The following is a 140,370-nucleotide window of genomic DNA, read 5'->3' on the forward strand; positions in this document are numbered from 1 at the left end:
GAACTTGTCCGTTCTGTATTTTTGTACATCTAATATTTAGAGGTTTTGAGATTCTTCACAGCTCAGCTAAGAAGGCAGTACTTTGTCATCCATATTTACAAAATTCTTGTAGATATTGTGATCTACATGCACCACCTCTCCCCTCCTCAAGGAAGTGACACGACATTCAGTGATGCATGCATAGACAATGAGGTCACTTAGGTACCCAGTGGAGGAACTGCAAGTCACTCCCTCTGCTTTGGTTACGGACCACCTTCAAAACTGAACAGATGCAGCTGGAAAATACTGACTCGGAAGCAAATGACTGCAGGTCCTGGACCCTGAACTCATAAATGGGAGGGACATCAGTTGCATACACCGTGCTGAGAAGCTTCTTTGTCTGAAGAAAACAAACCAAACTTTTTGGACTGCAGCGCACCATCTTTTTGCCGTTGCTGGTGAGTTCGTCCGGGCCCAGCAGCATTGTCAGCTCAATAGGTTTTCCTGTCCTTCAGCCAAGAGAAATAAAGAACTGAAATGAGGGGACTGGGGAGAGGAGATGAGCTACTATATTTCGAAATAACCCACAAAGATGTTTTTAGCTTTGATAAATATAACTTGAGCAAGACTAAAAATGAAAATTCTCGGACATGAGGAGACAGTCACAGCACTTACATGCTTCAGCTTTGGTAGACAGGCTGGAATAGTGGCATACAATTTTCCCAAACACAACAAGACCAGACAGTAAATTTGTTTATTTAGAGGTTTTCTGGTAGCACTTCTTGCTATAATTATCTGATCTCTTTACTTAGACCAACGAATTAATCAGCACAAAACCTTCTGAATTGAAAAATTGCTTTTCTGTTTAATGAACAAAGTGCCCAGAAACAGCCAGCTAAAACAAGCTGGCTGTGCTCAAAGAAAGCCTGTGGCCTGTTCAGGGCCTTAACCATAATTACTTTCACACAGCCAGGATGAAAAAACAATTTCAAGTAGTGACATAAACTTTTTAAAAGAATCTGCCAGGTTCTCACCCAGCTGGTGAATTTGGTTGACAGACAAAACAACAGCGAGCATATTGCTTGCGTGCTGCTCAATCCACTAGCTCCCATGACTCTGCAACGAGGTAGGAGAACAAGATCAAACCCCACTAATCCATGCACCTTTAAAATACTGCATTTGAGGAATTCACATGCTTTAGGTTGCAATCTGCATTGCCTGTGCAATTTTACAAGAACAAATACAGATGAGACAACCTAATGGAATGGGCAAAGGGCAGAATTTCTAGTGGTACAGCTCATTTGAGAAGCAAATGCACAGAAAGAGAGCATGGAGGAAAAAAAAGGCTCACACAAGGAGCAATATTTAAAGTATCTTTGCGTTTACAGATATTTACGCTATATTTAACTGCTTTTGTGCATGCAACAATCTTAATTACAAAGGAGAGACATTCCATAAACAAGGCTATTATGTCAATAACAATGTCTTTTTAAAGCAAGTCTCTAATTCAGTTACAGGTCTTGGAACGTTACTGCCTGGCGTTATAAAACCAAAAGTAATTACAAAGGAAAGTCTGATGCATCAGACAGTGGGTATTAGTGGAGTCAGGCCATGGCTCTGGGACAGCATTTACTCCGCTTTCTTCCTTTTTGTACACAGCTGATACAAACTTCTTTATTTTCTCAGCTCCACTACAGATGTCAGGAAGTTCCAGCAGCTAGTGGACATTTGGAGGATGAATCATGGGACACCATTTTCCATTTTGACAAAAACAACTGCTGTTCAGTTAACAAGATGATGCTGATCAAATGGGTGGATATAAAGAGTGAACTCCTGCAACTGTTGCCAAAAAGGCTCTGCCAGGGCAAGAAAGCTGTGTGCGCTGACTTGGAGAACTCAGATGATTTTTTCTTGTTGTTGTTCCCCTTGTTCTTAGACTATTATGCAGTTCCCACTCATGTACCTGAGGAGCTCAGCCTGTGGCATAGCTACCAGCTTTGACCTGCGACTAAAGAAAATATTTGTTGCTGGAAGAGATTAGAATAATTAAATTTGGAAAAAAAGCAGATATGTTTTACAGAACATGGAGTGCTACAGGAGACAAGAAAAACAGCTTCCTCTGATGCCTATTGCCAAAATTTCAGAAGACCAGACAACAACTTTAAAATTTCCAAGGGAACAGCCACTAAGCCAGTCAAAAATAGAATTAGGAAACTGCCTGTTTCAAAAGTAAGAGTCTGGAAGAGGCGCCAGCATTTTTCAGCATTTCTGTCATTTCCGAGTGGAACGCTGAAGAGTTAACAGATATCTATCTACCAAAAAAAGCCAACCAACAGAAAAAGGCAAAAGGAGGAAGGAAATCTATGTGGTAAAGGAATGTTAAATATATTTCATATATTGAAAATAAATAACTCTATTCACTTTCACACACGGTTATCTAAAGTTTATTTTTCTTTACAATTTTTAAACGTCTGCACTTTCTCAGGCATCACAGCAGCAAACCAGGGATAGCTTCCCTGCAGTCACCCTCCTGTTCAAATGCAGATAAATCTGAATATGTGAAAAAGGCAATACTCAGTGCTCTTCCCTGAAGGAGGAACATAAGACTTTCAGTGTTCTTTTTTACTTAACTGAATTTTTGTATTTCGATGACTAAATGAAGGACTTAAGAGAAAGGGAATAACTCCATGCTTTATTATTCCTCAGTGCTAATTTTCTGATATATAGCTAATAATGTGGCATTCACTAACAATTCATAAAGAATTACCATATTCAAGTAGCACAGCAAGTTCTTACTACCTACCCAGGCAAAATACTGCACAACCCTACTTGCTCCCTTTGCTTATTGTCCGAGTGGGATCTCATGCTGGAAAAGCTCACATTTTATCACTTAACGGGAAAGGAATTACAACAGGTATCCATCAGAAACACTAAGGAGCCTTGAACAGAAAACCATTTAATTAAATTTTTGCTGATCACTGACAATGGAAAGCTGTGCAGGAAAATTAAGGACTGGAGGAGATGTGTGCTGGAGGCTGCCTTAGAATTAAAAATCCCCGACGGGATGGTGTAGGAACGTCCTACTGCTTTGAACTTCTAGGTGCATTTCAGGCTGATGCAAATAAAAGACCTGAGATGTCAGCTTTGTTTCAGAGGGACTTGCACTGGAACTGCTGACAGCCCCTGAATGGAGCAGACCTGCAGGGTATGCCTAGATGCACAGAGTGCATCACGGGGAGCCCAGCAGCAACAAGAACTAGGACAAATTAACAGAGAAAACTGATGAAGCACAAGGAGTTCAAGTCCCAGGAGATGAACAAGCCCTCTAATGTAGATCACGATTTTAGAAAACTATTGGTAAGGCTGATTCCCCATATAGCAATGTCTTAGAGTTGCTGTCGTTCTTGCTCTCTGCATCTTTTACAGATTACTTAAACAGAATCAGGTAATCACTGCAGTAGATTAACTCATCTGTTTTACAGGCAGGGAAACAAAGGCACCGAAATTACTGACAAAATATCACAAGCTAGTAAGGACCTACAGTGCCCATTGATTTTAGCTCCCATATAGCAAGTCATCAGTTTTGCAAGAGACATGCATATTGTTATACGTGGCACCCAGAATCAGAGCATAAAAATTTGTCTTTGGTGACCTAATCAAATCCATAAAGAGAGAGAATCTAAAGTTCAGCAATCCCTTCAAGACAGCTTGTATGAATGAACGTTTGCTGCTCCTTAAACTTTTAAATCAACTTAGCACACTTGAGGAATTTAACAACGCAGCTGAAACTTGAAGTACCCAAACACTGAGATCCTCCCAGTATTAACCACAGTGTTACAGAATAACGATTAAGAAACATGCAGTGGCACAATGCAAGAAAATTCCGTTCTGATACCCAGGTGCTGCTTTCAAGATTTCTTATGAAAATTATTGCCTTGGATTTCTTGGTTAGTAATCATAATTACTTCTGATTTTCAACCCTCAGTCCAAATTTGGCACACAATAAACATAACTAAAATCAATTATGAGCATTTTTAAGGTCAGCAAAAGATCTTAGTATGTGGATCATGTTGCCTAGGAGGACAAATATCAGTGCTTCATCAGCATGAGCTCCTCCTCCAGACAGGCAGAACTCTCCATCAGAGAGGTGCACAGCACCACTTGCTCTGGCTCTGTCCTGTCAGTTGTCCTCACACACAAACACAGAAAGTGAACGTAAATTGTACCTCTCCTCAAGGTCCATAAGCTCTGCCTCCCATTTTCTTGTACAGAACAGCTACACTGAACAGCCCGTTACCACCAGAAAGCCTCTGTACTGAAAGAGAAAAGGTCTGAGTGCCAAAACCAGCAGGCACAGCTGATGCAGTGGAGAGCAGCAGAAATAGGTGCTCAGCTTTCAAAGATTCTATAAAAGCAAGTGATAATTTAAAGTCTCCAGCAGATACTAAAATAGGTGAGTAATGAAACAAGAGAACAGATGGCATGAAAATGAAGAATTATCCTATGGAGTTTGTGACCTGTTCACCATAAATAAATAAAAGCAAAACGACCCCCCTGAAGTGGTGGAGTGAACGTGTCACCTGGAAAAGCCTATAGAAACAACTGTCATTACAGAGCAAAAGAGCATCGCTTGGCTGAGCAACAGGAACTTGGGAAAGAAGGCAGATGTTAGAGAAGGAAGGGAGAAGATTAGGAAATCCAGGACAGCAGGAAAGTCACTCCAGGTGTCACCCAACTAAATGCTAGCCGGGTCCACAGCAGCTGAAGGCCTAGAGCAAAAAAAAAAGTAGCGCTTTGGGAATACAGAGAAATGAGGAGCAAACACATAAGCCAGCTCAATTTTTTCTCCTCCAGACTGAATCACTCAGCCTGCTCCTATGGCGAGTGGAATATCACGATTTTGCAGCCTTCATTAGGATTAATTAGTTCACATGTTGACAGCATCAAGAGAGGCCAAGTGTTGACCCAGTCGAGAGCAGCAACATTTTCTGTTCCTGCAGGAGCTTGCTGGTGAAGACATGGTCTCCAGGGAAAGCTCGGTCTGTCCCTGCCCATAAAACTGTCCTCTATTCCCTGATCCGAGGACAGACTCCAGAATCAATTTTACGCCTTTCAGTACCACTGACGTTAACTGTTATTAAAAATAAGAAATATGTTATTTTTTCCTCTTTGGTATTGCGTGTGATCTCCTTCAAACCGTGAAAACAACAGCCTTAGCATTTTGCCCTGCTGTATCTCAGGGAGCTGAAAACCTTCTACCAGCAAGAAACTCTTAGCAGTTACCATGGTGACACTGGTAATGGATATTTAAAGGCAGCTCACTCATAATCACATCTATGAGATATCAGAAGGCTTTAGTAAGAAAGACACAAAAAGCTTGAAACCAGGGAACCAGCCAGGCTTAGTGATGGTGTAAGTGGACAAGAAATTTATTGAAAGATCTGTTTATACCACCAATTAGCTGGACACAAAGGACTCCTTCTGTTCACATCTGAAATGGCACTGAAGCTTGCAGAATAAGCTATTTTTAGTTAGTCACTTCAAAATTGGTTCTGAAAGCCTCATTTCAATGGTGGTAGCTCTATAAATCCGTTCAGAGGAGTCCTTACCAGAAGTATAATAAAAAGCTGTGCTAAAGCTCATCCCACACTAGAATTGGGCTGCTGGAAATTCCCCAGCCTACCAGCATTGCCTGGAAGGGAAGAGGTTCCTTCCGACAGAGAAACGTCAGTGGCAGCTGTAGGTAATGTTGCTCTCTGCACCCACTCGAGTGGCCTGACACCACGGAACCGACGAGCCCCACTCCTGCAACGCAGCTGCAAACCTGGCTCCAAAGAGACCTCACCTCCCCGCCTGGAGGGCTGGGCAGCCTACAGAATAGTGTCATGCTGCTTCTTACGTCTTATTATGCAGTGAGGAAACTTGAATCTGGACAAACGTGAAGCTCACTGAGTTGAGGAGGTATCTTTGGTGATTTCCGTTCTAGTCTGTACTGTTCCAGTCCACTGGAATGTAACAAAGAGAATCTGCAGAATCAGATCTCTTCGGTGTGAAGCCACTCCACCAAGTTGGCTAAGCCTATGTAACAGTCATCAAACTGAGATTTCCTTTCTCCTTTTGCTGCATATTTCCATGACAACTTTCCCCCAGTATCAACTTCTTTATATTGGAAAGGTCTCTCAAAGAGAGTTCAGGCTTCTATAGCAACAGCTAAAATCCCTGGGAGATGATGATGTCTGAAACTTTGTACAGATCCTTTTTTAGACCATGCGTTACAACACAAGTGCATTTCGAATTTCATAGGTGAAAACTATGTGTAATATTAGGGAAATTATGAAGAGAGGAAGGAGTAACTTGCTAAAGTGGGACAAGCATAAACCAACCACCTTATTTTCAAAAACAACGTGCGCTTTGAGATATAAAATGTTAAAGAGAGAAGACAAGATCAAACAACCGTCTTGAAAACCCACATCCTGCTCCTTCTCTCTGAGTGAAGAGTCACAAGGAACAAGTCTGCTGATCCTAACAGATTTTATCGAAATATCTCTCCTCTTTCTCTGTGCAATCTATCTTATACTGACTGACCTAAAGAAAAAAAAATATCAGTGAGTCAGGCTGCCTTTTCAGTTTTAACTCCCATATACCTGCCATCCAGGTACAGCCTAGCCTTTTTTCAGTACTTCAGCTGTTTGCCATGGTAGTGACAGTATTCTCCAACACAGAAAGCCTTGCTACCTCAGAAGGAAAAAATAACTGCATCTTCAAACAAATAAATTGGCCAAACTCATACACGCCAAGTGAAGTACAGAGGTTAAAGCCACTTTCTTTCACTGAATTTAGGTGTATTTCACAAAGTACTTAACTTCTCCAGTGCCCTTTCAAACACAACAATCTTTTAAACAAAAAAAAAACCCTACTACATTCACAACCTGTATGAGAAGGATGAAAGCATCAGCTTTCCTATATAGATGACAAGACTACAGAATGGAAGCATTATGTGGTGCTGCTAGAATCGGGGCCCAGCACGCCCCTGCACACTTCCTTTTGTAGCCACTGGAAACCTCTTTGCTACATGAGAGGCAAAGTTGGCAGTGTGACCAACTGCAAAGCAGGTGTGACTGACAGCTTTCCCTTTTTTCATGAAAACATCCATTAATTTATCCCTTCTTCCTCTCATTCCCCTAGATCATCACAGTCCTGGTAAAGAAAAAAGGTGCAGACAGGTAGGTATGAGGGAAAAAGAATGAATTTAAGCTAATTAGTATTGACTTCCACCTTCAGCCACAACCTGCCCAGTTAGATTAACTTCAGGAAAGACTCTGGAACTGGCAGTTTTACAAAATAAAGTTGAGCGCCATGAAAATTAGGGGTTTTTTTAATAGCAATGCTAAAAATGACAGTCGAAAACTATTCAAAACCTGAGCGCTCTATAACTAAGAGACATATGCAAAAACAGATTTTCAGACAAAAATCCCCATTATTTCCAAGGTTTATGCTGTCTGGAGAATACTGAAGTGTGGGAGAAAGACTGAGTCACTGTAAAGGTCAAGTGAAACGCAATTATTTAATATCTCCATGTGCTGCCCTCTGCTGAAACAGCCACTGAGCACATTGGAGCACTAGGTCTGTTGCAGGCTTTAGAAAAACTCCTCATCATCTGCACCTAATGCTGTCATCATACAGGGAAGAGGCACACTCACACAAAACGAAAATGTTTCATCTAGGACTAGGCAAGGTTAAAAATAACCTAAGCTCTGACACTGGACTTTACAGCTCCGAGATGAAAGCATGATTTCAGGGACAGCATTCAGATAAGAGCCTGGTGAAGGAAGAGGATCAAATGCATTGGCCACACATGCCTAAAATAGTGAAAGCTCCCAGGTTTACAAAAGAGGAACAGCTGAAAGTTTCATTTGAATAACTTATTTATCAAAGATGTGTTGAACTCTCAGATTCTCACTCCAAGCCTTAATCCTCCAGCTGATTTCACTCACAGGAAAAGTCTGTTCAGGCAGCTGAGATTATTCAAATACTCAAGCACATGTATTTGTTCCTATGTAGAACACAGAACAGCATGAATGGGAAAAGAAGAAAATCAATTAAACACCTAAAGGGGGGAATATAACAAATATATTTTATATACTAGTATTTATAAATAAACATAAGTGGTTTATATAATTATATTCACAAAATATTCCTCTGTAAAAATATTGTATTTGCAAACAAATAGTAACCCTGCCTTTTCTCCAAAACCCAGGAACAAAGAAAAGAAAGCAAAAACAACATTCTAGCTATACATGTAAACTCTCAGTGCTCAGATTCCAAAACCAAGGTATCTTTTTTTCCCTTTATGCCTCTGGAAAATAGGCTTTGCAGTGTGACTTCAAGATCAGCCCAACTAGGTTATTCTGGATCAAGGAGAAGATTGAAATCTAAAGTTTAGAACTCCTTAGGGAGATCATCCTGCCAGCAACCTTCTCTGCCTTGTAAAGACACTGTGTTAGTGGATTTTCACAGTATGCTTTTCGATGGTTTCTGACCTTAAAAAACAAAGAAAACCAACAAAATAACAAAAATAAAAAAAAAAGAGTAGAAGAGCGAAGAGCACTGGGCAGGTGGACTCTACTGGTCCCGCCAGTAGAGGGCAGTGGGATTTAAAAGGAAAGTTGTTTAAAACGAACTTTTACAATGAAATACTTGACGCTTATATTATTTGAACCTACCTATCCAGCCCGAAACGAAGACACAAGCAAGGCAAAGTGCAAAGGATAAAAGAAAAAAGAAAGAAAATTGATTACTTCAAGGTCTCTAAAGAGTTGCATTTCAGGGTGTTACAGATCAAAAAGATTTCATACTTAATTCATTGTTGAAAAATAATTATTAAACCTTTTAAATATTTTTCAATTATTGAAATACACTACTTTGAAGCCTTCTCTTGAAACCATCACAGTTATTTCTCAGGGGTTTAAAAATCTACAGGTAACTTTTAAAATTAAAATAGAAAAACATCAAAAAAAGAAGTCAAGAAAGCTATTTTTTACTGCATACCCATCTTCACTTGTGCCGAGGGGAACAGAAAACTGGTTCCAGTGCACAAGAACAAGAAAGTAAAGCAGGCTAAGCAAAATGCATCACAAGCAAAGCACGTAGAAGATTTTTAGTGTTCACAGCACCTTGTTTTGCCAGGGTAAAAAGCAACATTCCTCACCTCATTACCGAGCAACACAAGCACACCCGGTTTCATGTGATCTGACACGAGCTAAGTTTGGAAGGACAGACTCCGGTTATTCTCCAAGCACTTCTGAGATACACACACCCTGAAGTAAAATTGCCCCTTTTACGCCGGAACCAGGCAGGGTTTCCTCAGAAGGGCTGAAGGAGATGGCCTGATGCTCCAGCGTTTTCCCCGAGCGTGTGGAAAACAGGGAAGAGCGGAGATACCTGCGCTGAGCTCACGCCTGAGGTGCCATGGGGCTCTGCAGCTCCCACCTCAGGCGGCGCCGGAACGCTGTCGGGGCAAACCGCAGCTGGCCGCGCTCCGGCCGCCCGGCACGTACAGCAGCAGCGGGGCCGAGCCGCCCCTCCGCGGGGCCGAGGGCTTCGGCAGGAGTTGGTCTCCGCACCGGCAGCCGGGCTCGGCTCGCAGCCCGCTCACCGCCAGGATCCGCTGCCCTCAGCGGAGCACGCTCCGGGCTCGTCCCGGCCGCTCGAAGGGTGCCGCGGGGAGAGGCTACAACGGCGGGTGCGGGACCTGTTGCCCCCAGACACCAGCGCAGCCAGGAGTCAGTCCGGGGCGAACGGCGGGGGGACGGCGCCGACACCGCCTCACCTCAGCGCTTCCCGCCCCCTCCCCGCACCTCAGCCCGGGCAGAGGGACTCGGTCCCGCACTGCGGCACCTCAGCCCTCCCCCAGTCCGGGGCTTCCCCGGGCGAGGCTGCCGGCCTGCCCCAGCCAGAACCGGAACCGGAGCCGGAGCCCGAGCCGCGCTCACCTGCTGCTGCCGCCGCTCCCGCTCTCAAGGATGCTCCGGCAGCCGGAGCCTTCGCCTCACCTGCAGCGGCCCTGCCGGCCGCCAGGGGGCTGGCGCGCAGCACGCCAGGTAATGTAGTCCCCGTCTGTCCCCAGAAACCGCCAATCCCGTGGGACGCCGCGCAACCCGCCCACCCGCGCCGCGCCGCGGAGCCTGCCGGGAGTTGTAGTTTTCTGCCTGGGCGCAGCCGGCGCCTCCTCTCAGCGGAACTACAACACCCGTGAGCCCCCGCGCGCCGCCGCGGCTGCCGGGAGCTGCGTTCCCGGCGCCACGAGCGGGCCGGGACGGGGTGCCGGGCCGGCGGCGGGTGTCTGAGGCCGGTCATGGCGGCAGCGCCGCCGCCCTCCGCTGCGGGCGGCCCGGAGCCGCCGCTGCAGTACAGCCTGCTGCTGCAGCACCTGGTGGGCGAGCAGCGGCGGCCCCGCGCCTGGGACCCCGCCGCCCTCGGCGGCATCCCCAGCCCGCCCAAGAGCGAGGAGCAGAAGATGGTGGAGCGGGCCATGGAGAGCTGCGCCTTCAAGGCGGCGCTGGCCTGCGTGGGAGGTGCGGCGGGGGCGGCTGAGGGGGCTGGGGGAGGCGGGAGGGACGTGGCGTTGAGGGGGAGCGGCGGTCAGGGCAGCCGGCTGTGGGGGCAGTGGGGGGGGCGGTCTCCGTGCGTCCGAAAGGGAGGGATGGAGAAGAGGCTGCAGCACAGGGACCCCCGTTTTTAATTTTCCCTCCCTCTGAGCCTCCTCGAGTACCTGTCACAGGTCCCAGGGAGGGATCTCTGTCTCTGTGCCCTCCTTGCGAAGGACGAGGTGCTCACAGCCTTCCCCAGCACAGCACGGGCTGTCAGCAGGGAGGGTGTCAGCAGCAGTGTCTGTAGCACGAAGAGACTCGCCATTTGTGCTCTTGCACTGCCCCCTCCGCGCTGCAGCACTGACAGATACCGGGAGCGGAGGTGCTCTGGTGCCTGTAGGGAATGTGCTACTCGAATACAAAGTTTTGCTTTACTTTTTTTTTGTCTTTTACAGGATTTGTTCTGGGAGGTGCGTTTGGTGTCTTCACAGCCGGCATCGACACCAACGTTGGGTTTGATCCCAAGGATCCCTATCGCACGCCAACCGCAAAAGAGGTCCTCAAAGACATGGGGCAGCGAGGCATATCCTACGCAAAGAACTTCGCCATTGTGGGCGCCATGTTCTCCTGCACCGAATGCGTGGTGGAATCTGTGAGTAATAACTTTTTAAGCATTATGAAATGTTTTCTTGTACGCTTAATAATCTCTTTTACTAGATCCAAATAAGTTTGTATATTCCCTTTGTGACGGGGCGAGGGTGTAGGCTAGTTTGTTCTGGTTTTTGGCCATCAAAGCTTTCCAGTTTTGAGACCTGTCTTCAGAACTGCTGTTCTGAACAAGCAGGAGAGCATGCAATAGCAAAGTCCTTTTCAGTTCAAGTCCTGAATGCATTGGCAAGTACAGGCACTACTTTTTGAAACCCTAGCTACAATTACTTGTTGTTACTTTAAAACATCAAACTGCGATTTGCAACATGGTAATTTGAGCCTCTAAAAATTCCATATGGAGAAACAGATCCTTTGATGAAAATTCTTAAGTAACAGGCCTATTTTCTTCTTGCCCCTACAGCAAGAAATGACCCTGTGCAGCTCAGTGGTAAATCTATCATCCATTTTCTGAAACAGGAAAATTAGCCTGTTACGAATTTCGGTACTGCCTTTTAATTGAAAGACACAATTATTTCTTAACTCATCTAGAAAAGCATATCTGCTTGCACAGTGGAGCCGAAGAAAGAGATCTCTGCACTAGTGAAAAACTAGCATGCTCTGGTTATGGAAACAGTACATCTGTGCCAGCAGGGTGCTGTGGCTCTCACCTGTGCTGAGACCAGGCAGGCTCCGTGTTGCACTCACGTGGCGCCAGTGCACAGTGCTGCTTTCTGGGGGCTGTATCAGCTCACCTGAGAATCTTTGCCATAGCACTGCATTGCACCATATGGATTTGTCTTAACTCTCCTGGTGACCCGTCCCTTCCTCTTCTCCTGGCCCTGCACGGCTGATGTTTGAAAGTGCAGGGGGCCATCTGCTGAGAATAGAGGGGAAAAACATCCTCAGCTGAGAAGGGGCTGGAAGGTCATTTACTCTCTCCTGGTATTAGTACAGCTAGTGAGAATCTATTCCATATTTACTTGTTGACTCTGATTTTTAATTCCACAGTATCGTGGAAAGTCAGACTGGAAGAATAGCGTTATTAGCGGCTGCATCACAGGAGGAGCAATCGGCTTCAGAGGTGGGTAGTACCTGCTGCAAACTACTTCTGTGATAAGGCTCTAATTTGGTTAGGTAGCATGTGGTGTTTTTTTCTATTAATCTCTTTCCATAATGATGTCAACACGAGAGTGTACTCCAGACTGGCAGAATTGCTCTCTCTGTCACTTTCCTGTCAGTGTGCAAGATGTGTGTGTATAGGGAAGACTTGGTCTTACAGGACAGTGAGATTAGAGGAAAATCAACAGAATTGGCTTGAAAGAAAAATCAAGAAAAGGTGTTAGCTATCCACACTCTTCTGTGGTGTCGTGGGGAGGGAGCCAAAAATACATACCAAGCCACCCTCTGAAGGTACAGCTCTTGTGTTAACAGAGCTCTACTTAAATATACTATCTCACTGGCAGTAACAATTTGCACAGTGTGTAAAATGCTTCCCTCCTTTCTCCTTTATCAAATCAAACAGACAAATCTCTTTAGCTCTAAAAGTGCAGGAACACTGACTGGGATTTGAGTCCAGCAGACACTAGTGGGGACTTTGGGAAGCCCTGAGTGCTAACAACATCTGAAGAAAAGCCCCAAGTAGGAAGAGAGCTGCTTTGCTCATCAGAAATACCGAACTTCGCTCACTTCTCCTTAAGAAAAAAAAACTCTCCACAGAGCATAAAAGAAATAAAGTGCTCTTGAAAGTGCTTCTAATTGAGCTTGTTAAGTTGTGTCTCTACTGGACCTAATCCTCTTAGAGCTTTCAAAGCTGCAGCTCCTCTTCCTAGTCCAACAGCAACGCCACTTGCAGTGCTCAGATCAGAGCGCACTGAAATCAGCAATGGCCACTGGCGTTTTCTCTTCCAGCCCTTGGGGGGAGACATAGCAACACAGCACCCAGCCCGTGTGCCGTGCTAGTCCAGCCGTGGTCGCTTTAAGTCCTATGTGTGCCAGGTTCCCACCCTCTCCTTAGGCAGCGGTAGTGCCAGTGTTCCCTGGTAGCAGACTGCCAGGTTCCTGCAGGTGTAAGCTCTTCAAGCCAGCACAGCATAAGCTAGTTACTGGGAAGAAAAATCTTTCCTATTTTGACTCATTCTTTCCCACTCTTCTTGCATTGCAGCTGGTTTGAAGGCAGGGGTTATCGGCTGCGGTGGATTTGCCGCTTTCTCCGCCGCAATTGATTACTATCTACGGTAACAGTGGGATCCCTTGGGAGCAAGTTTCCCTTTGTTCCAGTGCTGCTGCTAAGAGCCTGCATCACGGCAGAAAAAACATCAGGCTTACCTTTCCACTGCCTTTGGAGTCCCGATCAGTGCAAGCTGGATGGTGTTGGCTGCTTTTCCTGAATGACTAACAATAATCTGGCTCAGGGCCCTGGCATGCTGCGTCGGGCAGGCTTGCGGGAGTATGTGAGGATGGAGCCAGGCACAGTGAGCAGTATCTCCAGGATGGATCAGCTGACTGTCAGTTTCCAGGAAACAAGCCTGGACTCTGAGCTTTTTCAATCCTTTGGGTCTGATTTTGATTAAGTCTGTTGTTAGCATCAAGTGAGGCAGGAGGACAATCTTCAAAAAGAAACGCAGTGATTTAGGTTACCGTGTATTTGAACATGCTGCAAGTGTTTAACAGTTACCAGTTTGCAGCTTGCTACTCTGTTGGGGAGAGGTAAGATCCTGTGGAGAAATAAGTTTGTTCCAGGCTTTTCTTAAAATACCAGCTGAAGGCAAACCACCATCTGTACAACTTGTCTTATTTGAAGTACAGAGATGAGAGCCAGATTTCTTTACCATGTCTTAAAGGGAAAGGCAAAAAGGAATCCTTAGCCTTAGAACCGCATGGTTACTGGCAGATGAACAAAACAGTTTAAGGGGGAAAAAAAAAAAAAAAAAAGAGAGGTTGTTGCAGAAGTATAATTCTCTGTAGCCACTTGGTTAGCCTGATTTAACCTCGCTGTGGGACTACAAATAATCTTGTTACTGCTTTAACTGCCACAGGCTCACCCCATTAGTTCCAGCAGTTTGATAGTGAGACTAGAAAGCAGAGTTGTGAGAATAAACCATTGTTAGACAGATAACTGGGCATTCACTTAGCACACATTCTGTTTCCCATCACATTCCTGTACCACCTCTGAGAGCCCCAGTGTTACACTGAGGGAAGCAAAGTGTTGTTTCTGCAGAACAGTGGTACTGAAGTCAAAACATCTGTTCATTAGCTCAAGGAGCGGGGGTAATTTTTATACTCAGAATAGTTTAGACTGATTTTTAACCTTCATTGAGCCACTCTGCAAGGACGAACACCCAACTTCATATTTTTGAGGCAGCAGGATTTCAGATTCAGTGCACACACCTAATGGGGGTTCTCCCACCCACTTCCCTTCCTTTGCATCCATGGTTTGATATCCCTGAACAGTGACAGCACTTGCTCACCTGAAAGAGCAATACTAGCAGGGTGGTTTGGCTGATCTGGTGGTCAGTTTGGGGGCATGTTGTCTCCCATTCCCACATGGAAGGAAGTGGGGAGGCAGCACCATGTGATCTATCAGATGAGGTTTCCAGATTGCCTGATGTCCCTTGCTGTGCTTGTTCAGTATCCCCAGGCCAGAAGCTGTGCAAGTCAGCTGAATTTTAAGCTTGAGTAATTCTGGGCTGATTAAACAGGCTGGCTCCAGACAGTCCAGGTTTTTCCCTCCAGAATGTACTGAAATGCAAGGATGTAGCCCAAACCATAAGATGTTTCTTAAAAGACTGCCTGGCACAATGCCGGTGCTTATACCACTGGCTTGAAGTGCAACTAGCAGGATTTCCACGACAGAAACAGAAGAAGCTGTGATGCCAAGGTGATCAGTTAGTGCAAACAGCAACACCACAGGGCTCCTTTTGTGCAAATGTTGGAGCTTTGCATTTTTATTAACATTTTTTTTCTCCTCACATGGTTTACAGCCATTTAAAGTTTATAATCTACAGAAATTTAAACAGAACACAAACAAAAATATATCCTTAACAACTTTTGAAAGTCAAATATTAATTAACAGTTCTATTCTACCTGTAGCTGCAAGAGTCCACCCCCCTCTTTTCCTTCCTGTAGGGACAAGCAAAAGCCAGTCACGGGGACAGCCCCAGCCTGTTGTGCCAGGGCTGTGTGGACCGGGCCTCCAGCCACTGTCGCACAGGGGGGATTTGGCTGTACAGAGTCTCCATCTGGAATGACAGTATCATGGACAGAGACTTGGACACATGTAACAAATCAGACACACACGGATCTGTTGTGCAGTCAGATCTAAAACTCGGCCTCCTTACTGTCCAGGGCCAAGACAGACGCCTGGTTATTTTCTGCAGTGCTGTTTCCCTTCTGTTTAGCTGGTTGTCAAGAGGAGCAGGGTCTGAAGTGTGAGCCCTTTGGAGGGGGACTGGAAGACCTCCCCTCCTTTAGTTGCTTTGCTGGTGCGGGGCCGGCAGATGCTGCCTTCCTTGGGGAGGTGGCCTTAGGACATACCTGGTGCATCCGTGGCAGGCGGCCGGGCTCTACCGGGAACAGTCTGTTAGTTGGGAGGGTAAAGGCAATGCTGCTGTTAGCGGGGATACGCTTGGTCACTTCTCATCCATCTCCATTTGGCACAGGAGAGCACAGGGCCAACGCAATCGGGGAGGGGAGGCTTTTCCCACAAGAACACGGACTCGGCTCACAGAGCGAAAGGTTTTGTGTCTCAACAGGTACCAGCACCTACCTGTGAGCATGGGAGGAGGGTATGGGACATACCAGGAGCCAGGCACTCGGGTGGCTGGAGCGCAGCCTGGCAGCGAGCGCAGGCACGCGGCTGTCCTGCCTCGGGAAACGGCGTGACAACTCCGGCCACCAGCCTGGCGGTCCAGAACTGGAGCCACTTACTCAAACAGACCTGAACTGGCCGGGCATGGCTAACCCAGCAACAACTGCTTTGTGAGAAAGAGAAAACTCAGCATTTCTGCCTTTGGTAGTGAGGGCCACAAGGGCTTGCCTCCTCCCATCCCTCTGCACTGTTTTCCAGGCTGGGTGACCGGCCAGCTGCCACAGAACACCTCCAGCAGCCCGGCTGGCACCAAGGCAGGGCCATGTGCTGCCATTTGCCTGGGGCAGTGGGGAAGGCCAAGGAGGAAAACAAAAACCACTTCATTCTCGTGGCCGTGGCAGGAACGCTGATGCCCCAGCAGGCTCTGCCACAGGGCGCAGCCAGCGTCAGCAACCCTTGCAGCAGCACTGGGCTGGCGGGGGCTATGGCAGAGATATGAGGTGTACAGAAATGGCAGGGACCCTCTTCCCCATCCCACCAGGGCTTGTTGGGGAAACTTTGGGATCCATGTGCCCTCATGGGAACCCATCAGTGCCAGCATGCAGACCTGGGGTCAGCCTGTGCGGAGGAAGCAGACCTGCCCGGCTGGCCATCCCTCAAACCTGCCGTGGATAGAGACCAGCGCAGCACCTCTCGCTCCAGCCTTGTGTGATGGGTTATCCCAAAACGCTACTCGGAGGTGAGATACAGCGAGGGAAGTAACCGCCACGCTACATGCACAGAGGCAAAGCACAGGATTAGGGCTGTAGAGGGGACTGGCCTGACAGCACCCCGAAGAGACGTGGCGAGGAGGAAGCAGCACCCCGCTTCCTTGGCTCTCGTGGTCGCAGGTTTGCTCGGGCCAGAGCAGGATCCAGGCACAGGGTCCAATGGTTGCGCAGGCAGCATGCCAAAGCAGAGCTGGTCGTCGCCGTCACTGGGGAGGGAAGCCCATGAGCTCCCAGCCTCTGAAGCGAGCCGGTGCTGCACATGCAGGCATGGGGCAGGGGAGCTGGGCAGCGAAACAGGCACTCGTGGGATGCTGCAGGCTTCGAGCTGAGCGAGACAAGGGGCACCTGGTAGGAGTGAGCGGGCAGAAAGGAGTCCAGGAGGAAACTAGCCAAGGGAGAAGCCTGTGTCCACAGCCCTTGTCAGTCACTACCTCTTCCGTTGAACAAATATACATAAAAACAATTCTTGAACACAAGAAGGGACATAAGACACAACTACTTTACAGAGAGGCACGGTGCCTGGGGTGGGACCGGGCCACTGGTTCGCGATTGTACAGGAGCTGCAGGCGGCACCGTCCTGGGTCGGGGCCGGTCTCCCTGGGGGGCTGCGATCCAGTCCGTGTCCCCCAGCGGGGACCTGGGAGTGTTTGCAGCTGGTGCCTTCTCCCTGCGGGCTACACGTCCGTGGAGAAATAAAGTGTGTTGCGTTTCAGCTCCGTGAAGGAGATGGGAGGATGCTGCAGGTAGTAGAGAAGGACTTGGACCTGTAGCAGGTAAATGGGGGGCGTTAGGCCAGAAAGGGGCAGAGATGTCACGTCCCAGTTTGTCCCTGTGCAGCCACATCCAGCAAAGAGTGACAAAACTACCCAGACAGGCAGGTAAACCCCTCCGTTCCCTGCCCCAGCGGCTGCGGCCCCATGCTACCAGCTCAGCTCTTACCTGGGCCATCACATCATGGGACCAGATGTCAGAGGCCAGGGTGAGGTGCCCCTTGCTCTCCCCCTCTGAGGGTCTCAGCAGTGTTGGCCCGAAGACCGTGGCCAGGTTGTGGAGAGACATTTTGTTGATGGGCTCCTTTTCAGCTACCCTGTGGGGTACAGGAGGGAGAGGGAGCGTGAGCCCCTAATGCTGTTCTCCCGAAGCGGGGCAGCCACGGGGCGATGCCGGAGGTCGAGTGCTCATCTCCCTTCTCGCAGCTCCCAGCCCCAACGGGACACCTCGGGCTCGCCATTGCCCTTCACATCCCCCAGCAAACCCAGGTGCAGGGCAGGGAGCTCTGCCCCCTTCCCGGCCTCCGCTGGAGCTGCCGGGTCTGGCCGGGAGCCCCGGGTGTGATGTGGCAGCAACCAAGCCTTTGCTTATGTGCTGCGCAGCCTCCACCCACTCCGAGCCCTGGCAGGATATGGGGAGCTCCGTACCAGCCCCGCACCCAACTCCCCCCATGGCTCCCTACCCCACCGACCCCACAGCACCCCATCCAGCCCACGCCAAGGGAACAGGGGCCACAACATTGCCATGTTAGGAGGCAGCTGTGCTCCCCGGCACAGGCTGCACGGTTGAGCCTCGGCCAGGGGAGCAGATGTGGGAACTGGCTGTGCCCGGTTCTCAGGATGGAAATGGATTTTTCCTTCCCCAACCCCCAGCATCAATCACTTTTTCTGTTTGGTTTTAGCCAAACCAGAGTCAAAAAAACCCACTTTGTGATGCAAGTAACATGAGCCGGGAGCCCTGGTCCCAAACTCGTGGCCAGCTCTGGCCAGGTTCTGCATGCCGCACCACTGCCCTGCCCTGCCCACAACCCCATGCCCTCCATGGGTTTCAGGGCCCCAGCGAGCCCCACAACTGCCCGTCCCCAGGTTCGGATGGGCTTCAGCTGCACCAGGATAAAGCCTGGCAAACCACGCATTGCTACACTCACGCCAGGACAAGCGACACGGGGCATCACCTGCAGCTGACTGTCTCTGCGTCTCGGCCACCCGCTGCAGACAAGTTACAGGGATTATTGCACCTTGTTTTGCAGGGGCTACTGCCAGACTGGTGGGAAGGGACCCAGCACTCGGTTTTCCCACTAAGGGGGACACAGCTCCCAGTGGATTCCCCATCCTGCACCGAGGCCAGCTGCTCCCTGCAGAGAGCTTGTCCAACGAGCTGTACACCGGCTGCGGCAGCCAAAAGCCAAGAGGGGATGTGTGCTCCCTTGCAGAGCTGACCCACATCAACAGCCACATGCCACCCAGTCCCTCCTGGCACCGTGGCTGGTGGCCCTGGGATGCTGGGGGCTGCTCTATGGGGCAGAACAGCTCCAGGATCCTATGGGGTCCACAGAGAGGAGCCATGGGAAGCCAACACCGACATCAACCACAGGGACTCATGGCATGCCAGGTCCCAGTCTGAACAGGCTGCAGCGTGGCCAGGACCCTGGTGAAAGTGCCGGAGCCCAGGGAGATGGGGCAGGTGGGACACACGTGGGGCTGCACTCTCTTGGAGGGGCTGGGAGAGGAAAGGGCCACTCAGCTGCAGCCCAGTTCTGCACCAGCACAGCACCATCTGCCTCCAGTTCAGGATCAGCCCACAGCCACACGCAGGGACCACAGGAATCAGACAGCAGCTCTGACTCTGCTCATGTCCCATTCCCACGGCAAAGCAGCAAGACAGACCCATCCTGCACCTCCCGCCTGGGCCAGGCAGCCCCCCGGGAGCCGCACACCGAGCTGTCACCTTTTCAAGTGCTCCAGCAGGAAGAGGAAGGTGATGAGGTTGGGGTCAGGCAGCGAGCGGAGAAGGTGCATCATGCAGTTCTCCTTGGCAGCAGGATCCGAGAGGGCTGGAGACAAGGAGGGAGAGAGCTCAGGACAGGGGCTGATGACTTCTCGTGCAGCAGCAGGACCCACCGTGGCTGGATCTCCCTGCAGCCCGTGCACGAGCAGCCGGCCCCAACCTGCCGGGCTCTGCCTGCACCCTGGGAAGCAGCACCACGAGCCCCGAGCTGGCCTGGAGCCAGCAAGGATAGCTGGGACCCAGTGGGCCGAGCTGGGAAGGACCCTCGGGAGTCTCCTATCCCAGAGCAGGCAATGCCAAAGAGAGCCCACGCTTGAGCACCAAACCATTCCCCATCGCCGAGCCCTTACCGATCCCTTCCATGAAGGCGGGGTAGAGTCTGTCAGTGAGGAGGGGCTCAGGCAGCTCGCGGAAGTACAGCTTCAGCGTGCCGGCGATGGCGTTGATGTCCATGTCACTCAGCATGACCAGGATGTCCTTGTTATCTGTCCAGAGAGCACCCACATGTGACGCCTCCTGTGCCTCCTTCCCCTCCAGGTCTCGACCACCCCCATGCCCCCCCAGCTCTCCAGGCAGGCTGCTGGCCGGAGAGCAGGGACAGCACCACCGGGTCCTCAGCCCCGTTTAGCCAGGCTGGGGCTGGGAAGAGCCGAGCAGCTCCCGCCCGGCCAGGAAACGGGACGTGGAACAATTTGCAAATCCATTTGCAACGTTGCCCTGACTCAGTGTGTCCCGGGAGCCAGCCAGGAGCGAGGCAGCCCAGGGACACCAAGGCACAAACAAGGCTGGGACCTCTAGGCATTTGCTTTCCCAGCTACACCCTCCTCCTTGCCCCCAGCCCCTTCCTGGGCACACTGGCACATTTTGCAGACGTGCAGTGCAATAACCAGGGCAGGAGCTTGCAGGGCAGGGGACCACAGGGGGTCCCAGTGCCTGTGAACCCTCCCAGGGGAACATGACACCAAGGGCAGCTGTCCCCCCAGGACACTCACTTGCATCGAAGACAGCTTTCAATGCCTGTATGTCAGTGGCAACACCAGAGATCCTGTAGATGCCGACCTCTTCGATGCCCCTCTTCTCCACCTCCTCAATGCACTGGCGCACGATGTAAGGCACCTTGGAGCGCTCGCGCCTGGCTCAGAAAGCAGAGGCGTGAGCAGAGATTCCCAGGGGACCTCACCGCAGCCAGCCCAGCCCTGCAAAGCCTGGGCCAGAGGCAGGATGGGCAGGATGGGTGGGAGGGATGGGGCTGGCGAAGGAACGGGCAAGTCCCCAGCAAAGAGCAAGAGCCGAGCTCTCCCGGTGTTGGTGGGAGGGGACAGGGTGCCAGGATGGCGCAGGTCCCCCGAGTCCCCCAACCCCCCCCCCCCCAGGGACCAGGGTGGAACAGCACCCCCAGCCCCACACGTACTTTGTCACGACGCTGATTTTGACCCCGAAAACACCAGTCTGCTTTTTGGACGGGGTCCTCTTCAGGCTCATGTCTCTGCTTGTGAACTTCATGGAGAACTCCACCTTGATCTGCGAGAGACAGCGGGTGAGTCCCAGCAACCCAGCCCTGGCCCGTCACCTCCATGTCCCACGGAGGCACAACGCAGCCCCAGGGCAGGGGCTGCCATCAGAGCAAGGGGCTGTGGGTCCACGCTTACCCCGTTCATCTCAATCACGTCCATGTGCCAGTTCTTCGTCTGCACGGCCTGCGGATCCAGCTGCAGGGAGAGACAGCATGAGCTCTGCAGGGATGCTGCCCTGTGCCAGCCCTGCTGCCACCCCAGCCCGGTGGCCCCCGAAGCCCCCAATCCCCTGACAGCGTGGGGCATGGAACACACTCCTCCTTGGCAATGTGCTGCCCATAGCAGGAGGACAGAGAGGGGGGTCTGGTCTGGGGTCCCTCTGGCTGTGTCCTGAAGCCGGGTGGGCTCAGCCTCCCTGCCCAGTCTGCCCCTGAGCCCCTCTAAGGCAGTGCTTTAACCCACACCCGAGCGGCAAGAAATTTCCAAGAAATCAGAACTATTTCTGGCGGCAGATTGATGAAACAGAACTAGGGCAGCATTTTCCATGCAGAAACACAACATCTCCCCATAGCCAAGGCTATTTATAACCCCTGGGAATGACGGGCTCTGCTATTTCTGGCTTTGGGGCTAGTGGGGGACTCGGTGACGCTGCCCCGGCGCCCAGCTGCCACGGCGAGGTGCTGGCATTCCCAAGGTCCCGGCACACGTGGCGGTGGGTGCCGGGCCCCAGGGCTGGGCAGAGGCGGGTGCAGTTGCCTTTTGGGGCTTTTCAGTGCCCAGCTGGCGGTATCGATCCGGCCCCATCGATCCCTGTAATGCACGGGGCGGGCAGCGGGGCAGAGCCCGGCACTAATGTCCCCTGGGGGAAGGGGATGGGATGCAGGGGCTGGCGGGGGCTCCCGGGGCCACGTGCAGGCAGCTGCCAGGCGAGGCTCATGCCAAATGCGCGGGGTCACTCCTCAAGGACGCAGGAGATTCCTACAGCTGCTGGCGCAGGAGATGCTCCAGGCAAGCGCAAAGATGTCCGGAGCTGCTGCTCCAGCCACGGAGCTGCCGTTCCCCTTCCCCAGGTCCTGGCTGCCCATGAGGCCACTGAAGGTCACACTGGGGGACCCTGGGGTCTCTCACATCCCTTCTTGCACTCCAAGACTTCCCGCACTCCCGAGGACAGGCTGGAGCTGCCCTGGCTCTTGACAGACCCAGCACCATGGCATGGCCCCACGCCCAGCCCCATGCCACGGTGAGCCCGAGCAGCTCCTTGGTGACCGCAGTGCCACGGGAAATGCTGCAGTCTCCAGCGCAGCCCGGGAATGGCTCCCGACGTGGAGCCCTCCCCGGTGCCCCAGCCTCAGCGCACGGAGAGCCCAGCAAGCGCCACGCTGCCTCCTCCCCGCCAGCCCTGCGGCTGCTGGGAACGGCAGCGGGGGGAGCAGGAGGAGGAGGAGGAAGGCTGCAGCTGCCCTGGGCTCCTGTGGGGCCCTGCAGCAGGTTTGGACGCCAGGATCACGAGGCTGCAGCCAAACCAACGCCAACCCCAGCCCTGCTGCTCCAAGCCCCTGTGTTCCTCACCCCCAGTGCCGGATCACCCCATGGCACCCAAGGCCGGACACGGGCAGCACTGCCACGCACCCACCATGGCCAACGTCAGCCCAACGCCGCCTGTCCCAGGGGCTGTCACTCCTTGTTCCCACACAGTCCAGTCCTGCTCATGGCAGCATCCAACCCTGCGAGCCCGACGCAGTGGAGGCAAAGCCCTTCGCCCCCCGGCCGCGTCGGGAGCTGCGGGCCTCCCCGCTCCACCACACGAGTTTAACTGCAACCACCACGTACATCTTCCCCATCACCGTCCCCCATGTCCCCCCAGCTCCGATGGCCCTGGCAGCCCACATCTGGAAGGGCTTTAGCAGGGCTCTGAAAAAAGCTTTAATAAAAGCCAGGTTGGCTGCCGCCAGCTCTGCAGACCTTACCCCGAGCACGCCGCACCCCCACAGCCGCTTATGCCCAGCCGGGCAGAAACGTCCCCATCCAGCTCCCCGCAGCCCATGCCCCCAGATCTGGCCTAGTTCAGCCGGTGCCACCGGCCCGAGCTCCCTTGCAGCTGGAGCAGGTTCTCCTGCTCCACAGGGCACTGGGCTGTGCCCTGGCTCCAGCACTCCTCCAGCCCTGCATTGCCACGCTGTCCACTCCCCGCAGCAGGCAAAGCCGTGGCTGATGCTTCGTCTCCAGGCGTGGGAGGATGGACGGGAGCATCCACCCACAGTGCCAGAGGCAGCTTCTGCCCACACGGTGCTGGCAAACACCCCATCTCAGCTACCAACACCATCTCCATTTCCTTCTCCTCCACCAAATGGAGCCGCCTCGCTTCAGCATGATGCGGGCATGTCCCAGGCCAGTGGGGAACTGCTGGCCTGGGAGCCCAGGGGAACAGCCTCCCTGCCAGCACTGTGCAGGATGGCACAAGTGACGCACTGCTGTCCCAGACTTCTCCTCTTCAGCAGCTCCGCACTCCACCAGCTTCAAACGCCAGCCTGCCCCCGGGGAAACGGCTCAGCCGGGTCACCAGTGCCTCTCCAGGATGCTCCCTCCCGCATCTCAGGGGACTCTCAGCAGCAGCACAGCATCCGTGCCCAGGCCAGCATCCATGCCCAGGCCAGCACCTGCCATGGTGCCGTGCTCATCCCCGGTGAGGTGAAACACCAGCTGCAGGGATGAGCCATTATCCTGTTTTCCCAAATTATCCGAAGGTGTTTGCTTGTAGGACAAGGCCCTCGGTTGCAGAGGGAAAGGAAGCAGCGTGACAGTTGATGGGCATCCCAGCAGCCCTGCAGAGCTTCGTGCCTCCTGGGGAGGCTCCGCTGGCAGAGGGACCCCCACAGTCCCTGCCTGCTGCTCGTCTCGTGCACAGGGTGACTCTGCACTTGAAGGGACGAGGCCACATCCTGGGATTTTGTCCTCAAGACACCTCCGGGCCATGTGCTGTGGGTGCAGCTCCTGTGCGGGCAGTGGTGGCTGAGACAGACCCAGGCAGCAGTGGATTTCCAGAGCTCTCAGGTGAGGAGCTGGGACGGCTCCAACCCCTCGTGGCAGCTCTCCAGGGCCCTGAGCACCAGGACGGTGACAGGGCAGGGGCAGCTGGGCCGGGCACGTCCCTTCCTCGTGGCTCACACCCATGAGGTCACCCAACCATCAGCATGGTGTGAAGCCATTGGGAGCAAACTGGTGACTCAGCCGGTGAGGCCATCTCTGCCATGGCCCCGGGGAGTGGGATGCCGGGAGAGCTGCTACAACTGGGGTGAGTTCCCATTGGTATGGTACCCATGGACACCCCAGCCTGGCCTCCTGCAGCTGCCCTGGCTCCGGCAAGCAGCTGCCACCCCCAGCAGACCTCTGTCCCTCCCCAGGGAACAGGAAGCCCCTGAGCCGCTCCGGCCCATGGGGGCAGAGCAGCCCCCGCATCCGCGTACACTGCCAGCAGCAAAGCACGGCCCCAAAAAGAGCGGCAATTCACAGCCCTGTCTGAGAGCGACCCAAGAAGCAGCACGCACCCGCAGCACGCCGGAACCAGGCACAGACCCGCCAGGGCTACATCCTGCTCCTGCAGCCCCACTCCGTCAGCAGCAGCCACAGTGAAGACGCATGGGGCTGGGAAATGGAACCCCCTCATGTTTTGACCCAGCAACAACCGCCAGGCAGCCGCCCCGCACAGCCCTCGCCCCCCTTAATCCCCTCTGCCGGAGCAGCGGCACAGAATCGAGGTTAATGCCGCTGCGTCACAGGCAGCCCCGCCGCCGCGCCGGCAGCCCTGCCGCTGAGCGAACCTCGGCCCTGCTGCTGCCAAACCGAGCCCCCAAGTGCCCAGGCAGCTCCTGCCCGTGGTCACAGCCGAGCCCTGAGCCACAGGGAGACCCGTGGAGGGAACTCGCCGGACCCCCCGTGAGATTGCGGGGGCTCTGAGACACCTGCGACAGTGCCGTTCCCCTCCCTCGTCACCTCCGTTGCCCACCCGTGCCCTTCGTCTGCCCCCAAAGACGGGCAGCACCAGCCGATGTGGCTGCGATACGATGCAGCTGTGAGCTCAGGGAAACCGGGATGGACCCGGGGTGGAAGGCTGCAAACCAAGCAGCAGCCTGGTGAGAGGGGGTATGCCAGCAAAGTTGCTGGGGTGCCACCGCCCCGGCCAGCCTGTGAGCATCACCACCTCCCGGGCGAGCCCTGGGGCTGGGCAGGACCCCCCCTGCCTCTGCAGGACCCCCCGGTGCAAACAGCGCAGACCCCTCAGCCCCCAGTGCAGAGGGAGAGGGAAGGAGGGAAACGAGCACCCCACAACCTGCTAACTGCTCCTAAGAGCTCCCGAAGCACCCAAACAGCCTTCCTGCTCCACGCACGGACCCCACAGCCCCCCCCAACATAGTCCCCCGAAGCCACCAGCCAAAAAGCCACAGCCGCCACGCACAGCAGAGCCCGGCGACACCGAAGCCGTCCCGGAGCCCCGTGGGTGCCCGCCATCGTCCCCCCGAGCCGTCCCCCCGCCACGCACCCCGAGAGGCACCTTCTGCCGGAGCAGTTTGCTGCGCACCCGGCCCCAGAGGCGGGCACCCGTGTTGGGGGGCCGCTTCCCCTCGGGCTCCTCCACGCCGCACTCCGGCCGCTCGCCCATGGGCCCGGGGCTGCCGTCCGGCTGCACCAGCACCTCTGTCATCGCGATGACCGGCTTCGGCTGCGGGGAGGCGAGACGAGGGTGGCCGAGGCTGGGTTAGGGCAGCACCCACATCCCTCCTGCTCCGGGTGTGGGCTCAGCGGCGCGGGGGGCAGCAGGGACCGGCAGCGGGAGCCCAGCCGGGGCAGTGGGGAGGCAAGCGGGCAGAGCTCATCGTCAGGGTGTGAGCCCGGCTGTCGAGAGGCAGCTCGGCAGCCCCAAAGCCTCCCTCCCCCTGCGAGGAAGTGACTCAAAGGCAGTCCCCCCCGCCGGCCCCCCCTCGGCGGCCCCCACACGTTTAACTCTTGCCCTGCCGCAGCCGCTCGGCGAGGCTGGAGGGGCTGCCTGGTCTCCCTGCTGCTCGTATCGCTATTACCCGTTATCCACTGTTATGCATTATCCACCGTTATCCACCCTTACGTTATCCGCTTCCCGTGCCACCGCAAGCTGTAGCCCCAGGAGGCATCGCTGCCGTCAGCCGCAGCATCCCCAGCTCCGCGGAGGAGCCAGGCTGGCTCTCCCAGTCTCAGCACGGGGATGGGACTTTTGAGGTCTCCTAGGGACGGGTGGGGACCCCCCCATGCTCCCCCAGCCCTTGTCAGCCCCACTGGCAGGGGTGATGTGGTGGGGCAGGGCTGCAGGGCAGGGGATGAGGTGCAGGCAGAGCTCTGCTCGCCCTAGCCCTGGAAGGGTCCTTGTCTGCCTAAAGCGCGGGGGATACTTGCACTGCCCCCCAGTTCAGCCCTCAGCAGCCCTGAGCCCACATGGGTCACCCTGTGGGTCCCCGCAGCTCTAGGGAGCCCCAGCTCCACAGATCTCTCCATCCAGAGCCTCTGCCAGCCCAGGGCACGGGGGACAGATGGACGGCAGCTATTCCCTGCGGGTACAGCAGGCACTGCGCCCACAACAACATCCCCCCTGTGCATCAAAGAGCAGCTGAGGAAGGGGCTGCTCCATCCTGTCCCACCACTCTGAGATCCCCTTCGTGCAACATGCTGCTTGTCTCCTTGCCCGCCCCAGGGCATGGGGGCCAGATCCAGCCTCTCCCCTCTACAATGTGGGCACAAGATCTCGCAGCCTGCTCTGCCCACCCCCGGCATCTGTCTGGCACCCTGCCACAGCACCAGGCACCCCTGCCAGCACCGACTGGACACAGCCCTGTGCGAGGCAGCCCGGCTGCTGGGAGTGGTGGGAACAGGTCAGAGCAGGGCTGAGCCCTGCAGCACAGGGGACACGAGTCCCCCATGGCACCTCCGCACCGACCATGGCACATCCCAGCCTTAGAAATCACATGCAAAACAGGGTTAACAACAACAAAACGGGGTTATTGCCAACCGGGAGCTGCAGCAGAACCATCCCTGTACCCAGACGAGCCTTCCCACAGGGTGCTCACCCTCTGCCAGCCACAGGGATGAGGTGCAGGGCTGGGTTCCATCACCCGCCACGCCGCAGACCCCTCAGGGCTCATTGCCAGGATGCTCGGGGAGAGGAGACTGATGCCAACCCTGGCTCCATGGACCCAGCCATGTCCCCTGTGCCAGCAGGACGTGACTCCCACCCATGACACCTCCGCAGGCTCAGGAGGCCCCGCTGCTCCCTGCACAGGGGCTGCAGTATCCCCCTTGCACGCTGACCCGCTCCCACCGGCCCGTGATGCTGCTGAGGCTGCCGTGGCCAACCCACGTACCTGGGCTGCCAGATTAGAGCAGGGCAGGGACACAGTGCTGGCTGTTGGGGGGTTCGGCTGTCCCAGCAGCCCCCCATACCCCATGGGAGTTTGCCAAGCTGCAGATGCCAGTGCTTCCAGTGCTACCAGTGCCTCCCACTCCTGCTGCTAACTGAAACCAGCAGCAGCTCACCATGAGCCCAGGCACCGGCCGGGACAAGGACCACCTGGGTCACCTGCCTGAACAGCCCCGGGTAGAGGGTACAGGGGCAGCGCTGGGGCTTGGCCACATCCCACGGCCCCACAAGCTGCACCGCCCGTCCTGCCCATAGTGGGGCTGAGCTGTGGCTCTGGGTGACGGCAGGACAGCCCCAACCCTGACACCGCTTTGACCGGCCAAGTCCTCCTTGGGATAAGCAGCCCTGGGGCCTCCTCTCTCCCCTCTACTCCCGCCATGACTCTCGCACGGCAGGACGGGCTGTGCTGTCCCTGTCCCGACCCTCTTGTCTCCCAGCGTGACTCATGTTTGTTGACCCAGGCTATTTCCGAGAGTGCAGCTGGGCTGATCCCCACGGGGCACCGAGTCCCTTCCCTGCCCCGGTCCTCCCGCTTGGCCCATTGCCACCCCCACGCCGCCATTTCCCCGGGGTGGGGGCAACAGACAGGTGATTTCAGGTACAAACAAGCCGCTGGCGGAGCAAATCCCCCGTATCCCACCCTGCGCCCTGTTCGGTGCCGTCGCCTCACAGCATCCCCTTCCCAGCAGCATTTCTTCGCTCCCCCGGGACCTGCCCTCAGCCGCTTTCCCACGGTGTGGGCGGCCACGCCGGGCCCTTTGAAGTGGCCTTGGGGCAAGGGCTGTGTCCTGGGCGTGACACTGTCCCCAGCACAGGAGCAAGGCAGCCAGACTGGGGGTCCCTGCCAGAAAAAACACAGGGGCACCACCATCCCGAACTGTCCCCTCTGCCCTGGGCATCCCTGCAGCCTGGCCAAGGCAGGTGCTGGGGGTATGTGGGGGCTGGGGGCTGCCTGTCCCTACCCCCAGTCTTCCTGGTCCTGCTCACCTGGGAGCATCTCAGGGCAGCCCAGGCCTCCATCCCCTGCCTGGCAACCACCAATCAGAGGCAGCTCAGCTGTTGCCCTGGAAACCTCCGTTGCCATAACAGCGGCTGAGGGAGGCACAGGGGAGGCAGATGGCAGGGGGGGACAGCCACGGCTGGCAGGGGGGCACGGGGAGGCTGCAGACTCAGAGCCCTCCCCGGGGCGGGTGCCAACACCCTCCCCACAGCCCCCGGGGGCCACAGCACAGAAGGCAACAGGATGGAGCCCCCAGCCAGGCACAGCTGCCTGCTCGCCCACCTCTCCGGGCTCCTTGCCTGGCACGCACTTGCCTTGACCCAGAGATCGGGTCTGGACACACACCTGGGGGGTGGCTGCCAGCTTTGCCACCTCCCCAGGACCCCTTCTCCCTTCATCACACCATCTCCTGCAGCCACCATGCCCTGGGACCGCCACCCACACACCTGATGCTCACCCACTTCGCTGCCTTCAACCCCGAGCTGGGGTCCCTGTACTACGTTCCCAACAGCAGAGCTGCCTGCCCATGCTGCCAGGCATCTGCCATCCCAGGCATCATGCCAGGGCAACTCTCCCAGCCCAGGCGCCAGGCCCCAAAACATCCAACACCGTGCGAGAAGATGCCCAAAAGCCCCAGTGCGTACCTGGATCTGCCCCTTGCCCATGATCTTGTCCACAATTTCGTTGTTGTCCTTGTTGAGTTTGGTCTTGTCGTAGCACTTCTCGTAGCAGAGGATGCGCAGGGACTGGGAGCCCTCCAACTCGATCTCGAACTCCTGGGGAGTGGAGGGAGGGTGGCTCAGCCCCAGCACCCCAGAGCAGCTTCAAAACTGGGGCTGGAAGGGAAAAAGTGGGGCACAGCCCCCTCCCTGTGTCCCACTCTCCTCTCACCTCATTCCACTGCGGTTCAGTGGTGTCCCGAAAAACCCTGGTCTTGGCTTTGCTGACGAAGTAGCCAAAGGAGTCCACCTCCAGTGTGCAGTAAAGGTCTGGGGGGGCAGAGATCGCTCAGCGCCCAAGGAACATCCCCCACCGGCTCCCAGGGAACCGCTGCGGGCAGAGCGGGGCCACATGCTGGACCCCAGCTTCCCGCTGGCACTGGCCCCTCCGAGCAAGGGTGGGCACTCGCACTCACTGGCAGACTGCTTGAAGCCCTTGGCGGAGTGGACGATGACGTGCAGGAACCCATAGAGCCCGGGGGACTCGTCGTCTGCGGCGGGGAGAGCAAAGGCTGCATCAGGGCTCCGCTGCCACATCCCGTACCCTGCGCCCAGCATGTGGGCTGCCCGTCCCCCTGGCAGTCTTTGCCAGAGCGAGCACTAGGTGCTGGTGATGACACCCCCGATGTCCCCGACCCCTCGGAGGGCCATCTCTAAGGTCTGGAAGGGGACACGTATCCTCCGCTGCCCACCATCCCTGATGGACATCCTGAGCTCTCCAGCGGCTGGAGGGCCCCGGGGAGGTCCCCAGTAGGGCTGGCTGGGTCTCACCCTGGGGACACCCTGGTCCTGCCCAGCCCATGGGGGTGATGGAGGGACCCCAAAGGCAGCCCCCATGTTGCAGCCGGGATTGCTCCAGCTGGGAGCCCGTCTCCGCTCCGGCAGTGCCACCTGGTGGGTGCCTGTCCCCCTGCACAGCCAGGGTCGCCCTACCCGGAGCAGGGACCTCGTTCCAGCCCAGGGACCCCACAGCTCTTCCCTGGCATCATCTGGAGGCAAAGAGGGACCCACCGGCCCGGCAGACACTCACCGTCCTTATTGCTGGTGACCGGGATGTTGTGGACGGTGCGTAGCTTGAAGCAGGATCCCGTGAGCACCTGCAGCTCCACCGAGCTCAGGACGAAGGCCTGGAGGTCTGCAAGAGGACAGGAGAGGAGCTTAAGAAGGGTCCAGCCAGGGGATCGAGCAGGCTGCGATCCTGCGAGACGTCTTCGTGGTCCCTGGTGGGGCAGAAGCCTCGAGGGGACCTCAGCAGCCCCAAACTTACCCTTTTTCTGCAGTTTCTGAATGGCTTCCCTCCACTCAGACCTCTCGTAGTCGGATGACAGCAGGAAGAGGTAGCTCTGCAAGGGCGAGGGTGATGTGGCAGGCTGTGTGCAGGCAGGGCTGAGCACCCACCCCATGCCCTCAGCCCGCCCTCCTCACCTTCCCATTGCGGTTGTGGATGCGGAAGGGGATGGCGGGCGAGTTGAGGAGCAGCCAGAATTCATTCTCAAACATCTTCTTCTTGAGGCGCTCAATGGCCCGGCTCTGCCCCTTGTTGGCTTTCTGCAGGCGGGGAGTGGACAGGAGCTTTCACGGGTGCCCTCTACGCCCCCACGTCCCATCCCGGACCCCAGAGGACGGCACCCACCCTGGCAGCAGGTCTCACCCCCTCCCCGACCATCCACCCCCTCCTCTCACCTCCTTCTGCACCTCGCTCTTGATGGCCGAGATCTTCATCTTCATGTCCTCCAGCTCGTGGTCGGGGATGACATGGACCTGCGGGCAGTGCTCTGACTCCTCCGGCGAGGGGAACACCAGGTCGGCCAGGGGCACGTACCACTTGCAGTCGTACTGCTGGTGCTTCCTGCAGCCGGGGCGCGGGCACTGAGTGGTGCCCGGCCCTCTCCTGGCACATCCCCCTGCCCGCTGGAGGACAGGCCGGGTTGTGACACATTCCCCCCCACCCCGATGCCCAGCGCCCTCCTTACCCCACCGCCGTCTTCTTCAGCTTGGCGCAGAGCAATACGTCGGTGAAGAGGAAAACGTGCCGCAGCTTCCGCGAGCCCTCCGACAGCTCCACCAAGAAGCCATCCTTGACGAGCTGCCGGGTCTGCGGGGCAGCAGGGCTGGCATGAGAGCGGGCAGGGAGAAAAGACCAACAAACCGCAGGGGATGGGTGCTCCTGGCCCCCTCCATGGCTCAGCCACCAGGAGCACGGAAAGGTCCATGTCCTCTGCGTGCTATCTTGAGTCCCGTACACTCAGGAGGACACCAGCAAGCAGCAAGGACCAGGTAGAGCCCTTAACCTCGCACCCAGGACTGCGTCCAGAGGAAACTCTCCATCTCCTGGCCAAGCACCATGGAGCTCCTCAGCATGGAGACACCAGCCAGGGGCTGGCAGAAGACCCAGCCCTCACCCTGTGCCCAGGCACTGCCCACCCCACCGGCTCACCTCCCCCTTGGGGGTGGTGACCGCTGTCCTCCGTGGATCGATGTCCTCATTGATGCTGGAGAGGAAGTTCTGCGAGATGCGGAGGGCGTCCTGCAGCAGTGGGTAGTCAGGGTGGTCGGCTGGGGTGTGCTTGAGCAGGTCCTGGAAGGGGATAGGCATGGGTGAGCGGCCTGAGGGCACTGCCCTGCCTGCAGCATCCACCCCAGGGACCCCCCGGCAGCGCTCCCCATGGCTGCAGGTCCCCAGGAGCAATGGGGCACAGCTGCAGCCCCCCACCCAGCGAGGCCGTTCCAGTCCTGGCACCCGTGGGAGCACGGCCTCCCCCTGCAGAGCCCCTCGCCCTGGGACTGGCATCACACTCACATGCAGGACGAGGGTGCTCCGCGTCACCCGGTCGATGGGTTTGTACAGCAGCGCTGCGGGGAGAGAAGAGGCGTCAGCAGCTACTCGCCGTGGTGGCTGGGCCCCTCGCCCACCCATGACAGCCAGCACCGCACCCCGCGGGGGCAAGGAGGGGCGACCAGATGCCCAGAGACACACTCCAGGCCTGCACAGAGCCCTGGGCGAGTGTCCAAGGTCTGTTCCACATGGAGACGGCGATGGCTGGACCATCACGTTACTGCCCAGGGGTGCCAGGGCTCACCAGCACAGCCCCGTGCCGGGAGCAGGATAAACCGCGGCTGGGCTGGAGCACGGGGTGAGGGCAGAGCCCAGCGCCGGCACCTGCCGGACATGTGCCGTGATTTCAGGGCTGTGCCCGAGGGGCTTCACCCGCAGCATGGGCACCCGCGGGGTCACCATGAGGGCAACCAGCCCAGACAACTGCCGTGTGGCACTTGCCGCGTGGCACTTCCCATGCAGCCACGTGCTCCAGCCACGGCCCCACACCAGCACAGTCTGTCCCTGCCCCGAGACGGCGCATGACAGGGACACGGACCCAGCCACCACAGCCTCCTCCCCTCTGCTGCCACACGCTACGGGTGGCAAAGCCAGAGGGGCTGTTGCCAACACTGCTCTGCCCTGACTGCCACCGGCTGTGAGACATTCCCACCTCAGCTGTGCCAGCGCATCCCCCTCTGGGGTGAAGGATCTCCCCAGGCACGGCACGGGCACCGGCACGGCCAGCTCGCCGCGGTGCAGTGGCTGTGGAGCGGAAGAGCCGCTCGTCACTGCCAGCAGCCAGCAGTTCTTTCAGTTTCCCTTTTGGCTCAGCGGCAGGTCCCATCCCTGCCCTGCCCTCACAAGGCTCTGACACCCCATGGGACACTCTGCATCCCCCACCCAGGCTGGCTCTGGGTGCAAGGGGAACCCAAACTGCTCCACTGGCAGCAAAACCCACACCAACAGACATCGTCCCACTGCCACTGCCCCGTGTCTCCTCCCCACACACGGGGAGCCGAGTGGCTCCATCCAGAGCAGGGGAGCAGAGCTGCTCCACACTCAGGGCACAGACACCCCTTTTATCCTGCCGAGCACCCTCCTAGCAGGAAACCAGCCCCAGGGACTCTTCAGAGGCACATTTCACTCCAAGCAGCCGAACCCTCCTCCTCCTCCCCAGCTCTTTGGGCAGGGGAAGGCACAGAGCGTATCCATGGTGCTCACCCATGCCTGGCCGCTCGCCCATCTCCCCAGGCTGCTTACACCCAGGTCTCTGGGTTTTCCCTTCGCTTCAGACCCCTTCCCCAAACTGCCAGGGGCAAGCAGGGCTGGGCTTTGGGCTGTCGGAGAGGAGGGAAAGGTGCCACCCACCTCCACCCTGCACTATGAGCCGCAGCAGGCTCCCATCCCACCTTGTGGCACCCGGTCCTGAGAGAACGACCCCCCCATTCCAGTGAGCAGGGGGTCTCTCCTTGGGAGTGGGGACATACGGCTGGACCCCAAACCAGAGGCTGCATCCCCCGTGCCAGTGGGGAAAACCAGAGCCATGCTCCCTGCAGCACCCAGCGAGAGCCCTGCTCCGGGAGGGAGGGGGCAGGCAGAGTGGCCCCCCCAGCCCCTACCGCAGCCCCACAGGATGGACCTTCATCACTACAGGCACATGCAAAGCACCAGAGCCCCGGGAGGGGCTGTCCCAGCACAAGGGAGGAGCATGGGGCTCCTCGTCGGCACAGTCCCACTAGCCCAGGACCCAAGGGCGGCAGCTTGGGGCCAGGCACCAGCAGGCAGGGATGCCTGGTGCCTCCCCCGCCCAACCACCGAGAGATGGGCGTTCCAGCCCCACGATGCTCACAGCCTCCAGCGAGCAAACAGGAACCCCATCCCCATCGCCATCCCCGCAGCACAGCCCAGGCAGAGGAGGGAGCCCCCCGCCAGTCCCAGCCCCTCACCGTCCCGCCGCTGGCACGAGCCCCTGCCCAGCAGGGAAGGCAAGCGCGTGGCCGCGTGTGCCGGAGCCAAGATGATTCAATAGAGCCAGGAACAAAGACACTCCCAACTTCAGGCTGCAGAGCACGATGCAGCCTCCACCCCCCCAGCAAGGACAGCCAGCCCCGGGCCAGCGTTCCCACAGTACCGCTCGCCATCGGCACCCGAATTCGGAGCCGCACCCCCCCACCTCACCGTAGGTGCAATTACAGCAGAGCCGGACGACGACGAGGATTTCCATGGCAGCCCCGTCTGCGCGCAGCCATCTCTGCCGCCCCGCGGCAGCTCAGCCCGGCTGCGGCACGGCATCGGCCCCTCAGCACCGCTCTCGGCACAGCCGGCGGGCGGGGAGGAGGGGGTGGGCAGGGGGTCGGGGGGTGCTGCACTCCCCCAGCATCCTAAAGAGCCGCGGTCCCCCCCCTCCTCGCCAGCTCCGCACTCAGGAACACAAAGGGCTCCGCTCGCGGGAGCGGCTCCGTAATTCATCCGCGCCGGTCCCGCGCGCAGACAAAAGGCTGCGTCCCCCTCCCCGCGCCCGCCGTACCCTCCATGGTGACGGACGTGTGGCTCTCCTTTGAGTCCTTGGGGCCCTTCACCTTCAGCTCCTAGGGAGGGAAAGGCCCGTCAGAGCAGCCCGCGGGGGGCTGGGGAAGGGGGAAGGTCATTGCTCAAGGTCAGGGGTCCCTCCCCACCTTTCCTGCACCCTGATATCTCCCCCCAGTCCCAGCCTGGCCACCCTGGAGACCACCCATGGGTACTGGGGCGGAGGTGTGGACTGTACAGGATGCTGCCTGGCCAGGAGCAGCTCCAGTTGCACCCAGCAGCCGGGATGCGGTGGATCCACGAGGCACCCTGGAGCGGGACACCCAGCACGGGGAGGCTGCTGGTCCCACCGAGCTGAAGAGCCCTGCTGCTGAGGGACTGGGGGGAGTGGGGAGCCGGGCTGCAGCCACAGACCTCCCTGTTTCTATAGGGGAGCCAGGCACGGAGGTGCAGCCAGCAGGAGATGAGCCACAGGTGCCCAGCACCCACAATGGATGGGGCGAGCAGGTGCAGGCAGCCCTGGCATCCCAGAAATGACGGCAGCGAGGGCTGAGCCCAAACCCAGCTTGCATGAGGCAGGGGACAAACCCCTGCAACACCCAGAGACCACGACAGCCCGGCACAGTCACCGATGGCCCCTGCGCCGGGACGGTCACTGAGAGTCCCCATCACCGGGACAGCGTTTCGGCAGGGCACACGCGGTCGGCTCAGCCACAGGGACCATGTTCTCTGCCCTGCACCAGGACGGCCCAGCCACAGCAGCTCTGTCCCCCCGGCACAGCCCCGGCCCAGCTCACCTCCGAGATCTTCTGGAACTGGTAGTTGCTCTGGCTGCACTTCTCTGCCGTCTCCAGCGCGATTTTGTAGTTATCCACAAAGGCCTTGTAGACCCCCAGCTGGCTGGCCTGCGGGGAGCGTGGGTTAGCCAGGCACCTGGCACGATGCTGAAGGCCCCCGTGGCACAAGGGGTCAGGCAGCTGCCACGGGGACACTGCCCAGAACTGTCCCCTCCCAGCAGGACGCTCTGCCAGGCCATAGCCAGCTAGGGGGCTGCACGCTTGGCCCTGCAGGGCAGGATGGTGGGGGTCCTGCCCAGCCCCATGCCCCCACAAACCTCCGCAACCCATCAGAAAGTCAAGAGGTGCCCAGACAGTGGAGGCTGAAGCTACAGTTGCTTCCCGGCACCCTTTGATCTGCCCTCTCCTCCTCATCTCCCTGGCATGACCACGGCCACTGCTCCCGCAGGCACAGCCTGTGCTCCCATCACATCAAAAGCCCAAAGCAGCAGCAGCAGGACCCGGAGCATGACCCCAGGGAGCCACCACCGGAGTGCCTGCAGGCAGCCAAGGGCGAAGAGGCAGTGACCCCCTGCCTCTCCCCAGAGCCACCCACATGCCCGGGCTCCTGACAGACCCGTGGCAGAGCCACACCATGCACCTCCAGCCAAAACCCTGCCATGGTTGCATCCAGGACCATGCTTTTGGCATCCCCGCTGCAGCAAGGGGCACAGAGGCTGCACCAACTCCCATCCTGGGATGGGACAGCTTGGGCAGGCAGCAGCGGCTGCTGCAGGGAGGGATGCAACAAGTCCCATGGCCACCAGCGAGCACGTGGCAGGGTGAGAGCTGAGCCATACCGTGGGGCCAGGCCCCACAGCACAGTGCTCCATCTCCCCAGCCCTCCTCCTCTTCCAAACGCAGCAAGCCCCGGGGAAGGTGCATACCAGCTTCTGGAAGAGGTGGCCCATGGTGACATTGCTGTCCCACTGCTGCACTTTCGGGCACAGGCTGTCATAGAACTCCTTGTGGATCTCGTAGATGTCCTGGATCTTGTAGAAAATGGTCTCAATCTGCTGGAGGGTGAGGACAGGCTGCGACGTAGTGGCCGTGGCCTTCAGTGGCTTCATAGGCTGCCGAAGGAGAAGGGGAAGCGTTTGAGATGAGGGCTGGGAGGAGAAGTGACCCTGAGACTCCTCCAGCCCCACACCATGGCTCATGGCAGCCCTGACCCACACCCCGCAGGCAGCCCTGCCCAGCCCTGCCACCACACTGCGGGCAGCGACGGCCGACTCCTCCGCAGCCACGCTAACGCTGTAGGCACAGAAGCCCAGGGATGCTGAGGACAAGGGAGAGCTGAACTGGCAGCGAGGGCTGCCCAGGACAGGTCTCACCAGCAGATGGACCGAGGGGCCACTCTTGGCCTGTGCATCCCCATAGGCTTCCCTGTCCGTGGTGGCGGTGACCCCAGCGTTGTGCAACAGCGTGTCTGCCACGAGGGCCAGTAAGTCCGCAAGAGGAAGCGAAGCTATAAATACATCCCTACGAGGCACACCGGCAGCAGGGGAGCCGAGAAGGGGACGGCCGGACCACAGCAAGCCTGGCTCTGGGGTGGCTCCTGCAGCTTTGCTCCCACCTGGGTAGCATCCAGGTCAGACCTGCCCGGGGGCAGCTGTCGAGGAAGAAATCCGCCCATCCATCCATCCGCCCATCATTCACTCACCCAACTATCCATCCATCCATCCATCCATCCATCCATCCATCCATCCATCCACCCACCCACCCATTCATCCGCCCCTGCTGGGGGACTCCCCCCCAGCCTGGGGGCTTTGCTCACCAACAAGAGGGCCTCCAGCTGGTTGATGTAGATCTCCTCGCTGGCAAGGAAACCGGAGAGCACCAGCTTCCGCATCTCCAGGCCTTTGCCAGCATCTCGCTCACCCTGTGTGACACAGCAAGGAACCCGGGTGAGCCAGCAACCGGCACAGGAGGAAACCCCTCAGCCCAGCCCCAGGATCCCCACGTGGGCACGTGTGCCCACTAGCATCAGGGAAGCTCCACGACAAGGGCTGGGCACGTGCCCACCAGGCAGCACAGCCAGGCTGAAGCCAGCTGGGAAGCCACGGGCTGTGCTGGCTTTGCTCCCTTCCCTGCTCCCGCTGGCCAGGAGCCTGGTGCCACTGGCAGAGTTCCAGGGTGGCGCGCGGCACAGCAGGACTCTCCCAGGGCAGAGTCCGGAGACGCCTGGTGAAATCATGCCCAACGGTGGATGGTGCTGCCACGTGATCCAGCACCACCCTTTTCCCCAGCTGAGGCTTTCCCAGGAAAGTGCCACGGCGGCTGTCACTGCCCGGTGGCACTGGGGCAGGTCCCGGGCTGTGCGGGGCTCAACTGCCGCTCCAGCCACCAGTGGCTCAGCCCGTGCCCATGTCTGCTGCAGCACCCATGCTCCAGCGGCACAGCCCTCACGGCAGGGAGACAGGCAATGCTCAGCCGGGCTGGGAGGCTCCGGGGCCCCCAGCGAGGCTCTGCCAGCCCCCAGGCATGGACACCACAGCCCCTGGACTGCCTCAAATGCTCAGTGTGCCCACAGCACTGTTTGTCCTAAAAACCACACTCAGGAGCTAGGATTTGCCACCCAGGCCGGGACCAACGAGAACTACGGGAACATCAGTTGCTCTGGGCAATGAGCCATCTGGGACGGTTTGGGGGTATATTGGTCCTGTTTTGCCCCTGCCACTCCTGCCCCTTGCACCTGGCAGCTGCCAACACCCAGGGATGCACAGCCCCAGGGTGGGCACAGCTGCAGATCAGCATCTCCTCATCCTGCTCCGGCATCCACCAGCCAGCCCTGGGGGCTGCTGCGCCAACCAGAGTGCCTGCCCCGCGGCTCCCCGCTAGCCTGCGCCATTAAGGCCATGCCGTGGTGACCCACGCGGCAGTGGGGTGCACAGGGGGGCCAGTTTAGTGTGCTGGTAGCTCGCGGGCTTTTTGCCACAGATTAGTCATGGGCTCTTCCTGCTTCCCCTAGCCCGGGCCTTGCGCAGGAGCTGGGGAGATACGGGGTCCGCCTGCACCCGGGGCCTGCAGCGCCCTGTGGCAACGATGCCAGCCAGACCCCCGCGACCCTGAGGAGCAACTCTAAAGCAGGGCCCGGTGGCCAAGGAGACCCCAAGGAGAGCGGGGCCAGAGCTCTCCTTCAGCCACACCCCTGGGGGCACCCAAGCCCACCCGGCAGGGTGGGCGAGAGAAGGGTGCGGGGTTGCACTGCCAGCACAGAGGTCCCCCTGGGACCTCCTCCCAGCACTGAGGTTTGGGGCTGTTTATGGGGTTTGCTGGTGGCCGTGCAGTGGGGCAATGGCAGCGCATGGTCCGGCCTCTTCCTGAGCACCCGACGCCGGCTCTGCTGAGCCCCGCAGCCCCCCGGCAGCAGCACGCGTGGCCCCCGCTCCCCCCGGGAGGAAGGCCGGCTGCTCGCCCCGCTCTGCACAAGCCCCCGCTCAGCCCTTCGCACCCGACGCCTGGCACAGCCGCTGCCCCGTGCCCCCGGCAGTCCCGGGGCAGAGGCGGGGCTGCCCCTCCAGCTCTGACCCCCCCCCACCTCAGCACCCACCGCACCGTCCCAGGAGCTGCCCCGACACCTGGGCGTCACCAGCAGCAGCGAGATGCCCTTTGTCCGCCCCACCCGCCAGCCGGCCCGGGAGCGGGGTGCCCCCGCCCGCCCACCTTCTCGCCGGCCGAGAACGGAGACCCGGGGCTGGTGGGGGTTCCCGGCTCGGAGTCATCTTCGTCCTCCAGCACTTTATCCAGGTACCCTATGGCCTCCTCTTCCTCCTCCATGGCCGGCCGGGCAGCGGGGGCGGGCAAAGGGGACCCCGCGAGGCTCCAGGCGAGGGGCTCACGCAGCCGAGCCGGCCCAGCCTGACTCAGCCCTGGCCGCCGGCCACCGCCGGGGGATGAAAGGAGCCATTATGGGATGCCCGGTGCTCCCGCCCGCCCCACCTCCGGCTCTCGGCCCCGGCGTCCCGACCGCAGCTCCAGGCGCTCCCGGGGCGGCTGCGCGACCGTCTCCGAGCGGTGGCAACTCCGGGGTCACCAGCGGCGGGACAAGACGGACGGGGCCTGACTCCCTCTCTCTCCCCCGGCCTCCGCTCACCCCCGGGGGGGCCGCCGGCGGTGGAGGGCCGCTGCCCGCCGCCCCGCGCCCAGCCAGCCCCGCCGCTCCGCCCTTCGCTACAGGAAATGCAGCGCTGGAGGTGGGGCCGCTCGGGCGGCCGCATGCGGGCAGGGCTGGGGCGCCCCGCAGCCCCTTCCCCGGGCCGGCTACCTCGGCGAGCCCAGCGAGACCCACGGGGAGGGGAACCCTGCCAGGCTCCCCATGCCCTCGCCAGGCAAGGGGAAAGCAGCCATCCTGCCTGCCACGGTCCCCCCCGCGTGTCCTGCGGACCACGGGGATTGCCACCAGCGCAAGTGACCTCGGAGGGCAGCAGCAGGATCAGGTCCTGTAAGGGGACCTGGATGTGCGCCCCTAGAAGGGCCCCGGACCCTTTCTTGCCCCAGAGGGGACCCGGCAGCTTCGCAGGGCACCGCAGCTGACACACGCCTTCCCGCAGCATCTTCCCTGCATCCCACGGGGATCAGACTGGCACCTTACCGATGCCCCAGCATGACCACGACCCCAGGGCAGCCGGGGAGCGGGGACACGAGCAGTGGTGTGGCGCCTGCAAGGGACATCGTGGACCCTGGCAAATGGAGCAAGAACAGGCTGGAGGAGGGGACCCTAATGCAAGAGCTGTTTCAGCAGTTTCCCCTCGCTCCTCCGTGGCAAAAAGGGGAACCAGCGGCCACATGTGCTCTGCCCGCAGGAGCTGGTGATTCTCCTTGCGCCTGTCCAAGCCTGGAACAAACTCCTGCTGCAAGAAGCGGGCAGGGACACAGACACAGGGACTTTCCAGAGCCTGTGCCCAGCTCTCTGTCTGCGCTGCAGCTCAGGCTTTGCCCAGCCTTTGCTAAGAGGGGTCTGTGCCAGGGCACCATGACGCTGCTCACCACAGCCGGGTCACCAGGACAGGGAACACTCCCTGCCCACGGGAAAGCCACCTGCACTGCCAGACCCAGCAGCACTGGACCAGAGGCTGGGCCACCACACCATGTACGTGGTGTACCCATTTCCCAGGCAGGAGAAGGAGGGATGGGCCGTGCCTGCACCCAGCAGCCAAGGGCCCCAAACATGGTCACAGCAGCCCCAGGAGCTTGCAAGAAGAGATGGTCCACCCAAAACCTCCTCCAGCCCCCAGGCTGGGAGGTGACACCTCCAAAACAGCAGCGACACCAGTCCTGCGTCACCAGAGAAGAGCAAAGGGGTGAGCCCAGCACCCTGTGCCACTGGCCACAGTGGGACCCACACAGAAGTCCATGCCCATCGCGAGGCTGGACGCACAGGGATAAAACACGCTGGTATCCAGACGATGCTCCACTAAGCCCCAGCGCAAGCAGCTGCAGATAAAGAGAGAAGCAGAGCTGGCACTGAGCTCCAACACTTCCCTATCCTGTTAGTGCAAATCGAGCTGGCTTCACCGCCTGCGTCCAGCCCCAGCATGCTCCACCAGCCCCTGAGGACACCACTTTGCCAGTGTTCCCCACGGTCTCCCCCCAACCCTGCTTCCCCAGGACCATCCTCTGCTGTCCCTGCTAGCCCCCGGCGATGGAGCCCATCACCAAAGCCGGGCACCGGGGTGTCAGGGCTGGGGCTCGCAGGGCTGTGCCCAGTGTCCCGCTGGGGGACAAGGGGCCCCGAGCCCGGGTGGATTGGATCCAGCCCCGGGACAGGGTGCTTCGCCCCGCGGGGTGTCACAGGCTCGGCACCGCTCGCCCTCCCCGGGGACCGCCGTGGGACCGCACTGGGTGCCAGGAGGAGGACGCTGCGCAGCAGCGGGCCCTGGGGAGGAAGCCACACCTCTTCGCCTCCTCTGCCTCAGCATCCGGGTTATGGGCTTAACTGTTTCCGCGACAAAAACTTTCACGTTTCCCAGCCCGGCCTCCTCCCCTGCCCATCCCCAGCTCTCGGTCCGCTGCGGGACCCCGGCAGTTCCCGCAGCCCGGGCAGCGGCAGGAGCCGAGGGGGCCCCCCCCAGCCCGGGTCCAGGCGGTCGCTCCCTGCACCAGCCCCCAGCCCTGTGCCGAGGGGCCAGAGGCGCCCGCTGCCCGACCGAGAGCCCACCGGTCCAGGGCACACCCCGGGCACGGCAGCCCCGATGTCCCCGGGGCCAGCGGCCCCACCGCCACCGGGCTTTACAGGAACTTTTACTCCAGAAAAACATTTTTTCCCCTTTGGTTTCCCGCCCCGCAGCTCTCCAAGCATCCCTTCTGTGAAAGATCCTGGATGAACCCCAAAGGCTTCCCGAGGATGCTCTCGGAAGAGCGGAGGGAGAGGAGGGGTTAAATCGAAGTTCCCCAGAAGAGGGGGGACACAAGGTGTCCCTCCCCAGCTGGCGGCTCGTCCCCAAGTGCCACTAGATGGAGCCGGCTGCCCGGCGGAGCGGCTGCGCCCTGGCCCCGAGGGCTCCCCGGAGCAGAGGACCCCCACAGACCCCAGCAAGCCCAGCTGGGCTCCAGCACCCAGACCTCGCCCTGTGACCGGCCCCGTGCCACCCTGGCTCTGCCACCGGCATGGCACGACGGGGCAGGGACACCCCCACAGACACGGCACCCTCAAAACCAGCAGCCGAACAGGGCACTGCTCCTTGGAGCCCAGAGGGCCACGGCCAGCAGGGTCTGGGATGCCATGGGGACAGTCCCCCAGGTCACAGCAGCACCAGAGCACCGCCGACCCTGCTGACACAACCGAACCACGCACCTCCAGCCCCGGCTTCAACCGCATCCGGCGCAGAGCTCCACATCCGAGCACCTACCCCTGTGCCAAGACCATCGGTGGGTGTGGGCGAGATGCCGTCCCCGCTCTCCTGGCCGCGGGCACTGAGCTGGGGGGACATGGTGGGTGACTCGTCGATGTAGGGCATGGTTTCCGAGCCCTCCGGCAGTGCCTTGGGCTCCTCGTTGCCCTCGGCGTCGTACTCGTCCGCACCATAGTTGAAGTCTGCCAGGGGAAGAGAGGGGGGTGGTGGTGAGCATCCAGGCAGTGGCACAGCCGAGGGTCACTGCACTGCAATCCCCCAGCCTGCGGTTACCTGCAGATAACTGACCCTGGGTCCGAAACCCAGGGTCATGCACGGACACGCACGCCTGCACCCGCAGCCCACGCCGGCCTCAGCTGCCGAGCAGGGCATCCCACAGAGCATCCTCAGCCCCGCAGCACATCTCCGCTCGACACACTTCCCTATATTTGCATAATTAACCGAACCGAGAGGCCGCGGGCTTCCTCAGTGCAGGGACAGCTGCTCTGCCAGACGGCCTGGCCCCGGCAAGTGGCTCTGCCGTGCCCTGCTCGCCCCGCCGCCGCCATCCCCGTGCCATCCCTGGGGAGGGATGGAGCTGGGCTGGCAGCCACGGCTGCCGTCCTCCCTGCTTCCCCATGCCTATTCTCCTTGGAGCGTGAGAACGGGTGCCAGGACTCCTGGGTCCACAGCATGGAGGACAGTGCCACCCCCCTGGAAAAAGGGAGACGGCAACAGCTCCATGATGGGTAGGCAGCTTGTGCCCTGCTGGGGGGGCAGAAGGGGTCTCTGCCATCCCCAGCACAGGATGAGGCCAGGGCCATGCCAAGCCAGCACCCATTTCTGGATGCTCCACGCTGTCCCACATCTCCCCCCATCACCCATGGCCCAGGTGAAGCCATTTTGGGGAGCCAGAGCCCCAGATAGGAGCAGGGGGGCTGGGGTTTGTGGTGGGTCCCTGGGGCGCAGCGGGGGACGGGGGTACATCCTAACCTGTTACCATGGAAACGGCAGCAGCTCAGTGGCGGCGGGAAGAGGCGGCTGCAGCAGCCCCGAGATGCTGACAAAGGGGAGGGGGAAGGGAGCCCGGCTGCGGCAGGGGCGGCTGCGGGGTGCAGCTAGCATCCCCCCACCCAGGCCCTGCGGCCAAGACCCCCTGGGCAGCTCCCAAAGAGGCAGTGGGCACAGCGCACCCAACCCGACCCCATGCCAGCCCCTCGCTCCCCTCCCCACCCAGCAGCCCCATGGCTGTCCCCACAGGCGCCCTGGGCACCAACAGCATGGAGACCCTGGTCAATACCCTGGCCAATACCTTGGCCAAAACGGGGTGCACGGGGGCCAGAGCAGGTCATCCCAGACCAACTCCTGCACCACTGCCACTCCGTGCCCCCACGGCCCAGCCACCCTGGCTGAGGACTCCCTTGATTCCCACCAACACCGCTCAGCACGTTAATGTTGCATTCAGCTTCATATTGAAAGTGGATAAATCTTTAAATCAAAGAGCACTGCAAAGTCTGTTCAGGCCAGGAGCCCCACCAGTGGTGGGGGGCAGGATGGGGGGTCCCATCCTGCATTCGGGGGTGGGATGGAGGAGAGCGCTAACATGAGCCAGATGCATCCCGGCTCTGCCAGGACACCACAGTGCCTCTCAGACCTTGCTTCGTTAGCAATTAGCAGCTAATAACCATCCCCCAGAGGCTGGGATGCCACCATCAGCCCCAGTTCAGCCCAGGAGCTGACTGGGAATTAACTAGCTGGATGGGCAGAGATGGGGGAGTCCGTAGTTCCCCCTGGTCCTCAGCTTCCAGGGAAAGGGAATTCCCAGCTCTAACTTGTCCTGCCTTCTCTTGGTGGGATGTCTCTTGTCCCTCCTGCCTTTGACAGGTCCCAGCTGGGATGCCTTCAGCACCAGCCAGGAGCAAAGCAGCATGAGATATATTAGTATTGGTGTTTCCTCATGATGGCCACCTCCTCAGGACACCCACCCCACACAGCTCCCCTGAGCCCACCCAACTGGGCACTGTCCCCAGGCTGTGGATGTCCCAGAGAAACCCAAACCTCTCGCCCAAGCGCCCTTGCCCATCAGGCAGGGTCTAAGGGGAGCCAAGGCAGCAGAGAGGGGCTGAAGCTGATAGTCCCCACCAGGCACACCAACTCAGAGGCCATCAGGCTCCACCGCCTCCCCTTCACCAAGGCCAAGGTCTGCAGCTCTGGGATTAACCATGGGGCGGGCAACAGGGGCACCCAGAATGGCACTGGCACTGTGGGAGACCTGGCAACCCAAGCTGGGGAGGTTCAGCAGCAAGGTAACGAGGAACAGAGCTTTAATGAGGCAGCTGGGGACCCTGGGAGATGACACCCGCAGCAGTGCAGCGAAGAAGGTGGCATCGATGGCACGGAAGGGGAAGGGACTGGCCTGCAGGGATGCAGGAATGAGCTGGCTCTCGTGCAGCCATCGCTCGCCGTTGGAGCGGATCTATGCCCTGGTCCTAGACCTGAGCTAGGGATGAGACCTACAGGCAGTGCCCCAACAGACACCCAGGGAGAAGGACCCTGCGCTGCCCGCAGGAGGGAGGACAGAGCTGTGTCCCCATGGCTCCAGCTGTGCCTCCAGCTGTGCCACCCAGAGCTGTGCAGTATTTATGGGGCTCTCACCTGGGGAGGCTGGGCAGAGAGACCTCCCCAGCACCCACTGCAGGGAGGGAACCAAGCACCACCAAGCAGCCAAGACGGGCGAAGGGGACGTTGCTGGGCAAGGGGACACGGCGGGGCTGGCCCCTTTGTCTCCCTGCCTGTGGGGTGCTCCTGCCACCCAGCCAGCCCAAACCGAGCGCCTCCCTCCTTCCCCCACAGCTGCATTGCCCCTGCAGCCTGTTCCTGTGCCCGTGCCAAAACCCAGCGCTATTTTTGCTCCTGTTTCTTTAGCAGCAGTGGAAATCTCCTGCTCCACCCCAGGCGTGGGGACCAAGGGGAGGGAGGCAGCCTGGCCCAGGGGAGCCACTTTGAGGGGTGAGGACACCCCAACCTGAAACAGCCTTGTAAGCCTGGCTCCTGCATGCAGCCCTGTGGCCCTGAGCTGGATCTGGCCCCAAAACGCACCCAGGGCTGGCACCCATGGGATGCTGACACCCATCAGGGCAGGAGTCCTGCAGGCTGGCACGTGGAGCCAGGAGGGTGATGGGGCCAGGACCGCATCCCCAGGGGGAACAATTTTCTCCAGGAAAATAGTGTTTCCACTCTGCCACGTCTTCCCAGGTCTGACCCAGGCTCATCCCAGCACAACAGTCCTCAAGCAGGAGCACAGCCAAGGGCAGCAGCTGGCTCTGCCCAGCCTGGGCAGAGACAGCACAGCCATAACAGCTCAGAGTGGCATTTTCTTCGCTTTCCAGCCAGGCATGTGCTTTTCCCCGGCACCCCGGCAGTGCACCAGCACACCCCAACATTCACCTGCCCTATCCGACTGCCAGGAGAAGCCCAACATCTGCATGGAAACCCTGCAAGGTTTTGGGGAAACGCTGTGGTTTCCCTGTGCCTTGGTGAAAATTCACCATGACAACATGGATGCGTGAGTTGGCCTCGGACCTGCCTCCGTGGGCCTCCTCCAAGGGCTGGCTCAACACAAACAGCATCTCCTCCACACCGCCACCACCTTCCCTGGTGTGATGAAGGCCTGACTTTGCCCTGTAAGCCCCAAAACATGGGCAGGCCGACGTTTTGGGGCTTACAGGGGAGCAGCCTCCCCCACGCCTCTACCCTCCACGGCGAGGTTGGCCGGAGCAGGATCTGGGATGGCAGAGCCATCGCTTTGCAGAGATGCCACAGCTGGGAAGGTGGGCGCGGAGGCTGAGGCTGGATGTGATCTCCAGGCTCCAGCCCAGCCCTCTGCACAATCTGCACAGCTGTGCTGGACCCTGGGACTGCCACTGCTGGATGCAGCCTCCAGCTGTGGGTGTTGGAGGCTTCGGGCTGGAAAACTTGGGGGGAGCTCAGTGCTATGCAACATGCCCCCTGACAGCCCCTGCTCCCTCTAGGGCACAGCAGATTCGTGCAGGGGGCACCATGCCCCCTTCTCTGGAGCATCGCACCTTCCCACGCACCTGTGCCAAACCTCACTGCCCCACAAACACCAGGCTCCAAGCTCAACACTGCAGCCCAAAACGCACCCCGGGAGTGTCCACGCAGCTCAACGCTCCTCCAGAGTGAACGACAGAGACCCCGTGACCGAGCCCCCCCATCCCCTAGCCAAGTCCCCAGCTCCCTTGGCTGCTGCTGAGACCCCTGTCACGGGACGGGGACTGGCACAGCGCCAGGGCTCGTTCCTCCCTGCTGCCCGTCCGTGGGACGGGAGGGATTCGCACCCCCTGGGCTGCTGCAGGACGCCCCCGGCCCCGCCGGCTGCCAGCCCCTGGGCACCGACACCGTGTTCCCGCAGCATCCTCAGCGCCGTGAGCTCGCTGTGAAAATCACGCCTGGGGGAGAGATGCCTTCCCACGGCCACAGCGGGATGGCGGTGGGATCCGGGGCAGAAAGCACCCACGTCCCCAAAGACCCCCGTGGGCAGTGCCAGCTGTCAGGTCGCTCTGGCCTCACTGAGCCCCACGGCACTGGGACCACCGTCACGCACCCTGCTCACGCAGCCCCATCGGAGTGGGCAGGAGGTTCCTGGAGCCCGGAGGATGCCAGACCGACTCCAGCCAGCGCTGCCCTGCCAGCGGGGCGTGCGGGATGCTCAGGGAAGGGAGCACAACCCCCCTGCCAGCACCCCCTACCCGGACTGAGCCCCCCGGCACGGGATCTCCGGCACAGCATCCCTCCCCAACGCCACGCAGCCGTTACACAACAGGTAGGGGGGACCCCACCACCCCGGCCCCCCCTCCCCAGCCCAGGGCACGTACTGCTGTAGAGGGTGTCGATCCAGGAGAGCCGCGGCAGGCCGCGGTGGCTCAGCGGCTCCATGCTCGGGAGGCTGCGCCGGCTCAGCCCCGCCGGCCGCCTCGCATCTCACAACAAAGGCGGCGGGCGAGGGCGGGAGGCGGGGGGGGGCCGCAGGCCCGGGCGGGGGCTGGACCGGGGGAGCTGGGTACGGTCGTCTGCCCGGGTGCACGGCGGCTCTTCTGCCCGGGTGCCCAGGGAAGGAGGTGCTGCCTGGCGCTGGCAGCGCGTCCCGCCTCCCGCCCCTGCCTTGCCGGGGGCAGCCGAGCCCGGCGTCTCCCCGCATGCAGCCACGCCGACCCTCCGCAGGGGTCTGGGGACCGGGGAGGAGGAGGAGGAGGGGACGGTGGTGGCACAAGGGCATGCCGTTGCCTCCCAAGACACCCCAAGGAGAGAGGGGGGAAAAGGGGAGCCCGGCTCCATCACCCTTTCCATCATGGTCTTACCCCCTTCCTACGACCCAGGGATGCTGTGTCCCCTCCCCAGCAAAACCTCGCCAGCCCCTCAAAGCGCTGCGGCTGAAGGATGCAGGCTCCTCCTGGCCCCGCTCCCCCCCGGCTCCGGCAGCCGTGGGAGGAACCGGGACCCCCAGGAGCCAGGAGCTGCCCTGCCCCATCCAGCCGCGATGGGCAGAGCAGGGCGCGGGCAGGAAGGGGTTAAACCGCCCTCCCCAGCTGCATGTAGCCAAAGGAAATATAAAGTGCCAGAGTCATCAACCCCAATATGTCAGGGCGCCAGCCAAGCGTTCAAGTGCAGAGACCGCCCTGGCTCAGGCTGTGCCGGCACCACTGCCCCGTCCCCAGCCAGTGCCCTCGGCCGCATCCCGCCCGTGGGCTCAGCCGTGTGGGGATGGGCCTGGACCAGGCGCTGGGGCCAGATGGGAGCTGAGCAGGGAGGATAATGCTCCACTGGACACAAGGGGAAAGTAAAGTCACCGGACCATGAAGCGCCAGGATGAGGGTGGCATCGGCAACCGCCCCGGCTGGTAAACCTGAGGGGACCCTGCCAAAGTGCTGCCACCATCTGATTCCCCCTCCCAAGGATGTCCACGCCAGGCTCGGATACAAGCAATACATTTTGGGGGAGTGTAACAATGCCAAGGCCGTGGTTCAGCATGGCTGGGATATATGGAGCCACTGGCAGCTGGCATCCAGGGTGGGAAGCCACTGCTGCCCTTGGCACAGCCCTGCCTCCCCAGGGGGCCGTACCCAGCCCCGGTGTGCTGAGGACCCACACTCACAGCTCACTGCCCCAGGGGCTGTGAGTCACCAGGTGCTGAGTCAGCAGCACAGGGTGCAGCCCCCTAGCTGCCATTTCCCACCCCTCACCTGCCCTCCTAGGTATTTCATGGAGCTGAATGCACGCCCCTCCAGCTGCCCCATGGCTGGGCACCACCACCACCTCTGCCCTGCCCAGTGCTGATGCTCCCCTTGTCCCCAAGCTGTTAGCACGGGCAGTGCCAGCCCTGCCCAAGGGTGGCCATGATGTGACAGTGTTTGCTGCTCTCTATCCCTCACCAACTCTCCCTTTTGCTCCCACCCAGGCTCCAGCTCGGTACCACGGCCTGTCCCCACTCCGTCCCTTAAAGGTTCTGATGGTGAGCCCCCTCCATCTTCCACAGCCAAACTCCGCAACCCCCCAGCACGAGGCCCTGCGACCTGGCGCAGCGAGGGGCCAGGAAGGCGACAGCAGATCGGCTGAGCACATCGACCCTGCTCACGGCAGGAAACCGCGCTCTGCTCGCGCCCCAGGGAGCATCGCAGCAGCACCGGCACCAGCAGCAGCAGCACAAGGTGCAGCTGCTACTCCTGCCCCGGCATAAGGGCTGCAGAGCCATGGGGGCAGCAGGCAGCCTGCAGCCCTCCCAGGCGGCCAGTTTTCCATGCACAGCTCTCTGCATGCACACAGGGTTTCCCACGTTTCCCCCCACCGGACACACTTTCTGGCTGCTCTTGCCCATGGCACCAGCCTCTCCAGGCCACTGTGCAAACCCTCCTTTGCACATCTTCACCAGACACCAGACACCTGTGACCCCTCCGCGGACTGGCCACCTCCAGCATGGCACTAGGCAGCAGATCAGGGCCCAAGAGGACCAGACAAGCAAGCGCCCTGCAGCCCAGCTCAGCGGGTGTCCCAGAAAACCTTCCCATGCACAGAGATGCCCAAATCAGAGCTACCTCCGTGCTGCACCTGACAGGCCTTATCTGGCTGCACAACACCAACCCAGGCTGGTGCCCTTGCACAGCCCAGTTGAAACGGCCCCACCAAACCACTGGGCTTTATTTTTACTTTTGTTTTCCTGCTCTTCTCATCTTTGCAAAAACAACAACAAAACCCCAAAACCTGCAAAGCAGCTGAACCTCCCTCATCAACCTGTGGCCGGGGCGAGCACCCACCCACCCCCAGGCACCCATCACCCTGCAGTGATACAGACCAGCCCTGGGTAGAGAAGATGCTGCCAGCTGCACTCTCACCCCCGCCCCCCCCAATCCCTCCAGCTCTGACTGCCGCACAGCTCCAGCTGGGAGCATCTCTGCAGCGAGAGCCAAAAGCCGAGTCCCGCAGTTCCTCCCTGCCACCACCCGGCCCCACACAGCCTGCCTGGTGTCTGGCTGTCTGCCTGGCATCTGCCCAGCCCCTGCCCGCCAGCCCACGCATCGCTATTTCTGGACTCTTGTGCAAGAGGCTCCTCCAGCCATCACCACAAAAGCCTCAGTGCTCACCCAGGGCTGGGACTGGTGGTGGGCACCCAGGGCTGCTGGTGGGCACCAGGGCTGGGAGAAACCAGAGAGCAGCTCCGGAGCCTCCTGCACCTCCAACGACAGCGTGTAACAAAGGAGGTGTTTTCCTGGAGGAAAAGTGTTGGGGGAGAGGGTGGTTTGGAGCCCCATGCAAGTGGCAGAGTTGGACAAGGACTGACAGCGCAGCCAGAGCCATTCCGTCAGGAGAGGTGATGACTCAATGTCCTGGAGCCATGGCAAGAACACGGCCAGGGTGCATTGGGAGATGCCAGGCCAAAGGTCCAGCTATCCAAGCTCCTCCTGTGCCCACTCTGCTGGGCTCTCCAGGAGGTCTGGGCTGTCCCTCACCAGCACAGAGCAGCATCTATTCCCTTACCAAAGGTGCAGAGGGGGAAAAGAGGAATAAATGAAAATGTTTCCATCCTCCCAACCAAGGAGCACAACAGATCCTTCCCACTGGGTATCCTGAACACAGCGCTGCCCCTCAGTCCAACTTGGCACTAAACTTTTCCCCCAGTGTCGCTTTCCAGCAGGACGGAAACCCCAAGGTCTGCGCTGCATTGACCCAAGCTCTGCTGGCAGCCCCAGGGCACAGTTGAGGGGTACCCGAGCACAGGGCAGCTGCTCAGAGCCTCCTGCCCATGGGGAGCCACGCAGGGCACCAGAGCTGGGCAGGTCCCTCCCTGGCAAGCGTGGGAGGGGGCAGAGATCCAGCCACAGCGGCAGCGCACTTGGCCTCTCAAAATACCAGACAGAGAAGGACAGAAAAGTGGTGGGTGCTCGTAGGAAGAAGCTTCAAATATCAGCTAGGCCTGGCCCAGCTATCACATTGCATCTCTCTTCCAAGAGGGAGGAGATGGCAGCTGTATCCAGCGCCACAGCCCCAGGCTGCTCTTCTCCCACCCAGCCCCGGTGCCAGTGCTGCCCAGACAGCTCGGCCAGGTTTGCTTCCCACCACAGGACCTGCGATGGAGGAGGAAGAGGTGTTGGTTTGCAGCGTCGGAATAAAAACCGCCCACAGCACAAAGCTCTAGTCTGAGCCCAAGGGTCTCCCTATCTGCCAGATCTTCAAACAATCCCTGAGTTTTGCAGCTGGGATTTATCTCAGGGCAGAGCTGCAGGACGTCCTCCTCACTTTGGCACGAGCCAGGCTTCACTCCCCAACTACAGCCAAGAGGTGTTGCTGCTACTGATCTACATATGCAAATCATCCTGCTTAGCAAACACTGATAACGTAACTAGGAGTGGGAAAGCCAAGTCTATCTGACGATGTCTCTTGGGGATCCAGCGTGACCAGTGCACTCCCTGCAGCTCTTCAGCCCCAGCTGGGCTCCCGGCGACTGCTCTGGCCAACCTCTGTGGGAAGGGAAACCCAGCAGTGCCACGCACCAGTGCCAGAGGTGCCGTTTTCCCAGGATGGACGCACACTTGGGTGAGCTGGTTTGGCTAAACCAGACCCCCCTCTCCAAACCAAGGGAATATTAATCCCCCTGCCAGCATGGGGGAAAGCGTCTCCCTCCGTTCGCTGCTGCAGGGTCGGCCACAGCAGACAGCGTCCAGCAGAAGACAGAGCAGAATCATCCACTGGGATCCCAACCGGCGGCATCGCTGGGCAGGAGGGGAGGAGAAACCACTGGAACAAAGAGCCCCCGCTGCACAGAAGCGTCTTTCCAGGGTAAAAAAACCCAAACAAAACCCCAACCGGATTTCAATAGACTTAGAATGCAAATGTATTCAGGCCCCGCAGGGCACTTCTGGCTGCAGCCAGCCACCTAATGAGGGTTTCTCGCGTGCCCTGCTGCTGCCACTGCTCCTACGTGGGGACAGCCGACCACCCTGCAACCAGCCACTGCTGCACTGAGCCCGCGGGGGCCAGGGGGCCACCTCCGAGCCCAAGCGCTTGCCCCCGCAGTGGGCACAGCCCACAGCACCATTGCCACTGAAAAGGGAACCGCGTCCCCTCCTCGCCTTCTGCAGGGCTCTGGGGCAGAGCGCACAGCCCAGCGCTGCTGCCCGCTGCCTGAACGCTGCCCCCCAAATACTGGGGGGCAAATAGTCCCCCAACAGACAAACACCCAGCCAGCGGGACCATGCTCAGGTGACGGCGTGCAGGGATGCGCAGGGATGCTGCAGCCAGACCCACCTCCTGCAAGTGAGATGTCGGCATCTCTGGGCGGACAGAGCAGGTACGGCAGCCACGCCAGTGGAGAGGAGGAAGCTGCCCTGGGAATGCTTATGCCAATTTTGAGGACCTGGTTCGGAGGAGGCGGAGGCTCGCGATGCTGGGCAGCAGCCAGATTCCCACTGCAACTGCGCTTAGCTGATGTGAGAGCTGGTGGCAGAGGTGAGCAGCCAGGTGAAACCCAGACCAGCCACAACAGCTTGCCAGAAGTACAGACATGCCCACCGGGGCCGGCTCACCCGCCGACCCCCTGCCCGCTGAGAGGGACAGGGACCCCCATCCCACATCCCACCACGCATCCATCCTGCTCGGCATTCACAGGGTGCCAGCGCCTGGAACAGACATTTCTCCATCCAGCAGAAGCTGTCGCTGCTGCCAGCTCTGCCCTGCAGCAGAGATCCTGGCAGTGTCCAAGGGCAGAGCTGGTCACAGGTTTCCCCTTTGCTCTTCCAGCTCCTTCCCAAGCCCTCCACTATTTGTCCAGCACAGAGAAGTTATTCCATCAGGCAGCACTTACTGCTCTCATTTAAAAACCGTGCTTTTAAACAGCAACTCTTCTACTCAAAGAACCGCGGGAACTTTTGCATATATTTATGATTTTTTTTGTTTGTTTTTCAAATGGTGCCAACCTGCCCCAGCATTAACCCTTCAGTCCTCGCCTTGGGCAGCCCCACGTCACGGAGGGGTTGTTGTCACGCTGCCATCAGGGGAGTTCATGGAGAAATGCCACCTCCCAAAACGCTGCCGGGCCCCAGAGCAGATGGAGACGGTTCAAAGGTCCCCAGCAGGCGCGTGCACACACACACGCTGCGGTTTTGTCCTCCCCTAAGCAGTTAAAATTAAACACAGCGACTCGCCTTGCCTCCCCCAGCCAGAAGAGGAACTTCTCAACATCTTCAGAGCCAAACAAGCACTTTCCAACAGTGGGGAAACATGATGGCGTAAAAATTAAAAATAAGAGGTGGTAGATGGGGTCTTGGAGAAGGACAACTCCCACCCACGCACCTCCCCATTTCTGCAACGACTCCCAGATCCCCTCCTGGTGCTACAGGAGGGGAAATGGATGCACAGGCAATGTAGCTTCATCTTCCCAGGCGCTGTGGGATCACTGCTCCTTCACCTCTTGCATGTCATGACCTACTCCAGATGGAAAGAGATGCACCAGGATAAACTCTGGGCTTTGCTCGCTATTTTCGCTTCTCTTTTTGCTGGGGCTTTACGGGATTTTTCCAAGGAAGGGACAAGGAACCAGCAGGGTCCAAGGGTGGCTCAGGACAGAGCCCAGCCCATAGCGCTGCCCCTTCTTCATCTTAGCCCTTTGGTGCACACACCGACACTGCTGCATTTCTGTGCTCGCTCCCTGCGAGGCAGGGACCTGCTGCTGCTGGCAGCCTCCCTTCCCATTTCCCAAGGTACCAGTGAAGGCAGTGGGGCAAGGCGAGCGGAAGAGCCCACATGACTCCAAGATCTTTCCACAACAGAAACTGTAATTCCAGCTGAACAGAGGGCCAGGGATTTCATTTATGACACAGCTCGCAGCCACAGCATCCTGCTGTAACCAGATCCACCAGCCAACCCCATCACAGACTATCCCAGCTATCCCAGTGCTCCCCATCCCAGAGCTCGCATCTCTGGGGTGCAGGGTGCTGCACGGGGCAGGTTGGAGGGTCCCAAATCCAGCAGCCTTCCAGAGGAGCTTCAGGAGCTCCTGCAGCATCCCAGCTCCACAGCAAAGCCACTCTCTTTCTCACCTTCCCAAGGGCAAAGTAGGAAAGCCCAGCGCTGAGTTTTTTCCACCTCATCTCCCGACGAGCATCACCGTGTCCCTCCTCTCGGTCACCGGCACGGTCACCTTCCACCCACTCAGCTCATCCCTCTCCTTGTGGGTACCAACCCACACCCCCGGACCCTTCGCCCCAGACTCGTGCCGCGGCAAAAGGGAGGCTGATGGAGGCAGCACCCAGCCGAAGCACCGGCACACCCCGACCACTTCCCGGCACAGCCATGCACGGCTCCGCGCATACTCAGCTGTGCGGCCAGCTGCGTGCTTAGCCACAGGGACAGGTGACGGCTGAGATGAAGGAAATTTTAGTCCTTTCCACGCTTCGTTTTTAGCCATCTGCTCGCTGACGCTCAGATTTTGTCGGTCCCGGGTGAGCTGGCACAGGCGTTATCTCAGATGCCAGGATCATGTATCTGGCTGTCACACGCACTGCTCTCGTGCAATAGCCACAAACAGGGGCATCTTGCAGATTTCCTCGTTTGAAATCAGATTAATCAACAGCTACTTAAAGGAAACCACTGTCTTTCTCTGGTAATTCCCATAACGATGATACTCAGCACTCCTTTGCTTGCTGTCCAGATAACATTGCCATAGGTTATAGTGAAAAAGCTGTGTTCAGCCATGGCTGCTGAAGCGGAGCACCAGTAAGCTCCCAAATTCACATTAAAATACCGAGGGACCCCAGGTGGAGCAGCACTAACTGAGATACCACCCAGACTGCTGGTGGGAGAAGCAAACAGCCCCGCAATCAGGAGTTTTTAATTATACCCGAAAAACAAAGAGAAGTGAGAAGAAAAGCATGGGAACACTAAGTTAACTAACTGCCCAGAGAAAGGAGGATCCAGACAACAACCACACGCGTTCTACTGTACTCTCAAATTCTGCTTTTAAATGTCAGCGCTGCCAGCGCACACAGGCGCCCTTATAAAACGCATGAAAGAAAAGTGCTGATGCTCGGGGAAGGCTCAGGACGAGGCTGGGGAGAGCTCACTGCCACCGCCGCCAGCTGACCCCCGCACAGAGCCCGGCCGTGCCACTCAGCAGGGGGGACGCTGCCTTCTTGGACGAGTGCAGGAGCTGGGAACAGTGATGGAGACCCATTTGAGGGGAGGAAGAGAAGGAGAAGGAAGAGTTTACATTTAATCACAGCAGGCACAACGTTGGATGTCAAGGTCTCGTCTGAAAGACTCACCCCAACCAGCTGCAAAGGTCTTGGTCCAGCTGCCTCAAAGGGTGTCGTGGGGCTGGAGGACCCCTCTGGGTTATGAAGCCGGGACCCTCAGGGACCCAGAGACTTACTCCTCACGCTGTGCACCAGGGAAGCCCCTTTAACAAGCCTGGCCTGACAGAGCCTTGCAGAGCCCTGAGTGTTTGGAAACGTTCAGGAGCACTACCCAGATATAAACAAAATGCAGGATCTGAGTGTAAATCAGAAGGATTTGTGCTTGGTCGTTCTGACGCACTCGAGCCTCCTCAGCCGCTGAGCAGCTCTCCAAAAACCACAACCAGTGCCCGCTGACAGGGGGCTGGAGAAGGGCTTGGGGCAGCCCTTTGCAGGCGACACATCAAACGCCCTCGGTCCTCGCCGCGGGGCTGGGAGCAGGTTCCCACGTCCCTGCTGACCAAGAAGAGGCACAAACACAAATGTGAGTGAGCCCAACACGGTGCGGAGACAACACCGAGAGCGGCAACGTACTTTGGATGTTTCACCTCCAGACGGCTTGGGAAGGTGAAACAGAAACCGAGCTGTTCTCTGGCCCTGTAGACTAATGCAGCAAACATAAATTACGCTAAATATTAAGCACGGTTCGACATCAGAGCACTTGCAACCCAGGCAATACTAAACCAGCACAATACAGCCTTGGGGAAAAAACACAACCCCAAACAACGGAGCAAGAACAAAATTAACTCAAGTCAGCTGCAGAATTAGTGTCATAAAAAGTGACATTCCTTAGCTGTCAGGACTGTGTTTGAACCGAGATTAAAGCTGATGCAATAACAACTTCCAGGCCGCCAGAAGTAGGACAGCGTGAGGGTGACAGCACTAGCTGGCTGCACCTTCAGTGCCACAAAACAGTCAGTTGCAAAATAACATCATCCTCAACGCACCCAGAGAAATGCCCTGTGACACCTCGCCACTCCGCATGCTTCGGCTTTAGCGGCTCCAGGACTGCCCCAAGGGAGATTGCAGGGTGTCACCCAAGCAGAGGTGTCCCCATGAGCCAGGTCATACCTGGAGGAAGTGACTCTCCTGCTGTGTCCTAGCCCCAGATGTGGCTCCTGGGCCAGCACATCACCAGCCACCCTCCGTCCGCACACGCCTGAGGCTGGGGCCTTGGCCCAGGGCACTCTCAGAAATCAGACAGGGATGACAGAGGGGCTTAGGGTGGCCTTAGCAGTGGGATGGGGACAGCACAGGGGCTGGGGGTGGCATCAGCTGTTTGCTGGGGATGGCACAAGGGCTTGGGGCGGCTGCAGCCATGTGATGACATGGGATGTCCATGGCTGCGTGACAGGAGACAGCCCGGGGGGACCACGAGATCCTCCGCCGTGCCATGGCACAGGGCGCATCGACTGTGTGACAGGGATGGCACTGGGGTCGGGATGGCCTTAGCAGCGGCGTGGCACGGCACGGGGACGCGGGACACTCTCCGCCACGCAGCGGCATGGGTTGCCCTTGACCGTGCCACGGGTACAGCGGGGGGGCTCAGGACGGCCAGCACGAGGGCTGGGGACACCCCCGGCCACGCAGCGGCGCGGGACGCCCGGGACCGTGCGACGGGGATGGCAGAGGGACTGGGGACACCCTCGTCCCCGGTGCGGGACGCCCCGGGACGCGGGGTGGGGCCGGCTGCCCCTCGGCCGTGCCGCGGCCCGGGCCCCCCCGCGGCACCCACCTGCCGAGGAGGCGTCCTCCGCGTCGGAGCTGCCGCCGCTGCCTCCCTCCGGGGAGCTGCCCGCGGGCGCGCCGGCGGCGCTCGGCGGCGGGCAGGGGGCGGCGGGCAGGGGCGGGGGAGGCGGCGGCGGCGGGGGGGCTCGGGCCAGCGCCGCCTCCAGGTAGCCCACCTTGAAGCGCTCCTCGGCCAGCGCCCGCTGCAGGCGGCGCAGGTGGCGGCGGCAGCGCTCCAGCTCCCGCTCCATGGCCCGTACCGAGCTCAGCTCCATGCGGGGCGCCGGTTCCCCCGGGAACTCCGCCTGCCAGTGCCGCGCGAAGTCCTCCCGGGCCGCCTCGCCCGCCGCCATCCCCCGCCCCGGCCCCAAGTTTCCCCCCTTCGCCGCCGCCGCCGCCTTCCGCCCCCCGCCGCCGCCGCGGGGCCTGACGTCGGTGCCCGCCCCCGGCCCGCCCCGCCTCGGCACGGCCCCGTCGGGGCGGGGAGCAGCGCTGCCACCGCCCCCCCGGCTCGGCTCCGGCTGCGAGCCCGGCGGAGGGAGCGGCCCGGGTACCGGCGCGCCGCGGCTCCGTCTCTGCCGCTCGTTCCCCGGGGAGCACCGCGAGCGCTCCCGGGGCTCCGACCGTGATGGACTGCGGGGGGCGGGGGGCTGTATGCCCGGCTGTTTCGGTCTTCCGTTCCTCCGTCCCCACCCCTGGGTCTCCCCGGGGGAGCCGCGGGACGCAGGCCAGGAGGACGCTGTGCCGGCGAGGGAGCGTCTGGTGGCGGCAGCGCCAGAGCAGTTCCCGGAGCGACAGCGAGTGGCACCGACAGTCCCAGGCGCTGCACACAGCGGTCCCCGAGCCAGGAACGGCCGAGCCTTGAAGACGCGGGGCAGCTCCCGTGCCCCCCAGCTGCTGTGCCCCAGCCAGTGCGTGCCCCGGCCTTTGCTACGGAGTTCTGCCTATCTCCCAGCCATCCTCATCCTCGGGCCGGTGATGCTCTGCCTGCCCGGTCCGTCTCAGGATGGATGGGACAGGCACAAACTCCTGTGGTGGGCGGTGAAGGCCCATGCAAGGTTTTTTTTGCCCACTCCGTGTCACAGCACATGTGCCCAGTGCATTTAAGCTGCCAGGGAAGTGCATGGCACCCAGCCCACTCCCACCCCACGGAACGGGGCTTTCCTGCCCCGCGCCCTGGACAGGTTTGGTGGTTCCCTTGCGGCACACGAGGCACTGGGGCGCAGGACCTCGTGCAATGCCAATGCCAGAGTCAGGAGCCTCCAGGCAGCGTGGCCATGGGGAGCTGCCATCCTCTGTCTTCCCTCATGCACTGCACAATGGCTGGCAATGGATGACGCACAAGCCTGAGTCTCTTGTGCCACCTGGCCGTGCCCCAGCAGGAAGAAAGTGCCGTTTATTTATCCATGAAGCCCAGGCAGTGTTGTAACAATCGCGTCCTCCTTCCCTCCATCACCACCTGAGAGCAGGCGGCTGTGCAGGTTTGGGCACCTCCCTGCATGCCAGTCCCTGGCTCTTGTGCCTCTGCACCGTGGGCTCCCTCTCTGTGGGCTCCCTCCAGCACAGCCGTGCCCCCCGTTGCAGCCTTCCTGAGGAGGATGGATGGAGCTGTGACACTTCCAGGAGCTGGGCAGCCCCCTCAGCCCATGTCAGCTGCCCACTCACCACTCCATCAGGGTTTCGCCTCCACTGGAGGCTGTGCTTCCAGCTGGTCCTGGCAGCTCTCACCTGGAAGCAGCAGTGGTTTGTGGATGCTGGCTGGGTGCAGGTGGGGGGCAGCCAGTCCAGGGCTCGTTGCAGGAGCTGCAGCCCTCACTCAACAGCGATGTTAGGGGTGAAGACACCCAAAACACACCTCTGGGCTGTGGGACCTGTGAGAGCTGTGACAATGCTGCCCAGGATGGGCCGGTGCCCAGCACTCAGCAGTGATCCAGGTTCAATGTGACATGTGCTGGAGAAGTGGGGTGTCCCCGGAGGGGTGCACCCCTTCATGGAGGCTGGGGAGGAGGGGGGAATTGTGCCATGAGTGGCCTGATTTATGCATGGCGACAGATAATTACAGCTCCTTCATCATCTGTCAGGCAGACAGGCCCAGCAGAGCCTCACAACGCATTTCTGGCTCCCCGTCTCAGCCCATAAATTTCCCAGTGCACGGCAATAAATCAGCGGAGGCTGAGCGAGCAGGGCTGGGGGAGCGTTACGCCTGGCCTCCCACCCTGTAATGGGCACCTAGGTAGGAAGCATCCAGGACGAGGTGGGGATGGCCCAGCGGGATGCACTAATTACAGGCAGCAGGTGCCATCCGATGACCCGTGATTTATGGTCTGGCCTTGCCTGCCTCCAAGAACTGGAGCTGGATCCCTGCAGGGCCAGGGCTGCCCAGAGCCGAGATTCTGGGACCCCTTGGCAGTGCTCCCCAGCGAGCTCCCGGAGTCTGCGGGCAGGACAGGGGCAGCAGGATCTGTCCTGCTTAGCTGGGTTTGGATAGGCACATCTCTGAGTGCATGGCACGCATATCCTGCCCGCCTTCAAACATTCCGAAGAGACCCTTGCTCCGGAGCTGAGTTCACTGGGTAAGTCAGCAGCCGAGGGAGCATCCACTCCTGGGCAGAGCAAGACTGGGCAGCCAGAAGGCTGCTGGGGAGAACAAGAGGGTCATGGTGAGCACAGGTGAGTGCTCAGAAGTATTTGCAAGCTTCACTTCCCTTTGAAGTCCGGCTGCCTGGTCCTCCCCTCCCACTGAGGCCCCAGCTCCTGATTTATTGGGTTCCTGGAGCAGAGGCACCTAAATTAGCCCCGACTTGAAAGAGCCAAGTGAGGAGAAGGGCAATAGACAAATAGCCCCCCGCTAATTGTGGCTATTGATGAAACGTGAGCCAGGACAATCGGATAGGAAGGGATGGCTCAAGGGGGAGGCACGTTCTCCCAGGGCTCTGCTTTTGCACCAGTCACCCCAACAATTTGTCAAACCCACTCCTGGGCCATTTTTCAACACGTTACCCCTCGCGCAGGAAGGCATTTAGCAACTGCTCGCTAATGAAATGACGGGAAAAACACATGTGGCAGCCCCATGCTGCTGAGGGGACAGGGACCTGGCCCTCCCATAGCCTCCAGACCCCCCGCACCTGGCAAGTCCCGCTGTCCCACCGGCTTGGGGATGCAGAGAACAAGGAGCTACTTTCAGCATCGTCTTCCCCAGAGTAAGCGCTGGGCAGGCCCGGCAGCCCCAGCCCAGACAGCTCTGCCCCCAGGCTCCCTGCTGCTGGGAAGGGACAGGAAGGCTCTGGAGGCAGGTAGCACTTTAGCTCTTTTATCACCTGCCCCAGTCCCTCCTGCCACATTCCTGCTTCCTGCTCCGCAGGGCAGAGGCGTGCCAAGCCCCTGCATTCCTCTGCTGGCTCCCGGGGGCTGCTCCTGCCCAGGCACCCACCTACCTCCGTGCCCACAGGGTGCTCCCGGGGTGCAGCTGCATGGAGCAGCCTGAAGTCGCTGTCGCAAAGGTGACTCAGTGCTCCAGCCCCGTTACTGGGGCAGAAGTAGTTTTTTTCTTCTCCCATGCCTGGGCACAAGGCTTGCTGCTCTCCTCAGCAACCTCATCACCCCGTGCCTCAGTTTCCCTAACTGAGACATCACAGAAATTCTGCAGCAGCAGTGAGCACAGCGGAGCAGAGTCCCAGACCCATGCCAGGGTGGTGATGCCCCATGGGGCTCTGCCCCATGGCATCGTACAAAACCCAGGGATGACCTGGTGCAGGCTGAGCCGCCAGCCTGCCTAACGGAAGAGAGGGCAGAGGGGAACTCTCGCAGTGACCAAACTCTTAAGAAGAAACTGAAGCAACCGCTGCAACATGTGCCTGGTAGAGGTGTTTCCTCCCCCCGGGGCTCATGACCACCCCACCGCAAGCTCTGGGCACCCCAGCACCATCCTGGCACCATGCACCGGAGCATCCCTGTGGGCAGGGCCAGGCAGGGCTCACACCTGTGGGCAGGTGAGGAGAGTGAGGAGGGAGCCACGTGATGAGCCCCCACCGTGGGGTTTTTAGAGGCGGCTGCGTGTCCCTGGAGGAGTGTCTCGCACACCTTGCAGGAGGCAGGACCTCAGCAGCACCTCTCACACTTCTCGCCGTGGTCATGTCCGGAGCAGCCGTAGGGAAAGGCACAGCGCCAGAGCCCGACGGCTCGGAAGAGGAACTGGAAGTGGGCGCCACACCCCAGGTGTGCTACAGGCAGGGGCTGTGGGTCCCCCAGGGGAGGGAAGCAGGCACCTTCCTAGGGGACACTGAAGGGCTGAAGGTGAGGAAGAGGAGCAGGCCAGTGCGCTCCAAGGCCAGGAGGATGGCTGCCAACGTCAGAGAGCGCAAGAGGATCCTGGACTACAACCAAGCCTTCAACGCCCTGCGGCTGGCCCTCAAACATGACCTTGGAGGCAAAAGGCTTTCCAAAATCGCTACCCTCCGGCGAGCCATCAACAGGATCACAGCTCTGTCCCTGTCCCTGCACGGTGCCGGGCGCTGCTGGTCCTGTGCCCACTCCGAGTGCCACGGCCAAGCTGGTGTCCCTGGGCGGGAGCCGGGGACGAAGGCCAGCCACCCCCAGCTCCGCTGGGAACCTGGTTATGCAGGTGCTGCTGGCCCGCAGCGCTGCCCTCCGACCCCTCTCTACACCACGTTTTGCCCTGAGAAGCTGCTCCAGCACTATGAGAACCTGAAGGAGGATCACTCCGTGCCCGGCTCTGCTCATTGCTCCAGCGGGACCCACCACGCCGGGCTCCAAGGCCAGCATGGATACACGGGCAGCCTGCGAGATTCCCTGCCCGGAGCGGTCCCCTGGCAACTGGGCTATAGCCAGAGCTGGGGGCAGCAGCAGCGCCTCCCCATCCACTGACCCACGGGGTTGGGATGGCGAGACAGTACCAGGAAGGTAACGCATCCGTGGGACAAACGGGGGGAGCGGGAACGGACTTTTTTGCATGAGAGAGAAGCGCTGTGGGACACAGAGCTCAGCTGCGATGCTGGTGAGAGCCGTGAGCCCCCGACACACCGTGCGGGACCCCGGCGCTGCCCAGCTGTGGGTCTCTGCTCTGCGGGAAAATCGGGGAAGGTGGAAAGTCCTCTGGAAGTACCAGCTCTGTGTTTCTTGTTGCGAAGTCTCACTGTTGCCAGTTGTCACTGTTATTTATTCTCTCTCACTTGCTCTGGGAGAAAACACGACTTAAAAACCCGACACCAGGGCATGGGCTGTTAATGTGTGTGGGGTGGACAGATGGGCCGTGGGGATCACGCTAAAGCCACTGGCTGGCTGGTGGCTCTGGCTCTGGCCAGTGAAGGAGGGGAGCAGGAGTGGGAAAACGTTCGTGCCCTTGGACTTTTGGCACTAAGCTCATCGGTGCAGACATTTGTGCCCGGCAGATTTGTGAGGCCAGGCCAGGAGGGGAGACAGATGTCGGCTTTCATAAAACCCACCCATTCGTTTGCGGTTTCCTCCTGATTGCAGCAAAGCAGCTCCGGTGGGACTGGCCGATAGTGCGCTCCCGGCCAGTCCCAGCGGAGGGAGGAAGGGGGAATTTTATCCAAAAGACCCCTTTGGCCCTTTCCCTCCAGCTCAGGGGGGCTTGTACCAGCTGGGCAGGCTCCCTTCTGTCCAGGGCTCAGCAAACTGGAATTGCTACAGGAATTAGGCTGGGTTTACTGCTGCACACGTGACAACCAGCAGATTTTTGGACAGGGTAAATTGCACTGCGTGATTCCTGCAGCGCTGAGCCCCCGCAGAGCTCCGCCAGCCCTTCAGCTCCCACCCCGGTGCTCCCAGCTGAGCCTCGGCACTGGCTGCCAACACGCCAAGGACCTGAGCTCTTTCCCTGCTGGGGAAAACATACTGGAACAATCAGCTCAAAGCTCAGCTCCAGTGTGCCAGTCCCTCCCCAGGGTCTCCTCCTCCTCCTCCTCCCTAAATCCCCGGGTGGGACAAGGGAGCTGGGCAATGAGCAGAAGAGAGCTAGCAGCAGCCAGGAGAGAGAGCTCTTTGCTCAGCAAAGGCGCGTCTTTAAAGTGCTGACAGTGTGAGGCATCTTGGCTTTAATCTCCAACAGATGTTCCCCCTGCCAGGAGAAGGCCTGCAGCGATGTCTGCTGAAGGAATCCTGCTTCTCCCAGCAGCATCCCTGCGCTGAGTGGCTTCCCCTGCTCCGGCTCTCCCCGGAGCAGCACATGCCTCCACTCTGCCCCGTCAGCGCCCATCACGTGGGGAGTGAGCCCCCCGCCATACCAGCATTCAAAGAAGGTTTAAGTGGAACCCAGCCTACCTCAGACACAAACCCTTCCCTCCACCCAAATTTGCATCTCCAGTTTCTAACCTCAGCTTTGGTGGTCAGTCAAAGCGAGACAAATGGAAGTAGATGGCCAGAGAGGCAGGAGCAGCAGTGGAACCATAAGCCCCCAAGGCAGGGTCACCCCACCGCTCTCAGGCTCACATTTACGAAACACGGAAGAGGCTAACTCTGCCGGAGGCTGCAGGATGGGATAAATCCCAGGGGTGCAGGTGGAAGGGCAGCAGCCTGGCAGGCTGGTCAGGGCTGGGCATTGGGGAGCAGTCCCCAGCTGGCAGGAGGCTCCTTGGGCACCTCTCGGAGGGGCAGAAGCTGCTGGATGTACCCTGTAGTCAGCACTCACTGCCAGGGAAATCCCTGACAAATTTGAAACTGAAGTGTAACACAGAATTGACAGAATACATCCCTCTTTGCCAGGCCTCCAGGCTCCGTGGATTTTTCAGTTGTCCCTCCTGCCTCTCACAGCACCCCCTGCTCCCAAGGATGCTGTTGTTTGCTTTCTAGGATGTAACTCACCCCTATACCAGCACCCTTCCTCCTTTGCAGGTCCTACAAAGGAACACAGTATCTTCCACTGACCTGGTATCCCTGTCCCCAGCTGCCACATCTCCAGGGTCACCCACGCGCAGGGAGCGCTTAGCACAGCGTGCCCAGGGCCCCCTCTCACCCCGTGCCCGGGGAGGATGCTTTCCTAGAGTGGCTGGTGCCAGGGGTACCACCGGGCTCCCACACGCTGCCCAGCGCCTGGCCTATGTTGCATGTCCCCCACCCGCCTGGGGAAAGGCTTTCAGCCAGGAGGGACCCAGGGGCAGCAGGGCTGTGCGTACCGGCACCCGCCACAAGCTGCCCTCGGCATTCCCCGGCATCCCCGGGGCTGGAGGCGGCCACCGAGCCCCGCTGGCACCAGCGGAGCCCGGTCAGGGCTGGGCTCTCACGTACCGCTGCAGCGGAGCGGAGCCGGTGGGAGCCCCCGGAAGAGCGGGGCGTCGGTGGGGCGGGACAGAACCTCGGGCAGGGCCGGGCTGGAGGCGGCGGGGAACACCCCGCCTTTCCCACCGCTCCGCCCCGCCGCATCCCCGCCAGCATCCCCGGGGACAGCGGCGCCGCCCGCACCGGGTCGGGCGGAGGCTGAGCGCGGCCCGGGGGCGGGGGACATGGGGACACCCCAGGGGCGGTCTGCGGCCCCGATCCTGCCCCGGGGGCTGAACCGGGCTGGCCCCTCCTCCGGCACGGCCTCCCGCGGGGCGGCGGGCCCCGAGCGCAGAGCGGCGGCGGCGGGGCGCGCTCGGAGCCCGCTCCGCCGGGCCATGGCGAGCGGCGGCTCCGCGCCCGGGGGCTCGGGCTCGGGCTCAGGCTCGGGCTCGGGCACGGCGCTGCCCACCCGCTTCCAGGAGACCGAGAAGCTGCTGGCGGCGACCGAGGGCCGGGAGGAGAAGGGCCTCCGTGGCTCCAAATCCTTCACGGCCGCGTTGGCCGGCGAGGCGGAGCGCAACGGGCACGGGCTCGCCTACAAGTCGGTGTCGGTCGGGCACCTGGAGGCGGCCCCGCTCTCGCCGTCGCGGCTCAGCCTGGGCAGAGCCTCCTCCACGGCCACCAGCACGGCGGCACCGGAGCAGGGCCGCCCGCGGGACTACCTGGTGCTCGCCATCTTCTCCTGCTTCTGCCCCGTCTGGCCCATCAACATCGTGGCCCTCGTCTTCTCCATCATGGTGAGTGGGGGACCCGCCGTGCGCCCGGACCCGCCCGGTTCCTCCCGCCCCGCCGCCGCCTCCTCGACGGTGGGAACGGGGAGCGGAGCTGTCCGCGGTGCTGCACCGGCGGGCACCGGGGCGCGGCGGGCACCGGGGCGCGGCGGGCGGCGGGAGGAGCCGCCACAGCTCCCGCAGCTCAGCCGGGGGCGCGGGGAGCTCGGCCGGGCTGTGCCTCTGCTCGGCTCCCGCAAGACGCTTCGACCGGGGTCCGGGGAAGGGAGGCGGGCGGAGGCGGACAGCGGCTCGGGGACCCCCGGCAGAGCCGGCGCCCGAGCCCGGGACAGCTGGCGGAGAGGCGACGGGCCGGAGAGGGGCGGCCCGGGATTTGGGGGTGGGATCCGGGCGCACCCGGGGCAGGGCTCCGGGAAGCCCGATGGCTCTGGGAAGCGGAGGCAGCGGTCCAGAGCGGTTCACTGGCCGGGCTTCCCCGGGAAGGAGCTGCGAGGCGAAGCGAGGACGGGGATCTCCCTCCGCACCACCTCGCAGTCGAGCCCAGCCCTGCAGCACTGGGGAGACCCTGACTGGGGGCTGCTTCCTGTCCTCGGGCACTTCAGTGGGACAGGCTACACCTGCAGCTCTTTTAGTTGCCCTGGAGAAGGAATTTTCTCCATTAAACATCCCCCACACCTCAGCAAATACACCGACACAGGAGCAGGGGAGAAGCCAGCCACCAGCCCCCTGCCTGTCGCAGGCACAGGTGGCTCAGTGCCCCCAGCTCAGTCCGCACGGCCTTGCAATACAGCCACCCCCTTACCCCTCAGGGCACCCCTCTGCTTTACAGCCCCCGGGCACCTTTTATGCCCTTGATTTGCAACAGAGGCAATTTTTTTCTTTGAAAAATCAGCTCAGGGAAAGCAATTACCTGCTTACCACCCAGAAATACACTGAGGGGCATCTGCAGCCAGCGCTTCCCCAAAAACCAACAACAACTTGAAGGCAGACGTTGACAGTTGCCACAGAAAGCCCTCTAGAGAGACCAGTTTCCATTTTGAGGAGGAATCATCGTTTCTGCCAGGGCCAGCTGTCATCCGTGTAGTACAGTTGTGCAGCGGAGGCTGTTTAGGCAGCATACGGGGAAGCCAGCCAGCCTTGCTTGGCTTTGCACTGCAACGGGAGGGAAAGCAGCTGGGTATTGCATATCCATGGCAATAAACAAGGTCTCTCACGGGGATTTTCCAACCACATTAGCCTTCATGCAAAATAGATTCTCACACTTTCCCTTGCAGGCGTTAGAGCCTCCAGCACAGTGGGGATGTGCCTTGGGCAACATAAGCCCCATGGAGTAGAAGAGTAAGCAGTGAAAACAGAGCAGGAGCCAGTTAATACTGCTAGAGAGCGAGGTACCAGGTGTATTTGCTGTGTTAAACACAAAGGGAGGCAGGACCAGCAAGGCAGTAAGACTACTCAGCCGCCCTTTCCTTCCAAGGCCCTAACAGCGTTGAGCAGAGCCCACCCAGAGCTGGGGAAGGGGATGCCTGATCCGAGGCAGAAGGCACACTTGGATGAGCTTGTTCTCCAGGATAAGGTTTCTAGTGCATACAGCACATTAGTAGCCAGTGCGCATCCTCTGGCCCCTTCACGGTCACCCCTGCACTCCCTGTCCCATGGGACACTCAATTTATCACTGCCCTTTCTAGTCCTGGCCATACCTGCGCCATCACCCTCACTCCAGCCTGCCATCCAGGGATCCCCGTATGGCAGCAGCGAAGCTGGATGAGGAGTGGATCCTCGCTCTGTGCTGACCCTGGGGAGCCAGGAGACATCTGACTGGGTCCTCCTGCCAGCAGGAACAGCTCTTGGGGCATCAGCTGGTGTTTCACCCGCTTACACCAGCGAGAAATTTAGTTTGCAGTGACCCCCGAGGCTTCCCCAGGCTCAGATCTCCCCACAGAATAAAACCCAGGAATGCCTGATCATGCGCAAATCCGAGCAGGAACCAGGTTTTCGTGATTCCTGGTGCCTGGGGGGGCAGGGGGGGCCTTTCCACAATGTGCTGACGTTCTTTAGCTCTGCAATTGTATTTGTCTTTCCTAAGTCAATGCTTTTTGCACATGAAAGCTTTTTTCTGGGTAATAAGCAGCAACCAGAGAGGAAAGCAAATGAATGCTTTTGGGTTTAGTGTCTCATAAATCATTTTTCAAAAGCTGCTCTCAGATCCCAGCAGGGCCTATGGCCAGGGGTGGAAAAAAAAAACCTGCTCTAGCCCCCAGCCTGTTCCTGATAACGCTGGTCTCATGGAAATGAGTTACCTGGAGGCTCCTCCACTGACTCTTGGATGTGTTTTCTTGACCAAGCGAGGACCAGGCTGCACTAAGGAGTTTGGGTCCCTCCCCGAGCCAGAGAGCTGGGCTGATGGACACAAGGGCAGCGCAGCCCCGTGGCACACGTCACAGAGGAGTGCAGGGCACAGCTGGGTACCACACATGCTGTATTGCTGTTACTGAATCCCTTCCCCTTCCTACCAAAATGCGGCCACATCGTGGGAAAGAAGTAGAGAGGTCACTCGCCAGCGTACAAAACTTCGAACAGATGAAGTGAAAAAGGGTAAATCCAGCCAGAACCCGCATAAAGTAATGCCAAGGGCAATTCTGCACAGCACTTGGTGTCCAAAATGAGTACTGTCATTCCCAAAAGATGTGGGAGAAGTCAAACTATTCTTACTCATTTTAAATGGCACAGTCATCTGTCTAAGTCTGATGTTGACTTACACGTCTCTCAGAATGTTTTCTTCAACAAAATGCAAGTGTCGAGGATTAATGATTTATTCTGAGTAACTGGTGGAAGGCAGCAGAGTGCATCCAAAGCCGGTTCATAAATTGGGAAAGACTGCGGCGAAGAGGAGGTGACGATTCATCTTCTCCGTCCCTGGGACTAGCACAGAAAAGTAATTGCCTTCATTTGCAACCAGACAACTTAGGTGATTTATTATGGAGAAAAAAAACACACATTCTGAACAGTAACTTGAAGAGATAACAGTTTGGAAACAGGTGAGATTAATAACACTTTTGAGTCACCCAGACTTTCCTGGCCCCATGGGTGCTGCAGTACATTGTGCCCTTCCAGCCCCACTTCTCCGGCCCTTCGGATTTTCTCATACTCCGCTGTGATACGGCATCCCTTGGCACACACACAGCGACTCCCTCCCCCGTAGCCCTCAAGCCTTTCTGAGATACTCTGCCTCGGCGAGTCTCGGTTAATAAACAAGATGTTCATGTTTTCATGTGGAAAGCAAAACACAGGATTAGTGATACTAGAGAGCTATAATCAACCCGTTCCAAACCGATGAATAATATATGTACAGTAACAAATGCTTGCTAACCACCCCATGCCAATGCTGATGTATTTTTCATAATTGTTCAGGATAAATAAGCAGTAAACACTTCCAGAAGCTGTAGTGATAAATATATCAAATTCGTTAGCCTATATATTTTCCCTAGAAGACAGCTAAAACTGCATGTTTCACTGCAATCTAACCCACACCCTGCAGAAGTATTACACTTGTTACAAAAATCTGAGCCTAAAATAAAAAAAAAAATCCCGAATGTTGGAAGCTGGCAGTGAGCAGGGCAGGGATCCTGTCAATCCCTGGGCTGCTGCCTCCTCCCCATCTCTCACCACCAGCCCATGAGGCTTCATTTTGTCACCTCCTGTTCTGTAATGAAAACAGGCTCTTGGCTGGGTCCCATCGATTTTGGATATTGTCTGTCAAACGCGCTGCCGAGATCAGAAGGAAGAAGGATTTGAGCTCTCTTGGTGTCAGGGGTGGGGACGTTGTTACACAGGGTGGCATGTGAGTGGAGCGGGATGTTTGCAGGGATGCAGTGGAAGCAGCTGCCTGTTTGAGGCTCCGCTACGTTACTTACGTGGTGAACGTTGTGGTTTGACCCGGCCGGCAACTGAACGCCAGGCAGCTGCTCGGTCACCCTTCCCCACCCCTGGGAATGGGGAAGAGTGTTAAAAGGGAAAAGGGAAGAAGACACGTGGGTTGAGATAAGAACAATATAATACTAATATAAAATTAAAATCAATAATGATTGAATAATAATAAGATACACATATAAAATAATAACAATATAATAACATAAAAAGAAATGATGCACAGTATAATTGCTCACCATCTGGTGACCAACGCCCATCCCAGCAAGCAATCCTGAAACAGATAAGTCCTGACACCACAATCCTGAGCGAGTGAGAGGCCCAAAGAGAGAGAGAGAACTCTGAGAGTCCAAGAAGAAACCAAGAGAGTCCCCCAAAAGAGAGGTTCCAGCTTCCTGGCCATCCCTCATCTATATACTGGCCGTGACGCTGCATGATACTCCATTGGCCAATTTGGCAATCAATCCCAAGTCTAAGTTCAAATCATAAACTGGAAGTTGTAGATCCTTCATCCCAGCCATGCCCCCCCCCAGCCTATTGTGCTCCTGTACACTGGGAAAACATGGGAAGCTGAGAAGTCCTTGATGCCTCAGCACCAGCTACAAACACCCGTGAGCTATTGACATTCATCTCATAATGGATCCCAGCCTAAATCCATGGCAGAGAGCTCTTCTAGCTGCTAAAAAGAAAAACTCTGTCCCAGCTGAAACCAGGACAGTGATGCAAAGTGGAATTAGTACATGGAAACGTTCAAAGCTGCATTTTACCCACCCGAGCACTACGGAGCAGCAGCCAGCACTGGGGCTGGGCCCGTTTGGTCACGGTGCTGCCAAGAGGACAGTCGTGCTAAAGGAGGATGGCTGGGAGATGGTGTGGTGACATCAAGTATTTGTTTGTTTGGATTCTCAGCGATGTTTCACGGTTAGTGCTGGAGCTGTGCTAGGCCTCCTGACTCTTAATTTTCTTTTTTTTTTAAAAAAAACCATTTGACATCCTTGCTCTGGTCTCTCCACCCAGCCTATGTTGCTCCTCTTTCCCCCAACTCCAAACCTGAAAACGTTACCGATGGACCTTAAAACTCCTTAATCCAACTTCCCTCCCTCCAAACCCCCTTCCTGCTGAGTTTCCTGGGAGGCAGAAGGGCTCTGCGGGAATTCGGGAAGCCGTTTCAGTCCAGAGAGCCGTGCCAGTTGCAGACCGTCTGCCTCTTCCTGAGCAGGCAGCTCCCGTTTTGCTGATGGAGGGGCTCCAGGCTCTCCACCGCACACCCAGCGAATGCTGACACAGGGTGAGTAATTTCACCGTAACAACCTCGCCGTGGTACGCACAGCCGCCCTCCTGCCAAGCGCCAGGTCCTCCGCCAGCCAAGCGCAGGAAGCCCAGCACACTCGCTCCGCAGGCTGGGGAGCACCTTGGGCTCTTCTCTCAGCAGTGATGCTTCTCCCCCACCAGGAGCTCCTATTTTCAGTGTTTTTCACTGCGGAACAAAACGATCGCCAAGCACAAGAGGAAGAAACAAGATGGTTTCTTATTTAATCACTTTGGGAGTTTACGAGGTGTCTGTATGATACTTTTTTCTGATGATCTGTGCTTGATCTTCAGGTTGCTGAGAGTGGTCAGCTCAGGGGGAGGCTTCTCTCGCCCAGCGGACCAGCAGCGCTGCAGAGCACAGGGCAGTAAGAGCTGGCACCGAAGCTCAGAGGACTCCGGCCACATCGCCGTCACCACATCGCCGTCACCACACAGCCAGGCACTGGGCAAGGTGCTGCTGAGCCCATGCTCATCCAGTCTCATGGCTTTCTCCCTTCAGTGTGAACCCAAATCCTACTCAGCCCATCCAGCCCCTGGCAGCTGGGCAGACCCTGGGGAAGCTTCTCTAACCCTCCCGTCAGAGATGCCACCGGGGCCTGGATCCTTGCTGAGCTCATGAGTGACCAGTCTTGACTGAGCAGTGAAAAGCAAAGTTTCCAAGGGAACCTCCAAGTTGTGTTCTCCATCCACCCCAGGATGCCACTTGTTCCCAAAGACGAGGACAGCTGTGATTTATCCCACTGAGAGCCCTCGTTAAGATGCCAGCGCCCACCAACATCAGTGCCAGGCAAGCCCTGTTTTAGCTCTCACTCTTGGGGATCTCTCTTCATCCCTTAATGAGTCCACACACAATAACTTCCAGGCACCTCTTAGTGCCTTCCCCCATCCCTGCCACAGCCAGAGAACCCTTCCTTTTAGTTACAGACGAGGAAAGCTTTCACTGAGCTGCCTGAAAAAATCAATAGAGCAGCAGGGGGAATCGCAATGAAACTAGGCGCAGAACAGAGAAGCTGCATGGACTATCCCTTCCCTCCCTACAGCACACACAAAAGCAGGAATGCGCTGTAGGAGGACCGCGTTTAAAAGCGGAGATGGCGAACACAACCCATCCACAGTGATGGGGAAATTCAGGAGAAGGCAGAGGCATCAAAGCACATCCCATCACGAGGTGGAAGCCAGCCGTCACTGCCCGCTGTAGCAAAGCCCCTTCGCACATGTGTTCAGCTCCAACGGCCAGCAAAGAGGCCACGTGTTGCTATGGAAATGTCACTGCTTTTTCTTTTTTTTTTCTTTTTAGTTTGTTGGCAATAGTTAAGCTGTCGATTATACACCACTTCTCAGCACATGAATTGGCAGGAGGCGACGGAGGCAGGGTGATTTTCCTGTGCCCAGGCTGCAGGAGGGCAGCGGTACCCACAGGGACACGGTCCCTCTGCACAGTCCCGTAGCAGTGAGATGCTCTGGGGCCTGACGTTAAGAATTTCAGTTTTTTCCATGAAAAAGTCAGAGAGGGGCTGCTGCTGGCGGGGGCTGCGCTGTGCCTGCTGCCCCGCGTTGGGGCTGTTTCTTAGTCACTCCAACAACAGACAGAGTTGAGCCCCCCAGCTGCTCCCCAGGGCAAACAGGACAGCATCGTGGGCCGGCTGCTCCGGGCATGGCCCTTCAGCAGGACCACGGGCTGTGAAAGCAGTGGGCTCGCTGAAGGGACTCGCGTGCCATCCCGGGAAAGCAGATCCGTATCCCCCTGACACCATGGCGCTGGTTTTGGGGATACAGCCAGAGAGTCGCCCCAGAGCTGTGGCCATTCTCAAGAGCCTCTTTCTGTGTTTCCCCCCACCAGTCGAGGAACAGCGGGCAGCAAGGGGACATGGACGGAGCCCGGCGACTCGGACGCATGGCCAGGCTGCTCAGCATCGTCTCCATTGTCCTGGGGACCATCATCATCGTGCTCTACATTTCACTCAGCGTCAGAGGTAACATCTCCTTCTCTTTTCCCCAGCCCAGCTAGAGCAGGAACCTCACGCGGCTCCTGTCCAGCCCAGTGTGTAGGATGCCTCTGCCCATCATCCACCACGGGCTGGTGGGGCTCCGTTCCCACCCCACCTGCAGTGGTAGGGCACTAAGGACCTGTGCGGTCCAGGCTAGTTTGACCATCACCAGCTGCACACATGCATGCAGAACACCTTGGAGAACGGGCTCCCTGCAGTAGCAACACACTGTTCAAATGACCAGAATGGAAAGTCCTCCCTGTGCTGTCCCATAGTGCAGTGGTGACCATACAAGGTCCCTCTGGTGAAAAGCCCTACCCTGGCAAAGGCTGTGGTGGGTTTAAAAGCATGTAGTGGGGTGAAAACCAAAGGGTTTCAGGACACAAATCAACCTTGCCCACAAGTGCAATCCCAAAATGTTTGGGGAACCTCCCAAACACAATCCCACCTGCCAAACCAGCATGACCAGCACAAACGGGAACCTCAGAAACATGCAAAGCCCAAATCGAGGGCGTGAGGGAAACACCTGTGACCGCTGGGAGCTGCCCTAAGACTCTCTTTATTTTACAGTTTCCTAGAAGACGTTTTAGCATGCAAATACCTCGAAGAGGAGGAAGACAACTTTCCTTTTGGGGTTTTTACTTTCAGCCTTGCAACAAACAATTGTCACAGTGTAGGTGGGCAGCCCTCGACAGCCTGCTCCGGAGCGCCGTCGGAAGGAACGCATGCTTCTACTTCACCACCTCTTGGAAATGAGTTTGTACGAGTGATGGGATAAAAAAAAAACATCGCCAGAAGGAATGGGAATGAACGTCGGACACCGAGCGGAGAGGAGAAAGGGGAAATCCACTACCTCATTCCCCTCCAGCAAAACTCACGGAGTGGGGAGACAACTAAAGTACAAGAGGAGGAGAGAGTTTCAAGAACGAAGCTTGTTTTAAAAGAAAAATTCAAGGCGAGAACAGGACGTTTTGAGGAGTCCTCCTAAGAATTTTGGCACAAGTCACTGAATTTTTGGGGGGTTGTTGGTTTTTAAATCGTCAAATTCTCTGTCTGTACAAAAAAAAAAAAACAACTAACAACAAAGCTCAAACTGCCATCAGGAGCTGAGCGCTGTTCCATGGAGGAGGAGGAGGAGGAGGAGGAGGAGGAGGAGGAGGAGGGAGAGCAGAGCTGCAGCAGGACCACGGCTCTGCTCCCAACCAAACGCAGCCGCAAAAGCTGGAGGATGTGGTGGGTGCTTTTGTATTTTTGATGAAAAAAAAAAAAAAAGAGACAATGACCATTTGCATGCCTTTGGGAATGTTCTCCATGTCTGTTCCTATGAGCTCTTTTATCACTTTGGGCAGATCTCCGAGCTGGTTGAGCAGGATGTTGCTGCATGAGAACGCCAGGCTCCTCCTCGCCCCAATCCCTTGGTGGGGTTTTTAATGGAAGGAAAAATAATGCTTTCGCTGTGAACCCACACATTTCTCTCTCTGTGCACCCAAAGCGAGTTTAACACTCCTAGAGTTGAGAAAAGAGCCTGGTTAACCTGTAGCAGCAGTACCAAGGCACAGAGAGCCCGTTCCACCCACTTACACCTTTATGTCATGTCGTGTCCATCACACAAAAGCTTCCGCGTGACGCAGCCCCCGCTGCCGTCAGTGCTCACCTCCCCAACCCCCTTGGGCTTCGGCTTAGGGCCTTCCAGGAGATTTTTCAGAGGCATGGAGGAGTTTAAGATCCTGTCCCTGCACCTCTTGCACGCTCTTCTGCATCTCTGAAAATCTCCAGCATCCTTGGCACCGGCTGGCGTCAGTCCCACCAGTTGTATTATTTTTTAATATTTTATATTTAACCTAACAAGAAAATAGACTTTGCTCCTCCTGATCTGTCTATACTCCACGCCCCACCGCGTCTTCCACACCACGTGGTTCCCTCAGCCACTTCCCACAGGCTCCGATCCTGCCACGCTCCCTCCAGCCTTCATCCCCTCTTCTTCACCCTCCCCCTGCCCCTGCCGCGGGTTGTTCAGGGTTGGTCCTCCATCCGGCCACCCAGACTATGCAAAGTTTCATTGCCTGTTATTTTATCCAGGCTTTGTAGATGGCTTCTGGCCATATCCCTTGGCTCCGTATGAGCCGAGCCGCTCTGTTTTATCAAAACTTTGTGGGCACAAGTACCTGGGCAAGAGCTGCTGACAGCCTGGGACCTAGAGATACAGGCTGCGCCGAGAAATACGGTGCTTCAGGGCACTTCTGCTCCCTACCATCAACCTCCTAGGAAAAAACCCCAAACCTCAGGCCAAATCCAATGCTTCCGAGGGCTTGTCTACACGGAGAACATACCACACACTGTAAGAAGCTTCACGAGCTGGTAACTGCTCGGCACCAACTTCTCTGAGCAGGCAGGCATAGGGCTAGCACAGGGGAGGGTGCGCTCTAAATCCACGGTGTAGTTACTCTGCAGTAACTCATGGGCAAAGCCATGGGCATTGCTGTGAAAATCCTCTCGTCACCCGTTTGACTGCTCCTCTTTGCAGTGTTTTCTTTTGCTGGGCGTTGTTTGAATCGAGGGGGTAAGAAAGCCAAATCCCCTAGACACGCTGTTAACGTTTTTCTCTACATGGAAAGGGATTCCAGGGACTCACAGCAATAGCACATCACTACAGCACTTTCTTGGGCTCCATTCCCACCCACCCCTTTGCCAGCGCTTTGTTACACACTATTGGCTTCTAAAACGGACCGAATTTGCAACCTTTCTTTTGCAATTTGTTTGTTGTGAGCTTCAGCAAAGTGGGGCCACTGAGCACCGCTGGGTGTGAGCTCCCGCCCGCAGCCGCTGCTGGGTGCCCCTTGGCATCCGATCTCTTCTTCCTGAGCTGATTGGGAACCCTCCCTTGGGGAATCCAAACTCCCAACTGATGGTTGATGAAATCCCATCAAATCCTGCAAATATTTCCTTCTTTAACACTTTACCCGAAAGCTGCTTGCTGGGAAACGTATTATTTTTTCTGAGGTAAAGGCAGTGCTGCCTCTCCACACGTCTTCTGCCCTTTGCTCTTTGAGCTGCTGATGGCGAGAGCTGAGCAAGCTCCTCCTTGGGCAGGAAGAGCCAACATTCAGGGAAAACTGCCGTAATGAGTTATAGTGCGTGAGAGCGCCAAGTATTTATTAAGTAAGAATTTAAATGCTCTTTTATTGTTATATAAAGCCTTTAATGCAAAGTGCTTTACCACATTTAAAGGATTAAACCTTGCCACCCCCCCGAGGTGGGTTAGCATCACGCCGCTCTAATTGCACGGATGGCGAACTTGCTCAGAGTCACAAGCACTGTACGGCTCCAAAAAGAAACCCGTTTTTCCTTCTCCTCCTTGATAGAACCATGGATGAATACAGTCTTCTGTTGAACCCGATTTTTCCAAAGGGATCTAGGCAAACACACACTATGCTACAGACTGGGATACCTGCAGTTGTAGGAGTGAGGGGGGTTTGCAATGGTCCTTGCCAGGAGAAGCCCCAGGGTGGTGAAGCACAGAGCAGTAGAGGTACCAGAATTCTTCTGAATATAGGAGAAGGCAGAAGCTTTCCCCAAAAAAACCCATAGTGATGATTTATTGCATGAATCCAAACATGGTTCATGCTTCCTGCCTTAGCCTGTGTCATCGGGCTGCTGGGGCGACTCCTTCTTGTCTCACTATTAAGTATAATAAAAAAGAAACACTAAGATGCTTAAATTCCTTTCACTCTTAATCTTCTTTCTGATCAGATACGATTGCCCTGCTCTGCACTCTTCAATACAGCTTTTTGGTTCTTATCCTGCACTTAAATCCAGGGGAAAGCCTCTACAGTTACTCCTGACAAAATATTTTCTCTCCTTGTGACCTGGCTCTCCAGTGCTAGAGAAAGAAACCCCTCAGGGTTATCTGGAAAGTCTTTTCTCCCTGCTCTGCCCCGACTTCCCCGTATATTTTGCAGTCCAATATTTTGCAAAGGGTTTGCCACTTGCTCTCCCTGTCACACAGAGTTTTGCCCCAGCTCAGCTGCATAATTGGCTCTTTCGGGTGCATCAGCTCGTGTTTGCGAAGGAAGAGGTTGCTGAGCCCCCGAGCCTGGACGTACGCCCCACCTGCCATCGCGTTACGAGGGGCTAAATCACGGCAGAACTTCATCCCGAGGCCACCAGCAGGCATGGTGCCTCCTCAGCCCACATCTGGGGAACAGCAGCATCCCTCGTGATTTTTTTTTCTGATTTAGCATTCACCGAAGCACAAGCATCTCGCTTTCCACATCCAGGCACAACCACTCCTCTCCTTAACTTTATTTTTAGCATGCAGGAGAGCGATCACAAAAAGTATGTCAGGAAAAGACTTTCCCTCTCCATCTCCCCAAACAAGCCCTAGTACTTATGTCACAGCTCTTTGCCACCTGCTGCAGCCTCCTCTAAGCACGTCAGAGTCAAGTTTTCTGTGTTCACAACTATAACAGTCATGAAATCCTCAGGATTTGGCCAACTTTCACCCCCTAGTAAAGCAGGCAGTAAGGGAGAGGCGCGAGATCCAAGCGATGCGGTGGCAATCCAGCCTTACCTGACAGCGAAGTGGAGCTGGTAGGAGGATGAGATGGAGAAGGTGGGAAACGTCTCTAAATGGAAGTTGAAGTAGGAGTTACGATCGACAAGTGCGAGGTCCTGGTGGGATATAAATACCTGGTTTGCCTGCTGGAGAAAGAGTCTCTGAGCAGAGCATGTGGCTGATGGCACCTCCCTGGCATTGGTGTCCCCAGGCTCTTCTCCCCAGGGTTTGGGGGACAGGTGGGCTCTGTGGGTGGTGCAGAAGAGCCCTTGCTGGGTACAGCAATGTCAGAGTGAAGGCTTGGGCTGAAGGAGCGACGTGCTGCCGCGGAGCAGTCGGGCTCACTTGGTTTCATACCACCTTCTCGTGGGACGCAGCGACCGACGGTCAGATGAGGTCCAGCACCAGTTGGCTGCTCACAGCACCATGCTGGCTGGGACCTGCCCGGTGCCTGCAGGGGAGAGCCAGGGGATTGGAGCAGAAAGGGAGGAGAGAAAGCAACAACAGATTTGATTCCAGAGTTTGCTGTGTTAGCGATGAGTTTGCTTTTTCTGGTCGGTGTTTCTCTCCCTTCCAGTTTACCCGTCCCCTCCCCATCTTTGCGAGTTTAATGTGCTTTCCCCTCAGCATTTCTATCCCAACGCACGAGTCCCACCAGCTTTTCTCTCCCATCCTCTGCCTTTCCTCTGAGCTGGGACAGGTCGTGTTGGCGATGAGATGCCGTCAGGCTGAAAGGGGTTATGGAGACGTGGGCAACCTGCTCCTCCAAGGCTCTAACCTGGGCTGGCCGCGGACTCCAGCACGTCCCACTGCAGTAGTTGACCTTTCAAATACAGGCTTCTCTGTGTAGACAAGGCGAGCAGATTCTGCCTTTCAGATAAAATTAAAACTCCGTTTCCATTCAGCCTGAGCCCAGGGAGAGGCTGCAGGAACGCACCCGCTGGGCTGGTCCCATGACTTTGTTTTTTTTTTTCCTGATACCCCCAACCTCGCCCCATCACGTTGTTACTTACCACAGAGCCCCAGCCAGGGCTGCACAGTCAAGCTGAAATAATTTCAGATTTAGGGTCGATTTTCTTTCAGCGTACATCCTCTAATTTTGGCAAAGACAGATTTGGACTGCAGACTCTCATGCTTGGGCACAAGCCAGGGGGGTGGGGGGAAGCAGCCTTTTCAAAGTGGGAATATTTGTAAAGCATTTGCTGACACCAGTAGGTAGCAAAATTCAAACCTATAAATACCCATGTAGGAGAAGAAACATCAGAAAGGGAATATGTGCAGGATTCACCAAGGCAACCTTGGTACCACTTCGGAGCAGGTGCCCAGGAGACATCTGACCCAGTGTCAGATGGTGCCCAGGAGATGATCCTTCACGTGGAAGTGCAGGGTCCATCCCCCTCCCCGGCCCAACCACCATCCATGCACCAGCTCCCCCTGTTTGGAAGCCAAACTGGAAGAGCCGTGTTTCACACACAGCATGAACACATCAGGAATCGCAGCTGGGCGCTTCTCTTTGCTGATAGATGTTCCTTTTTCTGCAGGATGATATGGTATATCTTATATACTTTCTTTGTATTTCTTGGCATGAGAAAAAAAAAATTAAAATGTAACATGCATGGTCAAAGCTGAACTTGTTTCTTCTGTTTAAATGAGAAAAAAAACACCAGCCAAACTACTCATTTAACTATTGCTTCACACTCCAAGAGCAAGTAGATCAGCTTGTATTTTGGGTGCAGGGGGTTGCTTGTAAATACATATACGCGAAAGGCAGAGCAGAGAAAGGCGCAGGCAGATCAGCCCTGTGCTGCAGGGAGAGGGGGCACCAAGCTCCCAGGGAAGCACAGCTATCGTGGGGGGTCTCCAGCCGGCTGTGCCAGCGGGCACGCCTGCCCCAGGAAGCAGGAGAAACCCTCCTTGTTCCCAGCGCAGAGGGACGGGACGGGGAGCAGCCACTGGGAACCGCTCCTCGCTGCCGGCCCTGCCGGGCAGGTGAACCGGATAGTGCACAACCAAGTATGAGAGAATGAATCCCAAATCTGCTCAAAAATCAGAATTCCCGATCAAAACCCTAGATTTCAAGAATGCACAGCAATATTTGGTCTCCACTCAAAAGGCCTCAATGCAGGCTGCTCCCAGGAAACGAGCCCTTCTCAAAGTTTATTAGGCCAAGGCTTGACCATTCAGCCATTACCAGAAACATCAGTTTTAGCCTTTTCCCTGGGGGAGTTTTCCCAACCAGATGGGAAGGCTGTTGACTGTGTGTAACACACGCTTTGGGTCACCACCAGAGTTTATTCCTGCATAAGGGCACACCGGTCAGTCGAGGCTACTGATCTGTCCTGAAGATCAGTTGCACAACAGCTTCATCCAGCCGAGTCCCGACACCCTCCTCTGGCTGTGTGTCTCTGGCACCCCCTGGGAACAAACAGCAACGTGGCTTCCAACCCAGCAGAGCCTGGAGAGAAGACTTGCCAAGCCTGAGATGAATCAGTTCTCCTACCCAGCTCTCTCCTCTGCAGCAACACGCTCCAGCTGTCCTGACTTCGGCAGAAGACTCACCGGAGGTAACACAGTCCCGCAGCTTCCCGAGGACGACTCCTTCCCTCTCCCAGCAGAGCAGCACACAGGAGGCAGGCGCCAGCACCAGGGATCAAAACGGAGGCTTTCTGGCCCCAGAGCTGGTATCAGACACAGCGCTTTCACTTTCATCCATGTCTACGATGGAAAAAAGATAAATGTAAATTCTCCGCAATGTTGGCAGCCCGCAGCGTGATTCAGCAACAAACGTACTTAATGGCCCTGCCTGGAGCGCGTCCCGCTGGTGAGGTTCCCTCCGAGGCAGCGGTGGGTCACTCCCCACGGAAGCGGCCAGCGGCGTTACAGAGCGGTGAGCCCCCAGCACCGCCCCAGCAGCCCAGAGGTCCTGGGCAGGAGGGTGAGCAAAGCGCTCAAACCACCTCTGTGGTCCAAACCCCTTCGCCTCTGACGTGACACAGTAAAGCTCTGGTCTGCCTGTCGCTCTTGTAGGCAGTGTTATGATAACACCTCTTTTCCTTTCTCCAGGATGCAAGCTGTAGGGGTCTTTGGGTGGTGAAAAAAAAAAAATAGGAAAATCCCCCAGGTATTCAAAGCCAGAGACGATGCAGATTAATTGTTTGCAAACTCATGAAAAACAGATCTGTTATCCTCACGTGCATCTCAGGAAACCACCAAAGGAACAGTAATTAGTTCTTCTAGATCTGCTGCCACCCACAACTCAAAGTCCAGCCCCTGCAAGCCAAAGGTTGTCTCGATATTGGATCTGTCCCCGAGGCTCACTGTGGTTCAGCCGCACGGTGCTGGTACATCGCTGTCCAGACAGGTCCCAGTGAGACAGAGCAGCTCTGCAGCCTTGGACAGACCCCCAGGGAGCTCAGCCCTCTTGCTGATCCCGCAGCCCTTCTCTCACACCACATCACCCACCCCATACCTGTAGCTCACTAATGCATTTTTACAAATTAACCATATTCCTTCATCGTGTCCATTCCTCGTTGCTTTGAAAACTGCAAATCTAACGAGATGTGCTGGTTCTTACTCCTAAACACCCCCACTCGTAACACCAGCAATATTGATGTTCTTGATGTTGAGCTTCCCGTACCAGGGTATCAGCTGCTCAGTCTGTGCTCTGTCTTCAAGAGCCACCAGCCATGAATACTTACTCACAGCCACGCAGGTCCAAACTTACACCACGCTACAGCTACTCCTGCTTTGCACTAAGGCTGGGCTTTGCACGAAGCCTGTGTTACTCAGCAGCAGCAACCCCTTTGCTGCCTCTGCTCACCCAGACGTGCAAGAGGCATCACTGTCTGCACAAGGGCCTGTGGCAACACCAGGGTGAGCACAGGGGAGGTCCAAAGCGCCACCTTGATTTGTCCTGATGGAGAAACAAAACACAGATGTTTAGAAAATTCAGTGTAACTTTCAGATGCCACTATCCAGAAAAGGAAAGGAGGTTGTGGTTGGTGGTACCCATGCATAGCAAAACACTGGGGCAGAGTGGTCCTGGTGGGGAGAGCTTTCGAGGAACACATGTAATTTGCATCTCAGCACGTGATGTCTGAGGTTGCTTTAAGCCATCTTCAGCCATCTTTGTGTATTGCTTAAAGAATTCAGCAGGCAAGGCGGCTGAGCGGGGAAGAACAATGGTTTTGTCCTGGAGGAGGAGGATTTTACTCACGTAAAAACCACACCACGGAGAGATTCCACTTCAGTGGCGAGATTCCCCTCGGAGCATCCTGACCGTGTCACTGGAGCAGCTGGGCAGATGCAAGTTCCAGACTTCAAAGACGGAAGCTGATACCTTCTCCTCTGACTTTCCGCTAAAGAGATGGGAGAGCCAAGTGCTTTTGCCTCCTGTTTTATTAATACGCTGCTCTGATGGGCTCATGTATTATAGATACGCAAAGGAACAGCAAGAGGTTTACATCCAATTTCCATGTTGCATATGTTTCCTGCTAAACACTATAGGCTCTCTCTGTTCACCTCTTAATGCTTGTCTTCAGTAATCAGTTTGCACGAGCTTTGGGGGTCAAGCAAAGAACAAAAAGTTGGTCACCAGTTCTTCAACTGGTTTCCATGACTTTGCTCCAGAAAGGAGCTACGATTTAAAAGCACAGGGAAAATGTTTCCATTTTCTCATTTTCTCTCTCATTCCCACCACCGGCTGCTGTTGAAGAAAGCCGCGTGCAGCTAAGGGTTTCCTCGGGCACCCTCAAAGCCGTGCACAGCCCCTTGGCAAGTCATTTGCGAGGCGATGGAGCTGCAGCCCTGGGCTGCCGCAGCCACGCGGGCAGCAGCACCGCGCGGTCGCGCCGGGAGAGCTCAGGGCTGCAGGACCGCAGCAGCCAGACCTCGGCATGAGCCGCCCACGCACGGACGTGCCTGGCTCCGGTACAGCTCGCTTCGGTCCGCAGAGAAACAAGGGGCTCACAGCTCAACACCGGCCAGAAAAAATAATAGATGGCACCCCTAACTTCTCTCTACGCACAGAACAGGTTCTTAGCTGTAGAAAGAAAAAATAATAATAATAAAAAAAAAAATCAAGGTGTATGGTGAACGTCTTCTCCAAAATTTGAAGTTCATCAAACGCACTCCTGGTAGGCTCCAGAAAAAGAGCAGAGAAAAACTGAATTTGACTTTGTGAGGGTGCTGAAAGCCTCTATCTTCCTGCTTTCCTACCCAGACCAGCCTTCCCCTTATGGACGAAGGCTTTTCTGCAGCACGACTCTGCGCGTTGCCTCTGGTTCAAAGCTGTCGCTGCTCCCCTGCCAAGGCAGTCAGAGGGACACAGCCACGGCTCCCACATCTGCAGAGCCAGACATTTATCAGGACTCTGGCTGATCCTACATCACACAAGGCAGACGTTTCTATGACATTGAGACTAATTTTTTTAATCAGACAAGACACATTTGCTAAACTTTGTAGAAGGACCGGTGGTTAGGATTTATACAACTGGAAAGAGGAGAGCCTGGCTTGGACAGGTGAGGATGAATTGCACCAGCAGATCAGGGCACTGCTCTAAACGAGGACCTTTCCTTTACATTGGTTACTGCTGGATCCTTCCAAAGATGAAAACTCCCATCGTGCAATCTCCAGAGTACCTAAAATAGAGTAATGGGGATTTCTCCATGAGCTAAGCTACCTAGTTTATGTGCTAAAAAAAAAGAACCCAAAAAACAACAACAAAAAAAGAGACGACTGATGGCCCTCATTGTTTCCAGCTTAGCTGTGATGTTAGATGCTATTCTTGCTCAAGAGCTGCTGAAGCTTCTGAAGCTTGCAAAGTTGTTTGCTTTAATAGCACACAGCGTGAAACAAAGCAAAGACAGGAAGTCTTCCCAGTGAAATGCCTCCTACTGCTGAGCTCGCTGTATCTCCTCGCCTCTTGGAAAAGTTTAATTACAGGCTGCAGATTCTAAAGCGTTTTCTTCCAATTATTTGGTCTCAGGTCCAATGTCATAAAACCTGTATTTTATACTCCTTCCCAGCAAGGACTGATGCAAACGGATCACTTCATCAATTCCAGTTGGGCAGAAAAACAGGACAGCACCTCACCCACGGCACTGCAACTCCTTTCCAGGCTGAAAAGCCAGCCCAGGTACACAGCAAAGCGCAATGAAACTAAAGGAGCCTTGATAAGACCTGCTATCTTGAAAGCTCTAAAGCGATGCTCTATTTTTACCTTGCTTTTTGATTGCAAAACGTACAGCAGGTATAAGCTGAAGTGTCTCCAAAAATGAGTTAACAGCTGCGGAACAGGCTCTTCCTCCCCTGCCCGGGAAAGGCCCGTCCCAGCCTCTCCTGCCGAGAGCTCCCGGAGCGCAGCCGGCCCAGCACCCGCCTCCGAAGGGCACAAGCAGCACCACGCCTGCAGAAGGGACTTGGCTGCTGAGTTAAAGAATGTCTTTTTCTGAGGAAGCGTAGGAGAAGTTCATTCCTCGGGGATGTAGCTGTGTCTGTGGTCAGACCCGAGGAGGCTGCTGGTGGAGGAGGACGGCCAACATCTGTCCAACACGGCAAAGCACACCGCGATGCTCTGCCAGCAAAGACACAGCTGCCTCCAGCAACCTCAGATTCTCAAAGGCCAAAACAGATACATGAACCTGAAGGGATGAGAACCACCTGAACACTGAAATCCCCACGGCAGCATCCCTCGCATCCCTCCCCCTCTCCCCTCCCAGAGGCACTGCGGCACAACTTGCACCGAAGTATCCCTGAAGCATTACAAGAATTGATCATCCCCCAAGTATTTGTTGTTTTTTTTTTTTTTTTTTAAAAAAAAACCTTAACCTAAGCCAGAGTGTAGGCTTGAAAATTATTTATATTTCCTGAGATGTATGGAAACTCAGGAAGAGGTGGCCAGCGGATCCCTCAGTCCCACTGTAAGGTACAGACACAACTGCTGGTACCCGAATACAAAGCCCTATTTATTTCGGGAGGGCAGACACACCAGTGAGGGGCTGTGCTGGAGCCTGAGAGCCCTCCCGCCTCCCGCCTCCTTCTAAGCTGTATTTCTTTACATAAGCAGCGCACGCTTTTATAGACCTGACTCACAAACCTCCCCACCTCGGTAATATTTTAAAGTAAATTTAGCTCTGGTGATACACGCCTGACCTAGAGGGAACTCCATTTATAGCACAGCAGGGAAATATCCACGTGTGCCCCATTGTGCACTTGGCCTCTCTACTCTGGGTACTCCTCTTGCACCGAGGAGAGAGGCTGACGGAGCCCGAGTGTGCGTTCAGCCTCCCCCTACACGGGAAGGCGGGGGACACTCATGGGCTCTGCCACTCGTTCGGCACCGTGACACAGGTACCTGCCAGTCTCCGGCGGTGACAAGGTCCTTGCACAGTCCAGTTACCCTTTAATAAACAATCACTGTGTGTTGATAGCCAGACCTGCCAGGGACGCTCCATCAGCACTTTCACGGCTACTCACAGTTTCTTTTTACACCTGCAATATTCCTGAGCATCCTGCAGAGTTTTAAGAAAAGCTTCCCTTAAAAAACCCCGATGTTTCAGCAGCATTTCACCCTGAAAAAAGCCAGCTCAGCACAGGTCTGAAGCCAGATGACACACACAGGCACACGTGCCAGCAAACATCTGCAGAAGGTTTCCACTACACAGCTGCCAACTCGACAGGACTTTGCCACCTGCCATGAGGAGCTTCTAATTCTTTTCAGAGCACCTTTAGAAAGACAAAAGATGAAGAATATTGTCCCCGCTTCCAAGCACCTTGCATCAGACAGATGGGTGTGGGCAAGGAAGATAAGAAAAGAAACCACACAACATCTGAAGGGACTGAAGCCCACCTGCCCACAGCATCTGCGGAAGAGCGCGCTGCGCTCGTGCACCGAAGCAGCTATCGGTGAATTTTCAGCTGTTGCTCTAGGTGTGGTTTCGATCAATAAGCTTCGAGTTGTTGGGGACAGCCTTTCTGGACTTCAAAGGAAGGACAGATTTTTAAAAGAAATGGAAATTATGAGACCAAAAATAAATTTGTGTGTTTGAAATATCCAGTTGAAGCCAAACACCTAGGAAGCAAAGGAGGAGAACGTGACAGGCAGCGCAGCGAGCGGACAAAAAGGTAAAGTAACACAAGCGACCTTAACCTGACACAATCACGGGAGACCTCTCAAAAATCACAACACTGAGTGACAGAGGATTCACAGGGCCCGAAAGTCAAAAGAAAACCAGAAAAAAAAAAAAAATCCCCAACCAGAGAACTGCAAATGCCGTTTCAAAGGCAGAGGGGGTCTGATTAGGGCCAGACTTCTGCTTTACAGGCAGCGCTATCAAAACTGGGTTAGCAAAGCCTCAGGGTCCCATTAAGAACAAAGAGCAAGGAGGGCTGCCACGACAGGGAGGGATGGAGCAGCCGCACACGCGCTTCTAATGGCCTCCAACAGCTTGCAAAGACGAGGAAGATGAAGGCACCAGCAGGCTCCGAGCGTTTAATGAGCACAGCCCAGATGCTAAGGCACAATCACGGGCAGCACAGCTTTTGTACCTGAAGACCCCCGTTTTGGATGAAGGATTGGCATTCAGAAAGTGCAAATACCTGCTGTAAATATTGAGATTTTCTATCAAAACATTCAAAAAAAATCAAGTCCACACAGCAGTATGTCTCCCACGTTCAGTGAAACGCATAACACAAAGACACTCCTGTCTCTCCCTATGAATTTCTAATGGCTCGGCTCCCTTTCAGCAGGAAATCTGCTCGTGGAATTGCACCAGGACTAAAGGAGGAGCACGGCTCATCCATAATGCACGAACACCCACTGCGCCTGGGCTGTCAGGCAGGACAGCGGTTTTCAATATGAACAACAGTATTCTGGGAGGCGGATGGTTAAAAATATATATCTTACGGCCGTGCCACTATGAATTATTGACTGTACAGGGAGTTGGAAAAAAGGATTCAGCTCCATTAATAATTTATTTTCTAATCCAAAAGAAGATGGAATTTTATGCACCACTTATTACCACCGCCGCAACTGGAAAAACTTAACTGCACTTCCCACCATCTGAAACGAGAATTGCCTTTCCATTTTCGAAACGGTTTTTGAACTTTCTTCTCTAACTTGAAACACACAGTTAAAGCCTTCCCTTGAGAAAGCATCTGGTCATTCCTGAATATTTAGTAGGCACATTGATACAGAAATCTCCTTCTACTTTAAAGCAGCACTACAGACACAGCATGACAGCTCCGAAATGAAGAGAACTACCGCTCTTCACTCCCAGCCTCACGCAAACAGACAGGTATCATGCTGCCAGGCAGATTTTCTCATTTGAGAAAATAAAATCTGAGTGGCACCAAAAGATTTAGCACCAATTGCAAAACCACCAGATACAGAGGCGTCCTTCCAGCACGATGCTGCCTGGTTTGAACACCTAAGGGTGGAGGCAGCCCAGACCGCAGCGGTGCAAGAGAACGACAGGGTAGGAGAGAACTCCACCAAGAGAGATTATAAATTGCTTGTACCATGTTCAAAGTATCAGCTTATTTTTGGTGTTTGTGTTGTGATTGGAAAAGGGGGGAAAAAAAAAGGTAACAAACTACTGAGAAATGTATTAAAAAAGCAGGAGGCATTTTACGCTGAGCAGGCTCTTCAAATCAACCTCAGCTTTGGTGTGCATTTGGGAATTAAATGTTTTATACTATGGATATATAGAAAACTTTTTAAAGCTTACCTCTGAGGAGAACCATCCTTGTTCCATCTGTCAAAGCACAGCAGGAAAAAAGTCATTACTGCATTCAGACCCTTCCAATGCGGATGCTTGAAACAGAAGGAGAGAAGGGGAGTCCAGGTCTGCACCTGCAGGCAGGAGGAATGCATCCTGCCAAAGCGTGCACTTCGGGTCAGGAAATGCTCCATAACATTTGGTATTTGGTACAAAAATGCACGACAAATTAATGTGTCTGTTCAGTGACAATCCCAAACCAGAGAGATGCATCTTCTCTGCATCCTCCCTGAAGTTTAGGTAGGCAGATTGTCATGGGGAAAGAACCAAGCACCTTGCTTAGAATTCTAATTTATTATTAAATTACATATCAAAGTTGTTTTTTTTTAATACATACAGAGAATGCACAATAGGTGAGAACAAAAATAATTACAGTTACAATAAAATAAGTTTCAAGAAGCTATACGAAAAGCAAAAAAATCAGAAAGTGCAATCAGAAACTCCTTTACAAGGGTCTGGACTGGGATATTTTGTGAGAAAGAGTTTTGCTTTTTGCCTTGAGTGTTTATTTAAAGATGGACCAACAGCTGCTTACATATTCGGAACTGAAGGCATCACCACTGGGTTCAAACATCTGGTCGAGAGGACACATACAGGGCACCAAGAGGACTTGCAGATGTCACCTAGAAAATGGCTCAGTTTTGTCTCAGCGTGTCCTTCGCTGCAGTCTCCTGTACTGCACATTGCTCAACAGAACCACTGCTCGGAGAGATTTCACAATCCCACACTGTCCTAAGGAGTTTCAGAATTATTTCCTCCTTCAGAAGCGATACAGCTGTTACCTCTCCTTCCTGTTTCAAATGAAAGCTTTGGAGAGAAGAAAAAAAAAGTAAAACCAGGAAGAGGTTATGCATCAAAGGATCTCGGGGAAAAAAGCTGCTAGGTTCAGAGAATTCAAACAGTCCCGACTAAATGAGTTACACAATCAGAAGTGGTGGACCAGACTTTGCTCCCAGTGTAGCAGGTTTGGGGGAGCTTCAGAACGTTCCCTCAGGGGAGCTCCTGAGGATGCAGCTCTGGAGGACGAGCTGTCGACAAGTCATCTGAAACTTCCACGTCACCTCGAAATCTACTTTTGCTCTTTCGTTTTCAACATCCAGTGAGGAACTGACTCTTCTCACAGTAATCTTAAGACTGTCCAAAAGAAAGGACTTCTAAAACTACAAATGAAAAATTCTGATTATTCAGTGTAACGAATCCAGCAGGAATTTATACCACGCTTGGATATCCAAAAGCTCTCAAAATCGATATTGGTTAATAAAAAACGTTGTGCCTTCCCAGGAAGGGCAAACCCTGCCATTACCTTGGTCCCAGAGCCCTGCCTCCACCCTTGCTAGAGAACGTGCCTGGCAAGGGCTGGGGACAAGTCACGCTGCCGTCTGGGCTGCGGCCACGTAAACCCTCACTATCGGCTGAACACACAATACCGGGTGTTGCCCAAATGCCATTCCTCTGCTCTAGCAACCAGTGCCTGAAGATCACATAAACGTGTAAAAAAAAATAGTACAAAAAGCAAAGACGAAAACTTTGGCGCCCGTGTGAAGCACGGCACCGAAAGTTACCAACACGCTCCTTTACGTTCTAACGCCCAGCGAAGGGGGTGTGGGGCAGGTCTAAAATAGGTGCTTGTGGACTGGCAAGAACAAAGTAGACATTTAAAAAGAGTGTGTATGTGTGTGGGAAACACACCCTGTAGAAATATTACGTGTTTTCTCCCTTCATTTCGATAGCTTGGCAATAATTTTCTTAGCACCGTTCCATTTGGTTGAGTTACAAAACTGCAACTCTGCCAGGGAGTGCAGAAATGAGAATTCTTTAGCCACGTTTTTTTCCTTGGAGCAAGAGGAACCACACAGAATGACAAACTTAGAGAACATTTTTAGCAACAGGAGACATACAAACCCATATTTTGGGGTTTGAGATTAAATACTGCAATCCACTCTCTTCATTGCCAGTCCCCTGCCCTACCTAGAGGTCCATGTTATCAAATATTATTAAAATTCTCATTCAGGAGAATTAGCAAGTCTTTGCCCTCAGCTGTATCCAAGCACACCACATCAGAGAGCAAGGCAGAACGCCTGCTCACCTTGCTAGAGGACTACGAGAAGATGATGAAGGGGAAACTACGACGTTAATTAAATTTATTTTTCAACACAAAACTCTGTCTCAAAACCAACAAAAATAAAAACCTTGGAGGGGTTGCCGACACTGAAACCACTTCCAGTAAAGCTTTATCAGAGATAATTCAACATATTTCCATTATTTTTATACTAAAATATATCAGTTCCTCCGTAACATTTTCATAACATGAAAAATCAATTATGTTTACATATTTATTATAATCTACATATTTTCCATAGCAGCTTTTTCATACAGTAAGATTAAATATATGCACCAAATAATCCATTAAATCCAGTAAAAAGACTGGTTATAAGATTAAATAAATGAATTTATTTACGGAACTGCAGATCTTATATTGCCAACTATATAGCAACCATATCCTACAAATCCTAAAGAGAAGCACGACTGCTGATCAAGGTCCCTTAGGGGGGTGGTGGAATCAAAGAAAAAGCATCGGGGAGAAGAGGTTTGATTTCCCACCACACAGATTCATTAATAAACCGCCTTTATCCATCAAGGTTTTTCACAACCCCCTTCAATGAACACTTCATTTCAAATCAGGAACATTCCCAAATCAACCAAATAATCACCCTTTATTCAAAATACAAGCCCCACAGTTTTACACGTATTAATTCCAAATGCTTTCTAATCCCAACGACGACTCCTTAGAAGTCTTTGTCGACTTTTTAGCACAAAGTTATTAGTCTTCAAATAAGCCTTCAAATCCAAACATTTTAGGTGCAACAGTGTGGTTCTGCACACTACACAGGCACAAGTCTCTACTCCCTCCAACAGGTACTTCACAGACACTATAAAAAGCAGTAAAAAAATTGTGTCTGTCCTGCTAGACTCTGTTCCAGAAGAGAACCCGGAGGCTATTTGACATTTGTGGGTAATGGCATACGTGAACTCTGTTAGGAGCACTGTAAATTGATTGTGAAGAGTTAACTGAGTTCCTAGAAAGATATTTCAGTGCCTCAGTTTGAATTCATTGGGTTATGATATGACAGATGGAAAAGAGCTGTTTGAAAGAGCAGAAAAATCCGTAATTTCTGAATCTGCAATATCAAAGCCATTCCTGATGTCAGGTTCCTTTAGAGATGGAAACATAATGGGATTCACGTTGCATGTCTAGACAAAAAAAATTCTTCCTCCCCGCCCTGGATAATGGTAAATAATACTTGTTCCACTACTCATACATTCAACTCTTTACTATGAGGAGTTATGTCCAAAGATTTTGCACGCAGATACGTTTGCCTCAGGTATAACCATCATAATTTTCATTTCCAATTGACAGTTGAGATTACATGCTGCTTACAGTGTAAAAATATTAATGCTATTAGAATAATTTTATCTAAATTACAATACAGACTTTTCAAACTGCTTATCATGTCTTTATAAAGACCTTTACGATGCCAGCCAAAATCAAGTATGTACACCCAAAAGACTACTTTTAGGTGAATTCATGTTTGGTCACTTTTCAGATGACTGAACACTATAGTAAACAGCTGCTAGGACACTGTGCTCCCTTTTTACAAAGGGGGACTTGTTAGTCCCTTTAAAGCCACAAGAAATCTGACAAATCTTCCTCAGAGTGTAGTTTATTCATATTCTGTGCAAAAAAGTGAACTCAACAATTTTTTTTTTTTTTTTTTTTTTTTTACTTTGAGGAATTCGTGTGAAGCACAGTTTTCACAGCACAAACTATGCAGAAATAACTAGTATCTCAACCATGAGTTAAAAAGAATTACAGAACATGTATTTAGTAGTAAAGCAACCTGACGGCTTAAAGCTGCAATATTCTTCTCATGGGGTGAAAGTGTTCAGTACTGGGCTTGGCCTACAGGGGAAACTGGCTTCCTGTGGAGTTTCCACCCAAGGCAAGAGTAGTAACCTTTTTCCACTTACCAGCCACCAACAGACCTCCCCAGCACTGCTAAGTACAGAAACTGCTCTACCGGTTCTGGTAAGCATCCCGTATTTACTTACCTTGCAGTGAGAAAGGGAATTAAAGACAAACAAATCCCACAAAATTTAACCAAAGGAAGATGTATGGCAGGGAAAGAGAAACACTGCAGCTTCAACCCAAACCCGGTGTCGCAGTCTACCATCACAAGCTCTAGACATCATGCTGATACTCCCAGCCAGAAGGCGCAGGCTGGTTGAAGTCTGTCGCTTCCCCCACTCACTTCTCCTTGACTGGGGGGAGGGATGGTGGTGATGAGTCTGGCAGAGTCCATGGGGGAACATCCATCAATGAAAAGCGTATAGCAGCAGTAAGATGGTACAGATGCCAATAATGCTGCCCAGGATGAGAGAATCTCGTCGTTTCCGAAGGTTGATCCTTTGAATCAGGCTGTTGACTGCTGGAAACCGATCTTCAAAGAGTCTGCGTTAAGGTCACATCAGTAAACAGCATCTTCACTAACAAAGCCCAGATTCTGTACGTGGAAATCCCAATACTGCAAGAAATGCAGAACTACTCCAAAAAACCTGGTAGATAGTTAGCAGGATTACAACCGTGCTTCGCTAGTAACAGACAATCAGGAAAGAGAGAACAGCTCAGCCCACATTTACACAGAATTCATCACCTGACCACCTAAACTACCAGCACTTGATACACTTTAATCTCTGCCATGTGAGGCTTAGTTACTTTTAATAATTGTGTTTAAATGAGAACAAAAAAAAAAAATTAAAATGGGGCAGTTATATAAAACATCCGTGGAATTTATTTAATGGAATTCTGTTGCTGGTGAAGGGAACAACCAAAGGCATTTCACTGAAAAAATCATGCACGTTGCATGACTACGCACTGTTCAAGTATAGAACATAAGGAAGAAATCCTCCTACTGTAAAATCATAAAGATGTAAATCTATCTTTTAATGTACAAAATACAATTGCCAACAAGATAATAAGTTTCAGAGCTTCATGTCTTTGGAACCAAGAATCTTTTAGGGCCAAAGCTTATTGAATTTTTTTTTTGTTCTCGCCAGTTGCTAAGAACTGTAATGAAATTTATGGGTTACCAAGATACATCTCTTCAGGATGCAATCTGTCTAATCAAATGATGCTAATGTGGTTCTTTGGGCCCTTATGACAGAAAGGAAGGAATAAGTGGGAAAAAACAAACATGCATGACTTGACAGTCTGGCATAGAATATGAGGAGAAACCAACAAACCAAAATCTTAACATCTGCAGAACTGTCACAGACAAGAGGATACTCAGGTCATGAATACTACATACATGCAGCAATGTATGCCAAGCTTTGACTCTGGACAGTCTTGAAAGCAAAAAGCAAGAAGTAAAACGAGATTACACTTTTATATAAACATAGAGCAGGGAAGGCCATAAAGCGTCATTGCAGATCTGAGCCTGAAAATTGAGCTACATTGATTTATATGTAGTATTCGAATTTGAGTAAAAACAACTTATTCACCACATTCATAATGAAGATGCTTCAGTCAGATTATCAAGGGAGACTCGTTAAAAAATGATCTGCTTGTCACTACTGACAATACCACTAGAGGTTAAACAGCCATTGACACCGCAAAGCATTTTGATCCCCAAATGACAGAGTGCAAAACTGTACTATACCTCTCCTTTTGCACTGGCAACACGCATTTTCAGAAAAGGATACTCGCCAAGGTATTCATCTTGCTTTGTATTGACTTCAACATCCCTCTCTGCGAAGTCATATTTTCTTTAGTTGCCATGGCAATGCTGGAGAAAGAAAAAAAATGCAGATCGAGTTGTTGGTGCTAAGAATAATCTACAGCTGAAACAAGAGGAAGGCAAGCAGGCAACGCTTCTTTAGAGAACAATGAATGAGGGGAAGCAATATGAATGAAACCACATTTTTTTCATTAATCTCTATCCTTTACACTTAAATGATTTCTCTTTTTATATAAGCCACTAACAATTGAAAGCACTGCGGTTTCTTGAGACAGGCAGGGTTTTGTCCTATGTCCCCCAGCCCCAACAAAAAACGGTACCACATTACAAGCAAACCTCAAGGTACTCCTCTGGCACAAGTTTTAAATTCAGAAGTTTGTTCAATCACAGAAGCCCCACACTTACTTTCGCTCTGGAAATTACTTTCGCATATGAAATTTCTTGTCTTGCCATCAGGATATGATGGCTATGGAAGTATTAAGCAAACAAGAGCTGACTCACAATTAAAAATCGATTTGCAAAGACAACGTGCTGGTTGAGAGGAGAGGGAAGTGCTGGTTAAGACCCGACACAGCTCACGGAGCTTTATGCAGGTTTCTGGACAATCAAGCTGGGACATACAGTCACCAGGTCTTCGAAGACATTTAAACACAACAAAGGGCTGGGATCTGCTTTGACTCAGGATTAACACTGTCCTCTGACTCCAGGTAAGTGGGCAAAGCTTGGATTCTCCTGCATTAATGTCTCTTCCCAGCAAGCCCCACCTGACTTTTCCGTAAGATGGCAGTTGAGGGAGCTGGTGGGTAATGAAATCACACCAAATGATGCTTCTGTCACAGCACAGATAAAATACCTTTTTGAGTTTTGGTCCTAATTATCATCCACGGATATATAACTTTTCATACTCTGTTTCACTAACACACAGTCCAGCTGTACGTACTTTATCCGAAGACAAGGACACAATACAGGTGAAAATAAAACAGAATTTCCCATTTCAAATTGAATACATTCTGGAAGTTGGAAAAAAGCAATTGTGCTCCTAAAAATAAGACATTTAAATCAAGATTTTGAAGAACTACTCAGCTGACAAAAATTTTTCTCTACCTTGAGTTTCTCTTCAGCTTGTGAAACAAAGAGTTATAGGATGGAAAATGAAAGGGTAGGCCACTACTTGTAGCCCCTGGTAGTATTTCACGTAGCTACTTCAAATGCAACAGCTTTGTCAAGGCAAACTGCACAGGCTCATTTACATCTAGAGAAGCAGTACATAAAGTTGAGGCTCTGGAGAGATGGTGCTTAAAAAGGAACAGTTTGACAAACACTGCTCCCCTTGGCTGGTGTGCATGTCAAAAATGAACAAAGCAGGACATAAATACAACATGGCTGGATGATAACTCAGAAAATGACACCTATTGTCGGAGTGCAGATCCTTGAAGAGACTGCACGAAGAAAAACCCTGTGTAAATAAGGACTGGAGCTCTAAAGTTAGGCCTCAGGGGCAGAATGCCCTTGAAGTTAAGGATAAGAAAACTATGCAGCATGATAAGGGAGTAGTGTTTGCTTAGAGCAGAGCTTCGCTAGGCGGGTACCTGTTTGAAATAAGCTGTTAAATATGACAAGCATATGTATCATCCAATAATGGTGTAGAAAAGGTGTGGTCTTAGGATTATTGGCAAATACTGCCTATATAAGCAATAAGAACTGCGCAATAAACGAGACTTCCTGCAGCTAACTCATATTGAGTCGTCTCAGTACTTCTCCAAATCCCTTCTCCGCATTATGGCGCCCGAACAGGGACGGGAAAAAATGAGCTGGACTCATCGTTTCACTCGGGACATTTATTACTTGTTTTGAACGAGTGTTATTTTAGCGGAGAAGGGACGGCGACCTCAGGCGGCCCATCGGGGAAAGCCGGGCGGATCTACCCAGGCGGCCTATACAGGAAAGCCGACGATCCGCAGGATCCATTAAGGCGGCCCATCGGGGAAAGCCGTGCAGATCTACATACAGGCGGCCTATAGGGGAAAGCCGGAAGATCTGTAGGATCCACTGTCGCGGTAAGACGATGGAACGGGACGTTGCATTGTCGTTGTTGGGAAGCTTCTTAGAGAAGCGTGGATTAAAACTTGGAAAAAGATATTGGCCCCCCCTGATTGCAGGGGGGTATGCAAAAGATATTATCGTGAAACACGAAGAATTAGGAACCAAAGGAAAGAAGAAGTAAGCGACTGAAGAAAAAAAATAAGCGACAACTGCCTCAACAGGAGGAGGTAAGCGACTGGGAACAATGGGAAGCATGGCTTTAACAGAACATAAGTCTGTAGTTAAAGTGTTGACAAAGTGCTAGAGAAACCAGCACTATTAACAGTTCTGACTTGATAAAACTCCCGGTACTCCTGGTTTGGGTATCAGCCCATGTACTGGAGGCAAGCTCTTCAAATATATACATGACAAGGACTTGGGACACTATAGACGTTAAACTTTGGCGTGCAGCCACCTGTGGGGATGCTGCTGGCCTGGAAAAGTCATCATCGAATCTTTTGATCCAGGGCCCCGAACGAAAGACAGACTTATTTCTTTCCCCTCTTCCAACGAAGTCGGTACAACCGGCACCCCCGCGCCGCGCCGCCCACTGCACCCGGCGGCGCCCCGGGGACGCCGCTGCTGCTGCCGGCCGGGGCCGCGGGCGGCGTTCGCTTCGGCGCTGCCGCCCGTGCGCGGAGCGAGTCGCGGCTGGACGGGACGGAGACGCGCGGCGGGCCCCGCTGCGCCGGTTCGTTCGCAGCTGATGGTCCCTCGGCGGGAGGGGTCGGCGGCGGTTACGGAGCGCGAGCGGCCGGAGCTGCGGCAACAACAACAACAACAACAACGACAACAAGGGGGGGCCGGCACAGGGCTGCTGGGTCGTCATCGCCACCCTGCCCCCCCGCCCGGCTGAGGCGAGGAGGGCTGACCCCCCCCCCCCCCCCCCCCCCCCCGCCCCACGCCGCTGCTGCCCCCCACCCGTCGGCCGCGCCTGGCGAGCGGCCGCTCCCCCGCCCCCCCCGCCCGGCCGCTGCCTGTGGCCCAGGTTGTACCGAGAGAACACATCGTAACTTGGATCGTCTCGATCGGCATCGCGGGAAATAACTAATTCTCTTCTGTTCCAGCAATTTCAACAGTTAATATCAGTGTTGCAAAACCATAAACATGCATATTCCATTGTACATCTGCGAGCGCACACCACGCTGCCAGGGCCTATAGCAGAAGGGAGCAGGCGAGCTGAGCCTCTCACGAGTGCAGCTCTGGTACCAAACTCGCTCATGCAGGCAAACATCTTGCATGACTGCTACCATCAGACTGCTAATGCTATTAGGTGACAATTTGGTATAACAACAGAGCAAGCCCGCTCAATCGTACAATTGTGTAGTACCTGTCAAAATACGATCATGCCACCAGTGAATGGTGTTAATCCTCGTGGTTTACGCTCGCAGGAACTTTTGGCATACACTTCTTATCAGACATGTATTTTTGTCATCATAAGATATTGAGCATGTTACTGGTATTCTTTACAATCCTACTGGGCAACCGATCATAGAATACACACATGGTACTTTGGAGAATATGCTTTTAAAACAGGAATGATCGGGAAATCTCCCAATGAAACAATAGCTAAAGTGTTATAGGTGTTTAATCTCTTAAATCGAGAGCTAAATATTTTGGGATGAATAAAATGTCACACATGTCAAAATCAGGCACAGGCAGGGTTACAGCAAGTAGCTTTCCAACAACTGACTGAATTGGCTAAGAGAGCATTAAGACGTGTCCCTGATTTTTGGGACAGGGGAAGCTTCCTTTGCTTCCATTCGGCAGGGAGCACAGGAACCTTATGAGCATTTCTTTGATCAGCTACAAATGGCAGTTCAGAGATAAACAGAAAATCCGGCTACTGCAGATGTGTTGGTATTCCAGTTAGCCATTGAAAATGCTAACACAGACTGCCAACAAGCTCTTGATCTTATCGGAAATCGGGCTAATAATAATAAAAAAAAAAAAAAAAAAAAACACACAAAAAAAAAACACAAAACAAAAAAAAAAAAAAACACGATTGCAGATTTAGTAAAGGCGTGTCACAATGTGGGCTCGGAACACTATAAAGCAGAGATATTGGCAGCTAAATGTTTTGGTCAACAGTAATCACCGACACGTTGGTGCATTTAATTCCTACTGGTGTCTTTGGTCTTATATCACAAGGATTATGTGCACTATTGTTGGGACGATCATCCACCACAAAATTAGGATTGTTTGTACTCCCAAGGGTAATTGATTCTGAGAAAAAAAAAAAAAAAAAAAAAAAAAAAAAAAAAAAAAAAAAAAAAAGGGGGCAGTCTTCCGTATATTTCCCCACAAGAGTTAAATTTATTAGGATCAAAATTTGTAGGTAGTGCCAGCAACAACCACGTTACACAAACATGTGTTGTTTTAATCTAAGTGACCATGGTGAGTCCATCCACAAACAATTGCAATGGCTTGGAGAGCATTCGGGGAGAATTGTGGTGGAGGATTGTATATTGATATGTAAACTGTCTTTATGTTTCTTATGATTTAGTATATTACGTGTGTGAAAGTTGCTTGTATATATGCTTTGTGTCTTTTCTCCGATCGGAAGGTGTATGGATTCCACCCGTAGCTACTGGAAGGAAAAGCGTTAACTGGTACCGAATTAATGACAAAGAATTACAAACTAGACTTAGTTGTGAGCACGTAACTTTGAAAAAGGAAGCTAGGAGAAATATGTTACAACTTAAAAAATCCGCTGTTGGCCAGCAGAGCACATACCTGGCGGCCTTGTTGCACGCACTGGCCACGCGTGCAGCAACGCCGTGTCAGTACCTATTTCATAGACTCTGCTGAGGGTGAAAAGAGATGGCTCAGAGCGGGGCGGAAAGAGGCTGCAGAGCACACTGTGTGGATAAACAGGGGACGCCCTGAAGGTGCCGTGCCTGCCTCTCTTCTCTGCGATGACCCTGCTGACTGACACCCTCCTGCTCAGCGGAATCTTGGATATAGCGGAAATAGTAAAGCCCTCAGAAAGGGAAGTAGTATGCTAGAAACTGCTTTGCAAGGCTGTACCAAAACAATATGCTAGTAACTGGGGTGACAGTCTCATGCACGGGGTTTTCTTCGTGCAAGAAAAGAAAGGGGGATTTGTCGGAGTGCAGATCCTTGAAGAGACTGCACGAAGAAAAACCCTGTGTAAATAAGGACTGGAGCTCTAAAGTTAGGCCTCAGGGGCAGAATGCCCTTGAAGTTAAGGATAAGAAAACTATGCAGCATGATAAGGGAGTAGTGTTTGCTTAGAGCAGAGCTTCGCTAGGCGGGTACCTGTTTGAAATAAGCTGTTAAATATGACAAGCATATGTATCATCCAATAATGGTGTAGAAAAGGTGTGGTCTTAGGATTATTGGCAAATACTGCCTATATAAGCAATAAGAACTGCGCAATAAACGAGACTTCCTGCAGCTAACTCATATTGAGTCGTCTCAGTACTTCTCCAAATCCCTTCTCCGCAACCTATATTGCTGTTGACTGTATCCATACGAATAACAACGATTAAACCAAATTCTTGGAAAAGCTAATAAATATGGAGGGAAAGGGTTCTGGAAGAATAAAAGTTAAGTGGAACGACACAATACAATAGATAGAAATATGAGAGAAGGGAAGTAACGCTGTAATTTCAGAGGAGAACAAACTGACAGGAAAATGCAAAATGCTTCTTCTACCCAATACAGACATCAATTTTTAAGAGCATTTTATGTTTGCTCACAGTGTCTGTACACAAACGGGACACAAAAATCACAGCTAACGTGAGCGTTATTTCTAAGGAGGGGCAGGTACAAAGCACAAACACACAGTGCAAGCCTAACGCTGTTCTCAAGTTCTGCAATATAAACTGGCCTCTGAAGGAACTTGCTCAACACATCTGGTTCCCAAGCACTGCTCCGTACTGAATTCATCCGGGTTTCAGGGCTTTGGGCTTATCTTTCTGTAAACAGTTAAAACGTTGAAACACCATTTGTCCAGATATTAGTACTCAAGTACTTCGGTTGACCTGGCATTTCAGTACTGGAAGGTGATAAAAAAAGACCTTTATCCACCTTAGTGCACCTTTCCAGGTAAATCTGTTGGGAAAAGTCACAGACACATATTATATTTGTACGCTTCTTAAACACAGAACTAGCGTTCCTGACATTTTTATAACAAAGACCATTTGATATATTTTATTTCACGTTTCTCTCTGAAAAAAACAACATTCGGAATGACCATCTCTGGATCATCTGATGGATGACTGGCTTCCCTACTAGGACACTACAGACAAAATCAGCAGAGCCAAGCCTAACAATTGCTCGTCAAGACTTACAGCGAAAAGTCAGTATCACAGTTCACAAGTACCTTAAAGAAGAAAACAGCCCAGATCAATGATCCCTAAGTATTTCTGGAGCAGTGAGTTCCTTTGGGCTCCCTTCCATTACACCTGCCTACTCCACCTCAAGTAGCCCTTGATACAATATCTTCAGCCTTCCTATGAAGTGCCAGGCAAACTTTAAAAAAAAAAAAAGGGGGGGGGGGCAAGGAAAAAAAATCTGCTACCACCTCTTCAGCTAGAGGCTGACTTTTCCAACTCTGGTTTTGCCCATAAAAGCTAAGAGCTCACCAAGTCAAAGCCCATGTTGTATGCGATATGATTTTGTCTTCAGCAGTAGCAGAATACGTTGGAGAACAAGACAAGTTCATCACACAGACATATGTGAGACACTGGTGGCAGAAGGGCCACCCTATGGCTCTTGTAGCATTCAGGTCACAGTACAGACTCTTCCAAAAGCTCTATACAGTGAATTCTTTTAAATAGAGCAGCATGCATTGACAGGGAGATGAATGTATTATTTTAAGGTTATATTAGCATTCTGTAAACTTGGTACATGGAAATCGGGAGTTCATCAGTCATAAAGAGAACATGAACAGTTTGATCACATGTAGGCAAACCCCTGACATTTTCCATCAGTAGCTCTGTCAGAGGAGACTTAACATTTTAACACCAAGTTTTGAAGCATAAGATCTAATCGATAAATAAATAAATGAAAGTTTCAGGGCAGAACTAAGAAAAACCTTCAAGCATTTTTTATTTGCGGCCAGCTATTTAGTATTTTTTTCTTTTATACTTTTGAAGGGCCAAATCAGCAGAAAGTGAAAACGAAACTCACGGTTAACTGGAAACAACAGGGACCTCCGTGGCGTTTATAAAGGAGTTGCCAGAATCCATTAACCAACAAGAGCAGAAAAAAGCATGCAAAGCTTCTCCTCTTAGGCTCTGCAGTGCTGCCACTCAGCACACTGTGTGTGCTCGCTCCCGTGGATGTACTAACTCATCTAACCCATAAATGCAAATGATTTATTGGATTACACGGGACAGTCTTTTCAAGGCTAAAATTTCAAGAAACGAAGGTGGAAATTAGATTGGAGGAGAAGAATCACATCGTTGCCTGCCCCAACAGTGCATTAGTATACAAAGAAAAGCACCTAAGAGAAGGTGTTAACAGAAATTTTTAACAAACAGCTGTGTATCAATATAGAAAAGGCATTACCATCAAGGGCTGAAAAAGAAACGACAAAATCGTAACGGTAAATACATCAAACCATATCATCCGTGAGAAGATAGGGCATTTGACAGATTATACACATTTACAACTCAGCACAGAGGTATTTTAGTTTTCTAAAGCAGAAAGCCACGAGCTTGCTAAAACATTACATTTGCTATTGAGAAGAGCACTCAGGGAATTTGGAATTGCTAGGAACCAAGTTGGAAAAAAGAATTTCCTAGCTGTACACAGGATAGCTTGCTCAGTAACCTACTGCTTCTTATCCTACACCCCCACACTGACTTGCTACTTGTCCAGATGAAGTTTTAATACAGCATTTCTCAAAGCACTCCTGAATTAAGTCACGTGTTTTCATAAAATGCATCCAATGACTCATTAAAGCATCCATTAATTTACAGAAGTGAAAATACAAGATCATTGCCAAGATATAAAGTGTTCCTGAGACACCTCCAAAATGCCTTTGGAAATAATTATTACAGAGTATCACGGAACACAAGGTTCCTGCTTTAACATCTCAGGAGTGAAACTGTCCATTCCATACAAAAAGGCACGATGTAACTGTTTAAGTTTACATGTCACAAGATTGGAAACTTCTTAATTTCTTTCACCCAGTGTTTTGAAAAATTCAGCTCAATGGCTAGGTTTTACTGAAGAGCTCTGAAGAAAAATGTAACTGTAGTGATTACCATTTTTAATATGATACAGTCTAGTAATGAAATGCAACTGTGATATCCATGAACAAGAGTTTAACTGGATTCTAGCTGCCATTAACAAGTCAAAATTTAAGTAAAAAGCACTGTTCTTCATGTATAATTTGATCACTCAAAACATGAGCCGGTTTACCTAAGCCTTTATATCTGTAAATAAGACTATTAAATTTCAGCACTACCAGAAAACACACAGCTCCTGGGCACTAGTCCACTGACTGGTTTTGTACAGTCTTAGGCATTGCAGCTTCCTCATATTCCTGCGTTAGACAGTTTTGGTCTCATTCCCATCCCTGACATATGCTCACTGACACACTGTTGCCATTTCTCCACTGACAAATGCGTTTTTAAGAAAATTAATCATATTCTTCCCATTCACAATATTGGCCCCATTTAGTTATGCCACACCGTAATCTCCCCAGATCAAGAACACCTTTTTCTTACGTTTTGAAACTTCTACACAACATTTAGGAGAACAGATTAAATGCTGCTTACTGGAACCAAGATGACCCCGATTCAGTGTTTCATTTGGAAACTAGGAGGAACTATTCTTGGTGCTGCACTGGCTTCAACTACTACAGTTGGGTGTCAACCAAGTTTCTAAAACCAGATGGTGTTCTGTTCTCTGTATTTAATATGAAAGCACTCCTGAAGCACAACATTAGAGATTACTGTGCTACTGGACAAATCTCTTCTGGTTTTAGCCCAAGATCACAGCCACAAAGAGCCCACCCCTCTCTTCCACAAATCAGCAGGAGCATCTCAAATTCCTGTGCTTGCAGCCATATTTCCTCAAAATTCCACTTACATTTCAAGTTTGTCCTTGAACGTTCAGTAGTGCTGTGGGCATGCAAGCAACCAAATTTCTTTTCAAAAGTAAAATATCTGATATTTGTACATAGTTCGCAGTTTTTGCTGGCATGAAAAAGGACAGAGTAATAAACATTTCCAGCCATTATCACAGCCAAACTGGTCTAACTTGCAGAGCTACACTTTTAGTGCTGCTTAACTTGAAAGCAAAGTGTTTTTACCTAGACAAATGTTTATGCTGTTGGGTATTTTCACCCCACACAGCATCCATACACATACAGCGTATTATCAAGTGAAACCTACCAAAAAGTCAACTCCTTGCTTCATCCATTGACACAGCTCAGTCAAATCTATATTGATGAAGAACTAAAACAAAGCTCTAAAGGAACAAAACATGTTTTCAAAAAAAAAAAAATCAAATAATTCATGTATTACTGGAACTTCTGCTTCATTTTGTACTCCATGAATCATACTTGCTCATTTAAATTCATGACAATGTCTATGATTAAGGGAATGGGCTCTGTGACTCCGCATAGAAATGCAAGCTCTAGTTTTAAATCCATAAAAATTCCGATTATATCACTTATTCTGTGTGTATACATCCATACATATATATTTGTATCTATAAATATACACATGTGTGTGTATATATATATATGCATACGTACACACACACACAATCTTTCAAATGGATGATTATGTTTTTTTGATGAAGCCTAAGATGAAAACAAAAGGAACATTTCCCCAGAAATGCAAGTGATTTTGCCCAGACACTCTGGCAAGGCTCTCCTGAAAAGAGCAAAGACTCAAAATCTAATTCAAGCCTTTGCATTCTGTAAAGTCAAGATTCAATGCAAGAGAATTTTTCCCTTTTATTAAATCCTAATTATTACTTAAAAAAATACCCCAAATATATAAGGAGACAATTTTTTTTTTTTTTTAATTAAATCAATGGTTTTGGTCAGGCTTCAGAGTGGAAGTGGAGTAGTCCAATCAGTTAATATACAAACACTGACAAATCAGCCTGAATCAGGCCTCAGAAATAGTATTACAATAAAATCCTAAGAACTTGTCACACGGTACAAGCAAAACTATAAATAAAAAATTCAAACTGAGCCAACCTTAAAATATAAGTTGTTGGAAAACAAGAAAGAAATCATTCGCTATTTTGGAGAAGTGATAATGTTTGACAATGAAAACCCGAGAACACCAAATATATTAAGCAAAATCTATGCTCATATTTAAATATGGCCAAGACAAGTGAACACTGTTCCAAAAGAACTGCAGTACAAAGTATCACATCCCACTCATTTCTGGAAGGAGATATGCTGCAGTAAGAACCCGTGTCACGTCATTCATCTGAAAATTGATTAAAAGTTTAGTACTAACAAAACATCTGGAGTGACAGCCCTGTTCATCGCTTTAGTTACTGAATAATTTCAGTTTAGGTGCCCATATATTCTCTTGCACATATGTTTGCTCCCATGGAGGGACCACACGCAGGGAGAGTCAGGCTCTGCACCTCTTGGGTTCCCTTCTCTAGAGAAAGTTAAGAATAAGGGCTGCACAATCAGTGCTGACTGTAGAGTCCCTGGCAACGGGGTCACTGGAATACAGCTTCTCTGCACGCACAGGAAAATGCTTTCCAATGTTTAGGATCACTGCTTAATAACAATCCCTAAAAAAAAAAAAAGTGGTTTCTTAACCTCCTGAATTACACCCAAATTATGAGTAATGAACTACAGCAGATGTAAACCTTGAAGACAGAGCAGTATTAGCAGCCAGAATAAGCTAATTATGTCTCACTTCACGCACGGAATCTGCATTCAAACAGCTTCCCCTGCCCAATTCCTTCATTTACTTGGTTTACAATAGATAAAGCAATTGATTACCAAAAGTTGGGTAAATTTTTATCTGCTGAATTCACTTAAAACGCAGCAGGGTTTACCACCAATTAATATCATACCTCAGTAGCTGCAATTACTGGGGATGACAAGAAAAGGAATAAAATAAAAAATTCACCCTGGTTTCAGTTTCAACAGTCAGAATTAAATTAAGATGATATAAATGAAATTACATTTGCTGCTCAACGTAGCTACTAAACAAGCTCTTTTTCTACAAAAAGAAATGTAGGACATTTTTGGCATCATCTGCAACAAGAAGTTAATTTACTACAGATAATAAACGGTGCAACAAGGAGTGCTGAAATCCAGCCTCTTAAGAATCAGAGTTAATTTATAAACAGAAGGAACGCTTTCAGTCAACAGCACCAAGGAGCTCTGCACAAAGCCGTGCCGTAGGGACTACTGATCAGTAGCCATCACCGATGGCTTCGACTGATGGTTCATTTGTGGTCAACCACGGGACTGCAGCTCATGCACGTGAAACTCAAAACAGTTTGAAACCTGCCAGGACACCTACTGCTGGCACCACGGAGCCTCTGAGTAGGCTCAAAACTGAGGAACCTGGGTGAACGCTGAGGTCGCTGCCCAGCTCCGGGCTCCAGTTTGCCACGGCCACGTTCCCTTGCACAGGCGAATCGACACGGAGGTTCACTTATCACACAAACTCTCAGCTTCTCTGATGACACATCATCAAGACGCTAAGCGAAGAGCTCAAATGATAAAATACGAGTCATTTTGCAGGACGTTAAGCTTAATAAATCACCATATGCTGTTTAATGCTCTAGTTACTAGAGCAGCAGCAAATAAGAGATTCAACAAACGCTGAGCATTTTTACGAGATGGAAAACTTCACGGCACGGCAATAAAGAAGAGGATTTGTAATCAGGGAAGGACTAGGACCGAAAGTAAAACAAATATTCACAGTAACTTTGCTAAGTTTGGCAAATATCTATACAAGGCTGTGGTGAGATTATACTCACATGTTCAGACATTATTGTACTGACCACTTCTGGTTCATCACTGCACATTAATGTGGTTTAACACATTCCTTCACCATGTTAATTATCCTGAGCCCGCTGTGTGTAGTTAAGCTAGCCAGCCCTTAATGGGCACAGAGCCTTGCTGCACCTCTAATTACTCTTCTCGATCATTTATGCCAGTAGATGCATTATCTGAAAGCGTACCTTGCTTGCTTTCTTCCTTTATTTATTTATTTTTTTAAAAAGCAATAATCTAAAATTTAAAACCATTAAGTCAGGCACTCTGAATTACTGGTTTGTAAAACCCCAGAGTTCAATGGAAGATTGGGAAGGGCACAGATCATAGAATGGTTTTGGTTGGAAGGGACCTTAAAGATATGACACTACGGTTCTATAATTTCTAGATCAGTCAGAGAAGGTATCACTCAAGTATCCAAACCACATAAAAAACCCAAACTATACAACAGTAATAACCTCTCCAGCCCTTGTGGTAAAAGCCCGTACCTGTAGCAGCTGCACACTAGAGTGCTGAATATATTGAAGGATTACAGAAAACCATGTTGTAGAAGAGTGTCACTGTGAGATGAAACAGCTTGGCTACTGGATTAGCCCTCAAGAGCTCAACTGAGATTCACTCTGCTCGATCGTTCCCTTTGTTTTTGTAGGGGCTATTCACTTTTGAACAGAAACGCCTGTTTTCTAAACTAGGATGAACAAAATATTTAAGCAATACCATTATGTCAACATTGAATAGAAAAAAAACCAAAACCAACCACCCCTTCACTGTAATACCGCCTTTGAGTTGTAAACAATACAGTTATTGTATAAATAACATGACTGATATCTTTAGACACAATTAAATGTAAATGCTTATTATACAGAAAATAATGAAAATTAAGTTCATTCCTACCTTATTGTTTCTTCTATCAGTCGATCTGAGCTGAAAGTCAAAAGAAAAAAACAGAAGTTAAAAAAAGTAACAAGCACTAAGTATTATTTTAGATTATTAAATCAATGATTGCTGTAATACAAACCCTAACAAATTTGCCCTTAGAATGTCTTACTTCAGAATGTTGTCATTTTTTTTTACTACACAGATCTGGTACATGTAATAAGAGTCTTTGGAGATGACAAAGGGGATTGGGCTCCATGATTCATGGCTAATTAATGTTAACTGAGCCTGATGTGTACCAGATGCCCAGGACAGTTTGGAAAGGAGTATTAGAGAAGCAAGTATCTAATTTTATTGCTTTTTAATTCTGGTCATTCCTGCCCATCCCTTCAAAAAGTATAATTAAAAATAAAAGCTGAGACTCGGTTCCAGGTCGTAACATCTCAAAACACTGCTTCAGTGCCAGTTTACCAAACATTGTTTCATGGTGGTTAGCAAGCCAAGTTCTTTCTATAGTAACACCAGTTGGATGAGAATTAAGTGATGGTTATGGGAAACAGAAAACACATAATCTATAAAAGAAAGACCTTGATAACACATGTCCCTTCCCTCTCGCTGTCACACATTAATCAAGTTTGTGTTGCATCGCTGGGAAAAGGACAGCCTAAAATACAGCACCATAGAGAGAACATGTCATTTAAAAAAATAGATGTGTGAGATTATGATGACAAACAAGATCCTTGGAAGGCTTGAGCGATTTCTCTTTTTCTGTACTCAACTTCTTACAGACAGGTTTTTAATCAGTTTTACAGCCAACTATGAAACGCCAGAAAAACTTCTCCTGTTGCAACAATCAGTATCTCAACTGTAACACTGACACAGAATTGGTGACTGCATCCCCGCCTCCCATATTGCAGAAACAATGATCCATCCCTACAATTGCTCCGTTTACCCCAGAGATTTACACAAACTCTTGTAGAATAACTGAAAAAAACCCGTGAGTTTCCAGTTTACGAAGGAAACCAATCTGATAGAAAGGAGTTTCATGTTGCACTGGATATTGCTTCTAGTATTAAAGCAGAACTTATTGCTGCCAAACTAAAAAGGATTAAAAGACACTGGAAGGGCACGACCATCTTCATCTTCCATCCTCCTTGTCCCAAGTGTTTTGCCACCTGAGGGAGGGAAGGTACCAACAGCCTCCGGCGCAGCACAGCTCTGCCTCTGACTCAGCCGGAGTTGCCCGATTTGGAACTTTTCTTCTACCCACAGAAATTCTGGAGATCCCCCCACCTCCCGCTGGAGGCACGGCAAAGGAGCACGTCGTGCGCGTGTGCACACTGCTCGGGTGGGGAGATGCTGGCAGAACGTCCTTATTTGTCTGCAAAGAGGAGTGAAAACATGAAGGTTGCTATTTCAGTCTAGTCCACGGCTTGAAATATGGAGACTGCACACAGAGCACTAAAAATACCTTGCTCGATTTTAAGTCGAGAGGGACTCAACTGGGCAGCAAACACTGAAAACACTGGAACTGGAACACTTCTTTCTGCTCCCAAACAAAGCCACGCTCCAAAAACTTACATCAGTTGCAAGTGCATCAGTTTAATCAAATAGAACCATTCGCATTCGCTGCGCAGTATTTATCACCACCGGCACAGAGAAGTAAAACACCAGAGTTATGGACACAAAGTGATGTAAGCAGCCTCAAGTCTCACAGCATCAGATCACGTCCCCGGGCAAGCGGAACAGAAAAGTGATGCGTTAAAGATTTCTGTAATTGCTGATTTTCAAAGATACAAAATTCAGCTGCGAACGTGCCTTTCATGCACAGGTGGTCTCTAGCAGACAAGTGTATTACGTGGGCAGTGCACGATAAGGATAAACTGCAAAAACATCAGAAAACAGTCTGAAAGGCAAGAATGGTGCACAAGAATGCACCGTTTTTAACAAAGATGTCTGGTTTTTTTTTAATTTATTAACAACAAAAAGATATCAGGAGCTTAGCTGGGTATAAGTTACACTTATAAAAATTCTGTGGAACAAAACATCGCTAGAACAGTCCTATCTTCAAAAAGCCCTACCCTGGAAAAGTCATCACCAGCATTAGCAGCTCTTTATCCATCTAACTGATGAAATTATAGCATTTTCATGCTGATGAACTGAATCCGACAGGAAAGTTGAACACACTCAGAGACCTTAAGTGAACTAGGATGTTCTCCAAGTTTTCAGAGCACAAAAATTAGGCTTGCCAGTTTGCAGCAGAGACATTAACTGCTTTTTATGTTACAGAAAGCTGTAGTGCAGTTTTATTACTTCATCAGAGATGGAAACATAAAAAGTATTTAAAAGCTTCAGATTCAGTTATATTATAATGCATTTATATATATATATATGTATGTATGCATACACACATATAAAAATAAACTCTGGAAATGTAGCTACCTGCAAAATGACTACAGGCAGAAGTTAATAAAAATATATAAACCCACTAATAAGCAGTTCTTAATACCAACAAACACAGACATTAGACACAAATGCCAACATAAGGCATCTGAAGTCACAAGACCAACGTTTCTCAATTTACAGGGAGGTAATCCCAGCTATTTAAAAGGATGAGATGCATATGAATTTTCTTCAGAATGACTGATGTATAGGTAAGGGCAGACTGAACTAATTCTTATAGTCTTAAACAAATAGCTGGGAAGCACACAGATTTACTAAACACAACTTCCAGTATGTTCTTCCCACCCCAAAAAGCATCATCTTAATGGCCAGGAAAAGATTTCAAAAAATATCTCTACTTGGAAGCCTCCAGCAGGTGAATGAACTCCAACAGAAAATGGCAACGACGTTCACTGAAATTTTGGTAAAGTGCGAGCAGGAACATTTTATGGTAAAAATCTGTGCATCAGAATCCCTCAGAGTTCTGTTAAGTTTAGTACTTCATGCAGAAGTTCTCTCTAAGCAGATGCTAGAGGCTTTTCTAAAGGCAATAACATGAACTCATATAGCATCTCTTAAAGTCTTTGAAAGTTCTTGGCAAATGCAGATTGGAACACTCACTCACAGTGATATCCAGAAGCAAGCGGTTGTTCCAGCATTTTACAGTTCATAACTATAGAAAATAAGTCAGATTTAAGGAAGATCAGGAACATGAAGTCCAACAGGGCCCAGAAACCCAAGAGAAGTTTGCAGATCTCTGCTTATTAATGACCTGTTTTACACAAATAGAAACTGAACATTATTCGTAACTGTGAAAACATTTCAACTCTTTGACAGAATAAAAAATAACAATGTTGAAAGAGGTAATTTTGCCTAACTTATACATTCAAAACAGTACAAAAAGAGGCTCTTAAAAAAAAAAAAATCTCTTGACTTTGCTCTTCTGCTTCCCAAGCAAACACAACGAATCCAGTGGACATTACCTTATGAACATCCAAGCAAGCAAACGATGGTTTCGGGCAGTATTAATCTGATTTGCCATCTGTTTCAATAAGCTATGCATTTTCTCCTGTTGAGACAGATGGCACTTTGACAAAGCCATTTAAAAATACTATACGAAAGAAACGCTGAAAGATGCTGAGGCAGTCACCTACTGTAATAAATGGCACGAATCCAGCAGCAGCAGTCATGCATATGAAATAATCAGGCCTCTGTGCAACTGCTGTCTTCAGAAAAGATCGTGCAGTTTGTCATTTAAATATGCAGAGACAGGTAAATTAATCCAAAGGAAAAATTAAGTGAAAGAAGCCTCAAGGACAGAAAAGAAGCCTGCCCATAACATCAAGCTTTTCCAAATAAAGCAAGTGTTTTATGTTCTTTGCTTTTTTAAAGCATAGCTCTATGCCAACAGTTAAAATTCAGTAATATAGATGATTACTTAGGTGAGGACTGGGCTACTCCCATATCCATAGATTTTGCTGCTGATTTACTAGCTAGATACCAAATATAAGCAGCACTTGTCACAGAAACAAGATACAGCAGTAAGACTCATCCGCACAGAACTCTATTCACAATGCACATTAAACCCTTCAGATAAAATTAAGGGCAATATTATCACGAAGAATAATTTACAAGAATCAGGGAAACCCGCTGTAGAATGGACTAATATAGCACTTGATAACACTTTTCTTACTTTCATAAAGAATAATTACAGAAATAATAATTTTACTTTATTCTTTCTCTAACTGCAGGACTAATCACTAGTCTCAGCTCTCTCAAACTGCCTGCACCAAACCCTCCCTATTTTCGCAGTCCTGGATCACCAGGCAACGTGCAGTTTCCAGGAATGCAAATATTGCAAAACATACTTGATATTCTAATACAAATTACATATTATGATGAAGTAAATCAGACTTATATGGTCAGTTATTTCCATCATAATAATCATTCCTAACTCACAAGTGAAAGAAACACTGTGCGTACACACAAAAAATCCCCAGCTCCAACTCATTTTTTCCGCTTGCCATCAATGTACCTTATCATCTAAAAAATTCTGAAGATTATTAAACTCTTTAAAAAACTTAAGTAGAAGAATGTAAAGCAGAACACTTTTTTTTTTTCCTGTAATAACAAAAAAGATAGTCTAGATTTTATTAGACTCGTCTCAAGCTTGATTCAATTCCGTGTCAGAGTGAATTCCATTGGAGCTGCTTGGCTACTTCGGGCAGACTCCTCCGTTGCTAATGAAGACAAAAATTGGTGCAGAAGCCTACTCATTGACTGAGACCCAACACAAGAAGAGCACCGTGAGACAAACATACCTAAGGTATACGACACCCAAAGAGAGAAAATGTATATTAGAGGACTGTGTCAACAACACAAAATTCACTCCTGTGTTTTTAGGGAAGAGCAGAAGTAGCACCTGCTGGAACGCACAGCATGCAACAGCACAGGGAAGAAAAGGGATATATTTGACTATGAACCATATGTCTTACATTTCCAGCATGAGAAGAGCTAGCTGGCCAAAAACAAAGACGTGAGGTAAAACGGGCATTTTCAGGGATGAACAGTTTTCCCACAGAAACCATTCTGAAAGCAGAGAAAGGTTCAAACACCAATGCAAACTGCCGTCTTTCGTGGGTTCCCTTTACTTGTTAATTAAAGCATAAATCTGGATGCTAAGGAGATAGAACGTTTGCAGGCTTTCTGTTGCAGTAGGCAAAATGAGAGAAGAGCCTACAACAATCAAATATAAAACCCAGCATAAACATGAGCATGAAGTCAATGTACAGATTTGCTCCAAAGGAACAATATGTTAACAACATCACACCTACAAACTCTAAAGACGTAAGTAAGCTTATTTCTGCAGATCATTCTCATGGGGAGCCTGACGCTCAGTAATCACTTTCAGTAAGAATGAGGAATAGTTGCAAAACTGGAAAAGAAAAAAAAAGCACAACAGCACAACATCACATCGGTTTTAATCAATGCAAGCGATTTGTTCAATCTAGAATGAAAGGCACTGGAACATAATCCATCGCTCTAGGCAGGAGTTAAACAACATTATTTGCGCTGTATTTCTTTCCAGATGGTTCATGTGTACCTTGCATATGAGAAAAAAAAACATGCAAGAGACATGCTTTTCACCGTAGAGAAGAATCTGCCAAAGGATTTCCAGGAAAACGAACTGGTGTTGTTGTTGGGGAAACCTACCCTCTCCAATCTGCAATCCCATGACATAGAATCCACTAAAAATTGGACTCCTAGCTACATCACTAAGTAAATATCCCAACAGCTTATCAATTCCAGCAATTTGGACTTAAGATGAGCTAACATAAGTACTTTCTTTGCAGCTGTCTAACATCTGTAAACATGTTGACATTTGCATCATAAGCAATAAAAACATTAGCTGTTCTAACTGTTTAAAGAACAATATAACAGTTGCAAGCAACTATCAAGGGATGCTCTCCCTTTGCAGGGAGATCCCTGAACCCAGGGATCCATCTTCATCAGTCCAAAAACACCAATAGGCTGTTTCTCCCAGATTTCCAAAGGGTACAGTCTGCACCTCCACTGGACTTGTCTGGGAATTATCAACAGAGTGAAAGAAGTGTTTCTGCAAAAAGAGGAGTTAGCCAAGAAAGCTCTTTGGCACATAGAAAGACTACTGGGGAGAGTGCCTGATGTTTGAAAGTCCCAAGAGGGTCAGCAACAGCAATACTTCTTCCTTTAAAGCTGATCTATAAGGAAATAAGAGCCTTCTCAACAAGCTGCAGTATACAATTTACCCAAAGAATGAAGTTAAAAACTTAAAAAGACACCAGCTCCTATGGCCTAAATGAAGTGCAGCAGCTGGTTGCCTATTAGTGAGCATAAACCCAATGCTGGGATGGCACCACCAGCCGCATAATGAGGTTTCTGGAGACTCCGTATTCACGGTTGTGAAAGTTCCTGGATAGATTGACCCTCCCATATAATTGCTCCATATTACCCATAGGAACAAAGTTAAATGAAGGGAGAGGGGCAGGCTTTACTGTAAGACATTATCACTAACCACAACTGTCAGAACAATTCCAGTAACTTACTAATGGACTATATCGGCATTTCCTCAAATTTTACGTGCTGCATGCAGAAGCAGCATTCAGTGGCGGTGCTGTTCTCATTACTTCCTCTGCTCTAAAACCGTGTCATTTACATTGTACCTTTAACTACAGGGCAAAACCCCCAGAATCAAGCAACACTTGTAAGCGTATATAAGCAGGAACAGCCTGTGATATCCAACACTGATCTGACAAAAAATGAGCTCTACCAAGATAACCTGGGATTACTGATCAGTAGGGCACACGCAGACAAGACAGATGCACAAATCACAAGAAACACAAGCTGTTTGTAATCTGTAACGTAACAAAAAAAGATTGTGCTGCTTTTCTAGTTCAGTGGGTTTTGACTAAAGCTAGAAAAAACTGTTCTACTACTCACATCCTCTTAAGTAACCAAGAAAGAGAACACAAGGAGGAATGTCTTCCAGAAGAACCCCATCATATAAACAACTTTGTAATTAATATCTTTTTAATTTCCAGTGGAGCTAACACAGAAATGAAGTCAGCGTTATCCTTAGGATGACAATCAAATTTTAATTTAGTACAAAACCCTAAAATACACACTGACAGAAACGTATTCTGCTTCCTAACTGCATTTTCACCTGCTGTGGTTTTGAGGGTTTGTTTGGTAGATGTAGAAAGCTATCTGGCTTCCATCCAGGACTTGGCTGAAGTACTTCATGTTACAACTATCTACCTGCCTGTTTATTCAGTTTCAGAAAATGATTCTTAAAATTGCATAGTTAACTATAAAACATCATGAACCCCTGTGGTTCAAAATTCAAAGCGCACACTGCATTTAAACCGTCTGCAATCCAAACTCAGGATGCAATTCATTAATGGGTAAAGATCTCAACATTTTTCTTCTGACCCAATTTCTTACACTTGTCTTTTTATCCAAGACTGAACAAGCTGCATTCTTCCAGAAGTGTGACTATACTCAATATAAACAAGTCTCTCAAGTGAGAGGAAAGCACTCTGCATCTTTCATTTGACAACACCACTAAGGTCCCTGAAAGGTTCTAAGCAAAGTTGTATTATGAGGCTAAAATAGGCATGCTTCAGTGGGAATTTGGATCTAGTTCTGTTTACCAGCATGGATTTGATAGAAAGTATCCTCAGCAGATGGGAGTTGATGTTTTTTATCAAACCACTGGTAAAGCACCACACTAAGATACCTGCACAGCCTACCACATAGCAGCCAAGAATTAAGAGAATCTCATTCTGATGCATTAGTACAGAGGTTCAAACTAAATAAACTCAAGAATGACATTTATACAGTAATATGATAACTCTCCAGAGGTACACTCTGTATTTGAGAAAAATTGAAATAAACACTCTTTAACATATCCACACAAATCAAATGAAATTCAACAGCTTGTTTTTACTGGGGGTTCCAAGAGCAAATAATGAGCGAGCACTTCTGGCCTTAAAGAAAAAGGAAGCTCACAGTCACATTGACAAAATAAATTCTATAGAACTGCATATTTGTTGATTCTGTTCAAAAGATGCACCTACTTTCAGAACCAACCCGTGCAAGGATTTCAGTACTTGTCAAAGTCCTAATTTCAATAGGCTTTGTGGGGGGAAAGCTGTCCCAGTTAAGAAACAGTGTTGAAAGGAGAGCTAAAAACAAATAAAACATGCATGGCTGACTTGTTTATTTCTGAAATGAGCAAGAAACTTCAGAAGCAAACACAGAGCTCTGAAGTTTGAAGTGTGGTTTTATATCCCTCCCCCTCCCCAAAGCAAGGGCACAGTGTTGTTTCTAAGGTAAAGCCCAGAACAAGAAGCAGAGCAGAGTTTCAGTCCCAGCCACTCTTTTTCCGTGATCTGTTTGTGTAATCTTTCACACGGTGTTACCAGGGTTTGTTCCTCAGTTTCTGCAGACATTGAAACAGACCCAGGAGAGGTTCTGTAGCCCCCGCTCTCCTGGGGCTACAAACCTTCCCATTTTATACAGATGAGAAGAAAACAAGGAGTTTGAGGTTCTTAATGCTAATAACACCTGTGTGACTGCAGCACTCCTCACCTGGAGAATTCCATTTCTTAGGGGAAGTTACAAAGGAAGTCCCCAACCCAGGTTTGTGCATGTGTGTGGTGGGTTTGTTTGGTTCTTCCTCCTCTTTCTTCAAATATCATTCATTTTAGACATAACGAAGTATAAAAATATCACACTAGTCATCAATGTCACAAATTATTGATTAGAGTATTTTTTTTAAAGAAATCCAACCAAAAGGAAAGCATGCAAATAAACCTTGTGAGATTAATATAATCTTTGGTTTAGTATTTTGGAGTAGGTTTGGTTTTTTAAGTCCTAAATACAGCACAGAAGATGAAAAGCACTAGTTGATTTTACTCTAATGAAGCTCATGCTATTTTTAGAGGGAAGCCTCTTTTAAATCCTGAAGTGCCTGGCTGATTTTCACGTTCTTTTATTAAGTTATTTATAAATAATAACGATACCCAGGAGAGCATCTTCCTTCATTGCCTGCAAGCTTTGAACCTCCCCGAATTCTCATTAAACTACTTTAATAACTTGCTCATACTGTCATATAATTACAGTCACATAATGAGCAATGAAGTTCCTTTTTTCCAGAAGACATGAACCATGTCCCTCATTGAGGAATATTTACTATTAAAATAAGGAAATAGATAAGCTGTGCTGTCTGTTAAGTATATGATATGCCCAAGTCTTGTTTTTAGTCTGGGGCTGTTACAAGGGAAGCTGATCCAGCCACTTAGGAAGTGGCCTTGTGTCATTCTGCCATGAATCTTCAAGAGAAAGAGGTTCTGCCAGCAGGCTTGGAAATAAAACCCATTCAGTTCCATGCAGATATAAGGCTAAAGGAAGGAATCACTGGTGCACCACTGCAACTGAGAAAACTCTGCGGCAATAGGAGACAGCAGAAAGAAAAAAACAGAATCCTACTTCGAAACAGGATTACAGCACAAGTCGTTATGCTTTTTAAGTAAGCTTTTGCAATACCAAAAATCCTCCTTTGTTCAAATCCCTTCCTTGAAAACCATTTTATTTGTGCTGCTCCTCAGACAGAGCATATGGCCCTACCCAAAAAGTCCGTATTACGGATATTGAGTGGTAAATCAGTCAGTAAAGTAATTACCACGTCACCCTGAGTGGCTCGCTAAGGCACTCACACGCACTTTTAATGCAATGGTTTCACAAACTTCCTTATTCCAGAAACAAAGAAAACAAGTCAATGGCATCAGGGAAAACAATGACACACCACTGCCAGAGCTCTTGCAATTAATGGCCGGCGGAGAAACATTTTAACCCAGATTCCCCAACCTCTCCTTGCACTGCATCTTCCAGTTCAATAGACAAAGTGCTGCAGCTTTCCATCACCGCTGCCCAGCGAGCCTGCCGCCAAACGACACCGTACGCGGTGCTTCTTGGCAAACAGTCCAAACCAAGGGACTGGCCTTCCACAGCAGATCTGCTTTGGTTTTTCGTAACTGCTACAAAGCAAAGAAAATTCTTCATTATCAAGCGCCGCTTCAGTTAAAATCTGTTTTTAACTTAAGAGAATGGAGCGATGAGAACGCCACATTCTGCTTTGACACGAACGAAAAATAAGTTTAATTTAGAGGCAAGTTTCGTAATTAAAAAAAAACAACCCTTAACCGGCCTGACTAAAGTGGAGCTCAGCAGTTGTGAGGCTGCAGAGCAGGCAGCCAGCAGGTACCCAGGGAAGAGGCTCATCACACTCCTCCCTCCCCGCTGCTTCCCCGACCACCTTGGGAAGGAAAAGGAATTGGTGAATTAGCTGTTTTTCCTACAGCCTTTTTCTTTCCAAGAGAAGATGGAGAAGATGCAGTGGTGAACTATGTGTCAGCTGGAACAGTAACTGCTCAGGCATCTGTGTGTCCCCCTGCAACTGGGGGCAAGGGAAAGAGAGGGAGGAGACGGAAGGGGAGACAACAGCAGTTCTCTGGTTTTAATCCAATTCTGAAGGATCACTGAAATCCACAGGAGCCTGAGCAGCAACAGCAAAATGAATGGGAATCAGGGCGTTCGGAGCAGAGAACAGGGATAACAAAGAAAAGGAAATTAAATTAAGGTAGAAATCTGGTAGCTTTTTCCCAAAAGACCAACATACCCATAATCGAAAACCCTGTAAGGCACTCTCAGCATTTCATTAAGCTGATTTCTTTGTGCAAATCAGTACTGAAGTGAAAATTTGTAAGCAACATCAGTATTTAGTGGAAAAACGGTCAACAAGTCACTCCCTCTATTAAGATCCGGGCTGTATTACGAAGTTTGAAAGCAGTTTCCCGGTGATTATTCTCTACTGAATGTGGCCCAAACAACAACAACAGGAAATTTGAAATAGTTCTGCTGAAAAATGAAATGCAATAATAATAGTAATAAAAATACTTAGTACTCCAGAGTACTTCACATATATGAAGTACTGCACAAACATTAATTTATCCTCATCATCTCCACGAATCAGGTATGTATTATTAATAGCACCATTATGCAACTGCTGCAGATTCCCGTTATTTCTTTTGCTCACTTCTCTTACTCCTCTTTTCTCTTCCACATGCCGAACACATCCCTCTGATTTGTTTGCTCTCCTCCTTTTCTCTTTCAAGGTTTCTCACCCACCTACTCCGGCACCCCTACCCTCTCTGTTCCCAGTGCTAAATGTTTTAAGACACACAGGGGTGTTTTACATCCTTAGCTAAGCCTCAACATGTTGAGCAGGTTCATAGAATCATAGAATGGTTGGCCTTGGAAGGGACCTCAAAGATCATCCAGTTCCATAACTGATACTCTAAGCTGCAAAATTTTTTACTGGATAAACTGATAGCCCGCACAGCAACACTCGTCAGAAACATACAGTCATCTGACAACAATTAAAAACACAGCTCATGATACCCACACCAGCACAAGCATCCGGTTCAGCACCGGCCATTTCTTTTGGAAAAGGAGAAAGGTTTGATTTTTGGGCGCTGGAGCTGAGCAATAAAGCAACAGCCACACAGTGGCCCAACAATGACAGAAGAGATCTACTACAGCTAACGCTGGCAACCACGAAGTGGTCTAGTTTTCATCTGGTTTTACAAGGAATTCATCATAGGTAACAAAACCTGTAACTTCTATCTAAACTTTGGAATCCTTCATCAATTTTTACACAAATTCATCAGTGTCACTTGCAACTACCAGCACAAGGGAAATTTTCACTCACATACCCAATATTGCAAAGTCAATCAAACACATTAGTCCTTTCTTTGCTGACTTTGGCTATAACTCATCAACAACTGCAGAATTTCTCAGGGCAAACACTAAGTTGACAGGACTCTTTCCTCTGAGGCAGCACTTTCCAGGCAGTTTTTAAAATGCTAAGCTAGATCTATTCATCAAAATTGTTTTCTTCAGATGGAACAGTATTACAAGAAAAAGGATGACTTGTTTACCTCCCTGGCCAAAAGCTTACAAACAGAAAAGATGAGACAAACACCTTTACTGAATGGCACAGACCCAAGAAAACAAGCATTCAAAAATCAGCTGAAAACATGACCGGGCTGGATTTGCTATTTCTTTAAGCATCTGACACGTCAAAATATCTAAGGTATTAGGTAAAACTATTAACAGGGTATCAATATTTGACAAGACCTGTCTTCCAGCCTCATTTTAATTAACAGGTGCTAAAAATTTTATTTAAAAAATTAGATATTATTGTTTTTCTTTCCAGAAGTACATAAAACTCTGTATAGAAACTAAGTAGGAAACTGAGTGACTTAGAAACTTTTTGCCTCCTATCCACAGCCATTAAAATTTCTACACAAATCTCCTTTCCCAATAAAACTCAGTACCAGCTGATTTATAAAATGAATTGAACCCATAGGGAAGTGCTCAGTCAAAAAGAGAAGAACACAACACGCTCTCTCTAACCCTCCCAGAGTCGGGGTGCAGCAGCGCAGCCCCGCGTGCCCCCAGCCCGAGGGCCGTCCCGGCAGCACCGTGATCCCAACGTGAAAGTGCACAACACCCTGGTGCCAGCAGCACTGACACAGCAGCCAGCCCCACGCAGGGAAAGTGAATCCGAACGGATGGGTGGTCCTCGCAGCTTAACCGACAGCAGTTTTACCTACTACAGGCATAGCAAGGGTTTGCGCAGCGCTTCGGCTGCTGTAATTCCTCTGGTGCTTTAATATAATTTAGATCCTTTTATTCACCAAAATTTTGTACACAGTTTCCTTTTTTTACTTCCCCTCCTTTTTTACAATTACCTACACACATAAAATTAACACAGACAGATTCTCCTTCGCTCTTAGGCCTTCTAGAAGAGACGATGTTCAAAATGTGACAGAAAAATAAAAAGGCAGATTTAGGCAAAAAGCAGAGGTCTCTCCAAAGTCCCTCCCAGAGAAAAAGCTTTCTGGCTTTCCTCCTCTTACTCCCAAGTGAGATACCACCACAAACAATACCGCCTCGGGCTGCCAGCGTGCTTTTTAAAGAGCATTCACGGAAAACGCCGCCAAGAGTAAACTCAAGCTTCCGCTGATCCCGTCCCACGTGGTAGTGCATGAAGAAAGAGGCTGACAGACGAGTCTGGTACTCTGCAGTGGGGCAACAGCTCAGAAATTCTCCATTATCAGATCACGGAATAAATATGTAATAGGTTAAAGTACTTAATATCATAAATTAAGCTGAGTCAAGACCAAGTGAATGCTTCAATATTCGACATGAATACATAATTTCTGTGTCACTATTTCATTATTTTGCAGCATATAAGAACACACTTGTTCCCATCTCCATTTTTCAAGCTTTTTTTTGTAGGTTTCACAACTTAACAGTAAAAATTCAAAGGTATTTTTAGTGGTGTCTTTGTGACAGTGTATGTACATTCACCATCAATTAGTCTAGCAGCATGACTTACTGCACTGCAAATATTCGGCACCAAGACTCACACAAAGCTTGTCAGCTTATCCTAGAAGCATGTTTGGTGTAAACTACCAGCTCCTGGTGATTTCGGGGGACCTTTTGCTAGCTTTTACAGCTTTTTGGCATTAACAGCTCATTAACTGCTTTCTCTGAAAACAAATATGATGAAACTCTTTAATAATTTCCTCTGCCAGTATCTGTTTCTGAGCTTACTGATTCTCAACTCGAAAGTTTTGAATATCTTGCAAGCTTTGAACATCTTGCAAGCTTTGATTTCTTGCCAAGGTTGTCTTCTGCTTCTACACCACATTTCTTCATACACCTCACAGTTATCTCCACCTTGCAGTGCATTCCATGATTAGTTTTGCCTGTTTCCTAAAGATCTCCAACCCTCATTTATTTCTTGTTTTCTTTTTCTCAATGTTGAAGGGTTTTTTTTAAGTCTTGACATCTTCAAATAATCACCTAGAAGACAGTTTCACTGTTTCTGAAACTGCCTTATTTAATTCTGTTTTTCATGCATTTTTATCCTAAAAACATACTGGAGAGTTTAGTATGTTTATAGAGATCAGAGTAACCGATGCCTCAATGAATGCTAGGCTCAAATTCTGCCAGACAACATTTATAGAATGTTTTAAGTTTTCCTCTCTTCATTGTTTCAAACTCTTCAAAATAGTGCACTCAGAGGAATGGCAGTTTCTTGGAAGTGTATTTTACAACTCCAGAAGTATTTTATTTGTAGCTCTCTTTAACAAAACACCAAACGTATAAAAGTATTTACTACCTCTCCAATAAAAAAACAAAGCAAAACAAAAAACCCCAAATACAACATCTAGAAAGAATCAGATTAACTGACATTGATTCTTCAAAGCACAACATTTCAGGCAACATTCACCTCCACAATATTCAGACTGCTTTTTTCATGGAAACTTCATATTTCCTGATCAAGCGTGCTTAATAATAAATTCAACCTAACAAAAGTCATAATTCAAGTTTAAATAAATTAATTTCTAAGTTTTAAAGATATTAAAGAAAACTGAGGATGAAGCGGTGGTAAGCCACAATCGAAAAATTTGGTTTTAATTTCCTGTAAAAGCTTTTTCTGCAGTTCTGGCTACAAGTTTAAGTTATCTTTAAGGAAGCCACAAGTAATTTTTTATTTTTTTTTTTTAAATGAAAGCCTGCCCTCTTGTGTAAGACTGAAGTTTAGCACGACTACAGCCAATACAGAGGCACGAAGACGAGTGCCACTTCTTGACTATCTAGAAAACATGAACCTTCGAGCGCTCTGCCGTCGGAGCGTGCTGCTTTTGCTAAACGGGGAACACACAAAGCAACTCTTCATCATCCAATGCCCTCTCCACAGCAAGAATAAAACCAAAGTACTTTCTGTTTTGCATGTTATCTTGGCCAACAAACCAGAGTCAATTTGCAAATATTTAAGTGCACAGGTAATTTTGGAATTAGTCTCTTCCATTACCTTTTGTACACATTCGGTAGAGACAAAAGAAAAAAAAAAAAAGGTTCTTCTTTGCCTAACACAGACAAGTGAAGGAGAAGAAAAGGAAGAACAGGTAAATCATTGGGACTTTGTTTTGTTTTGTAACCCTTATCCCAGTTGGTAGACTATAAAGGCATCTACTTTGTTAAAAGAGGAGGCCAAGCACGACGTCTAAGTCACAAGTGACTTGTGAAAGCCCACCGAAGACAATGTATAAATGTCACGTAGTGTTGACAGGATCCTAAAGGTGAAATCACTGAAAAATAGCATGACTACTACCTACTACCAGCATTTCACAGTCAGCATGAGCAATAAATGTTTATCCAGCTGCATAGTAGCAGCACTGTTGTAGAATACATACTGCAAGGCATTCATCATGGACAGTATCTACCAGAGGACAAAGTTTTCACCCATACTTGAAAGTAAGAATGCTTCACTCCCCAGAGATGTCAGACACCCTCAACAGAAGTCAAAAACAAGCAACACCTACTTTCGAAGGTGTTCGTGCTCCTTCAGGAATAGTTCTGTTCTTCTGTTATTCACTCCAGACCCACTTTTGTACGATCTAAAATGTAAAAAAAAACCAATAAGAATTGAAAAACATTTTTTCCAGAGGCTTTTCATTAGACAGCATTAAATGATTTACATACCTATCATGCTCTGTTACTCTGGTGACCAAACAGAAAAGTTCCAGACGTTTTTAACATGATCTGGCATAGCTTACTGTTATACTTCAAAAACATTAATTTCTTTTCAGTTAAAAAAAAATCCAAACCAATACAGAATCTTATCACCACCTTAAAAAAGTCATCAATTGAAGTAACTTTTTTGCTTTGTTCAGAGCACAGATGAATAAGCTATGCCAAGTATTCTGCTATAGGAGCGTTGCCACCTCCTCCCTCCAAGCACAGTCCCATGCCATTGCCACACAACGTGACTTACTCGATATCTTTTCGTACTGATCCCAGCAGGTTCTCCCTTTCTCGTATCGCCAAGAAGTTCGCTTTGGTTTTGTGGAATTCGTGCGTGTAATCCTGAAAGGAAACCATTACTCCAAAATGAGGATCACCAGATCAATTTAACAAAACAATATACTCTAGTAAGACCGAATCATCTTTTAAGATGTCAACTTTCTCTAATACAATGTGCAAGACCAATTTGTTAAATTAACACCAGAAATGCTTGGAAGTTAATGTCAAGTATTTTTAAAACTCACGAACTTTTGAAAGCTACTGTTAAGGTCATAGAGGGAAATTCACTGTAATTCCTTGTCCCAATTTCACATATCTTCACCTTTCTGATGAATTATCATTTTGTGTTGGAATCTCCTGATAGTGGTGGAATCAGAAGCCCTAGTAAAACCTACTTATTTGGTGTGGTGAAGACATTCTTGGGTTTATTTCATTAAGTTACATTAGATGAAAAAAAAAAGTTTTTTCTGAAAAGTGAAGATAACTTTTTACCTTTTTTTTTAATGTTCAAGTTGCAATTTTACATTTGAAAACATCTCAGGCAGCTAATACTTCCTGAAAACAAATTTAACAGGCAACTGGTGTCCATCAAAACCACTGTTAACATTTGGCAGAATTCTTCACATAAATGCTATGGCTTTTACAAAATGCTATGCTTTTTCTATTGTGTCTTGCATGGGTACAAAACAGAAATCAGACTACGCTATCAGCCAATAAATAATAAAACATGCATTTTTAACATTACTATGCCAGGAAAACGTGACTAGTTTGAAACATGGTTGATTTATAACACTAATTAGTAGCTTTAGCCATCATGGGACACTTCACTGTTCTTTCTTAGCCAGGTGCTAGTCACCAATATGACATTAAAAAAATGCTATTTTTTCAACTCAGAGTTCATCAATTGGGGTGAGAAGAAAAGTGAGATGGGATGAGTGGGATTTAAATCTTCCAGTAAGACTTTCAAGCATACTGGGATATCAGCACCACTAATAATTAAAATTTAGCGGCTGAGGGAGCTGAGACTGTTTAGTCTGGAGAAGAGGAGGCTCAGGGGGGACCTTACCTCTCTCTACAATTACCTGAAAGGAAGTTGTAGGGAGATGGGGTCGGTCTCTTCTCCCATGTTATGAATGACAGGATGAGAGGGAATGGCCTCAAGTTACGCCAGGGGAAATTTAGGTTAGGTATCAGGAAAAATTTCTTTACAGAGAGGGTTGTGAAGTATTGGAACAGGCTGCCCAGGGAGGTGGTGGAGTCCCCATCCCTGGAGGTGTTTAAAAACCGTGTGGATATGGCATTGAGGAACATGGTTTAGGGACTCTGACAATGCAGGGTGAATGGTTGGACTCGATGATCTTGAGGGTCTCTTCCAACCAAATGATTCTATGATTCTATGATCCCAAACAAAGAAACAAAATAAATGCAAGAAAGACACATGTCCGTTACCTGCAATATGTCTCTATGACGCTGTAACGTATGCATCAGTGCAGCGTTCAGGGACGGGACTCCTGCACTATTTGTGTATTCTGCCATTTTGTCATTTATTCCAGTAAGCTGGAGGAAGAAAAAAAAAAAATCAAACGCAGAACCATGAAATGGCTTATTCTTGCAGGAAATTTATGGTACCTAAGTGGAAGGAGGTAGCTCTAACGACAGATGGATACCTTCAGACACACCTGTCTGTCACCCACACTAGTATTTCCTGACATTCATCACAGACACCTGTACTGTAGTATCTCCTAGATGCTCAAGTAAAATCACAGCAGCTTGAGTTACCTTTCCCAGAAGTTGCTCGATCTCCACAGCCATGGTTTCAAACATTCTGTCCTGGCTCGATCCATTTAAGAGAGGAGTTGTATCAGAGCTAAGGAAAATGAAGAGGAGCAGTTACAGAAAAGGACATCACCTTTTCATGAATGCAACAAATAAGGAAACACTAGTGTTAAGTGTTGGCAAGTTTCCTAGAGAGATGAAGTAAGCTCAGAAAAACTACACTTTCTTATCATACATGCCTTTAACTCTTACCTGAACTAAGGAAACAGTACCACTTGGGGAAAGTATAACCTCTCCCTGGAAGATATGCCCGACACTAAACCCTTGTCTACTTCCAGCACGTGTCTAGCACCAATGCCCTTCCCTCCCCAACTTTTAAGCTTGATTTACTTATTTATTGGCAGGAGGGAGCACTGTGCTACTAGCATGTTACAACAGCTACATAATTACACCTTATTAACACAGCGCTAGGACAACCCACTGACTTATTAAGCAGAGCAATTAAGCTCTACAGAGCAATACAAACCACACAATTTATCACAACTGCAGTTTCACACAGTCCACCTTTCCTATGTGCTTCTTAAAATACACTAAAGCCACAATGAAAAGTCACCTTTATGCAACAGAAGTGCAGCACAGGGTACGCCAGCCTGCAGAAGTATGACAGCTAACACCTTTCAGAGACTACTCTTTGCTTTGCTGAGCTGCCGTACCTAGAGAATGAGTTTTGCACAGGACAGCAAAAATAACTAAAACACTTTGATTGCATGGCAGGTAACAGAGTACAGAGCTAGAAACACGAGAGAGACTAGGGCACTGATTCAAGAGTAATGTGATCATTCCTGAGGCTCTCTCAGGCTTCCAGAATCAGAAATTTGTGGAAAGGTTCAAAAATCGATTCAATCATTGAATTAAGGAAAAAAAAAAAGAAAAAACACCAACACATACACACAGCAGTCACACTCACAACTGATACACAGTGTTGGGACCCACAGTTAATAAGCAAAGAACGACGGTTGTCAAGGTCGGGCCCAGGGACAGAGAAGTTGATAAGCAGCACTATGGAACTGCAGGGAAGACCTCAACTCTGGTCCACAAGACAGGAAGACCTGAAAAGTTTTATTATACTAATTCTTCAGTCAAACACGAACCCACCTAAGGCAAACATAAACTATTCAAATACATACACACGTGTGTATATATATCTGTTTCATTTATATATAAACACTTCTATAGCTCTCGCTACTGCTACTCAGAAGAAAGCCAGAAATAAACAGCTACCCCTCCTGAAGAGAGGGCCAGCCCCCTGTGCAACCTGGGACCAGTCACAGCTGCTCAGTGCTCCAGTTCCCCTACCACTGAAACAAGGATTACAAATACCACACCACGTGAGAGGTGTAAGGCTAAATTCCCCCCGCACTGAAGTCCCTGAAAACCTCCTCCTAGTTTAACACAAGAAAAACTGGAAAACACGCCGCGGTGGCGTGCATTAAAAAGTCCCATCATTAGTTCACGTGTGAACTCCAGAGTTACAAACTGAAGCTTAAAATTCAGCTTCCCCTGGTGGCACACAACTCTCAGGATGCACCACTGCAGCCCGCACACCTTCCCGACTCCGACGCCAGTATCCCTCCATATGGAACCGCGACCAACAGCAGCGACACAGCACCCAGAGTGCTGAAACGAGCTTCTCAAGAAGCCAAGCAGGAGAGCCGCTGGTGGGAGCAGCATTAAGCAACTTGTAAAAACGAACCGAGTGCCAGGAGCAGCATTTAAAACATGAAGAAAGGGGTTAGTACCTATACCTGTCGCGCCTCCCGTCTCGGGCGCTGCTGGAGCTGGTGCAGAGTTTGCTGAAGGAGACCAGCTTCAGGTCGAGCTCGTTCTCCAGCTGCCTCGCCTGCTTCCTGAGATCTGCACGGGGCGGCCGGAAAGTCACAAACGTGCAAGGTTTGGGGACCCCACATAGTTTGGGGACCACACAGGGTTTGGGGATCCCGCGTGGTTTGGGGACCCCACAGGGTCTGGGAACCCCACAGGGTTTGGGGAGCCCACGCCTTTGGGGACCTCACACGGTTTGGGAACCCCACACGGTTTGGGGACACGCGCGGTTTGGGGATCCCACGCCTTTGGGGACCGCGTTCCCACGAGCTGCTTTCCAGCAGCGCTGGCGCGGGAGCCCCGGAGCGGGGGACCCCACAGAGAACGGGGGCACCGACAACAGGGACCCTGACGGAAGGGGGAAGCACCCCGCGCTGGAAGAGGGGAGCTCGCGGCCCGCAGGAGCGGGCGCGGCCGGCGCGGGGTGCTGCGCCCCTCATCGCGGGCCCGGGGCCTCCCCCCGCCAGCGCGCCCCGCCGCTGCAGCCCCCCCGGCGGCGCGCAGAGGGGACCCGGCGGCAGGACGGCCCCGAGCGGGCCCCGCCGCCCCGCTGCCCGCCGCCCTCAGGCCCCACTCGCCTTCCCAGTAGTTGCTGCTCCCCGCCGCCATCTTTGTTGTCCGACGTCAGCCGCGGCCCGGCGAGCCCGCGCCGCCGAGAGGAGCGGGCCAGAGCGTCTTCCTGCAAGCGCGGCGCCCGACGGGACGGGCGCACCTCCCGCCGCAGCGCCCCCCAGCGGCCAGGCGGCGCCTCGCCCCTGCGCAGCGCCTCGCCCCGCCCCGCGCCCCCACCGTCCGTTGTAGGAAGAACGAGAGCACCGCAGGTGGACATCAAAATAATTTTATACAGATTATTGGGTCTCAGTATACAGGTAAAAAACCAGAGGGCCCAGCTGAGGGCAGAGCCGCGCCTCGCCTCGTGCGGCCCCGTCCCGCTTCCAGGAAAAGGCGATTCGAGTCCCTGTTAAAAATGTACATTTGAAGGCACAGTGCACGGACCGACACGCTCCAGGGACACGCACCCGCAGGGGGCTGGCTCCTCACCAGAACCGGCACAGGGGCGCCTGCGGATGCACGGACGGACAGACTGACGGCTGCTCCCGCCCTCCCAACAAACAGCCCCAGCGCTTACTCGCAGTGGCTCCGAGCACGGAGCAAGAGCCAGGTGCCCCACCTGGTCCTGCTGCATAGAAAAGTCTCACACGTTTGAAAAAAACATCTCGAATCCACTCACCTTAAAAACACACACCTACTCCAGGCAACTGCAAAACACACTCTGGGAGGGAAAGGGCCAATTCCTAACAAGACTTACTGCTAGTGGGGCGAAGCACGGCCAGCTCTGTCCAGCACCAAGCCCAAACAGAGCCCCAAGAGCTGTTTGCAAACTCAACTTTAATATCAGCCCCAGCTGTGTCTCTTGTTAGAGCCCTCAGAAGCAGGAAACGTTCAGAGATGAGGCAGGGTTAATGCTGTCACGTGCTGCAGCCCGTTTCACATGGAAAAGGGTTATGGCCCAGGACCAAACCCCATCCCCTGCTCAGCACCACGATGAGCTGGGAGCAGAATGGAAGCAGTAAGAGCAACTTTTCCACACCACAGTGACACAGGACTGGAGCACGGGGAAGGCTCAGTCTCATTTCCCTGTCCCCAGCACACCTCTCCAGCCAGATTTATCACCTGCTTTTTGCAGGGAAGGACGTATACTGGTGTCTAAGGGTCCCAAGATAGCTGCGCAAAACCAGCTGAGACAATGAGCATGGCCACAGGCATGTGGTTCTGCAAGGGAATCTACTGCAGGCAGAGGTGAGGAACAGCTCCTTCCCCAGGTGTCATGGCCCAACAGTCTTCAACAGGGAACCCACTGCGCTGTTCCCCCAGAGGAGACGAGGTCAGAGCCCTGCAGAACAGACCCCGTCATTCATTTGGGTCCAAACAGCCCCCCATAGACACCACGTGCAGGTTTCACTGGTGGACCTCCCCAGGCTGCTGGAGAACAGATCAGGTCAGGGCAGACTAGATGCCTAAGATGTTGCTGCACCCAGAGCTGAAGTCAGAATGAAAGAAGAATTAAAAATGAAAATGAGCAGCAAGAATTTAAGTGCTTATTCTAGCCCCAGCCTTCTACCCAGGAAGCACAGGAACGTCAGAGATGCATAAAGGCTTTGGAAATCAAACATTTCAGCCATTCTTCCCTTCTGGACATCCCTTCTATGCCCCACAAATCTGATATGTCTTAGGGATGGACGCTGCGGCTCCTCTTTCCAACTCCCTCCCAAGTGCTACAAAACAGAATTTGGCCACTTTTCCCTCCTCCTTCAGCACAGCCGTTCAGCCCTTCCTCACGCACTGCACCCAGGCCCCCGCAGCAGCGGACACAACCGCAGGCACACAGGCAGGTGGAGCTCTTGCTACGTACTTCAGAGATGCTGTAGCAGCAGCACAGAGCCGCGCCAGCAGGCTGATGTGATGCCTGCCATCACCAGAGCTTTGACCAGAGGGTGTTTCCAAAGTGCTCTGATCACTAAACGGCATTAGGTGTACAATGGCAAATGGTGCAGCTTTTCTTCAAAATTTAAGACTGAAGTTGGGCCATGGATACTCCCATGACCTCTCCCTGCTGCTCCAATAATGCTCAAATACAAAGCAGTGGTCAGATTTCATTGTTTCTTCCTGAATAGTGGTGGACTTGAGCAGAACCCATCAGGTGGAGTCAGTAACTGATTGCTTTTCTACAGTATCCACCACAATCAGTTTATCCCGTCGCTTAGAACAATCTTCGGTTGCTTTCAGACACTGTGCTGTTGTAACACTAACATGAGATCCCACAGGCCAAGTCTACTGCACAAATGAGAAGCATCTGGGGTGATGGGGATAAAGTTTCTTCCCCAGAAGCCAGGAACGGCAGTACCGCAGAGCTGGCAAGCAATCGAACTCTGTCAGAGTTGACTGAAGCTCTGACATCTGCTCCTTTCTTCAGCTCACATCAAGACTGGATGTCGTCTCCCCAAGCTTTCAGGATGCCAAGTCACTGCCTGGAACTAGCAACACGTTAGAGGTGCTCCACAACCACTGCAGATCATGGCAGGCCACAGCATCTCATGGTGGGGAAAAGCTCCAAGGGAGCAGCTGAGAACCAAGTATAGACTTTTTCCGAGGGCTGCTCTGCAGAACGCGAAGTGAAGGATCTGGCTTCCTTCAAGTACAGAGTGGAAAATATGAAATCAAAAAAGGTAGAGAAACCGCTCTGGAGTGTTGTAACTACGACCCCATGCAGGTCTTGGGGCACTTCCCCACCATCTGCTCACTGTGTTGAGATGCTGGGGAAGTGCTAGGAACGCTGCTGGCCACCCTGTTAAGTTGCCTTTCAATCAACATTATGTGAACCTCCAGATCTTGACCCAAAAATGCAATGAGCCATATCCTCAGCCCAAACACAGCCTCCAACAACCACCCATTGCACGTACATAGGAACAGAGCAAATAGTAGTGGAAGTTGGGAGCTGCCACCCACACCTCTGGAGGACACATCCTGCAAGCTAATGTTTCAAAGCTGAACCACAGGGATTGCCCCCCACCACCGGGTCTGGTCCATGGGAACCTCCTTTCCTGTATGAGAGGTGTCAGTGTTTGCTGGAGTACAATGTTTCTTCTTCAGTGTCTGTTTCATCCTGGAATTCATGGCTCAGGAGGGACTTCTTTGAGCCAGTGGACATCATGCGGATTTCGTCCTCATAATCGTCGTGGTGCTGCCGGAGGCGGTGGAAGCCTTCTTTGTGTCTGTTGGACTTAATTGAGCAGACACACCAGATGATACAGGCGGTGAGAACCAGAGCAGACATACTTGCACCTACCAGAAAGAAGAATTAAAGTTAATGCCATGTTCCCCACCTCAGAGACTCAGAGCCTTGCCACCATCTCTCTTCCCTTCCTCAGCCACAACCACTTCCCTCACTTTACTGTGACCCTGCTCTTTTCTCCTAGGCCACAGAAAACATGCCATGCAAGAGAGCTGCTCCCAGAGCAGCACTACACCAGCTTTATTTTCTGTGCTCACAACCTAGGAAAGCATCACTGAGCTCCTCTGCAGACCACCAGGTATAAACTCCAGACTCCCCAGCAGTTGCCACCTCAAGAAAAGGAATCTCTTAATGTTCACGTGGTGCCACATCACTCAAAAGAAGCAAGACCTCCTAGGTCCCAGCTCTACACACAAACAGGCTCTCCCCATTCCAGGCATCTCGAAGTCCATTCTGGACCCTTCAGACCTTTGCAACTCTCTCCCATCTCCCAGCCCAGTGGCACCAGATCCAAGGTTGATGGACCAGTTTGCAAAGACAAGCACACATTCAGAAGGGAAAGCAAGAGATGGCTTAAGTCCACAGGCTGCTTTTCCAGTTCAGTGAAGAGAAGGGTCATTGTCAGCATGAACTGGTTCAAAAGCGAAAGTGTCACTTTACCTGCAACGGTTACAACCAGCTCCCGTGGCAGCCCAAATATCCTGTTTTCCGTGTCAAACACAATGAGCACAGAGTTGGGTGCATCCTGACGTACAAAGACCTGCAGAAAGATAGGAGAGCTCGGATTGCCTCAAAGCTTGCACCTCCGTTAGGTGTCCAGACAAGAGAGGTACTCGCTGGCCAGGACAGGACCAAGCAGACAAGTGCAATGGAAAGAAAAGCTACCACCCAAAATAACGCTGCTGTGCTAGGAATTTCTTTCCATCCACTATATAAAGGCAGAAAACAGCTTCCTTGGGCACGTAATCAGCAGGTAAACACAGTCCACGAGGCAGAGTCCAAACAGGGGATGCCTTTACACGACAGGGAGCGGGGGGACAATCTCCAAAATAAGACATTCGCATACCTTGACGTGTTTCTGCTGGTACCCGTCGGCTATCGCATTGATGTTATGCAAACCTGGAGCCAACAGCACATGGAAATAGCCACCTTCTTTAGTACGGACCCTCAAACCTTCATCAAGAATGATGGTGGCTTTAGAAATTGCCTTGCCACTCTTGTCTTGGACAAACCCATGGACTCCCTTATGGACCTGAAATAAAGCATTTCAAACACTTCACGTTCAGATCCAAGTGTATGGCACGTTTGTAACTAAAATAGGATGTAATCCTCCCCTCAAAATACAGCCCATTCTCCATCCCTGACCCTTATAATAATAAAAAAAAAAAGCACACAATACTGCAAGGACTGCTCAGCCCACCATGAGGCAAAACAGCACAGAGGTTTAACTCTCGTGTCAACACGTTTTCTGGTCACTTGCTGCCTCTGTTCAATCCGTTCCTCATGCAGTCTACATTTTGACCATCTCTAACCACATAGCACCAATGAAAACACGAAGACTCCCCATATACTGCTGTCTCCCCACCCAGCCCACTACCTTCACTCCTTGCCAGAATTTGCTCCCACAGACTGCGGCTCACCTCCACAAGCATGCTAAGGAGAGATTTCCTGTGGTCTGCCCACAGGCTGGGAAGCTGCCCTGCGCTCGGGAAGTAACAGCAGCTGGTATAAACAGTGATCTCGGGACAGTGACCAAACGTAACGCTGAAATCCTGCAAAAACCAAAACCACAGTTACAACAAAAGAGATGGCATTTAAAAAGCTTTACAAAGTGCAGCTGGAGGTGGGGAAGTTTTGCCCAGATATCAGAACAAATATGCTTTTCAATGCTTGTTTAGAAGTACCTTCATACTTCCCAGGTGACTGTGCCATTCAGAGCCACGGATCACACCACCAGGAATATTCTCATCTGTGAGAGCAAGGACACCGCTGTCAGACAGATCTGCTCCTAGCAGAGTCTAGCATAAGCTGACAGGAGGTTTAAACGATTCAACCAAACATACCTGACTTATTTGGGCAGCCTGGCTGGCCCAAATGCATCAGTGGGTGGTTGTTTGCATACAGAGATGCCAAATGCTTCAGTGTTTCTTTGTTCTCCACTACAAAGAGAAAAGCGAGACTCAGAGTGCAACTCTCGTGCACTGGAGGGGCAGATTCTCATTCTAATCCCACGATCCTGGATTAAACAGTGACACACATTATTTCAGGGGCATTCCAGATTTCCTCTAACACCGAGAGGTGGTATCAAGAGCAGACTTTATACCGGCTTTGGCAGAGGAAAAGTTGAAATACTGTTGTAGGAACAGAAATGGTAAGTGTTCTGATCTCTAGCTGAATCCTGTGAGGTTTGTAGCTTTCATCAACAGACTGTCAACTCCACATACAAAGGGCTGAACAAAAGGAGGCCACAGAACACCACCAGAGCAAGAAGCTCTTACACCATGTGGTCACATGAACTTCTGCAGAAACAGCCAGAGGGTAACGATGCGTGCAAGGCCCCGGGGGAGTTCGTCATACCTGTCTGCGCTGGCTTATCATACGGGTAAGTGACAAGCAGAGATCCTCCATCCAGCGCAACAGAGAGGCTGAAATCCTGCTTCAATATCAAGTTCTCTATGATGGCTTTAGTCTCAGGCTCTCGTGTCCCTGAGTACCGGGAGTAATTGCCTGTAAATCAGAACAACAAACAGAAAAGGGAAATGACAACAGTTTCCTCTGCTATTTGAGAGGTCAGCAGAAGTACATTCTTTATGTCTGAAATTAAGTCTGCTGCATGTATTAAAAAAGGTATTTGTTAGATCTCAGCAGATGCACCTGACATCAAGTAGAGCACTAGTCCACACTACCCACAGGGGGCGGGGGGGCAAATTCATCTGTGAAGCAAAACAAACGTAGCACATCACTATTTCCCCAAGCTATTTACTTTTGTGACGCAGAGAGTATTTCATGTGTGCTTGCTCTCCTCTATGTCACTGAACTGACATTTCCTTACGAAAGCATTTGGGATGATCCCAGTCAAACCTGGCCAGAGAGAACACTCCATCTCCAGGAAGGGTGGGCATAGCACTGATACAGTGCTATGGATACAGCAGGCTGTTACGCAGAAACCAGAAAAGTATGAAAAAAGGAGACTGTTTCCAGGAACAGAGGGCGTTTTTTTTTCAGAAATGGGGGTTGAAAGAAATCAATTAACAGGAAAAATACATTAGGTGTTGCCCAACCTCTGGACTATTCCTAAAGAGCTTTGGTTCATCTTTTCCTTGTAACTAAGGGACTGCAAATTACCATCTGTAAGAGGGATCCAAGCTTTGGAAGCTTCCCAGCAGCTGTGCTGCCTGGGCTCCAGGGCAGGAGTTCTGTTCTCTTTACAGGTAGACCCTGTAGCCAAACAACTACACCCAACCCTAGAGCAGCAAGCAGGAGACTTCTACAGCAGCCTGCATTTCTACAGGGACACTACCCATCACTTTGCTTTCATTTGCTTTACTTGTGAAGTCTGTGTCCAGATCTCTGCCATGAGCGTTAGTCTGGCCTATCTTCGATGTGCAGCCTCTCTCCTGCGCTACCTCGCGTCCGTCTGGATTCAGGGAAGGCACAATCACAATCCGTGTTCGGTCAATCAACTGAACAAAAGGAGGAGAAACAGTACATAAAGTGCAATTAGTAGAGTTGATTCTCTATACATCTCATTTGTCTGGATCTCACCCTAGGAACTGCTGTTTGTATCGGTATCAGCAGTCAGAGGTTCCCACTGGCCTCGTGGATTTCACACCACCTCCCCACTGTGTGTGGGATCTCTGCAACCCACAAGCCACTGTCAACAACACAAGTCTCTCCCAGTGAGCACTGTCTTCTCAGGATGTAACTGGAGGGCTCCGAGATGGTCCCTCACATTGGCTTCTCACCTTTGTAACAGCAGCGTTCTTCTTGTAGTTCATGCAAAGAAATTCTGCCAGTGCCAGGAGCAGCTCTGTACCAACGGGAGCGTTTCCATGAATACCAGCAACAAAGCGGATCTTTGGCTCCTCAGGCTCGGACTGGTTTGGCTTGTTGGAGATTTCCAGGCACCAGATCTGACGGAACTCGACGCTCTGACCCAAACTGCCAAGAGAAGAGAAACCAGAGTGTCAGTTCAGGAACAGAACCGCACCCTTAGCCTGTCCCTACGGAGAAATCCTGGTGTAGAAAGGAACTGCTGCCTACCTCCATGAGAAGGCTGCAAAGACATGTGACACACAAAACACAACCACATCATGAGAGATTTGCAGCAGCACTGACCCAAATTCACTATGAACATGAGTTTGAACATGAGCATCTGTGTAAGAGTGTATCCAGGTCCAGATGTACAGGATGCCCAATGTTCTATATATCTCCATACAGCCTATAACATCACCAAAGATGTGGAACTGCTAAATGCCTCTGTACTTCCAAAGTTGTTTGTTTTTTGAGATTTTTTTCTCCTTCAGAGCAGGATACATCTGGACATCAAACTGATTTATAAAAGACCCGGTTTAGAGGACAAAAGCAGGCCTCTTTCTAGTAAAGCAGAAATTGTTGCTCCAGTCATGCCATTAAGTTAGCAAACTGAAGCAAGCAAAGCAGGGAACACAATCAGGGCTGATGCAACTGGACGGACAATAGAGGCTACAGATCAGAAAAGCAGCCTTGGCACCAGCGGGGACGGCACATGAGCTTGTTGCGCCTGGTAACAACAAGCAAATGAGGCCCTGGGACAAAGAGATTTGTGCTTTCTGAAGCCGACAGAGGGGACGCACTCCGGGTCACAAAGGAAAGCAGAGGGCTGCAGGCAGCTGGTCTCCTGCAGGAGGGCAGAGGCCTTGGCTCAGGGCAAGCCAACTCGAACACGTCTTGCACTACGGAATTAAAATCTGAAGGCAGACAATCAAAAAAGGCCATTTGAGATTTCTACGTCAAATCTGATCACTTATGCTGAGGACTCTTTAGCAGGGTGGATGTCAGAAAGGATTTGGAAAAACAAATTTTGGTTTTCAAAACCAAAACAAATTTTGGTCAAACATACTCTTTGTTTGAGTATGGAACAGAAAAATTTGCAGAAGCCTGGGATACCAATGCTGGGAATATCGCCAGTCTCAGGCACCCCTGGGGAACTGACAGCACTCCAGGTTTAAGTCAATAAAATGATGTCTCAGGAAAAAGCACATGGATGCATCTGCGAGTCCCTGCAGCCAGTGCCCTGCCATCATACCCTTACAAGTGGGGCTCCCTCAAACTCAGGGACCACAAGGAAGGTGGGGGACGAGCTCCCCATCTCTGCACCGCGTTCACGGCTCACCGTTTCACTACTTCCCTACCGCAGGCTGCTGCTCAGGGAGGAGCTGAGCATCGCTGCTTTGAGTTTTCACCTGGTGAGATTTGTGATGTGCGGGTAGTTCAGATAGAGGCCTCGGAGGAACTCAGAGAGGTCCTTGTAAGGGCGGTATCGGTAAGGAGAGACGTTCCCCGAGGAGGCGAGCAGGAGGCGCTCCAGGCCATTCTCAGCAGAAAGGTCTTTGATTAGGGTCTCAAACTCCTTCTCGTTGGGGTCGCTGGTGTCTGGGGTGTTCAAGATCGGCACCTTCCCCTCTTCCACTTTGGTGTCTGTCCGTGAAAGAGTGAAGTTGACTTGCACTCCACCTTTGCTGCCAACTTCCACCGTCTTAGTGACTGAATCATACCTACCCAGGGAAGAGAAGGCACAAGGAAACGTCAGGGGCTCAAGGCCTCACACAACAAGCCACCCCCCTTCCTGACTAGTCACTCACATGGGACTGCTACTGCTCCCCAGCCAAAAGCAAGAAGCATAAAAACAAAAAGCAAGAACACTTCAAAGGGATATGGGAATGGCAGGAGGACAGGGAGCAGCTCAGGGCCCAACATGGTGCTGAGCTGCTTTTGGCTCAGGTGTTGCAGGGTTACGTGGCAGGCTGGCAGTACAACAAGTCAGGCTGCTTTAACCCAAAGATTTTGGCAGCAGTTGAAGTGATGAAGTCATTTCTGTGGGCAGCTGCCTGCAAGAGAATTTCCCCTAAAGACATTAAGTTATCAACTCCTTTCCCATGCCACCTCCAAAGAAGGGAAGATTTGGATTGTACAACAGCACCAGGTGAGCAGTCTTTGGCGTCAGAGTAGCATCACATTACTAACTCTGCACAGGCCAGAGGGCAGGAGGAACACCCATGCCTACATCTGCTGTAGGCAGAGGCGATGGGACTACTCCTGACTGGGAAGTCAGTTGTGCAGCTGTTTGCTCCTTATGCCATGGCTCACTCACCCTCGGGCAGATGCTGTGATTTTGTACGTTCCCTGGACCAAGAGGCGCCAGTAGTCTCCATCCTTGTAGGTGGTCACCGGGTGGTCGATGTCGGCAACGCTGATGGTGGCATTGAGAACGCCCCTTCCGTCTGTAGCATCCAGCACAAATCCCCAGACGCCACGGTGAACCTGAGCACAGACCCACAGACCTGCTGAGTGTCAGCCCTCTCTGTCTCCCACCCCACACATCACTGTGGGATCACGGACACCCAGATCCCACCAGCTCCCAGCCCAGAAGGTTCAGCTTTCCCAGAGGAGTGACTTGTTCCAAAAGGGTTCAGGTTAGACTCGCCAGCAGCTGGCATGGACAAAGATCACCTGATGAGTATAATGAGCAATTGTTTGGCCCAGGGTGTCACCACAGCACTCTCTGCTCCACACCTTTGTTTGCACGTCCCAGGTGTGCAGCACTACCACAGCCCCAACTCCAGCCTAGGGAAATCCAAGGGAGTGGGCGATAAAAAGCCCACACCTGCATCACCTGGCTGCTGTTTCCATATAGATTTCTGCTATGTTGAGAAGGAGGGCAGAGGAGTCCTTGAGACGTGCTCTGATGGGGATGATTTCCGTGGAGCAGGTACCCAGTCTGGCCGGGAAGCTGCACTTGCTTCAGCCCACAGATTCACCTGTTCATTCTGGCACATCTCATGCAAACCCCACAGGCAGCTCACGCAATGGCTTGGGGTCAAAGTGTCTCACCTGTTTCATGAACTGGAGGAGAGATCGGCGGTTCTGCTCCCAGTACTTTGGCAGCTCCTCAGCTTTTGGATATTTCACACAGCCCAGCTCAATGGTCACTTCAAAGCAGTTTGTATGTAAGTAATTCCAGTCTTGCATCCCACCTACAACAGGAATGTAAAATAAGTTTTGATGAGTTCTCCTGAAGACAATTGTAACACAGCTTGTAAAAAAACAAGATATATCAGATAGCAGAGAAAGATGAAGTACAAACTACAGCATGCATTTTATAGCTGAAGAGAGAAGGCTTTTACACAGAGCAACATTCAAACTTCAAAGGGATGCCAAAATAGCACACAAATAATCAACCTTCTTGTAAATACCTTTCATGCTAATATACTACTGTAAAATTTTATGAAACCATTTTGCTAATAGCCAGAAAAACTACACTATAAATTCCTTCCCTCAGGAATAACTTTATCTGGGTACATTATTTAAGAGGTTATAAAAGAAACCTGAGTTGCAGTAACCTATGGAGAGTTTGTGACGGATCAGACTAAATTCTTTAAGCTGCACGTGCATTAACTTGAATGTAACAGTGCGAGAGACTTAAGGTCTACTTTACCTGGAACGTTGTACCACCGAGCCCCATTAGTGATGCCATGCGGGAAGTACTCAGTGGGGTACATATCTGGACAAGGGCTTCCCTGATACATCTTTGTATTTTCCTAAAAAAACAAGATTCAACACGTGGAGCTGAGTCTCTGCACTCTACAGCCACTGGCATTTTTGCTCGAACATGAGTCACACGCTTGGAGTTACCAAACACAGCGGTTCATGTAGGCATGCACTCGTACAGACTGCACCCACGCCCACCCCAAACCCACAGACCTCCTTGCTCTCCTCCTGGCCCATGTTTTCAGCACTTTCTACCACCCTTCAGTGCATTTGGCCCTCGTGCCTGCACAGAGCACTGCTCCTACAGTGCCTGCAGACAGAACACGCAGGGAATGAGAGCCTCCTGTAGGACCCTTCTGCGGTGCCTGCAACACCAGGTGCCCACAGTACCTGTGTCCTCCTCTACCAGCCACTCAGAAGGTTCCCAACAGCATCAGGAGTTAACCCAGCAGGATGTCCTTGTTTTCCCATTAGAGCTTTACCTTGGAGTAGGAAAGTGCCAGTTGCTGAAACACGGCATCGTCTGGGGATTTACTGTATATGGCTACTCCTTGTTCATCATCATCAAAGGGGTAATTAACCACCAGAGAACCTGCAGGGGAAACAAGCTTTGACTCGTACTTGCACGCTTTCCAAGTGATTCCTCAGCCTAATAGGGGAAGCTTTTCTTTTCTCCAAAGAGTGTCAAGGCTTCTGTTTCTCAGGACTTGGCTTTAAACAAAGCATTAAGCCCACTGGATAGAAAAGACAACAAAAGCACGGGCAGAGATAAGACCACACTCAGTTGGGAAGGTGAACCCAAGCCACAACACATCAAAGGTTTGGCTCTTACATGCTGGAGGGATGAGCACGACCTCACAATAATCACTTTGAGAGAGGAGAGAAAGCAAGGGGAGGAGTTTCCTAGAACACACGTGGTGCCCCCAATTGTTGTAGTTTTTCAGCCTTCTAGAGTTCATTGCAAGCGCTGTCAGATTGTAACATCTTTGGCTTTCTGAAGCTTCCCCTAAGAACACTGTACTCACAGCACTGTGGAACCCCAGTCATAACCGCTGCTGGAGACCTGCCAGCTCCCTCCTACCCACACATGGTACTTCTGCACTACAGAATTAAAGATGCCAGCACAAAGCAACCACCTGCAAGTTACCACAGCTACAAGCCAGCAGACAAACTGTCTAGGGAATAAGCTGTAATAGAGAGACTTAATTTAGATCACTCCAGAAAAATAATTAAATTACAGCAAATTTCGTAGTTCCACCACGCAATTCAAGGCAGGGAACCCTCAGGATTACACCTCATTCCCTTCATTTTATAAATACTATGAAGCCTCCAATAGCTACAGCACTTTATTGCGTTCCCAGATCCAGCTGCTGACAACGGAGTCCATTCCTATCTCCCAACAGGCAATGAGCTAGCTACTGCTCAGCACATGTGCTCCCTTCAGAGAAGTGCTTGTGATCCTCCCAGCAACCTCTTCAACTCCCTACAAATGTGCTTGAGGACACGGTTTTCACCCTCTGTTTCCAGTTTCTGATCCATCTTCCAGCAGCACGAACAACAGGTTTGGTTTCCTCCTTGTGCAGGCCCTTTGGAGATGGCCTCACCCCTGTTGCAGGAGCCTGGCTGCCTTCGCTCCTGCCATTTCACAGCAACGCCACGGGCAGAGAGCTCTGCAAGAGCTCCTCAGTTCCTGCCTAGAACACCATGGAGATAGCCCTGCAAACTCCCATCCCTCGCACCTCGGTGCAGAGGAAGGAGCTCGGGTTGGCCGCCGTACCTCCGTGCAGGTTTGCTGAGAGCACGAACGGGTAAGTCTTCAACCAGGTCATGACAGCGAGAGTTTCTGGCTGCGGAGGGTCTGCCACATGGAAGAACTGATCTGGGAAGTTCCGGTTCAGGTCATAGTTGTTACTGTTGTTTCTGCCAACGGTACCTCCTCTGTCTCCTGAAAATTGAACACATGTTCAAGGTTGTGCTCTATGCAAGTTCCCACCACAGTGCAGAGGCTTCATCCTCTTACTACAGAGCTTACAACTATCAATTAATGGAAAACAGCAGAGATCACAACAGTGCTGGCTTCCCACACCCTGGACTGAGGGGACACCCACGCTCCCCACCAGTGACAGGCCCGCTCTGTGCACAGAGGTGTCCGAGGGCCCCTTCAGCGGGTGTTTGCTCAGGCTCTCCGTGCCAGCCAGACCACAGCTCGCAGAAAGGCAGCGAACCACGAACAGTCCCAGCAGCCGGATGTCACGACCGCAGAAACCTCAGAGCTCACCTTCTCGAACCAGCCGGACAAGTTCTTTGTTAAACTCAAGCAGAGCTCTGCTTCCAAAAAATAATTCTGGACAGACTTTGCTCTGCCAATCTGCAAGAGCCACGCAGTTTGAAGGACCTCCCTGAAGGATGTTGTTGCCAATTTCAACCTCACAATAAAAGTCTATATTATCCTTGGACCAGTGCTCTACAGACAGCCTGGCTCCCACATCACATGTTACTAAGAGCACGGACCAAAGCACAGCAAGCATGAGCTGTGTCAAAAGAATGCCTTTTTTAAAAATAAGCCTTGGGATAGCCGCAAACCATAAAAGGACCCAAACAGGGGCAGCATATAGCACTGCTGAAGCATAACAGCCCTCTCCAACATCAATCAATCACCTCCATCCTACAGTGCAGGGTCTGCCCCTCATCGCACAGCACGCATCAAATCCCTTCCCAGCCACTCTGGTTGGAAAGCACTTGTGCTCCAGCAAGGCTTCCAGATTTCTCAGAGGTATCATGAACCCAAAGGCGTGTTCTCAGAGCTAGAAACCCCACAGACGATTCAGCGCAGACAGCACTACCTTCCTGGGACTTCTCATAGCCATCAGGGTTCATGGACGGCATGATGTGGATTCGTGTGCTCCGGACCAAGTCAGTCACTTCAGGATCTGTGCCGAAGTTCTTGCAGAGGTACTCGATGAGGTTCAGGAGAAGCTCTCGCCCCACAACTTCATTCCCATGCATGTTACCGATGTACTTGAACTCTGGCTCACCTGCGTACACATGGCCACATCAAAAAGACAATTACAACTACGACATTAAAGCTTGGAGACATCTCAACACCCTGAGCACTGCGCTCTCAGGCCTTTCTGCAAGGCTGGAGGGCATTTACCTAAAATTTACCCTTCTGCTCCCACAACACCAAAAAGGACAAACATTTATTCAGGGATGCCCTTTGGTCCTTCTGTCCCCAGAGCTCCACGACCAGCGTAGATGTCCCCAGCAATAACACGCTAGTGCCACCCACCGCACCTTGTCTTTTTAGAAAGGATACTGCAAGGAGCAGCTCGGTCTCTCTTCAGTTGCTCTGCCCACTGTCTCCCAGTGCAAAGGGTCTACCACTTGCATTTGTGCCTCGCTAAAAATGATTTCCTGTGTTACCTGCTTCATGGATGCCAGGGTTGTCCGAGATCTCCATTACATAGAGCTCCCGCAGCTCCACTGACTTGCCCGCAGAGTAGAGTCGGGTTATGTTGGGGTACTCATTGGCGTACCGGCGCAGAAAGATCTCCATGTCTGAAAAGTGGTGGTGGCGGAAGTCCACAGGTTGGATGGCTTGATGGAGAGAGGTTGGGCTTGGGGCCTCTGCCTGCACAGGGGTAGGGGTGACGGTAAAGACAGGAGCAGGCGTTGCTGTGAACTGCGTGACATTAAGAGCTGGCGACATTACAGTTGGCTGCAAGGAGAAATCCACTTCTGTTGCAGGTCCCTCCTTCACTTCGATGTTCTCTCTGGTCACTGGTGTGTAACTGTGAAAAAAACAGCTGGCTTCAGCAAGGAGGCTCTGCAGAACAGAGGCCAAAACCCCCTGCAGCCTCTCCACCACTCCAGCCTACTCCTCTCAGCCCAAACACACTGGGATGTTAATGACTACACAAGAGATTCACCAGCGAACAAGCTGATGGGACTCCTCCCACGGCCAGGAGACCCAACCGTGCTGTGCTGTGTCACAGACACACGAATTGCTGTTTACAGACTCACCAGGGAATAAAGCCACAGGCTATCACAGGGCTAGCCCAGGGGCAAGCTATGCATTCACACCCAGACTTGCAACAGCACAAACTCTTACTGGGGTGACTCTACTGCACTTTCTTCCTTTGTCCAAAAA

At 52.1% G+C, this 140,370-nt stretch overlaps 6 protein-coding genes across 16 annotated transcripts in view; 3 read left to right on the top strand and 3 right to left on the bottom strand.

The window, feature by feature from the left end:
* The first annotated feature begins 10,333 nt into the window (after window positions 1-10,333).
* TIMM22 (translocase of inner mitochondrial membrane 22) lies at window positions 10,334-15,301 on the top strand. The gene is made up of 4 exons (XM_086624657.1): window positions 10,334-10,553; window positions 11,024-11,220; window positions 12,225-12,297; window positions 13,378-15,301. The coding sequence occupies exons 1-4, from the start codon at window positions 10,334-10,336 to the stop codon at window positions 13,452-13,454; spliced, it is 567 nt and encodes a 188-aa protein (XP_086480783.1). The 3' UTR covers window positions 13,455-15,301.
* Window positions 15,302-17,404: 2,103 nt separating this feature from the next.
* On the bottom strand, window positions 17,405-57,137 carry ABR (ABR activator of RhoGEF and GTPase). Of its 7 annotated transcripts, XM_086624911.1 has the most exons (24): window positions 56,905-57,137; window positions 56,792-56,871; window positions 42,275-42,459; window positions 37,201-37,305; window positions 36,311-36,496; window positions 35,385-35,492; window positions 34,589-34,649; window positions 32,044-32,096; window positions 31,681-31,821; window positions 31,217-31,338; window positions 30,927-31,092; window positions 30,669-30,791; window positions 30,511-30,586; window positions 30,274-30,378; window positions 29,660-29,734; window positions 29,416-29,513; window positions 29,169-29,300; window positions 21,221-21,280; window positions 20,983-21,092; window positions 20,564-20,703; window positions 19,922-20,056; window positions 19,512-19,617; window positions 17,733-17,880; window positions 17,405-17,557 (listed from the first exon to the last, which is right to left on the bottom strand). In XM_086624911.1, the coding sequence occupies exons 1-24, from the start codon at window positions 57,135-57,137 to the stop codon at window positions 17,468-17,470; spliced, it is 2,838 nt and encodes a 945-aa protein (XP_086481037.1). In that variant the 3' UTR covers window positions 17,405-17,467. The 7 variants fall into 7 exon arrangements, with proteins under 7 accessions (XP_086481037.1, XP_086481036.1, XP_086481038.1 ...); XM_086624910.1 differs by having other exon boundaries at window positions 56,792-57,137; XM_086624912.1 differs by lacking the exons at window positions 56,792-56,871; window positions 56,905-57,137 and adding an exon at window positions 47,152-47,212.
* Window positions 57,138-60,915: 3,778 nt separating this feature from the next.
* On the top strand, window positions 60,916-61,668 carry BHLHA9 (basic helix-loop-helix family member a9). The gene has a single exon (XM_086624909.1). It carries the CDS (start codon window positions 60,916-60,918, stop codon window positions 61,666-61,668), a length of 753 nt encoding a protein of 250 aa, XP_086481035.1.
* Window positions 61,669-64,262: 2,594 nt separating this feature from the next.
* Window positions 64,263-72,054, top strand: TRARG1 (trafficking regulator of GLUT4 (SLC2A4) 1). The gene is made up of 2 exons (XM_086624868.1): window positions 64,263-64,817; window positions 71,887-72,054. The coding sequence occupies exons 1-2, from the start codon at window positions 64,263-64,265 to the stop codon at window positions 72,052-72,054; spliced, it is 723 nt and encodes a 240-aa protein (XP_086480994.1).
* Window positions 72,055-86,694: 14,640 nt separating this feature from the next.
* On the bottom strand, window positions 86,695-125,305 carry GOSR1 (golgi SNAP receptor complex member 1). Of its 4 annotated transcripts, none has more exons than XM_086624691.1 (9): window positions 125,257-125,305; window positions 124,603-124,711; window positions 122,801-122,888; window positions 122,471-122,578; window positions 120,993-121,084; window positions 120,541-120,615; window positions 105,113-105,142; window positions 92,129-92,211; window positions 86,695-90,867 (listed from the first exon to the last, which is right to left on the bottom strand). In XM_086624691.1, the coding sequence occupies exons 1-9, from the start codon at window positions 125,285-125,287 to the stop codon at window positions 90,743-90,745; spliced, it is 741 nt and encodes a 246-aa protein (XP_086480817.1). In that variant the 5' UTR covers window positions 125,288-125,305; the 3' UTR covers window positions 86,695-90,742. The 4 variants fall into 4 exon arrangements, with proteins under 4 accessions (XP_086480817.1, XP_086480816.1, XP_086480815.1 ...); XM_086624690.1 differs by having other exon boundaries at window positions 124,597-124,711; XM_086624689.1 differs by having other exon boundaries at window positions 124,603-124,732; window positions 125,251-125,305.
* Window positions 125,306-125,773: 468 nt separating this feature from the next.
* CPD (carboxypeptidase D) overlaps window positions 125,774-140,370 on the bottom strand; it is a 26,536-nt gene continuing 11,939 nt past the window's right edge. Inside the window, exons 5-21 of one of the 2 annotated variants that reach the window (XM_086624435.1) lie at window positions 139,644-140,011; window positions 139,064-139,255; window positions 137,998-138,165; window positions 136,703-136,812; window positions 136,168-136,270; window positions 135,564-135,706; window positions 134,824-134,993; window positions 133,916-134,227; window positions 132,437-132,632; window positions 132,019-132,154; window positions 131,049-131,198; window positions 130,535-130,630; window positions 130,376-130,440; window positions 130,112-130,243; window positions 129,538-129,723; window positions 129,132-129,231; window positions 125,774-128,521 (exon numbers count right to left, since the gene is read on the bottom strand). In XM_086624435.1, the coding sequence (XP_086480561.1) occupies window positions 128,295-128,521; window positions 129,132-129,231; window positions 129,538-129,723; window positions 130,112-130,243; window positions 130,376-130,440; window positions 130,535-130,630; window positions 131,049-131,198; window positions 132,019-132,154; window positions 132,437-132,632; window positions 133,916-134,227; window positions 134,824-134,993; window positions 135,564-135,706; window positions 136,168-136,270; window positions 136,703-136,812; window positions 137,998-138,165; window positions 139,064-139,255; window positions 139,644-140,011 (2,854 nt within the window). In that variant the 3' untranslated portion in view covers window positions 125,774-128,294. Of the gene's footprint in view, window positions 128,522-129,131; window positions 129,232-129,537; window positions 129,724-130,111; window positions 130,244-130,375; window positions 130,441-130,534; window positions 130,631-131,048; window positions 131,199-131,998; window positions 132,155-132,436; window positions 132,633-133,915; window positions 134,228-134,823; window positions 134,994-135,563; window positions 135,707-136,167; window positions 136,271-136,702; window positions 136,813-137,997; window positions 138,166-139,063; window positions 139,256-139,643; window positions 140,012-140,370 lie in introns of both variants that reach the window. The other variant, XM_086624436.1, reaches the window with a different exon arrangement.

This window comes from Tauraco erythrolophus, chromosome 21 (assembly GCF_009769465.1).
Source record: "Tauraco erythrolophus isolate bTauEry1 chromosome 21, bTauEry1.pri, whole genome shotgun sequence".
NCBI classification, from domain to species: domain Eukaryota; kingdom Metazoa; phylum Chordata; class Aves; order Musophagiformes; family Musophagidae; genus Tauraco; species Tauraco erythrolophus.

Coding starts and splice junctions, on each gene's coding strand:
- TIMM22 (XM_086624657.1), top strand. CDS start 10,334: ATGGCGGCAGCGCCGCCGCCCTCCGCTGCGGGCGGCCCGGAGCCGCCG. Junction 11,221..12,224: donor CCGAATGCGTGGTGGAATCT/GTGAGTAATAAC, acceptor TTAATTCCACAG/TATCGTGGAAAGTCAGACTG. Junction 12,298..13,377: donor AGGAGCAATCGGCTTCAGAG/GTGGGTAGTACC, acceptor CTTGCATTGCAG/CTGGTTTGAAGGCAGGGGTT.
- ABR (XM_086624910.1), bottom strand. CDS start 57,137: ATGGCGGCGGGCGAGGCGGCCCGGGAGGACTTCGCGCGGCACTGGCAG. Junction 30,379..30,510: donor TCAGAAACTGCAGAAAAAGG/GTAAGTTTGGGG, acceptor GTCCTCTTGCAG/ACCTCCAGGCCTTCGTCCTG. Junction 21,281..29,168: donor TGGGCAAGGGGCAGATCCAG/GTACGCACTGGG, acceptor CTCTCCCTGCAG/CTGGATCCGCAGGCCGTGCA.
- BHLHA9 (XM_086624909.1), top strand. CDS start 60,916: ATGTCCGGAGCAGCCGTAGGGAAAGGCACAGCGCCAGAGCCCGACGGC.
- TRARG1 (XM_086624868.1), top strand. CDS start 64,263: ATGGGGACACCCCAGGGGCGGTCTGCGGCCCCGATCCTGCCCCGGGGG. Junction 64,818..71,886: donor CCCTCGTCTTCTCCATCATG/GTGAGTGGGGGA, acceptor TCCCCCCACCAG/TCGAGGAACAGCGGGCAGCA.
- GOSR1 (XM_086624689.1), bottom strand. CDS start 125,287: ATGGCGGCGGGGAGCAGCAACTACTGGGAAGGCGAGT. Junction 124,733..125,250: donor CAACTACTGGGAAGGCGAGT/GGGGCCTGAGGG, acceptor GCACGTTTGTGA/CTTTCCGGCCGCCCCGTGCA. Junction 105,143..120,540: donor GAGCACGAACACCTTCGAAA/GTAGGTGTTGCT, acceptor TTTGACTTTCAG/CTCAGATCGACTGATAGAAG.